Raw genomic sequence first — 127,632 nt, 5'->3', positions numbered from 1 at the left:
GAAGGCATAAAATCAGTGTCGGGCTCTACCTTCAGTCCCTCCCAAAGGCTTTCCGGAACAAGATTGTTTTCAGAAGTCTCCGGAAAACCATCAGGGAGGGAGCAGAGTGGACTTATTGGGGTAGGGTGTTGCAAAGCTTGGGGGCCACAGCTGAAAAAGTTCTCTCCCACGTGCCTGTCAGAGGAAACCAGAGGGAGATGATCTTAAATCCTGGGCGGTACATATAGGTGTAAGCGGTCCCTCGGGTACATTGGTCCAAGGCGTTTAGGGCTTTAAAGGTCAGGACCAACACTTTGAATTGGGCCCAGAAGCAAATTGGGAGCCAGTGGAGTCGATAAAGCACAGGGGTGATATGCTCCCTGCACCGTGCTCCAGTTAACATTCTGGCTGCTGCATTTTGAACCAACTGTAATTTCTGAACTGTTTTCAAAGGCAGCCCCACATAGAGTGTGTTACAGTAATCAAGCCTCGATGTCACCAATGCATGTGTCACTGTGGCCAAGTCAACTGCCTCCAGGAATGGACACAGCTGGTAGACCAGTTTGAGTTGGCCAAAAGCACTCCTGGCTACCGCAGCCACCTGATATTCAAGCAGCAGAGCAGGATCCAGGAGGACTCCCAAACTGCGGACCTGCTCCTTCAAGGGGAGTGCAACCCCATACAGAACAGGTTGCAACCCCATCCCTGGTGCAGTTTTTCCCTTGAGCAGAAGTACTTCTGTCTTGTCTGGATTTAGGTTCAGTTTGTTAGCTCACATCCAGCCTTTCACAGCCTCCAGGCACCGGTTTAGGATGAGCACTCCCTCCCTGAAATCAGGTGGTAGGGAGAGATAGAACTGAATGTCATCAGCATATTGATGACATTGTACTCCAAATCTCCTGATGACCTCTCCAGTGGTTTCATATAAATGTTAAAGAGCATGGGACACAAAATTGAACCTTGTGGTACCCCACAGGCCAACAGCCAGGGGGATGAGCAGTAGTCTCCCAGCACCACTTTCTGGGTCCTGTCCATCAGGTAGGGCAGGAGCTACCGTAAAACAGTGCCTCCCAATCCCATTCCAGCTAGACAGCCCAGAAGAATACCATGGTCAATCGTGTCAAAGGCAGCCAAGAGGTCCAGCAGCACCAACAGGGATGCACTCCCCGTCTGATGCCTGGCGTAGGTCATCAAGCAGGGCGACCAAGGCAGTCTCTGTCCCATGACCAGGCCTGAAGCCTGATTGAAAAGGGTCTAGATAATCTGATTCATCCAGGAAAACTTGGAGCTGAGCAGCCACTACCCTTTCAGTCACCTTGCCCAGAAAGGGGAGATTAGAGACTGGGTGGAAGTTAAGATCTGCAGGGTCTAATGAAGCCTTTTTTTTTTTTTAACAAAAGTCTTATCACAGTCTCCTTCAACAATGTTGGCATAGAACCTTCCCTTAGGGAGGTGTTAATTAAATATGCCAACCAGTCAGCCACTCCCCCTCTGGCAGATTTGATTAACCAGGATGGGCAAGGGTCAAGGGGACAAGTAGTGGCCCTCAATTCTCCCAGAATCCTGTCCACATCCTCAGGCTTAACAAGCTGAAAAGTATCCATAGAAAAATGACCAGAGGAAGCTTCGAGGACATCTGGCACAACTGTAGTTAAAGAGGAGTCCATGTCAGTCTGAATGCGAGCAATTTTATCTGCGAAGTGCTTCGCAAACATGTCACAGCGAGCGACTGAGGGCTCAGGGTCTAATGCAGGGCCAGAGCCCAAAAGACCACGGACCACCCAGAAAAGCATCACCGGACAACACTGAGCAGACACAATGGTGGTAGAGAAGTGCATTTTCTTTACCGCCATCACCACCACATGATAGACTCGAAAATGAGTCCTAGCCTGTGTTCAGTCAGAAGCAGACTGAGTTTTTCTCCATCGTCGCTCTAGCCGTCATCCCTAATGTTTCATCAGGCCCAAGGTTTGAGTAAACCAAGGTGTATTATGGGCCTTCCCTGGTAGAAGAGGGCGCTTTGGAGCAATAGTGTCCACCGCCCAGGTCACCTCCATATTCCAGAGATTGACCAGGGCTTCAGCAGTATCACCAGCCATGCTGGGAATATCCTCCAGAGCATTCAGGAAACCATCTGGATCCATGAGTCTCCGGGGGTGGACCATGTTAATCGGCCCTTTACCCCTGCGAAGGTTACCAGGGGCACAGAGTCTAAACCTTGTCAGGTGGTGATCTATCCATGACAACAGAGTCACTAAGAACCCCTCCACACTCAGATCACCTTCTTCCTGTCCCGAACAGAACACAAGATCAAGTGTGTGTCCTGCCACATATGTTGGTCCAAATGATATTAGAGACAGCCCCATGGTTGTCACGGCAGCCATGAAGTCCAGAGTTGGACCTGCGAGTCTAACCTCGGCATGTATGTTGAAGTCATCCAGGACCATCAGCCTGGGGAACAGCAACACCAACGCCGAGACCAGCTCCACCAGCTCAGAGAGGGAGACTGTTGGGCAGCAGGGTGGACAGTACACCAAAAGAATCCCCACTCTGTCTCCCTGACCCAATGCCAGGCACACACACTCAAAGCTGGAGGTGTTAGGGACAGGGTACCTGACAGGGGAGATAGATTCCCTGAAGACTATTGCGACCCCACCTCCCCATCCCCTGGATCCAGGCTGCTGGAGTGCCACAAAACCTGGTGGGCAGAGCTGGGAGAGACCTACTGCACCTTGGTCATTTAGCCAGGTTTTGGTAATACAAGCAAGGTCAGCGCATTCATCCAGGATTAAGTCCTGAATTAAAGTGGTTTTATTAGTCACTGACCTTGCATTCATCATCTGGACAGTAAGATCCAGGGAGTTCCCAGCATAGCTACCAGTGTCCCGAGGGTTGGAAGGGGGACTAGAAGGGATGCAAGTACAAAGATGTCTTATATTCCTTCCCCTGTAACAGCCAGTCTGCCTCCCACCGCTATTACGTCCCCTGCCCAGTATTACCTCAATGGCAGGCCCCCGACTACTCCTACCCCGGCACATGTTAAAAGCCTGACACGGGGGGGGGAGCCTTGGCTAGAGGTGGCTGTTAAGAAGGGGAGCTCTCTTCCCCACCCTCTGGCAGTTGTCTTCTCCCTTGTTAGCCCCAGCTGGCTTCAGTTGGCACCCAGGCCTTGCAGGTAGTAGCAGCTGACACCCAAGGAAGCCTGCAGATGGAGTTTTGCAGGAGACCACAGCAGCAAGGTGTAGGTTCTGCTGGGTTCTCTCACCTTCCTCCATTTGTATGAGGGCACTAGATTTGGAAAAGCTGGGATAGATCTGCCATGGTTCTTGAAGGTTCAGAAGGCAGTGGGAAACTTCATTGTGAGAGAGACATAAAGAAAAAACTTCATAGAGTCCCAAAAGGTCCAAAGGAACTACTTGAGCTATCTTTACTTCATCCACCCCACATGTTCCAGGAAACCCCGTCTGGCATGCAATTTTAAGTACTATGTTCTTCATACATCCAGATGTGGGTATTAGATCCCACTTTATCAAATTAAGGAAGCGCCATGGTAGATAATCATTTGAATACTTCTGCAACTGCTTTGTGAGCTGTTAATCCCCCCCCCCCAAAAAAAGCATTATGCCCTGTGCCCTGGGCCTATGAATAAGGCTGGAAACTGCTCTTGGGACAGCAATGTTACAAAAGAAATGGATATAGGCTTTATCTGACATTCCACCATAGTGAGAATTGAAGGATTTTTTCAAAGGAAATGAGAGTATGCAAACTGAGCAACCATTTTAGGTGATTTGTCTGCTCACAATTATAGTTCTTCCTTTAACCTTGAGAATAATAAATCTTGTTAGCAGTGGGAGTCTAATGGACTTGCTATATTCTACTGGGATCTGGGAGTGGTAGACCCATCTGATTAATTGCAGTAGCTGAATGTCTTGTAAGGAACAGTTGTTCCCAACTGAAAAGTGTTTCTTGAAAGCAGGAAACACTGGCCTTCAAAGGAATCTTACAGCTATAAAATCACAGGATTGGACAGCCCTTAAAAACAATTTAGTCTAACCCCAAACTCATTCCAATACATTTAAATTATTGTTGTGAGCTTTTTTTAGCAATCATGGAAAGGCAAAGTAACAAATGAGAAAGTAGGTCTATCAGTCCTACAAAATGAGTCAATAGATAAGTGGAAGAAGTAAATAAAGAGGGTGAAATACAGATTGGACTGTCCTTGAAAGCACAGATAAATCGATCCTAGACCTCCTATTAGTTCCACCGCTGCACTTCCATTTGAGCTCCATTCCTATTCCACTGGCATTTGTACATTCAGGATCCTGCAGTTCTGGCTGTCCTGCTCTAGCATGAGTGATGGCAATGACATTGAAAAAGAAGGTCTTGTAATTATTAATTTATATGTTAGTCTCCTCCCAAACTTTTCATCAGCTCACTCAGGAAAAGCATGCCTGGAGCTATCTATTTTTAAAAAATTATCACCCCACCAAGGCACCCATCCTCTTTCCACGTCCTTGGCACATACGTGTGGCAAGAGTCTCACTGGTGTTCTCTATGTAAGGTCGCCCTTCCTGACAGCCTCCCTGGGCTCCTACTGGGAGGATGGGTGGGATATAAATCAAATAAATAAATAAAACTCTGCAGCAGCAGACACCCTAGCAGGAGAGAACTATGGAAACCTAGTTCCTCAGGCACCCATGATGAAGCATCCTAGATAAAAGTCATTTCTGGGATGGCTGAAACCAATTATATGGACTCAAACTGGCAAAAGGCACTACTGTGTCCATCAACATTGCTAGAAATGAGCAGAGTGTTGTGTAACGTCCTTCCCCAGCACCACCTGTGAAGGTCTCACTTGTGGCTACCAGCAGACAGGATCGTCAGGTTTATTTTTACCTTTCACCGCACTAGCACAGATCTCAGAAGACCCCCTGCTAGGCCTTACTACCCAACACTCTGTATCTCTTATAACCTTTAGACTGTGCCTTAGTCTCTGCCAGGCTATCTCAGTACCTTGTGTCTATGGGTATAAGTAATTCCCAACCCCCCCTGCAGCCTCTTGCACTGAAGCTTACAGCCCTGGGTTTCTCTGTGGTACTGGATACAATATCTTTTCCTCCGCCGCTGCCACCATTTGACACAACTGTTCAGCCTTTGTTACTTGCTATCCCCCCTGGTTTGTGTTTCCCAGCTGAAGGAATCAGGCTTTTGTTTAACCAAGAAATATTTATTAAGAATTAGAAATAACAAGATTACTTAAGGAATGTTTCACAAGTGTATGGTTTCATCTATATTGTTATGTACTTGACTTCTTACTAATTGCCTCAGAACTCCGACTCACTCTCAACAACAACCTCCAAACACCACCCACAGCCACCACCTCAATTCACCACCAAACCTCCACCCCATTCAACTGTCATTCCTCCATTTATATTCCCAGCCATTCAAACGCTCAGCCAATCATTCAGCATTCTACTGCTCATGTACTCCCCCTCCTCTTTCACTCCACTTACCATATGTCTTCTATATAACCAGCACTTACCATATTTACAACATAAGCAGGAACATCACATGTTGGTCTCTTAACTGTTCAGTGATTCTGATAACTGGTTGGTTCTGCCCCAGTTTAATTCTGGTGGGAAATCCAGATTTCTATGTTGAGCACAGTTCTGTGCATGCGCCAATCTCTTTAAAGTAAAAGATGTTTTTTTAATTTTTAAAATATTCCAAAATTGTGACCATGTCTTCACTGAAATCAACAGGGGGACTGAAACAGGCTATAGCCCGGGAAAAAGTTGGCCCTACCTGAGGGAGTACTGTTTGGGCTCTGATTTAAGCAGCAAAATGCCTTAGAGTAGCACTTATCCTGGATTTTTCTACCGTCTCCCATAAGCAGCTGCAACTTTTACTCCTCTGACCAGTGACTGAACGCATCAGGAGCAACTGGGAAACCAGGTCTGTGGGAGTGTATGGTACTCTCTTCGATCTCCGCGGCCCGATGTTTGCGCGCCGGTGAAAGAGAGCTTGGGCCATGAGCAAGCTCCACTTTGCTCGCACATGCGCCGTGAGGGCCGACACCATCGCAGTGTCATACAAGCCGCCTCCGCCATTTTGGCTTCTCGCTCTGTCGCTTCCGCTCGCTGCTGCTGCTGAAGTAAACAAGGAGGGCGAGGAGAAGAGGAGTGGAACGCGCCGTTCTTTCCCAGCCAACGGTCACCATTTAATAATTATAAAACCAGCAAACATAATTAGGAGAGGTTGGTGGTTATTTGAAGTGAGGGGACTGCCGCCTGGTTGTTTACTTGCGGCGAGGCCCTTGCTTGTGTCGGACGGGGCCGCTGATGAAGCGGCCGCTGAGGGAGCACTGCGGCCCGGGTTAAGTGAAGTGAAGGACCGAGTTGCCTGCCTCTGACAGGTGAGTGGCTAATGGCGCGTACCTCGTCTTCCCATCCCTGCCCTGGGGGTGCTTTTGTGCCGCAGGGAAGCGGACCCCGATAACGATACTGTAAAGGTGTCATCCAAACGGCAGGAAAGACCCCCAGCTCCGGCAGAAGGCTCCTTACTCTTCTGCCCCCTTACCCTCGAGCTCCACGTAGGCGTGGCCATCATGAGCCAAATTTTGATTCTCTAGGTTCCATTTCTGATTGCGCCCCCCCCGACAGTCACCATTGCCCACGTTTCGTGTAGCTTTCATTTATTTCCATCACTTCCCCCTTTCCCTTCAGACCCAAGAACTGCACCCATAAGATATGAATTAATTATCTCTTATATATTCGGGTATAAACTCCTGGATTCCTATACAGTCGTTCCCTGGGCGCCCCGCCCCCTGCTATGGTGAAAATTTGCTTTCAGTTTTTAGGCCGATTTTCAGAGGAATAACTATCCTGTAAGCAAGTGTGGGTTTTTTTAAAAAAAGTTTAAACAGTGAGATGTTGACCCAGTGTGTGGTAGCTGTAAAAAAACGCGAATTCCGTGCTACTGATTATTAGGAAAGGTATTGAAAATAAAACTGCTGATATAATGCTGTTATAAAAATTATGGTGCAGCTGCATTTGAAATACTGTGTACAGTTTCGGTCACCTCACCTCAAAAATACGTTGTAGAGTTGGAAAAGGTTCAGAAAAGGGCAACCAAAATAATCAAAGGGGTGGGCAACTCCCCTATGAGGAAAGGTTGCAGCATTTGGGGATTTTTAATTTAGAGAAAACACAAGTAAGACGTGACTTGATGAAAGTGTATGCTATGCATAGGGTGAAGAAAAGCTTTTCTCCCTCGTAGCACTAAAATTCATGGAAATCCTACGAAGGTGAAGGTTGGAAGATTCAGGACAAACAAAACAAAAATACTTCTTTCACACTAGTTAAACTGTTCACTAGTTCACATAGTTAAACTGTGGAATTCACTCCCACAAGAGGTAGTAATGGCCACCAACTTGGATGGCTTTAAAAGAGGATATACAAATTCATGGAGGAAAAGGCAGGCATTGGCTAATAGCCGTGGTATCTATGCTGTGCCTCCCCAGTTGAAGGTAGTGTGCTTCTGACTACCAGTTGCTGGAAACCATGGGAGGGAAGAGTGTTCTTGCGGTCAGATCCTGCTTGTGGGCTTCCCGTAGGTATCTGGTTGGCCACTGTGAGAAGAGGATGCTGGACTCAATGGGCCATTGCCCTGATCCAGCAGGATCTTCTTATGTTCTTATGAGGGGCAGGAGGCTTGGGGTCTGATGCAAAAGACTTGGGGTGTGCCCCCCCCAGCCACTTCCAAACAATACCTATGTGTATGTGGTATATATAATGGGTATTTTTTTTATTCTTTCTCATATCCCACACTCCGTTCACCCCTCTTTCTTTAATTATGTTTTCAGCCTCTGCTGTACTGACATCCACCATCCAAACAAAGCATTTTAGCCATTCCCTTTTCTTCCCTTCTCCTCCTTCAAACATGCACAATTATGTTCATTCGTATACTGAGATGTGTTGCCACCCATATTGCAATACTACAATGTTATCTTTCATCAGATATTGTAATGCCTTTGACACTTCTGCCAATCACACCTTTTCTCTTCTTCCCACACACACACGCACACACACGCACACATTTGAACGTTTTCAGCTACGCCTGTGATATATACCTGCTCAGCAAGCTACGCACCTAAGAGGCAGTGTCATATTTGTAATGTACTGTATGTTCCAAATTATCCATTTAAACTTTAAAAAGAAATGAAGAATGACCAGAATAAAGTTGAAGTACCCAAACGTCATTATGCAGCGGCAGTATACTGCTAATGTTAGAATACAAAAAAACATCTGCGCTGCTTATGCAAATATGTTGATTACTACCATTTTAAAAATATTTGTGCAGAGATAGTAATCCTGGAGGACTTCTTTAGTGCTTGTAAGCTGTAGAGTTTTTCTTCCCTTTCTTGACAGTAGTTCTCTACTACATTGAGGAATGTGCTTGTAGCTGCCCAGTGCAGTAAACTGGATAAAAGTAATCTAAGTCCTATAGTATCTGAGGTGACTGACATCTGCAAAGTCCTAGTAGTGTTTTTCTCTTCTCTGTCCTCACTGTACACCTTAAGGTAATAAAAGGGTCAGATCAGTAATGGTTTGGCTCGTTTCTAGGTAACAAGACTTCACACTGTAAACAATGAACATGTTGCTCCTCATTGGCAAAATTGAGATATAAATATTCAAAACACAGTAAGGGCTAGTTTCTCACCCCCCTTCTTAGATGTTGACTGAATAGTGTAATTTGAAGCACAGCTGTACTGAAACTGGTTATTTTGGTTACACCCAAATATGGAGTCTGGGAATTACTTTTTTAATCCTGTAATGTTGCAGTGTTACTGATGCCCATATAGACTCATTATGTGTGAGCTAAGTATGGAAATGTAAACTAAATTTAATTTTTCACCTTACATACTTGCAACCTGATACTAAGACTTTCTGTGCCATAAAACAACTACTTAGGTTGGGACATATTGACTATTAGACCACCAGAGCCTCCCAAATCACGTTGTTAAATGTGAATGCACAGCGTGCTGGTGCTTGCTGCTAACATTGCAGGCACTTCACTCCTCCCCTGCTCCTACTGGGAAACAAGCCATGGTCTGGCTTAGCATTACATCTGAAACCGGGCTCAGATCACATAGTAGGACAGCACTTCTTATCTTATGAAAATGCTATTTAACTTGTGGACTTAATATATTCTGACATTTGTTTATCTTGATAGAATGAAACGAGGCAGAAAAAACAGCAAGACCAGCAGTCATTTATCAGATGAGGAAAATACAGTAGATGGCAAAAAAGTGAAAATTACAGATGAAGAATCTGCTGGAGTATTTCAGAGCCCTGATTGGGGGAACCTCATTCCAGATATTGTTCTGAAGGTGTTCCGGTATTTGCCTCTTCTTGATCGTGCCCATGCATCACAAGTCTGCCGTGTGTGGAACAAAGTTTTCCACATGCCTGAACTATGGAGATGTTTTGAATTTGAACTGAATCAGCCAGCTACATCTCATTTAAAGGCTACTCATCCAGAGCTTATCAAGCAGATTATCAAAAGACATTCCAATCATCTACAGTATGTCAGCTTCAAGGTAACTATTTTATAACGCTTTTAAAAAGAAAGATTACTCTTATTATTATTATTATTATTACTCTTTATTTTTACCCCGCCCTTTTTCCAAAACTGGAACTCAGGGCGGCTTACAAATAAAAACCACACATAGGTATATATATATATATATATATATATATATATATATATATATATATATATATATATATATATATATATACAATTAAAATAGAATTAAACTATTCGTAACATTAAAACCATGAAACATACACTTAAAATACTAAGACAATTTAAAACATTAAGAATAAATACTTTACATTAAGATAAATGTACATGCCCTGGTCACCTCTCGCCTAGATTACTGTAATGCGCTCTACGTGGGGTTACCCTTGAAAACGGTCCGGAAGCTGCAACTGGTACAGAATGCGGTGGCTCGTCTGATTAAAGGCAGCCGCCGGCAAGATCACATCACTCCAGTGCTGAAGGAGTTGCACTGGCTACCGGTTGTTTACCGGGCCCAATTCAAGGTGTTGGTTTTGACCTTTAAAACCCTATACAGTTTTAGCCCAGTCTATCTGAAGGAGCGCCTCCAGCATCGTCAGGGATGCTGCTCAACAAGATCAGCCTCAGAAGACCTTCTCTCAATCCCACCGGCTAAAACAGCTAGACTGGTGAGGACTAGAGAGAGGGCTTTTTCAATAGTGGCCCCCACCCTGTGGAACTCTCTCCCAAATGATCTCCGCCATGCCCCTTCTATGATGAGCTTCCCCCGGGCCTTGAAGACCTGGCTCTTCAGGCAGGCTTTTGGGGTGGGTTAGGTTTCTTACTGTTATGGTTTTAAATTTTAACGTTTTAATGTATTGTTTTTATCTTGTACGTCGCCCAGAGTGGCTGGACATCCAGCCAGATGGGCAACTAATAAATTTATTATTATTATTATTATTATTATTATTATTATTATTATTATTATTATTATTATAAATACTTTTCCCATTGCTGGCTCCTTTCCAACTGCACATACATGCAACATTTCTGACCAGCTCCTTGTCTTGAACAGTTGATTGGCATTAGTAAGGAAAACAAGAGAAAACAAATTAATACCATAATGAAAAATTTAGAAAAATATTTTATTAATAGTAATATTTCTTGAAGTGATAAGGTCTACTTGATGCACCTTATCCTGAACCTACATGTTTATCCTTTGGTACCTAAAGTAGAAACTGAAAATTAATTTTAGAGTTTATATTTGTAGCAAGCAAGACAAACTAAGCAAACACAGAAGGGGAATGTTTAGTTTTACTTTAGCATTTAAGTTTTGTTTCAGCAAAATAAGGTAACAGTATCCAGTGAATGTGGTATACATCTCAACAGTGGATCATTAAATGCCTATCTAAAAATGCTAATTCCTTCAAGCATGATAAAAATCAATCTTAATGGCTGTTGTGCCAACATTAAAATGAAACAAGAAAAACTATCCAATGTTGTGCCAGCACACTGGTGCAGTGGGGGTTCCATTTTCTCTCCTACCCCCATGCACTCCCAAAATCTGCTATGGAGGGTCGCGCAACCATCTGGAGCTCATTTGGGGGGGGGGGCTAGAGGGGACAGGAGAGAAAAAGGCAGTTCCATTGTGCATGTGAAAGTCCCTTACACCAACAGAGCTGCAGCATTGATGGCCCTGTGTTAGGAAAACAAGGGTGCTTACACATTTTGTTTCAGCCAGTCGCAATAGCAGGCAAACAAGAAAGAGGACGTCATGTTTCTGGGACTGAAAACAATTTGCTGTTTCAGCACAGAGATTGTTGTTTGTTTCATTCTGATTGTACTAGTCCCAATAGACAACCAGTGATCAGAACCTCAATTTCTCCGTCTCCGTTGAATGAGTAGATTACAGATGGTTCTGTAAACTATTCAGATTTCATTCCCATTTAGTGAGGAAATAAGGCAATTTTACTGAGGAAAGCACTAATGCAGTTAGCCTTGTAAAATAAAAGAACATATGCTTGGTTTGAAAGGTTCAATTGCCCTTGCACAAGGGCTGTTCCTTGCTCTTTGGCAGTTTCTCTTTCCCCCGTGCCACTATGTTCTGGAGAAGTCCCTCAGTCCTTAGGGACTGATTTTTAGGTAGCTGCAGAGAGGGGGCCAAAATCAGAAAGCCCCATTCTTGTAAAAGAATGAAAGTTAGGTTCTAAGTCACAGTTTAGAAATACAAGATACTAGTTTTAATTCATGGAAATTGGACTGAAAAGCTCTTAAACCTCAGAAAACTTTTCAAGATAATTAAGAGCATATGTTGTGTGTGTGAATGGACTAATAGCTTGGTCCCTGGTCACAACTGACATTTCCTGGGAACAGTGTGTTCATGACTAACTTCCTTTCATGTTGTTATGTTGCCAGACTTGTATTGCAAGTCTGTTTTGAAAATGACTGCAGTCTATTAAATCTTTTACTCTTTAATACTCCGTATATTTAAGTTAAACTGACAAGAGGTAGGATATAAGGATATTGTTTTGTTTACACATTGTTTTATTCCAAAACAGTTGTGTATTCATTTTTTGGGAATGCATCCTGATGTTGTATTTCTTGTGATTTTGCATTCCTTCAGAATGAGATGGTTCCCTGAGAGAATGTTTTAAGCAATCTAGTGAGATTCAGAAATATGCACTTGTATGTGAGTAGGGGTTATCTGAACCTGTGTATTCAGTATTGTTTGTCAGGATGTTTGGAGAAGGATGGGGTTGAGAAGGTTGTGCATATGGCAACAACATTATACCAGGCAAGGATCCACAATCTTAATGATGGGTGGTTTAAAAAAGCCAACTTCTCTAACTATAGCCATAATTGATGTTAACTACACATTGTCAGTTCAGACAACCCAACAAACTGCAATTAAACAAAAACGGAAGCAAAAGCTTATTAATTCCTCCCAGCCACAGAAGTAGACAGGGGAGGGAATGAGGCTCTCTGCTCATTCCTGCTTGCTCACATCTCACTTAAGATTGAGTATCTTATTGAATGCTACTTAAATAACACAAAAGTCATATTCTCTTAAATTCAGAAAAAATCTTAGTGATTGTAACAGTGTTGAGAAGACTACATCACAAAAGCATATGCAGAGCTTTTGTTTTTATGTTTCTCTGTTCAATTTCAGTTAGTGAGAAACATTTTGAGGAAGATTTTTCATGAGCTATTCTGGAATAAATGTGTTGTAATTAGACAAGTAACCAGTTTACTACATAGATTAATCAACTAAAATAATCATTTTGTCTATGAGTTAAAGGCACCCTTATTTCTGGAGGTTACTTTGGTTCTGTTATGTTTCAGTAATGAGGAATGAAAAATTATGAGTGGAAGCTTTTGTTTGTTAAGTTGTTCTCTTATAGTTCTGTGAATATCTTGGATGCATGCACATGCCCACAGTCATATAAATAATTTTATTAAATTATGCTAAAATCATATGTTGGGGTTTTGTTGCTGTGAAAAAAATCAAATGATTAATTTGTTTAAAGTCAGATGATTTCTCAGCTAAAAATTCTTTAAGTTGACAGCCTTAATTATAATGTTGTGAAGCATGCCTGAGCATGACCACAATCAACTGGCAATGAATAAAATGAAAGAACTGCAACCCACATCTGTTTAGTAGGCAGATGTTGAATGATTTTTACACTTGAAACCATGGTTTGGTATTACATGAATGAGCCTTAGGTTTGCACATTCCTCCTTTCTTGCACTTGCATATTTCAGGGCTAACACAGTTTGCCATTACATTTAAACTGGAAAATTATGGTTTGCATTAGCTCTCCAAATCATAACAACAAACTGGTCAAACCCATGTTTGCCATTCTGATTTGGACAACCAGCACAAGCCATCCGTTGTCAATTGGAGTGCACAAGAGAGGAGAATGATGATTTCATGAGCCCAAGGCTTATTCATAAAATGCCAAACTATGATTTGGTGTTGCATATGAACCATGGGACTATTATGGTTCACACAAAGCTAGTTTCAGAGTGCCTCAGTATGCTCTACTCTTCACTACAAAGTAAGAATATGTAAACAAACAAAAAATCCAGAAAATATTCATGTCAGCAAGCCCCCGTGTAGTTCTTGGGAGCTATTAATAAAGATTCTGTTAAAAATGCATGATAAAGGTTATTTTTATTGGATGGTTGAAACATATTATTCCTTAGCAAACTTCAAGTGGTGAGCGTTGCCAAGATTGTAGCCAAAATAGAGACACTGAGAAATATCGGCATATTTGGGGTGACCAATATTTGTAGAAGTGTTAAGAAAAAACTAAGGGGGCAATCCCCTCCCCCCACTAAGCAAAACAGTCCAATGAGGACTGAGTATATGCAATAGCAATAAAATGTAGTGTTTTCCTAGAAACAAAAAATGGAAGATCGGTGTTGAGGATGAGAAGAGGAATGGAATGAACATTCCTGTTAAAAAGAAGGATACACTGCAAAATTTTGTTGCATGTGTACCTACCAAAGAGTGACAACTAGCTAATAATAACTATCGGTAACTGCAAATTAGACAACTAATAGCCAGCATACTTTAGCTAACATTGAAAATCTGTGTGACCTAAAATTCAGATATTTTTCTCACCCGACTCTTCATAGCAGGAAAAAAGCTCATAATAACAAAAGTGCGCAAGTCCATGGAGAGGTGAAGTTCAAGTGTTTTAAATAAAAAACATCCTAGAAAGTTTTCCAGTTTTTGAAGTGATGCTTGCATCCATTGACTGTTTCCTTTTTAAGGTGGATAGCAGCAAAGAATCGGCTGAAGCAGCTTGTGATATCTTATCACAGCTTGTGAACTGTTCTTTAAAAACACTTGGACTAATTTCTACTGCTCGACCAAGCTTCATGGATTTACCAAAGGTATTGATCATACTGAAAAACTGTCTTATTTGAAGGGAAGGTATTCAACCAGCAGATTATGAATGTCTGGTCTGTTCAGTTCCTTGTATTCATTGTGTGTGCTGCAAAATGCTCTTTGCCTGAAATTCATTATGATCCTACTTCAGATATATTTAAAGCATGTATATGTGCTCCATTGACCCAGGCCCTTTTATTTTCCATTCAATCAGTTGGTCCTCACACTGTGAATGAAAGTGACCACTGCTAGTCTTGTGATTGGTTACTAGAAACTGTCCCGCTGCACCCTATGTCACCTACCTACTGAGAAGCAGAATCAGGGCCCCAGTTGACAGGGCTCACCAGTAAGAACTTGGGAAGGTGCCGGCTGGGAGTGGAGCCTGCAGGCAAGGAACATATGCAGCTTCCCCTCCCTGCCTAATAAGTTAGATAGAAAACACCTGGAACCTAATACAGCTGCAAGTGATGACCATGACAAGGCCTCAGATCCTCCTATTAAAAGAAACACTGGAGGAAGGAATGGGGCAGCACTGGAGGTACTGGCTGGAGTTTCATACAGGCAAAAGGCAAACAGGAAAAACTCCTGGAAGGAGCTTGAGTGTCCAGCTGTTGCCAGGGTGAGGCAGGAGTTTGCTGGCTATGCCTAATGGATCTGAAAAGCTGTCTTTAGAGAGCATGAAGAAAGAACCAGGGTGCCCAGTGAGCTCTCTGGAGGGGGTAAACACAGACAGGGAAGTAGATCTCATACAGTCAACCTCCTTGCTTTGATCCCCTGAACTACTTACCTGAAAATGTGGGAATGCCCTGGAAGAGAACTGCAGGATGTTTCTTTTTCATGCCTGCACCAGAAAAGGCTTAGTTAAAGGTGTGAGAAATGGAACTGCATGGCTGCACTAAAAGTAAGGACTGCACTTACTGCTTGCAGAAGCATCCTTTAGCTGGATCACAGGGTGGCTTGTTATGGACTGTAAAATCCTGTCAGAGAAAGCTGTTTTAATCCTTAGGAAGAGGTGTCACTGGTATTGACTGGGGTACTTAGAGTATTCTGTAACACCTAATAAAAGCTGTGAACTGAACATTCCCCATGACTCTGTCTCTTTGTACAAGGGAAGACGCTGTGGGAATGGAAGTGGGTCCCTTTGATGTGCCCCTGCCCATGGATGCCCAATGTTTTGCTTGGACTTGCAAAATCTTGGAAGGTTTCACTCTGAGATTAAGCTTACTTCCTTGACTGCGCTAGTTGCAACTTGTATTCCTTCTTTTTCTTACCTCTCCTGTTACTCCACTCATGACACTTGACCAGCAGCTACCTGTGCACTGTGCTGTATTTCCGTGGAAGGAATGGAACAGCACAGTGTGATAGCTTCTGCATGTGCAGGTCCTTTTCCATACAGTCAAAGAAAAAGGGTAATATCCAACTAAGTTATACTTGGAGTAAACCCTTTGAAATCGATGAGGTAAGTATGGCTAACAATGGATATCACCCAGAGAGTGTTACTTCATTTGCATGCAACAATAATATATAGTTTATTGTTACATGCAAGAGCCTTGGGCTTGTGCACTCCCATCTGCCCTCCTCCAGCATAGCAGTGAGAAGGAGATCGGAAGCTTTCACTTCTGTTTCCAACTAACCACAGTTTGGAATTATGTCCAACCTCTAAACTGTGGTTAGTTTCAACCTTGGTTTTTTAAAAAATAAGCCAACTCATAAAGCAGGGTTTGAATTGTGCCTGTTTCAGTAAACCATAGTTAAGGATAACCACAGTTTGTATAGCTAAACTAAACTACAATTGGTTAAAAGCAGAAGCAAAAGTGGAACTTGATTATAGCCTATGCTCTTTCTAGGAGGCAAGAACAAAGGTGGACCATTGCCTCCTCATACTTATTTTAGAGAGCTGGTGTGGATAATGTTTTGAGTAGAACATACTCTGCTGGCAGGAGGCAAATGGAAACCAACTGATACCTCTGCCCAGTCCAACTCTCCTCATTGCAAGCCTGTTGCAAAGAGGGTTTATATTGCCCTGCCACTCAGCAGGGCCATCAGGTGCTAATTTGGCTAGTTTCTCAACTACACTGAAGGACTTGCTGGCACAACTGGGATTGGATGCATTAAATTTACAACACAGCGCTCTCTCACTCTCTCTGTCTCTCTCTCTGTCTCTCTCTCTGTCTCTCTCTCTGTCTCTCTCTCTGTCTCTCTCTCTGTCTCTCTGTGTGTGTATATATATATATATATATATATACACATGCGCGCACACACTAAGGCAAAGCTAGTCTATTATTTGCAGTAGGCCTTAAGGCAAAGGAAGACATTACAGCATAAAACTGGGACATTCAGTCTTGGCTTTCTTCCAAGCCACAAGCTGCATTGTATTGTTAAAATTTGCCTTTTGGATGTTTGCTGGAGGCAATTGTAGTTTGTTCTGTTTAGCAAACTGTAAACTTGTGATAAACATTCATGAACTGAGCTAGACTGTCTCAACTCCATATATACTTAAGGAGCAAATGAAAAAGATGTTACTTGCTCAAAATGTTAAGCAATTGTTCATGTTTTCTTTGTGAGTGATATACATTCTGCAGCATGGGTATAACATTTCCTTTTTTGAGTTCCTGTTTTTTCTCCTTTCTACAGTCGCATTTTATTTCTGCGCTGACTGTGATGTTTGTAAACTCCAAATCACTTTCTTCACTTAAGATAGATGACACACCAGTAGATGATCCATCTCTTAAGGTACTGGTGGCTAACAACAGTGATACTCTGAAACTGTTGAAGATGAGCAGTTGCCCCCATGTGTCTCCAGCAGGTGAGCTTACTCTTAGAATATCTATGTGTGGTTATCCTGAATTAGCCTAATTGGACAAACAAATATCTACAAGTTGCTTACTGTCCAGCCTATATCTGCAGCTGTCCAGCCTATATCAGAATTATATGTGCATTATTTTTCTTTAATACATTTTGCTGTATCATAATTATTTGACTAGCTATAGTATAATCTATTTAAGGTAATATAGTTATCTCTTAATGGGTGGCCCTGGAGAAATGCTGAAGATAAGCCAGTTTACTTGTGTGTAATTTTAAAATTTTCATTTATTTCAAAGGGGGTAAGCTGCCTTAACTGAATATGAATTGTTATAGGTGTTTGTTGGTTTGCAATAGAAGTTATAGGACAAGGTCAGATGACCAATGGAAATATTGCTGTCCTATTGAAAAAGTAAAATAACCATTCTGTCTTTAGTGTTGCTTTACTTGACCCAATTCAGACATGCATATCTCTGCTTATTAAGCCAAGATATGGCCAAGCCTTGTGCCTGCGTGCTCACACGACTCTGCTCTATCCCTCTTTTATTTTCAGTGTATCACTGTTGAATACTCCTGGTTAAAAATATTTTCCCAATATATCCAAACCAAGAAACTATAGTTAGCACACAGAATAAACTAAGATCTTAAGTTGTCCCAATCATTGTAATTGTAGTTTATGGCTTAGACATATTGGAAAACAATGCTTAACCCAAGGAGTGCTGAATTGTGGCATTGAAGGAATAGGCAACATAGACATGGAGTGCCTGGCAGCTTGATTAATGCATATCTTGGCTTAATAAAGATATGCATGCCCAAACTGGAGCACTGTGTGTTCAGGAGTCAAATGTAGGTTGTATCACATGAAATACATTATTTTGAAGGAAATCCCAATGAAACAATAGCTGTATTTACATGCTATGCTAAGTTGTGGTAGCATGATCTGCAGGAGCTGGAACAACCCTGAACTTGCCTCTGGCTCACACACTCCCCCTCTCTATTTTTGTACCACCACCACCACCCCCCAGGCAAGAGGAGGACGTTGGCAAACTTTAGTTTGGCTTTCTCTGAATATTGGCTTATTGTGTTGTCTAGACCAAGGTCCATGGTATACTAACAAACTCCGATCAGTTTCTGACCAAGGGAACTTCATAACCTATGGTATGAAATAGCCTGGGTTTGAAACTGACAAGCAGTTTTTACAAGCCATGGTCCCTGGTGCAGATGACACAACAGAATGATATTCAGGGAAAATGATACTAAATGCTGTCAATCTATCTCATCTGTGTTGTGGTGTATGAGCCCAAGACAAACTTGAGTTCATAAGAACGTAAGAAGAGTCTGCTAGCTCAGGCCAGTGGCCCATCCGATCCAACATTGTGTTCTTGCAGGATGCCTGTGGGAAGCCCGCAAGCAGGACCCAAGTGCAAGAGCACTCTCCCTTCCCATGGTTTTCAGCCACTAGTATTCAGAAGCATGTTGCCTCCAACTATGGAGGCAGAACATTGCCATCATGGATAGTAGCCATTGATAGCCTTATGCTCCATATATCTGTATAGTCCTCTTTCAAGCCATTCACGTTGATGGCCATCACTGCCTTCTGTGGAAGGGAATTCCATAGTTGAACTATGTGCTGGATGAAGAAGTACTTTATTTTTTTCTGAGCTGAATCTCCCATCATCCAGTTTCATTGAATGTCCATGAATTCTAGTGTTATGAGAGAAGGAGAAGAACTTCTCTCTGTCCACTTAGATTGTGGTGCAAATGCAGCCAATGCAAAAACTAGCTAAAAGCAGATCCCTTTTAAATCCCCTTTACAGCTGGAGAATATTAAAGTTTTCCCACTGAAATTAAGAGAACTTTAAGTTGCTTGTTTTTGATTAAATTATGCTGAGTATGTTTAGGGTAGGGGACTAGGCATCGCTACATTGCTCCCTTCCTTTCTTCCCCCATTTCTACTAATCAGCCTTTCTCATACAAGATACTTGTAGGTCCTTTGCAAACTAGGTTGTTGGGGTTTTTTCAAAAAAACAAAACGATAACACATTTATTACTGCTTTCTGAATAAACATTTTGTTTTATGTTCATGGTTTGTTTGGCTTTGGCTCTACAAAACTAAAAGCATAAAATAATTCAGTTTAAATTATCATTTATGTAAATACCATAATTATTCATTGGGAGGCTGGTCCACTCTGCTTCACCCCTCAAAATACACACCTTCCAACTTGAAATAGTGGGTGTTGGGTATTAGGAGTGCTGTCTCATCATGTCCCTGAATCTTTCTAGCTAGATTAGATGTTTATGAGAAGGCGGAGGAGAGATCTTAAAATGCTGAGTACTTTTGCCTGGCTGCATCTCTGTCCAGTGATTATCCTTTCTGCAAATGGATGGGAAAATGAAATGAGTGTACTACCTCGGTGCTTTCTTGTCCCAGTTACCAATATGTGTCACCCTGACAGTTTAAGTATCTAGCAGATATGTTGTTGCTTTAGTTACTTCCACAACACATGACCTGTATGGTAGCAAAAACGCTGGGTTGTATTCAAGAGTAAACCTTTTGAAATTAATAGACCCAAGTTAGCTGGGTGTATCAATTTCAGTTTTTATTTAATTGTTAAATTGTTACCCTGCCCTTGTTCCCAAAGGAGCCCAGAATAAAATGGGTTTACTCTCAATATAACTAGCATTGCTTACACCCCATTATCCTGAAGAAAACGCTCAAAATTTTTAAATATTAAGTATTAGCTTTGGGTAATATGGGGAAAATGCAGCTTTTTAAACAGTTATTTTTTAAAAAAATTGTATAGATTTCCACTATTGTGTAGGCTTCTGCGATTCTTTCGGTCTTTGTTAATGGAGTTTGGAAGAAAACACCTGCAATATAGAGAAACATAATGTTGTGCTGACAAAGATCTTTCAAGAGGTTAATGGCTATTAGCATTCTAGCTCACTTTATCTCCAGTGAGAAAATACTTCAAACCTGTTTTTATTTCCAAAATGCTTAAGCTCCTAGGTGAATATTAAGGGTGGTCTTCCTCTTGTGTAACAGAACCTTTCATTTCTATGACAGGCTGGAAATAAATTCACATTCTAACTTTCTTTTTCTTCTGAAGGTATCCTCTGTGTGGCTGATCAATGTCATGGTTTACGTGAGCTGGCATTGAACTACCATCTGCTAAGTGATGAGCTCCTTCTTGCTTTATCTTCTGAAAAACATGTCACATTAGAACACTTGCGCATTGATGTAGTCAGTGAGAATCGTGGACAGACACACTTCCACACAATTGAGAAGAGCAGTTGGGATGCTTTCATCAGACATTCTCCCAAAGTGAACTTAGTCATGTATTTTTTCTTACATGAAGAAGAGTTTGATCCATTCTTCCGGTATGAAATACCAGTTACTCATCTTTATTTTGGGAGGTCAGTGAGCAAAGAAGTACTTGGCCGGGTTGGAATGACCTGCCCTCGATTAGTTGAACTGGTAGTATGTGCCAATGGATTACGGCCACTGGATGAAGAGTTGATTCAAATTGCAGAGCACTGTAAGAATCTGTCAGCTATTGGACTTGGGGAGTGTGAAGTCTCCTGCAGTGCCTTTGTGGAGTTTGTGAAAATGTGTGGTGGCCGCTTGTCTCAGCTGTCTATAATGGAGGAAGTCTTGATTCCTGACCAGAAGTACAACTTGGAGCAGATTCATTGGGAAGTGTCAAAACATCTTGGTAGAGTTTGGTTTCCAGACATGATGCCCACATGGTAGTCTCTGAAGAAGGCAGGGCATGTGGAAAAGCATCTTATATTTTGAGCATACCATGTTGCAACTTAATCACATAAGCTAGTATTTAATACTGTAGTTTGTAATGTGTCCTAGAAAACTCATGTACTATTTAATGCTGGTTTCTAACATGCAAGTTTAAGAGGGGAAACTGAGGATGTTCAGAAACACTTGTCCATACAGACTTTTTATAGTTTCATATTTTTTCCTATTGAGACAGGCCCTACATGTATGTAGAAACTCAAATTAGTTAACTGATAATCAGATGCTGTAGTTAAATCTTTGCTCTGATAAATTTCAGTATTTCAACCTGATAACTTTGATTTAGGAACTGTGATTGACCTGACTGACTGAAATACAGTTTGTAAAGGTGAAACATCACTTTTATTGTAGACTCTTGGAGATACTAACACTACCTGGGCTGTGTAATAATCAGCTGCTTGGCCTGCAGAATCATAATTTAAGGTTATGTACAATAGGCAGTAGGCTACTACATGTTTTGATCATAGAACAACAAAGACAGAGCAATACAGCTACATGATTGGGCATACATTTGTATGTGGAAAATGTAATTATTTGTCCACTGCTTATTAAATCGCTCTGGAAAATATTGTGTGTACAAATTATTAGTAATGAGTTTTTCAAAAGTATTCTCTCTGCACTTTTGAAGACAAATTTGGCATTTATAGGGTGTTACAATCACTACGGCCTGTTTTAAGGTATTATTAAAGCTCAGGAAGCTAAAGTATTATGAGAAGAATATACCGTTTTTTGATGATGACCCAGATTGATGGGATTTCCCCCCCCCCCCCGCAGTCTAATTATTCTGCAGCATTTACTTTTAGGAATGCTTTATGTATTTCCCAGTAATAAAGAAAGCCAAATGTTTGTACAAAATTGTTAAATGGAAGAAGTGGTTTGCTTGGCCCCATTGCTACTAGAATGGCAAGTAAGGTGTGGGTAGTTGCTAGTGTGGGTAGTTGCTATCATCCTGCTTGGGCAACTGCTGTTTTTTCATATCTGATGGTGAAAGAAAGAGCAGTTCTTGATCAAGGCCAGGATCTAAAGAGGCATACACACTGAGGGGTTTCAAGTTTGTTCTCTCTAGCAGCAGCCTCTTCCACCTAATGGAATACCATTCTGTAGAGTTCTGTGGCTTTAAGGGCAGCTTTTTGGAGTGCTGTGAAAAGAAATAAGTGGCTAAAAAGCCCCTTGCATATGCAGAAAACCACACATGGCGCTTGGATCCCATGCCATGTTTAAGTACTATAAAACTTCCTGATAATGATCCGGATCAAAAGAACTGTTCAACTTAAATCTATGGGGCTTTAAGAATTGTTGCTGGAACAGCAGTTTTCCCCCATGTTACATGGCAAACTGATTTTCAGACTTCCCTAAGTTTCATAAACAAACCATTTGAGGTTTAGGGGAGATATCAGCTGTTTGGGTGTTTTTAAGTAAAATGAATGAGTTCTTTGGATTCAGCAGCAGCAACAGCAAACCCTTTAATCAAGAAAACATGTTCCAATGCTATCATGAACTTAGTGTGGTGCAGTATAGAATGGGAAGCTTGTATCTATATTTAAAATATTTCTTATCTCCTTTAAACAGTCTATTCTTCCAGCAGTATTTCTACTAAATGTTTCCAAAAAATTACATTTGAGGGCATACACAAATTAAGCCAAGTTTAAACAAGCTCATCAGAGGAGCCTGGAATTGGGGAAAGTAGACATAGTGAAGGCGTAAGGTATGGGTAATATGGCATACATTTAAGTTTTGACTAATGCCTCAATTTATAATGTATGTTGAACAATTTTTTAAAAGACATATTCCATGATATGTGAAGAGAAGCATGGCTTTATTAAAATAGTTAAAGCTTAATACAGAATATAGCTATTCTTTTATTCAGAATTTCTGAAGAAACAAGTGGATAGTATTTGGCAGCTGCTTTTTGTACATGTCTAACTAGACAGATTCTGATAATTTCACAAGAATTAATTCACAGAAGACCCAGCAAGGAGATCATGTTGTAATATGGAGTAAATAATAAAATTTTACATACAAAATCTGTTACAGATTCTATCAAAGAAAAAACTACCCTTGTGAATCCATATTATATTTTGGGTGTGGGATCCTCTTGTAATTATATTGTTACTGTGAGTGTACCAAAAGTATAGATGAGAGTGTGCTGAAAAACTTAAGCACAAGTGTAATAACAAGAAAATTTTGCTCAGAAGACTGGATGTCTGAATATAAAAGATGCATGTTTATGTAGAGCTTTGTGACTTAAATCACTGTATTGAATAGGCAGATTTTATTTGAATGTGTTTGTAGCACTTTAAATGTCCTTTTTGATTTGAAAATGTACTTGGTGGTAGTTTTGGTTTTTTTAAAATGAAAGTCATATTGTTTCCATAATTTGGTATTTTAATTCTTGGTTGAATATGTATCTTGATACTTGGGAAAATGCCACTATGTAGGTGCCTGTTTTATCTTTATTCCATTACAATATTAGTAAGAGCTGAAACAAAGGATGCTTTCTTCCTAGCCCTGTAGCAATTAGGACAATACTTAGCACCAGAGCAAAGCTTACATTGTTTTTACTTCTTGAATGTACATCCCACTCTTCCTGCCAAAAGGAGCTCAGGGCAGCAAATAAATAATAAAGCACTAACAATCCTTAAAAACAATATCTTAAAACAATTCCAATGTAGATGCACACTGGGGAAATGTATCTACTTAAAAGGGTTGTTGAGAGAACATCTTCAATAGACACCAAAAAGACAACGGAGACTGTATGTCTAATATTTATTTAATATTATCCACTTGCCGTAATTTCAGGCATCTCCAAACAAGAGCAAAAGTGGTCAATGGAGGCAAATATCATTGCATAAACACTTTTCCTGATTTCACTGTTACAGGAACCAGGGTATACCTCTTTCATGCGACTTGCTTTTGTGGTCTATAAAGTTGAGTTGGATCTAAAGGAATTTCCTCTGATCCATTCCCTCATTTCACTGACAGTAGAGGTTGAATTGCCATTTTGTTTGCTTTACATAAAAAAACATGATTTTTTAAAATTACTTAAGGATCCACACTGGGACTTGTACAAAAGACCCATTGTATGCAATCATTTCAGCTCCTTCCAGATTTGTTTTGCTTTTAACAATGTAATGTATTCCAATAGAACTGGGGTGAGTCTAATAAAACTAGCATACAGTGCCCTGCAAAAGTAATCAGACCCCTGACCAATGCTCTCATATTACTGAATTACAAATGGTACGTTGTAATTTCGTTCTGTATATTTTATTTTGAAACACTGAAACTCAAAATTGGTTATTGTAAGGTGACATTGCTTTTATGTTGGGAAACGTTTGTAAGTAACATAAAAAACTTAAACATGTTCCTTGTATCAGTATCCAACCCCCACACATTAATATTTGGTAGAGCCACCTTTCGCTACAATAACAGCTTTAAGTCTTTTGGGTAGGTATGTACCAGCTTTGCACTCAGTGTCGGAGGGATTTTGGCCCATTCTTCTTGGCAGACTTGCTCCAGGTCATTCAGACTGGTTGGACATCACTTGTATACCACAATTTTCAAAGAGTGCCACAGATTCTCTGTGGAATTGCGATCAGCACTTTGAGTGGGCCACTGTAGGACATTAACCTTTTTGTTCTTGAGCCGCTCCAATGTTGCTTCAACCTTGTGCTTGGGATCATTGTCCTGCTGAAAAGTGAATTTCCTCCAAAGCTTAAGTTTTTTAGTGGCCTGAAGCAAGTTCTCTTGCAGTACTTCCCTGTATTTTGCTCCATCCATTCTTCAATTTTAACAAGATGCCCAGTCCCTGCTGATGAGAAGCATCCCCACAGCATGATGCTTCCACCACCATACTTCACTGTAGGGATGGTGTGTCTTGAGGCATGGGCAGTGTTATGTTTGTACCACACATAGCGCTTTGAGTTTTGGCCAGAAAGCTCTATCATGGTCTCATCTGACCACAGAACCTTTTCCTACATTGCAGCTGTGGCACTTTCTGGCAAACTCCATACATGCTTTCAGATGGTACTTTTTGAGTAACTGCTGCTTTCTTGCCACCCTCCCATATAGGCCAGTGTTATGCAGAGCTCTTGATATGGTTGACTGGTGCATCATTACTCCACCCCCAGCCATTGAGCTCTGTAGCTCCTTCAAAATGATTGTTGGTCTCCTCCTTGTTTGAGTGCTGAGTTTTGAGGGATGGCCTTTTCTTGGCAGTGCCTGGGTGGTGTGATGCAGCTTCCACTTCCTGATTATTGATCCAACTGTGCTCACTGGGATATCCAAACTTATGGATATTACTTTGTACCCTTTTCCTAATCTATATTTGTATTACATTATCTTTCACTTCTGTAGAATGCTCTTTGGTCTTCATTTTCCTTCAGATCCACAACCTGACCAATGATCCTTCAACAGTGGGGTTTTTATCCTGACAATGTGACAGCAACTTTAATGATTCACAGTTGGAGGCCAATGGTAAATTAACTGTCCTTGACAGGGCAGTTTCTTTTATCTGTGTAAACTGGGAGCTTCCACGGCACAGGGGTTGAATACTTATGCAAGCGACATGTTTCAGTTTTTTAGGTTTCTTACAAACATTTCCTGACATAAAACCAATGTCACCTTGTTATGTGGTTTCAAGTCGATTATGACTTACGGAGATCCTATGAATCAGTGACCTCCAATAGAATCTGTCGTGAATCACCCTGTTCAGATCTTGTAAGTTCAGGTCTGTGGCTTCCTTTATGGAATCAATCCATCTCTTATTTGGCTTTCCTCTTTTTCTACTCTCTTCTGTTTCCCCCAACATTATTGTCTTTTCTAGTGAATCATGTCTTCTCATGATGTGTCCAAAGTACAATAACCTCAGTTTCATCATTTTAGCTTCTAGTGACACTTCTGGTTTAATTTGTTCTGCCATCCAGTTATTTGTCTTTTTCGTGGTCCATGGTATGCGCAAAGCTCCCCTCCAACACCACATTTCAAATGAGTTGATTTTTCTCTTACCCACTTTTTTCACTGTCAAACTTTCACATCCATACATAGAGATCGGGAATACCATGGTCTGAATGATCCTGACTTTAGTGTTCAGTCATACATCTTTGCATTTGAGGACCTTTTCTAGTTCTGTCATAGCTGCCCTCCCCAGTCCTAGCCTTCTTCTGATTTCTTGACTATTGTCTCCATTTTGGTTAATGACTGTGCCAAGGTATTGATAATCCTTGACGTTCCATGTCCTCGTCAACTTTAAAGTTTCATAAATCATCTGTTGTCATTACTTTAGTCTTCATGTTCAGCTGTAGTCCTTTTGTGCTTTCCTCTAACTTTCATCAGCATTCGTTTCAAATCATTACTAGTTTCTGCTAATAGTATGGTATTATCTGCATATCTTAAATTACTGATATTTCTCCCTTCAATTTTCACACCTCCATCTTTGTCCAATCCTTTTTGTATGATAATGTACTACGTATAGATTAAACAAGTAGGGTGATAAAATACACCCGTCTCATACCCTTTCCAATGGGAAACCAGTTGGTTTCTCCATACTCTGTCCTTACAGTAGCCTCTTGTCCAGAGTATAGGTTGCTCATCAAGACAATCGGATGCAGTGGCACCCCCATTTCTTTTAAAGCATTCCATAGTTTTTCATGATCTACACAATCAAAGGCTTTGCTGTAATCTATAAAGCACAGGGTGATTTTCTTCTGAAATTCCTTGGTCCCTTCCATTATCCAAAGTATGTTTGAGATATGATCTCTGGTGTCTCTTCCATTTCTAAATCCAGCTTGGACGTCTGGCATTTCTCGCTCCATAGATGGTAAGAGCCTTTGTTATAGAATTGTGAGCATTACTTGCATGGGATATTAAGGCGATAGTTTGATAATTACTGCATTCCCTGGGGTCCCCTTTCTTTGTAATTGGGATATATATTGAACGCTTCCAGTCTGTGGGCCATTGTTTAGTTTTTGATATTTGTTGACAAATTTTTGTCAAGATTTGCACAGATTCAGTCTCAATAGCTGGTAGCAACTCTTGGTATGCCATCTGTTCCTGGTGTTTTGTTTCTTCCAAGTATTTTAAAAGCAGCTTTCACCTTGCATTCTAAAATTTCTGGTTCATTATACAGTTCCTCTGTGAATGAATGTTGTCATCTTTGCATCTCTTTTATAGAGTTCTTCAGTGTATTGCTTCCATCTTTTACTTCATCTCGGTCATTCACTGTGTTCCCCTGTTGATTATTCAACATCCCTAACAAATGTAACTGTACTGTCTTCAAGTCTATTCCGACTTATGTTGACCATATGAATAGGGTTTTCATGAGGCTGAGAGGAAGTGACTGGCCCAAGGTCACCCAGTGAGCTTTATGGCTGTGTGGGGATTCGAACCGTGGTCTCCCAGGTCATAATCCAACACCTTAACCGCTACATAAATTTCCCTTTCATTTCTCTAATCTGTTGGAATAGGGCTCTTGTTCTACCCTTTTTGTTGTCCTCTTCTATTTCTATACGATAACTATTGACCCAGCTGCGTCATTAGTCAGAGCGCTACTCGTACTTGTCCTTTGTCTTTCCCCAGTACCTCGTTGAGTGCCTTCTGACCTGGGTGTCTCATCTTCTAGCACTATCTCATGTTGCATTTTGGATACTCTGCTCATTTGGTTTTTGTGGTAAGAGGTGTCTAGAGGTGGTTTACCATTGCCTTCCTTTGAGTTTGGATGCATCTTAGTCTGGTGTCTCAGCTTTGACCATTCCGCCTTGGGGTGACCCTGCTAGGAGTCATCTTACAATAATTGATTTTGAGGTTCAGTGTTTCAAAATAAAATATACAGAACGAAATTACAATGTACCGTTGGTAATTCAGTAATATGAGAGCATTGGTCAGGGGTCTGATTTTGCAAGGCACCGTATGTTTGTTTAGACTAACAAAGAAAATTAACCAAAAAAAATTAAAAAAGAAAATTATCAAGAAAAAGTAAACAACTTCCACAAAAATAAAACTGTTGGCTCACTGTTGCTAGCAAAGAGCTTGTCTCTTTGTAATGGCAAAGATCCTGTTTTGTTTTGAAGAGGTATGATACAGAATAGACTGTTCTCTTTCTGTCTTTATGGTAATACATGTGCATAGAATTAGAGTTCATGGGTGGAAAGTTTGGCAGGACTAAAAAAGATGTCTTATTTAAAAAACTGGATTTTTTAAACTAGTCTTTCTGCCAATGCACTCAAGACAGTTTGTTGTTGTTGTCGTTGTTATGTGCCTTCAAGTCGATTACGACTTATGGCGACCCCATGAAACAGAGACCTCCAAGAGTTTCGTGGTAAGAGGTATTCAGAGGTGGTTTACCATTGCCTTCCCCTGAGTTTGGATGCATCTTAGTCTGATGCCTCAGATTTGACCATTCCGCCATGGGTGCCCCTGCTAGGAGTCTAGCCTCTTGGTCTAGACTCCTGACGGCATTGCTCTTAGCTTCTTCAACACTCTCAAACCCCCTCACCACGTTAAGGTGCGCATCCTAAAGGGGGCAAGACAGTTTACTATTTAACATATTGATGGTAGGAGATACAAAAGACAACCAATGTTGGTGTAGCTCAGTGCATGAGCTTGTTAGCCCGGGCTTCTTCTCAAACTTGTTGAAAAGAAAGCTGCACTTGCCCTCAACATTTGGCATACAAGAGTCTGGATAGTTGCTTTCTGAGTTCTGCTTGTTTCTTTAGATAACATTTTAAAAGGCTGAACAGAAAACCAATAGCAAGGAAAGCCATACGTCTGTTAGGTAAAACGTGCACTTTTGGTGTTTTTATGCATATATTTTAGTCATTAATAAGAGATCATTTACCTCAGGGAATGATTCTTTGGATAACGTGCATCATTTAAAAGGGAAAAAATGCTAGGCCAAGTCACCGATGTACCCATTTTCTTTTTATATCTAGGAATATAATGACTTTTCAAACTTGGCAAGTGTGATTCATACTCATTTTAGCTACATTTGTCATACATGGAGGCTTACCCAGAGTTATGGAACATCAATCAATAATATTGCAATGAATAATCAGGCTTGATTCATCACTTTGCATAGCTTGGGGGGTGGGGAGGGATAGAACAACCGCAGAAGTCCTCAGAATGAAGCAAGAAGAGTTTTGATTCCCAAGCATTATTTGTGCATTTTCTCTGTAGTGAAATTAGAATCTGAAGGACAAGTACTTATTATTTAAAAGAAAAAAGCCAGATGTATCTGATGTACTGCTTCACATTTTTATCCCCTGAGCACATAGAATTGTTTATTTGCAGCATGCTGGGTGTGTCAGAGATGTTAGACCCCAAACATGATCTGGAAGTTGCAGCAAGATGGATTGAAATTGATGTTTTTCCCTCTGTACTATATTTTTCTAAGACATGAAGCTGTCACACAGCATGACCCGCAGGCATGGTGGCCAAGTGTCTTACAAAAAAAGATGATGATGGGTGGGCAGCAGCATGAGAGGCCTGGGGCGCAAGAGCAGCATGTTCCTCCCACTAGCACCACCTGTCAGGCTCCCACCCGTGGCTACCAGCAGTCAGAATCACACTTTTTATTTTTCTTTAGCTCACCCTAGCACAGATCTCACAAGATCCCACTGCTAGGCAGCACCACCAGTCACTCTCTGTAAACAATACTGCTAGAGACTTCGCCTTATTCTCCCTATGGCTTGTTACTTTGTGTCTGGGTGCCCTTGCTGTCCACAACCCCCTTGTATCTTTGTCTATAAAGCATACAATCCTGGGTTGCTCTGGATACTTGACGATGTTACAATATCTCCCTTCACCGCTGCCACCATTTATTTGATACTGTTTCCCTCTAGCCTTGGTAATTACCCTGCCCTCCCTTCTGGTCTGTGTATCCCCAGCCAAGGATCAGGCTTTTGGTAAACCAATAAAAGTATTTATTTGATAACATTAGGAAATAACAAGATTAGTTTAGGAATGTTCAACAAGCGTATGGTTTCATATAGTGTCACTCTTTATGTTTCCAGTCATATATATTGTGCCTAAATACCAGCCAAATATAATCCAACCCACAACCAACTCCAATCCACACTCCACAACCAACCGCCAACAACTCCCCCATAACTCCCCTCGACTCAACTGTCATACTCTCATTTATACCTTCAGCCATTCAAACACTCAGCCAATCATCCTACAGCATTCTCTAGCATTCCAGCCCATGTACTCCCCCCTCTCACTCAGTCACTTACCATATATCACTTAATAAACCCGCACTTACCATATTTACAGATATTAAAATACAGGGACATCACACAGCAGCTTACGTCTGAGCCTCAACAGGTGGGTGAGAGGAAGGCCAGACTTGACAACCTGGGTGGGGGGAGAAGGAAGGGAAGGTCTGGTGACTGTGTTAATATTACATGTGCCTATAAGCATGTTAGCCTTTCACTTCTCTCTAAACTGATCAGTGCCTACAGAGACATTGAGTAAAAGGAGACTTTTTATTTAAATGAACCAGTTTTCTGGTTTCTCAGATACTAATATTTACAACTTATACAACATAGGAATTTCATTTTCACCTCATGAAAATAAACTGATGTAGTCTGCCCTGTAACTATCAGACTTTATTTCTTCATAATTCTCAGGAACTTTTCATTTTTGTTTGATTCTCTCTTTTTTTAATGAGTTTTGGGCTGTGCTACCGAGCTGCAGCTAGATTTACCTGTAAAGAATCAAAGATGGCTTAGTTCAGAATCAGGCGTGGGTGAAAATCATGTGAATTGTTGCATTTTGTTTTATATTTCCAATGTGCAAAATGTACTGTTTAGACTGAAAAGTTTCATGATGAGAACTCGCTGTTTCCCATTTGCTGGCACTGACTGGCAGCAACTATCCAGGGCTCTTGCCCAATCTCCCTGGAGATATGGGAGATTGAACCTGGGACTTTTTACACACAAACTATGTGCTCTTACATATTGCCTTTCCCCAAAATCAGGACCCAAGAACCTCTAACCTTTGCAAATACCATAACTTTCTTTTTTGAATGATTGATAAGCATTTTTTTCACAATAAGCAGTAAATGCTTGAGACCCAACCAAGTTGTTCTGCAGCCAGTGTGGTGTCCTGCAGATGTTGTTAGAATCAAATTCCCATCAGCTCTAGCTTGCATGGTCACTGGTCAGGATGGAGTCCCGACAACATTAGACACCATGTTAACTACCCCTGCAATAGTGAATATGGTGATGTGTTAGTTTGCACTGAGGCACAAGCTATAATTACATGTAGAAATCACTGGCTGTGTCCTTTTTGGCAATACTTGACTGTTTATTTAAGAATGAATGAATGAATAATTTATTACGGTGCATAGACCAGCAAAAGTTGCACAATAAAAAAACCATTAAAAGAATATAAAATTTAACAATTAAAACAATTAAGCCAAAGATGCTGCCGTAATTGAGTTCATAATGGAGTCAGCATTACATTAGTCCTCCGTAGTTAAGCGCTTTCTGCAGCATATGGCGGCCGCACAGAAGCTTGCCACCTTGGCAGTCACTTGGGGGGTGGAGTCCGATAAAAGAAATTTCACATAAAAGGCCTCTTCCCGGCCAGGTAATACTTTGAAGGATGGGAAAAATTAAGACAGAGCGTAAATCGCGATAGAAGGTACAGTGGAGAAGAACATGGTCCACTGTCTCGATTGTCCCTTCTCCACAGGGACAGAGTCGCTCCTTAACTGGAATTTTTTTAAACTTTCCATCCAGATGGGCCGATGATAGAATGTTAAATTAGGCTCGAGTGAAAGCTTTCCTAAATTTTGGTATTGTCAAGGTGGATAAATAACAGGCAGCGCTGAATGGTCTTAAGTTATAGCTAAGATAAGTATAAGGTGCAGCTTGTGTCATATGCTTTTGAAAGTCAGCATATACACTGGAGTAATAGGGCTTTAGCTTTGGAGTGCTCTAAAGTTAAGATCGACATGATGGAGAAGCCTAAACTGAGCAATTTCTCTTTCAAGGCCCGTTTCCAAGTAGACAAAAAAGAATCAGTCAGTATAAGAGAGGTCAGGCCAACTGGGGCAAATAACATTTTTAGCCAAAATGTTACCTTGCTCATCCAAACAAGTGTTTCTAGCTGTGGGACTCCAGCTTCTAGGCGAAGAATGGAGTTTGGAATACAGCTTGGGACACCGAGAAGGGAGCGTAAGAATCCAGTTTGGATCGACTCCAAGGGGGCATAGGTGGAGTAGGTGCAGACTTGCGATCCATAAAGCAACTGAGCGATGACGTTAGCTGCAAAGATGTGAATTGCTGAAGGCACATGTTGGCCACCTTTAGAAAAAGGAAAGAACGGCTCTCGAGCTTTTTTGGGCGTTTAAAATGGTTCTCTTTAGTTGATGGCGCCATGTGTCAGACGAGTGAAACATTAGCCTGAGGTATTTAAATGAAGACACCTGTTCTATTTGACGACCATTGATCTGCCAGCGATGGATGGCCCTTTTCCTTGAGAACACAACTATCTTCGATTTGGTGTAGTTAATCGTCAACAGCTCCGTTTCGCAATAAGAAGCGAGTGCACTTAGTAAGCATCTTCGTCCGATACACATTAACGAGAGAAGAACTACATCGTCAGCATATATTAAGATGGAGAGGGGCCTATGCGCCAGTCGCGGCTGATCGGAGCAGTATGGAGTAAGGTTATCAATCAAGGAATTGATGTACAGGTTGAACAGGGTAGGCGCTAGAATACATCCTTGTTTAACACCCCTAAGGGTAGAAATGGGCCTAGAGAGCTGGCCAGCACTATTACATCAGACACGGACAAAGGTGTTGTCATATAGAGAACGTACAAGTAGCAGAAGACGCCTGTCGATGTTAATATACTCCAGTTTCGCCCAGAGCCTGTCTCTAGGAACCAGATCAAATGCAGATTTGAAGTCGATGAAGGCAGAGTATAAAGCACCCCCGGGCTTGGCCGTATATTTTTCGGCCAGGTGTTGAAGGACTAGGGAATGGTCTATAGTGGAGCGATCCACTCTGAAGCCGGCTTGTTCTTCGACTAGGATGTGATCTTGAATTATCCAGTCTTGTAATTTCTCGAATAGATGGCGAGCATACAGCTTGCTGACTATATTGAGAAGACTAATTGGTCTGTAGTTGGAAGGATCATTACGGGAGCCTTTCTTGTAAATCGGTATTATAGCAAGGCCCCAGTCCTCTGGAATACAGGCCGATCTGTCTATGATGGTGAACAACACAGCCAAAATTGGAGCCCACCACTCTGAGAAGGATTTGTAAACCTCGGCAGGGATGTTATCAGGACCCAGGGCTTTGCCTGGTTTCAAATTTTGTATAAGGCTTAAAATTTCCTTTGGAGTTACTGGAGGCCATTCAGGGTATTCATGTGAGTGGGTCCCAGATGACAGATGACAGGATTGCTCGCAGGCATATATCTCAGTAAAATGAGCTTCCCATATGTTTGCACAGATGTGAAAATCCAAAGTTATAGAAGGTTTAGGCCAGCCTCTAGCTACCAGTTTCCAGAAAGCTCTTGAATCCTTTAACTGAGAGGCTTTTAGAAGAGCCTGCCAGCCTTCCTTTTGTGCAAGAGCCTTTTTTGTGCAATTAGGCACTTGTAGGCTTTCTTTAATTCCAGACAGTCAGCAAGGGAAGACTGGGAAATATTGGCTCTGTATAAAGTAAAACTATCCAGTAGTTTTCTTTTTAAGGCCAGACATTCCTTGTCGAACCAGGGTTTGGATTTGCCTACAGAATGGAGATCTTCAGACCAAGGTTTTGACGTTAGGGCGCTCTGTAGTATCAGAGTTAATTGGTGGAAGGAATCTAGGGCAGTTTTTGAAGATATCATAATAGGTATGGTTTCACGGAGCACAAGGGATCTGGCCTAATATAATGTCTCCTTCAAGTTCTTATCTAGCATTTAATGCGGTTTGGCCATACTTCGAACTCTTCATTCATAAGAGGCTCCTGTTTAAGATGTAACTGGTGGTTTCCAGAGTGCAAAGAAAGGACTAGGGGAAAGTGGTCACTTTTGGACTGATTGCCCACTTGGCACGACATGACGGCATAATAAAGGTCATAAGAGAGCGCAAGGTAGTCAATCATGGATGTTCTCTTACCCGATAAAAAAGTAAGTTCGCCGTTGGTATCACCCTTTACACGGCCATTGACAAGAAAGAGATTTAGCTTGTGCAGCATCAGCGCAAAGTATAGTCCAAGAAAGTTAAAACCATTGTCCTTTGAGTGTCTATCCTATGCCCAGGTGCTGGTCTAATATCGGCAAGGCCTCTTGGAAATGGGAAAAAAGGGCCTCATCACTTGGACCAATTCTGGCATTAAAATCCCCAGCAAGAATCACCAGGGCCTTGGGATATAAGAACGATAATTTGTCAATGTAGGCTTCGAGTTTTGACATGATAGCCTTAGCTGAAGTCTTTAGACAGCAAAGAGGGAGACAGACGTTGAATTGTAGTAAGGACGCCCAATCAAAACTGATGAGAAGAGATAATGAGAGCTTCTCCAAAGGATCTGGTCTTATGGTGGAGATTCGAAGCTTAGTAGAAACAAGTATACTTAGACTCCCCTTAGAGCGCCCTCCTTTAGAGCTGGGGGTAGCTTCAAGTGTGAATGTTGCGAAGTCAGTTAAGTCGGGTCCCTCAGCAAGCCAGGTCTCTTGTAAAAAGATGATATCATGATGTTTTAAATATTCCAGAAAAGTCTGGTCTTGCGCTTTATTCCTCCATCCCGAAATATTCCATGATAGGATTGAAAGTTGAGAATAAACATCAGTTGCTGATTGTCAGGTTAAAGCTGAGTGATCAGAGGACGAGTGTTGTCTAATAGGTGGGGATGGAGCTAGAATATGATCTGCCTCAAGAGGATCAATTGCATCAAAAATTGGGTATAGCTTACTAATATTCAATAGAATTGGCTTATGAAGATATGGTGCATGAGTAGTATAAGCACCAGCTTTCTGTGGGGGTCCTAATTCGCTGGAATCAAGCCATCTCATAGATGTCCAGGGCGCAGATGCGGGGACAGTTCAAATTTTGTGCAAAGCAGATACCTGATCGTTCAATGTGCTGGAACATGCCGCCTCAGAAGATGTAAGATTCTTAGCAGTAATTGACATAGGGCTGAGAACATTATTAGAATCATACAGGTCCAGAAAGGCAGTCTTTAGAACTCCAGGTTGAGCATTTGGTAATAACTCGTTTCCAACTTCAGGGTTTCTCTCAATGTAAGCCTCAGGGTTAGAGGTTAAAGACCTCATTTCTAGGTGGGCCCTTAATGAGTGAAATCGTGAAAGAATTTCAGCTTGGGCCGGGAAAGATAATGCAGTGAAGGATTCAAATAGGGTCTTTTCCTCTTCTGTAAATGAAGCAGCAAGAACATTGTGCACTAGAGTAGGCCCGCCCTCGACCCTTACGTTTGGCAAATGAATAGAGTAAGAGGCTGGGCTCTGAGGATATAGAAGTGGTTCCTTGGGCACCTCAGGCTCAAGGTCGATCAAGTTGACTTCCAGTTTAGTGCTGGACAGCATCATTCTTGCTGTTTTCATAGATGGCAAACTGGACAATAAGGTTTGAGGCGGGGCGAGATTCTCAAAGAATCATGTCACCTGTAAGCCACACAATGCCAACGTATTCCTATTTCGCAACAATACAGAGGCTTTGGCTGGATGATTAAAAGTCACCATGGCGCATGCATTGATGTAATTGTAGAACAAATATTCCACCTGGTTGATATCATCAGTGTTCAAACCAGCTTGGATAAATCCTTCAAGAGTTTTCATTAAATGGATTTTCCGGTCCTTTTGTGCTAAGGGACCCAGCGGCTTAGGGTAGTTAGACAAAACCAATTTGGCGGGGTTGAGTATTAGGTTCCATCGCGATTTTCCCTCTCATTCGGGGGAGGCTTGTAATAATTTTGATGCCAACAGAGCAGGTGAACAAGCAGCACACTGAGTAGGTACTTGGATTTGAATTAGATTTTTTGGAAGAGAAACCGGGAGGGAGTCAGCGGAACCGTCTTGGAGGAAGTTTGTAATAGGAGATCTGTCCTGTCCTGGCTTAGCCGGATGTTTGACCGGCGGTGAGATTTTCAGCTTGGGAGGAGAATCAGGTAGCTTAAATAGCTTTTCAAATTTCATTTTGCTGTAGCGATGGCCCTTAGGGTGTTTAATATTTTTAGTCTTTTTAGTCGGCTTTGCTTTTGCATTTCGAATTTTAGGTACTCTGCCTTTAGGTTTTGTATCTAAATGGTCTTCATCTCTCTTGCTCTCTTTCTTCCGGTCTAAGTCTAATTTTATAGAGGCTTCAAAGACAATTGGTTTCAGTAAGAAACGCTTTGATACACTTGAGATCACGTGATATCAAGAAAAACCAGGGCTCCATTTCCTGGGATAGCATTTTAGTTGGGATGTTTGACACCTTAGATGACTGAGATAGATTGGGGGAACTCTGGGTGGAATTTAGTCCCACATAATAATTAATAATAATAATAATAAAATTTTATGTGTTAGTCACCTATCTGTCTGAGTTAACGGACACTCTAGGCGACGTACAACAATGCAAAATACATAAATCAATATACAAATCAACAAGTCATAACATCAATTCATCTAAAACCATCCTTCAATTAATACACCATAAAACTAGTCCACCCCAGAAACCCCATAGGCCTGCCTGAATAGCCAGGTCTTTAAGGCTCGGCGAAAACCCATGAGGGAGGAGGCATGTTGAAGGTCAAAAGGAAGCGAGTTCCAGAGGGTGGGGGCCACGATGGAAAATGCCCTCTCCCTGGTCCGCACCAGCCTAGCTGTTTTAACCGGTGGGACCGAGAGAAGGTCTTGTGAGGCTGATATTGTTTGGCGGCATAATTGGTGATACTGGAGGCGTTCCTTCAGATAAACTGGGCCGAAACCATATAGGGTTTTAAAGGTCAACACCAACACCTTGAATTGGGCCCGGTAAACAACTGGTAACCAGTGTAGGTCTACCAACACTGGGGTGATATGTGTTGGGCTGTTGACTAATAGGCAGTACTGTCTCTAGTTGTTTTGCATAAAGCCTGCAAGTTTGGAGAAGTAACTGTTATCTCCTGGCCTGAGAGAGCGCAGACATCCAAGGCCAGCGGTTGTCATGGTAACGTGAGATAGCAACTGGGAAAGTTCTAACAGAGTCTGTAAGTTGTGTCTTCTGTATATTGCCTCTGAACTGAGAGGTTGTCTTCTGTGTTTACCTTTGGAGAGAGATGTACCAGAAGGAGGGGGTGACTGAAGAAACTCTACATGTATTTACTCTTAAGCCTGTTGGCCCTAATGTCTTAATAAAGACTCTTAACCTGATCTAATGCATCTGAGAAGTTTCTTGCTCAACTTAACTCCAAAGTAACGTATGCTGTGTCACGCAAGAACCGCCATCATCAACAATATGATCCCGGCGACGGCTCTGCTTTATCAAGCGTGCCGCTGCATTCTGTACCAGCTGCAATTTCCAGACCGTTTTCAAGGGTAACCCCACATAGAGCGCATTACAGTAGTCTAAGCGAGAGGAGACCAGGGCATGTATCACTCGTGGGAGTAGATGTACAGGAAGGTAGGGTTGCAGCCTCTGTATCAGATGTAATTGATACCAAGCTGCCCAGCTCACTGCCGAAACCTGAGCCTCCATGGACAGCTGGGAGTCAAGAATGACCCCTAGGCTGCGGACTTGGTCCTTCAGGAGTAATCTCACCCCATTAAGCACCAAGTCTAAATCTCCCAACTTTCTCCTATCACCCACAAGCAACACCTCGGTCTTGTCAGGGTTTAGCTTCAGCCTGTTCTCTCCCATCCATCCACTTACGGACTCCAGGCATTTGGACAAGGTATTCACAGCCAACTCTGGTGAGGACTTAAAGGAGAGATAGAGCTGAGTGTCATCCGCATATTGGTGACACTGCAGCCCAAAACTCCTGATGATGGCTCCTAGCGGTTTCACATAGATGTTGAATAGCATGGGGGAGAGGATAGAACCCTGTGGCACTCCACAGTTGAGAGGCCAAGGGTCTGAAACCTCATCCCCCAGTGCTACCCGTTGATGCCTACCGGAGAGATAGGAATGGAACCACCGTAAAACAGTGCCCCCCATTCCTAATCCCTCCAGTCGGTTTAAGAGGATACCATGGTCAACGGTATCGAAAGCCGCTGAGAGATCCAGGAGGACGAGGAATGTGTATTCTCCCCTATCCAACGCCCTCCTCATATCATCCACCAGAGCGACCAAGGCTGTTTCAGTTCTGTGTCCAGTCCTGAAGCCCGATTGGAAAGGATCTAAGTAATCTGCTTCATCCAAGTGTGTCTGTAACTGTTTAGCCACTACTCGCTCAATCACCTTGCCCAAGAATGGTAAATTAGAGACTGGGCGGAAGTTATTCAATTCTTGGGGATCCAAGGAGGACTTTTTCAAGATGGGCTTTATCACTGCCTCCTTGAGGGCTAATGGCATTGCACCCTCTTCCAAGGACGCATTTACCACCGCCTTGATCCCTTCGCAGCTCATAATGAGCCACGAAGGGCAAGGATCAAGTAAACAAGTGGTTGGCTTCACAGTAGAGAGCACCTTGTCCACTTCCTCAGAGGGAAGAGGCTGAAACCGAACCCAGCAGACCGGAATGCAACTGGCCGACTCTGGCCCACTTCCTGTAACCACGGCGCACGGAATCCTGCTCTTCAGGCACTTGATTTTATCGGCAAAGTGTTTAGCAAATGTGTCACAGGAGGCTTTAGAATGCTCCATGGGTTCCTGAGCAGCTGGACCGATCAGGCTTCGGACCACTTGGAACAACCTCCCGGGACAACACTCTGCCGATGCAATAGAGGCAGCAAAGAATTGCCTCTTTGCTGCCTTTGTTGCCAACTGGTAGGCCGCTATTGCCGCTCTAACCAGTGTCCGATCGTCTTCAGAGCAAGATTTCCGCCACCGGCGTTCTAGTCATCTCACCTCCTGTCTCAGACCCCGCAACCGTGGTGTATACCAGGGTGCAGTCTGAGTTCTATTCAGGGAGAGAGGACGTTTCGGAGCCACCCAGTCTATCGCCCTAGTGATCTCCCTGTTCCACTCCACCACCAGGGTCTCGACTGGGCGTCCTTCAGTCAGCTCCAAATCACCCAGCACATTCAGGAATCCTTGAGGCTCCATCAGGTGTCTGGGGCAGACCATCCTAATAGGTCCTTGTCCCCTGCGGAGGGTATGCGGCATTGAGAGGTCCATATTCACCAGATAGTGATCTGACCATGACACGGGGTTAGAAGAGACAGCCTCCATTTTCAGAACACTTCCCTCCTCTCCCAAGACAAATACAAGGTCAATAGCATGACCAGCTACATGGGTGGGGCCTGTATTACTTAGGTGCAGTTCCCAAGAAGTCATGGTTTCAATGAAATCCCGAGGGGCTCCCGTGAGAGTGGTCTCAGCGTGCACGTTGAAGTCCCCCAAAACCAATAGGTTGGGGGAGAGCAGCCGCACACCCGAGACCACCTCGAGCACCTCGGTCAGGGAGTCTGCCGTGCAGCGGGGTGGGCGGTACACAAGCAGAATCCCTAAACTGCCCTTTGGTCCCAGCCTCCAGTACATACAATCAACAAACTTGGTCTCGTGGAGAGGGGGTCTGGTGAAAACCAAGGACTCCCGATAGATAACTGCCACTCCCCCTCCCCACCTACCAATCCTCGGCTGCTGTGCGTATTGGAAACCGGCTGGGCACATGGCCTCAAGTATGGGAGCTGAGGCCTCATCCAGCCAGGTCTCTGTAATACACACCAGGTTTGCGTTCTCATCCAGGATAAGATCATGGATGAGTGATGTTTTCTGAACTACAGACCTGGCGTTACACAACAGCAGTCGAAGGTTGGATGGAGTCGAAGGTTGGATCCAGTCATCTGGATGAACAACTTGATCACAGTTGTGACTTGAAGACTGTTCAAGTTGATCGACTTCATAATTCAGCAGCATTTTGGCTGGTTCATAAGGAGACATTCTCAGCCTGTGCTATTTCCTGTGCTAGATTTAAAGGAGGCTGATTGCAGGTGATGTGATCATTAGGATGGAAAACTTCATTATGATTCAGCACCCGGTTCGTAACTGGTATAGAAAAGGAGGGGCTTTCAGCCCCTTCTACTTTGGGTCGATCCCCGTTGGTTTTTGGATTCTTAGGCGAATAAAAGTGGGTTATCTTAGAGTGCTGAACAAGGCCAGCATCAGGAGATAGCTCAAGAAAAGGGGCAATTCCCAGGTTTTTGTAATCCTTCCTAGTCAGAACCATCATTCGGATTACAAGGCTGTCCCTTTAAGTTTAAACGGAAGTCTGTTCAGCAGAGACGCAGAGAGTAAAAAGAATTAATGACTTGCATATCGTAACATAACGACAAAAGGCAACCAGTTCATATCAAGTCAGAGAAAAACAAGGGTGAGCGTTGACAAAGTTGCTTTCAGGGTCAGAGTCTTAATATAATTCCAAATACAGTCCAGCCGAGACGGGAGAGGCAGAGGGGCTGATAAAAGCTATCATAACAAAAACACTTATTCAAGGGCAACCAGCAAAAGCAAGGAGCACATTTAGAGCCAGATGAAATGCAGACGTTAGGCAGCCATCCAGCAATGATGAAATATTTGGTATTTGGTTCTTACTTTGCAGTTTCTAGAAAATAGGGAACGGAGGTCCTGACTTAGCAGCCTACTAGGACACCATCTTTCCTAAAGGGCATTTATTTAAGGTATTTATATACCACTTGACAGCATTTTAAGCAGAGCGCATAAAAATAAATCATACAGAAAAAGAAACAAAAATCCACCATGAAACCAAGCTACCTTAAAAAGCCACTGGATCAAGAAAGTCTTAGACATGCACCCAGCAGAGGCTGGTCAATGAGGGCAAGGGGGAACAGTGCTCAACCAACCTCAGTCAGCCTTCACTCTCCCTGCTTACCTACAATCTATCCATGGGGTGCCATTGCCTGCCAGCTTCCTCCTCACTTTCAGTGTTGCCATTGTAGAAGCAGGGAAGAGGATGGGGTCAAAACTAGAATTAGTTGGCTCTGCTTATCATTGGCTCTGACTCCACCTACTGTTAGCCTCCTGTCTTCTGCCCCACCATTTCCAATGGGCACCAGCCAGCACTGCATGAATCTCAAGTTCAGAAAGGAGGGTGTCCATCTAATCTGAGTTCCACAGGCTTGGGCCCACAACACTGAATGCACAACTTCTAGCAGTTTTTGAGCCATGCACCTGAGCCACTGGGGACCACCAACAGACTTCCCAACAATTTCTGTGATCAGGCCAGGATATAAAGGATCAGACTGTTCTTAAGACAGGAAAGATAAAACACTCTGATAGGGATCTGTCTCCGATGCTTTGAAGAGTTATCAAAGGACAATCTTTGGGTGGGTTTTACATATTCATACACGGAGACATACTTAGAGGCAAACATAAATGAGTTTTTGAAGCAAGAAATCTTTTTAAAATCAAGATGTAATGTCACTGTTAGCAGCTTTACTGATACACAAGTTAACATTGTAAAGGTCAATTCATTGATGCTATTTTGAAAAACACTAATTCAGATAACAGCACAATCAGCTGGCAGTCATCCAGAAAAACATCCCAAGCCTGTAGCAGCCTAGTAATTTAACTGTTGTGAGTCATCGGCTCACCTGTAGCGAGTAGCAATTATCTAAAAGTGCTCAAGCACATCCCCATAATTGCCCAAAGATTGACAGCGGGGATAGGAATGTATATGTAGCCACCATAGCATTGTCCTGTTTATGAGCAGTGCTACGGCAACTGCATATGTAGCTTTCTCATTCTATAGTTATTATACAGCCACGAGAGTGGCTATATACTATACCCAGCATGGATTTTTCACATTCCACCATGTTAAACTGAAAATACCCCAATGACATTCCGCTGCTTTCAATTAACTCACTTCAAAACAAAATCTTATGAAACCTATAGTACTGAACTCAGAAACACTTGCTTAGCAACCCTGTACGTTTTCATGGCAATACACAAAACACTCACAATATTGAGTTCAAAGTGCAAAAGGAGAAAAAAATCCAGACCTGTTGGACTTATTTCTGACAATGGTCTCATAACTGGATGAAATTAATTAAAAATCAGCCATTTTCACAGAGTACCTGTAATCCTTTTACTGATCATGCCCCCATATTCTGACCATCTTCTGCAGTTTAAAAGCCAAGAGTTGTTAGGATACTCCTATTTCCCTGATAGAGCTCCAGTGACCAGAGTGGTTTAACCATCAGTCCCTCTTCCCGGAGAATTCTGGGGATTCTTTACAGACTGTGAGGGAAATAGGAGTCTCCTAACAACTGCAACCTTTTTTGCCTATTAGTGAATGATTATTAAATGTTCTTATGAAGGAGACATCTCTAGCATTGTCTGTTAATAGTTTAGTGAGCTTTTGAAAACCATTATTTTCAAATATTAGCTTTTCAAATGTCAGCATTATTTTGAATCTCTCACATGACCATCCCTGCAGATCTGCAGTGAGGTCAATAGGGGCAAGAGTGAAAATGGGAGATTTCTCAATAGGTGAAAAAAAATCATCACTTCGGAACTGTTGGCTTTCACGGAGCCAGCAGTTGGCCTCACAAAGTGGGAGGAAAGAGTTAAGAAAACCCTAGGCAGAGCAAGGGAGATAATGCGGCTCAGGTTGCTGCAATCAAGCAGCTGCAGCCACTAACGAGCTCAAGGTCCATAAAACCAGCAGGGGAAAATGTGTGAAGTGTGGGGGGAATGGCAAGGAGTTATTCTGTGAGCGGAATCTATCAGAGACTATTGCTGTTGGGACTATTGCTGCAGTGTATGCCGTGTATGCTGTTTGCTGTATGCTGAACGCACAGTAAAGTATTCATTGCACCTAGACTGCTGTTTATTATTTCCACTGTCCTGTGTTCGTGTACGACCACACACACAGCTTCCAACAATGGGTTATGGGCCCAGGTTGTGGTCTGTGCATGCACAGAGGTGAAGGAAAAGAAAGTGCAGTGTGCAAGGCTGAAGGTGGTGAGAGGCAATGATGTCGTCGTATGCATCACTGATGCCCCTGGAGAGGCTCAACGACTCCAATTATGCCAACTGGAAGGTCCAGATGGAGATGTACTTACGCAGAGAGGGAGTGTGGTGTGTCATTGACAGGCTTCCCCCCACGGATCCACCCTCTGATGAATGGCTTCGTATGGATGAGAAACCCAAGGCCTGCGTAATCTTAGGACTACAGGACAGCCAGCTGCTCCACGTAAGAAATTAACAAACTGCAAAAGATGTTTGGCAAACCCTGAAGGATGTACATATAAAGAAAACAGCGGGGAGCAAGATACGTATTGCAAGAAGGCTGTTTCAACTGCGTCTCAAGGAAGGGGTTTCAATGCATGAACATTTACATACACTAAGTAGCCTGTTTTCGGAGCTGCAGGAGAGGGACGTAATTTACTCTCCTCAGCAACAGGTGTACTTAGTCTTGTCAACGTTGGACAACACATGGAATGCGTTGGTCTGCGCTTTAGAGACAATAGATGAGACTAATCTTACTCTAGAATACGTGAAAGGAAAACTCCTTGAGGAATGGGAACGGAGAGGAGAAAAGCACCAGAAACAAGACACCAGCTATCCAGAGCCAAGAGAAGAAAAAGGCAAAGCACCTGCTGTGAGACTATGCTACAAATGTGGCTCAGATCAACATCTAAGGAAACATTGCACAAGGAGGAAGGATAAACAACCAAAGGAAATCTACCAAGTGCGTGTAGTAAGAGCAGGAGAGAAATCCAACCAGGCTGAAGAAGAAACGTTGTGGGCTATAGACTCTGGAGCAAGCCACTGTATCGCAACAAGTAAACTTTTTCAAACGTTAACCCCTACATGTGAAAGCATCACCTTGGCAGATGGAAAAACCATAGAGGTAAAAGGAAGGGGCACATTGTATATGTCATGTCTAAATACTCTGTTAACAAACATTCTATTCGTGCCTCAGCTTGACTCAAATATACTGTCTGTTATGAGGTTAAACAAAATGGGCTATGATGTAAACTTTTCCAAAGGGGTTTGTGAGATAAAGAAATGTGGGAAACTTGCTGCTCGAGGCACTATCAGAAATTCCCTGTATGTCATAGCAAAAACCCCAGAAAGGAAAGCAAATGTAATAACAAACAAGCCACCCCATAATGGATGCATCCATATGTATCATAGGAGACTGGGGCATGCTTGTTATGCAACCTTAACAGAAACGCCCAAGCACAGCTTAGATGTAACATATAAAAGCTGTGACCATTATGTGGACTGTCAAGTCTGTAGGGAACGAAAATCCATTGCAGCGCCCATGGAGAAAACAAGTAACATAAAAGTGTCAAGGGAGTTTGAGTTACTCCACATGGATTTAGCCGGTCCGTTCCGGAAATCCAAAGGCGGAGCCAGGTTTTACCTAATACTGGTTGACGCTTATACAAGATATGGCTTTGTATATTATTTACCCCTGTAAATGTACCTGTGGTTTGTAAATTGAACCGTCAATGATATGTAACCTTATGACAGGAACATGTGTAAAAGTATAACACTGTATAGAAACCTTGCTGTATATGTGTACAATGGGTTTCTTTGTGATACCAAGTGGGGAATGTTGGCTTTCACGGAGCCAGCAGTTGGCCTCACAAAGTGGGAGGAAAGAGTTAAGAAAACCCTAGGCAGAGCAAGGGAGATAACGCGGCTCAGGTTGCTGCAATCAAGCAGCTGCAGCCACTAACGAGCTCAAGGTCCATAAAACCAGCAGGGGAAAATGTGTGAAGTGTGGGGGGAATGGCAAGGAGTTATTCTGTGAGCGGAATCTATCAGAGACTATTGCTGTTGGGACTATTGCTGCAGTGTATGCCGTATGCTGTTTGCTGTATGCTGAACACACAGTAAAGTATTCATTGCACCTAGACTGCTGTTTATTATTTCCACTGCCCTGTGTTCGTGTACGACCACACACACAGCTTCCAACAGGAACACTGTTCCCCGGTTTAAATGCAACCAATGAATCCACTGCTCAAAGCAGGTGCAGGGCATGATTTTTGTGAAGTCTACCTAACACCCACTGAAGATGAATGCTAAAAGATTCAGGACAGACAAAATTAAGTACTTCTTCACAGAGCACATAGGTAAAATAATGGAATTTGCTCCCACAAGGGGACATAATGGCCACCAACTGGCCCAACTGCCTGACAGTGGAGGTAGAACACTGCCATCAAGGTTGGTAGCCACGGCTAACCTTATTCTCCATGTATTTCCAAAGCCATCCAAAGTGGTGGCCATCACTTCCTCTTATGGGAGTGAATTCCATAATTAACTCTGCGCTGCTGGATCAGTGGCTACTAGCTATGATGGCTATACTCTGCCTACATAGTCAGAGGCAGTATGCTTCCGAATACCATTTGCTGGAAACCACAGGAGGGGGACGTGCTCTTGCACTCAGTTCCAGCTTGTGGGCTTCCCGTGGATATCTAGTTGGCCACTGTGAGAACAGGACGCTGGACTAGATGGGCCACTAGCCTGATCCAGGAGGCTCTTCTTATGCTCTTAACAAGAATTTAAGAAGTCCTACTCTCTTTCATTTATTTAAAATAATTATATACTGCCCTTCACCTGCATTGTTTCCAGGGCATACACTAAATATATCTGGAAACCAGCAAAAACTGAAGGCTTTCTCCAAAAGAATCTCATTTCCTTACTCAATTAAGATAGCTTGAGTCAGATGTTGCCTTTATTTCCCTACAGGAACCTTTTCAGTATTGGTAAAAACCAGGTATCTCCCAGTAGTTTCAGCCATCTTCATCAACCTGAAATACTTCCTAGATCTCTCTTAGGATACCATTAGCAAAAAAGATACTGGGTTTGTAAAGTTATAAGGAAAACTGGATGCTATGCTTTGTGGTGTTTGTATTAGGTAATGGGATTTCTTCATAGGCTATTTTCATGTAAGGATATTTCATAGGCAAAAACCAATATTCCAAGTTATAAAAGAGGTAAAACTGGTGGTTCAGAACCACTTCATCAAATATTCTCAAGAGATTTAGAACGAACTCTTTGACTGACTGATAAGGTTTAAATGGAGAATAGAAGTCTCTGATGGCTAGAGCTAGTGTTTTGTTTCCATGAGCTCCAAATATAGATGTTTCATTTCCAAAGAGGGTGGGCTCACCACTAAAGAGAGTAAGAGTTGTATAATTAGTTTGTATCTTCTTGAAAATGGCTCCCAGTTCAGCTAGTTTTTGGTATGTCCTCAGTACAAACTTGGAACATTCGTAAGACTCAAACCACACTCTGGCATGCTCGTCTGGCCTGTCTTTGACTGTCCACGTTTCGTAGTAAATGCCAGTTTCATTGTCATATTTCACCCATTTTGCCATTTGATTAAATATAGCTCCTGTAAAGGGAGACAAAATTAGTATCAGATTAGAGGAAGAAGAGAGACAATGCCATTATATTTTAAACCCTATCTGCGCAGGTGAATATATTCAGTGCTAAAAAAAATTCTACACAGAACTGAATTCTGCAACCTATATAAATTATAATCACTATGCTATTTATTCTGCATAATTTATTTTACTTTCACTAATTCAACAGTCATTGCCCACACATTCTCAAACTTATTTACGACTGGTTTTCTACAAGCTAGAGTTGTAGGCCATTCTCTATATGGTAGACTCCAGAAGTTCCCTCTTGAACTCTCTCTCACAGCTCATAGCACTTCGATGGCCTCTCTGCCAATCTTCGGCTTAAGCCAGTGATTGAGCTCTTTTTAGGGCACACTATACTTCTAGGCTTTTTCTAGCCTCATCAATAGTCTCTTGCACATCTTCTATCATGGCTCCAGATTTCTGCCTTCTCTTCCAGGCGCTTCTGGTCAACAGCCTCTCTCTCTCTCAAGAGCGGCAGAACCAGCCTATTTATGTTCCAGCCAGCCTACCCTTCAACTAATCAGATTTGAATAGTATAGAATTCTCCCCCCCACCCGCATCAGACCACTTTTTCCATCTAACAAGTGACAAAGTATTCAACCCAGCTAGCCAATCGGAAGTGCAATTTTACAATCCTCACAGTATAAAAGGAACCTAGCTTTCCCCAACCCAGTCTCACACAACTTAGTGACTGTCAACTGTCATCCACCAACTGATACTTTATGATTTCAAATGTAATCCTTCACCTAACCCTACACAGGATACTCTTACACACTATACACAAAACACACCCTGTCTCAGTAAACACATTTTAAAAGATGATTTCTCCACAAAAGCCCACAACCAAAATACGAATACAGTAGGCCCTTCCTGCTTATGTTCTACAACTGCTATTCAGAGGCATGATGCCTCAGATACAGGCAGTACCATATAGCCATGGTGACTAGCCTTTTCCTGTATGGATTTCGTTAACATAGAACTGCATTCACACATCATAAGTAGCATAAAGAGCCAGGGTGGTGAGGTGGTTAGAGCAGGAATCACTAACAAGGGCCCATGTGCACAACAGCACCCTTGAGGTCTTCCTCTGGCATCTCCGAGCCACATACATACAACCCCTAGGTCATGAGGTAGTGAGAGTGGTTGCCTTTTTCTCCCTCTGGCCAGCCACTGCCTCTCAGCCTAACATAACTCACAGGGAAGATGGGATATAAATATAATCATGTAATGTAAAACTAACAGGAGCAGATGGCCAGGTAAGAATTTTCCAATAAGCCTTGAAGCAGCCCCTCATATAGGATGAACAGCAGTTCCTTCTGGACTAGTAGCTTAATGGACTTGCTGCTCAGGCCTCCCCGTGTGGGCAATTTATTAGATGGTCTGGTCAGAATCCCACCTCAGAAAGCGGGGGGGGGGTGGAGGACAGGGAGAAGGCATTTTACATCAACTTCTCAGTACTGTCTTTCAGAGACAGATTAAAGGGAGTTGTTGCAGGGACACCCAAATGATAGTTGTTGCTGGATGGGGATTCTAAAACACCAGGCCTGGATATTTTTGGGAGGAGGAGTCTGTGATCTCTAGTTTGTTATGGAACACTTGCTATAGAAGCGAGAGGTGGCAGCATTCTTACTTCTTAACGTTAAATAAAAAAATACATGCAGCATCTCTGGCTAGAGACCCAATAACTATAAAAAAAGTAACAGCCCATAATTAAAATGCTTCCACCAACTCGTTCTTTAATTAAACAAGATTTGGGCTTATAAACTAGGTGTGCAAACAGTATGAAACTATAAACAGGATTAAACAACAAGGAGCCCACACTTAGCAGATGGCATCACAGATCTCAGATAAAGAATCCTCCTCCTCTCCCATCAGTGTGCGCTTCACACAATCTTTCCTAGTGGTCATCATTGAGTGGTTTACACACTTGCCCAGAACAAACACTCCTCACATGTGGCAGGGGCGCATGAAAGCTTGCATGCCTCCACACCTGTCCACAAAGTAATGTGGCACAGGCTATATGAACACACATCCTTTCCCCTTAAAATTTATGTAGAAAGACTGCCCACATAGAAACATGCATGTACAGCCCATGCTGCAGTAAGCATGATGGGCATGCACATATTTGTTTCACACTCTCCCATCACAGTGGACATGTTCCACTAAATGTCTTCATATCCCTTACAATATGACCTGAGGTTCCCCAGGAACAGGCCTCATTTAAGGAAGAGGGAAAAGTTACTTTCATTGTTGTTACAGCTCGTTAGGGAATCCTCTCAGCCTTCTTAAGGGGCATTTCTTTTATTTTTCTTCTCCTCCTCTTCACATCACGAGAAACATCTTCCACTTTTGGTGTTATCCCCATGTAAGAGTAGTATTCATCTAAGACATAATCAAAGTAGACCCACTGAAATGAATGAAATTAGTCACATCTATTAACTTCAGTGGGACTACTCTGCATAGAACAAGCACTGAATACCACCCAAGGAGTCAGAGGCATCACCTTGTTTGGTACCTCAAGAGACTATATGCATTACATCTGAAGTATAGTACTTCATTTCTGACTGTGTCTCTCTTCGCGAAGCTGTTTGACAAAAAAGACAACTCTCCAGGGCCAAACTACAGGTGTGAGTATCCAGAAAAAAGGCAAAAAGCAAAAAAAAAAAAATGGAGCGAGGGCTTCCAGATTTCCTGGAAAATTGGAAATAAACTGGGGGGAAACGGATGGGGAACCAGTTTTTTTCTGCCTTCACATCTCTAGGCCAAACTAGATATGACATTTGTCATAAAGGTTTCCCTTTGTGCAGCTGATTTTTCTTTTACCTGGTGTGTCCGTTTAGGAGCCACAATGGAACCACAGAGTAGGGGAAGGACTGTTGCCCTCACCATGGGGCCAGTCAGAATCCCCCCACATCCACTCTTTGCAATAGAAGAAAAGCTCCCTCTACCTCACAAACATGTTCGTGCCCTTTTGACCCTTTCACATGCTTCTTCCCTTAGCCTTGAAAGGCAGCCATTTCCCTTAAGTTCTTTGCCACATGGGATATCCTTCTGCATTTCCTTTCTTTTTCAAAAAAGGCCAATGGCAATCTTGTCTACCACTCCAAGCAAGGTTGATGCTCCTATGCAAGCACAGTAGTCACTTATTCAAATTCATTTCTGAATTGCCATGTTTTGAAGTTTTTTTCCCCTAGGACGACAAAGCACGGAGTACAATCCAGTCCACGGTAAGCACTTTTAAACCCCATTGGTATCAATGGGTTAATTATGTGCTTCAATCTCATACTGAAATCAGTGGGAATTGCATGCTTAACTCTGACTGCCTTGCGCTCATTTTCAACAGCCCTGATGCCCAATAAGGTCAGAAAAGCTAGATCTGCACACTCCTGGTTTAAGCACAGTAAACCACAGAGTTTGTACCCATGAAGAGTTCAAATCATTGTACGCTACAGAGAAGAATGAAAGCCAGCTTGGCTTTTGTATTGCTTGTTATTGTATCTAATGCTTGGCGTTGCTTGTAGAATCACTCCTTACTGAATTAGCATTTCACTTCCTTTTGAAACATGGACTTAAGTTGGTAAGCACTGAAACACAGCAAGGAGCACAAGCTGTAACGAGAAACCTGTCTGCATTTCATACCAAGAATTATTTATGTTCCTCACAGAATACACAATCCACACCTTAGTGCAATTCCGTGCTTTTCTAGCAATGCTCCACAAAGTTTCTGAAGTGAGAAAGCGAGAAATAAACCAGAATGGGACCACTCCATCTTACAACATCTTCATGTCCCTGCTTTAGAGCTGCTATGAACAGAACTTCAACTGATGCAAGAGTTATCCTGGGGTAACAAGCCCTGGACAAACATGGCCCTACATTTAGTAGCAAAGCAGAGATTGAAGCGAGATGAAAAGCTCAACAACCCCTGGCCAGGACACAGGCTCTTACTTCAACCCTCTTTCATCCTGTATTAAGTGGCTGCGTAAACCAAGGATGGGGACTCTTTTCCAGCCTGAGGGCAGCACCCCCACCAGGGCAACCTTCTGGGAGCCAGATGCCAGTGATGGGGCAATGGACAAGAGTGGGTGTGACCAGAGGCAACAGTGAGTTGAGCAATGGATGAGACTTTTACCTTTGCAAGGCTACATTCCAGCCTTGCAAAAGTCAGAGGTTTTTTCTTCTTCTCTCTCTCTCCTTCCCCCCCTCTCCACTGGTTAGCAGTGTGGCCTGGAAGAGAGGCCTGGCAGGGCACATTCAGACTCCAGGCCTGAAGTTAGTGCTCTAAGATTCACACTTAGCCAGCAGCTCAGTGTGTTGTTTCCATTTCCCCTGGGATTCTTGAAAAACAGTGCAAACACGTCAGGCATAGCTAGCTTTGTCCTCCTAGGCAGAAAGAGTTGGGTTGAGTCCCATTTTGAAACACAGGCTCTTTCATCATCATCCTTTCCTTCTTGCAAGGGATTATAGGACAGCCACAGCTTTTCTGGGAACAAAGCAGCAAGAGACTGGCCGATTAGGGCAAAATGGGGCACTGCTTCACCATGCTCCACCTTGATTCCTCCAACCTCACCTGCCTTCTTACTTAACAACCAGTCCAAGGGGTGGCCCGGGCTATCTGCTTCCTCCTCTTTAGTCTCAGTTTTGCCCTTGCAGAACTCAGCAGAAAGAAGGATGGGGACAAAACAGCCTGCCATTGGCTCTGGCTTCAGCTACTGTTGGCCTCCCTACCTTCTGCCCCACCTGTTCCAATGGATACCAGCCACCACTGAGAACAGCATTGGTTTACTCATTGTGCTGGCAGTGCAAACGATACAGAAGTGAAGCATGCATGTGCTGGAGGATGTTACTGCTATTATTCTTATTATTCTTATTATATTAGGTTTATATCCTGCCCTTCCTCCCAGCAGGAGCCCAGGGCGGCTATTGGAAAAGGTAAGTGCAGACCCACCCAAAAAAGTTTACAGTTTCCATAACAAACAGAGTAACAATCCTAACCATTTTGACTCAGATGCCATTCATAGTAAATTCAATGAGGCTTATTTCCAGGTAAATGGGATTAGGACTGCAGCCTAAGTGTCTAAAGGTAATTTGCACATATGTACAGATAAAACATTCCAGAATTGCTTCTTTGACTAAACAGGGTAACAAACCTAGAATAATCATTATGCAGCAACAACTTCTGAATCCTCACCACATAAACAAGGCCCATAACAGTGTTTGCATTTTTACCTGAGATTGTGGTCACCAGAACCAAGGTTCCATTCTCCTTCCAGTGAGCATCATCTATTCCTTCATAAAAGCAGGCAGCCCCCTGGTTACACCAGAAAGGTGCAAGCAAATTAGGTCGTAGATGTGGAAATGTGCAGTTCCCTAGCTGGAAGAGTTCATACCATTCCACTGTGTAGTTCTTTCCAGATAAGGAGCTCTTGAAACCAACAGCATCATGCATGATTTTCTAAAAGAAAGGAACCACCATCGCAATTGAGGTAATGCTGACTTCAGTGCTTCCTGACAAGAATTCTGAAAACCTGATACTGAAATGATCAAGAAGTAAATGAAGTTGTGGCATCAGGCAAGTACTCTGTGGGAGAAGCCCAGGGCCCCAACTCAGGAAAATGAGCAGGAGGGCCAGTGCTGACTCCATGTTTTTTTTTTTGGGGGGGGGGCAAACAAGATGCTCTCAGTGGGCCTTCCCTTCAGGAACGGGTCCATTTCCTCTGTGCCCATTCACTTGCCTTCTTGCTCTGGGGCCAATCCACCCAGCCACCCAGAAGGAGACAGCAACACAGAGGAGAAAGATGCTCCACTTCCACACTCTGGTCATTGTCTGCATGCTTGGAAAGTGGAACTGACTAGGCAGTGACTGCACAGTGCTAGTAGGAACAGCAGCAGGGCCTGGAGGCCAGTGATGGGCCCTCTGCATAGTTGTGGGCCCCAGCAGGTGCCCAACAATGCCAACCTCTAATGCGGTCTCCAAATGTAGCAGGGCTGACTTACCATATCTTGAAGTGAGTAAAGCAACAACACTTTTACCTTCTAATGAAGGAGTCCTTGTAAGATTGTTTTAAATCAAGAACTGAAAGCTACTGAACCACACCACACAACAAATATTACATTTGGGATTGATAAAGCTGCATTGTCTTGAATTCACGGTGGATGTTGCTGCCAGCATTTTATAGCCCAATCTGAGTTTTAATTAAGTTCCCATTTAAACACAGAGGAAACCCTAAAACCATACAGTTCATAATATGCACTAGTTAAAAGGGCAAGTTAAAAATAAGGTTTGCAATCCATAATCGATCCTATATGAAGCTGCCTCATGCGAAGTCAAACTGTCAGTCCATTTAGTTTCATACTATGAATTCTGACTGGTAGCAGCTCTCTGAGCTTCAGGTAGGAACCTTTCCTAGTGCTACTACCAGAGATCCCTTTTTAACTGGAGATCAAAGAACATAACCTAGAACCTTCTGTATGTAAAACTGCTACAACCCCTAGTGCAGCAGCATAAAAGCCTTAGTTTATCATTTTACTTTTTCTCTCTATAGTCACTCTAACTCAGGGGAGGGGAAGCTGTGGCCCTCCAGATGTTGTTGGACTACACCTCCCATCAGCCCCATCCAGCACAGCCAATGGTCATGGACAATGGCAGCGCCAATGCAGCAGCATCTGAAGGGCCACAGGTTGTGCATTTCTGCTCTAAGGCTACAATCTTATGCGCATTTTTATGGGAGAAAGTCCCACTGAATACAATGGGACTTGTTTCTAAGTAAACACGCTGAGGAGTGCATTGTAAGCATGACTACTCAGAAGTAAATCCCACTGAATTTTCAGTGGGCTTTTCTCCTAGGTAAGTGTGCATAGGGCTACTGCAATCTGGAAACTGCCAACTCCAAAGTAGTTGACTTTGATGGTATTGACTGACAAACAAACCAGCTATGACTGTCAGTGACCCAGACCTTGCATAGCTGGCAAGAATAATTGGCAAATTATGCTGTCTTATTCGGATTTTTTGTAAAATGCTTTGGATGGCAGAAAAGGCAAGACTGCAAATGCTATTAATAATACAATTAAAATTGTACAGTTCCAAGAAAATTTATTTATTTATTTATTAAATTTATATCCTGCCCTTCCACCCAGTAGGCAGCAAACAAAAACACTCTAAAACATCATAAAAATGGACTTTAAAACTGACTACATGATTTCCCTGCAGGCGCAGAGCAACTTTTACACATTTAGTCTCTAAAAGGAGGAAATAAATCACTGTAACATGTCAGGATAAAAAAATGATTTCACCCTGAAAGTTCCATTTTAAAAATGTTTCTTTTAAAGCTGGTTGAGAGAGCCAGTGTGGTGTAGTGGTTCAGGTGTTGGACTATGACCTGGGAGACCACGGTTCAAATCCGCACATAGCCATGAAGCTCACTGGGTGACCTTGGGCCAGTCACTGCCTCTCAGCCTCATGATAACCCTATTCATAGGGTCGCCATAAGTCGGAATCGACTTGAAGGCAGTACATTTTATTTTATTTTTAAAAATAATAATATCAGAGCATGTTCTAAAGTTTTCCTGGTGCCAGGAAAGTGGCAAACAGATTAATGTTTTCTAAATACATTAACAATGTCTAGAATTAATCATTTTTTTTAATTCTATGTTAATTGGGATAATACAAAAGGATAACAAGGGCAGGAGTGGTGGTGGGGAGAAATGTCACCTTACCATGTGACCAAGGAGATCTCCATATTTGAATTCCCAGACAGGAGCCTGTAATCGATATACCTCAAGGACATCTTCGTCACTCATCACTGGAATGGCAGAGCCACTTGGGCAGAAAGTGTAACGAGCTTGACAGTAAGCATCTGTTTTTGGGCGGGAATCAAAACGCCTGCATTAAAATAAATTTATTGTTTTTAAACAAGTACAAACCCCCCCAAAACATTTCACATTTACAGAACAGGCCATAAGCTGGAATTCATCCCTTGCCTGCACATCTCAAGAGTTTTCTCTTAAGGAGCCAGTTCACACAAATATACTTTGTTTCCCCATTTTTAGACTGCTCAGCACTTGATGAGTAGCCACTGAATGCATGAACCATCTAAGTTAAAAAAGCTGCACATTTGAGCAGACAAAATTGCTTTATACCCGCTCAGTCAATTTGTCCATCTACCAGCCTTTCTCAACCAGTGTGCCTCCAGATGTCGTTGGACTACAACTCCCATCAGCCTCAGCAAGCTTTGTCAATGGTCAAGAAAAATGGGAATTGTGATCCAACAACATCTGGAGGCACACTGGTTGGGAAAGGCTGATAGTCCACTACAGTCTACTCTGATTGCCAGATGCTTTCCAGGGTCCCAGGCACCAAAGGATCTCTCTCACCACGTGTTATTTGTAAACTGAAGACTATACAACACATTGAGCCCAGGGCCTTCTGCTTGCAAAGAGCTGTAACATTACACAATTAAGCTGTGGAACATCATTTTGTCCAAACAATTACCTAGGCTGGCTATATGGCTGTGCTTCACTGATCCTCCCTCTCACCACTTTGTGTAACTTTAGAGTTAGACCCTCTTAACGTGTACAGTGGTTGTGAGGATCAACGGTTCATTGGATGAGAAGCCCAAACCGCTCTTGTTGCGATTGTGTCATCCACCCATGGAAACAAGCAACCTTCTCATCCACTAGACAGGAAAAGAATCCGGCTTGTCGGATCCGAAAGAATTAAGCTCCCCCTTCCCCACGCACTCTCCTCACCTGTAAGGCACCGGCCACTGCTGTGTTTGCAGAAAGTCTGCGGTCAAGCTCATCTCCAACTGGAGGAGCAGCAGAAAAAGAGGGTGCAGCTCCCAGACAGCAACCATCCTGAAGCCCATCCTAGATGCAAAAGTCGAATCACGCAGGAGCTAATACTTTCACTTCCGTATTTCTTTCACACGCATGCACCCTGCAGTCAGCTGATTAAAGTTCAGCCCATCACGTGACAGAAAGTCCCGCACATGCTCATTGCGGACGCACTGGAAATATATGAACGAGAAGCTTCTTTGTTTATTTTTCTTCCTATGGTCTACAGTTCCGGTTCTTGATCGGCCTGTGACAGGGACGCATAAGAGGCGCAGGCTCTCTCCACTCCACCTCTTTCCTTGTTTTTGCATAGACAGAAGAAAACCTTTGTGTCACAGATAGTGGCTTTTCGGTGCAGTGGTCTGACAGCAGGACCAGGGATTGTGGTTTAGGGTATTTTATTGAGTTAGGCTGCAATCCAGTACGTCTACTCAGAAGTAAGTTCCATTGGGTTCAACTGGACTTACTCCCAGGTAAGTATGCACTGGATTGCAGCCTTGGTTTTATTTAAAATAAGCCTGAACCACCCTTCATCCAGAGGATTCCAGAGCGGTGTGTAATAAGCAAAAAGATTGTGGCTGCAATCCAATACACACTTACCTGGGAGTAGGTCCCATTGAACCCAATGGAGCATACGTCGGAGTAAACATGTATTGGATTGCAGCCTTAGCCTACAAAATATAATAAAACTAACATCATACTGGAGGCGCAGTGAAAGGTATACAAATTAAAAGCTCTGAACGGGACTTGTGAAGAGATCATCACCACATGTCAGTCCACTTCATGCATGCCAGATCTTTATTTATGCAGACACACAGAGAGTGAATGAGTCCTATTGACCGTTCGTGAATACAAGCGCTTGAAATCAAGGGCTGATCACATCTCCCTGTGGATGAACCCTTTCCAGTTCTCACGTTTCAAAGGTCAAGGACTGGACCGCCCGACCTCTTCTCGGACCAGTAGGGGACGAGCCAGAGCCTGTCTTCGTGCGGCCTCTTCCTCTGCAGACAGAGAAGTCGAAGTAGGAAAAAATGGGGAAACGAGTAGCCTTGATCTTGGCTGGCTGCGGCGTGTTCGATGGCAGCGAGATTCATGAGGCCTCGGCGGTCCTGGTGCATCTTAGCCGGGCTGGAGCAGGGGTGAGACTGCTGAGGACACTGCTGTCCTCCGCTATACTTGGGATCGCCCAACGTGGTGCAGACCGGGTCTGCTGCTCTTCGTAAATCCATGGACGATTATCCTTCTCCCCTCCCCTTGCAGAATCCAACTGCCCCCAACCTAAATTTTAATCCACTCAAGCTGACCATTTGTTTGCAAGTATATCTTGCCGTTTCCTCAGTACCAAACAATATTACTTCGCTGGGGCTCACGCGTGGTACGGGTTGGGTTGACGTCTTGGATTATTGCGATAGTTCCTAAAATGATTCCTTTCCCGGTCAGTTTATCACTTTGTGGTCTTTTTCCTGTTTGTGGTTTTTAAAGTATCGCAACAAGGCTGCTGTTGTGTCTAAATGGCTAGCATGTTCTCTCCCTCCCCCACCCCCCTTATAGAAGTAAAAGTACCAATAGTGTTTTGCTTTGGAAAGGAACTAGTGGAATAAGCATATTGCATTATTAACTGTAACTAAATTCACTAATAGGCAAAAAAAGTTGCAGGTTAAAAGCATACCTATAGCCAACAGATATTTCTATCAAATTTTAAAAAGCAGGAAAATTGGGCAGCTGTAGTGAATGCACCAGGGGAGCAGGAGACCTGACCTCCTCTCTGAGATACTGTACTGCCCTACAAATTTGTAAAAATGCAAACACAATTTGGGTTAGTGGTCTTGCAGAGTTCAATCCACTTCCTATGTAGCTTGGAATAATTTGGTAACATGTAGAGTCTTCTCTCAGCACCCTTCACAAACTATACTTTTCAGGATTCTTTGAGGGAAGCCATGACTGTCTCAAGTGAAATAAAGTTCTGGGGTGGGTGTGGCCCCCTGATTAGCCAAGCATCTGTGAGCAGAATGGCATGGGAGTATTTTCAGTTGAACGTTGTGAAATGGGAAAAATCCATGCTGACTATATATACAGCCACTCTTGTGGCTGTATAATGTGTGTGTGACACATGAGAGGGCAAGTTTGTGTATGCTCCCACCTGCAAAAAGTTTTTCAATGGAAAATGTGTCTTACCTGCTTCATAATCTTTTTTGTGGGATCAAACAACTATTTTTGGCAGTCTGTATGGCTTGCAGTGTAATGCTGCGCATGCTGATTTGTAAGTAAGCCTTGCTATGATCAGTGAAGTTTAGGACTGTCCAAAGTGTGCATAGAGTTGCAGTCCTAAAAATAAAATGAGGCTGCAGTCCTAAATCCATTTACTAGGATATAAGTCCCAGTGGTCTCAGTGGAATTTGTGCTTGAGTAAGTATGTTTAGCATTATACTTAATGTCAATAAATTTAAAATATACCTTAAATTATTGTAAAAATGTATATGTAACCATTTACAAAATATGGGATATAGCTACAACACTGTAAAACAATTTATACAAATGTTTAGTGCAACTGATTTTACAACATAAAAGAAAAACGCTACTTTTTTTAGGACAGGATAAGGAGATCACTACTACTCGGGGTTTTTTAATGCTATATCTTATTGATTGATTGATTGATTACATTTATACCCCGCCTTTCTTTTCATGGTTCGCAGGTGGTCTCCCATCTGGAGCTGGCCTTATATGCCTTCAGACCATAGCCTGGGACCATCTAGCTACATTAAGGGCAACATTTAATCTTGTTTTAAAGGTCTGTGATCTTGCTGCCTAAACCTTTGAATGCTGAACTCTCATAATAGGTTTTGTGATTTTGGAATTCTACAAGTCTCTTGAAATCTGCAACCACTTGCAATGTTAACTTGCTTAAAAGTGGCAAAGATTGTTGTTCTAGAAACATCATGACCTTGTTGCAGCTAGCAAAAGTGGTACTTTGTACTCTGCTCATCATATAGTACACCTGCTTGTTTTTTGCGTTTTGTTTTTCAGGTAAAGATATTTGCACCAAATATTGAACAGATGCATGTTGTAGATCATTTAAAGGGTAGTCCAAGTGAAGGAAAGAGAAATGTTTTAGTTGAAAGTGCCAGACTTGCAAGAGGGAACATTCAGGATCTGGCTGAGTTGAAAGTTGGTGAATTTGATGCAGTTATTTTCCCAGGTGAGCCCTTTTTTTAAAGTACTAATTAAAACTTCAGTCCTAACCCCATTTGTCTGGGAGTAAGCCCCATTGAATTCCATAAAGCAATTGCTCTGAGACCCCATCTGCACTATACATTTAAAGCAGTTTCCAGAGTTTCCTGGGAAGAGGGATTGATTGATAAACCACTCTGAGAGTTGTAGGTCTGTGAGAGGAATAGGGGATCTGCTGACATCTCTTAGCACTCTTAGCAAGCTACAGTTATAAGGATTCTCTGGGGGAAGCTATGACTGCTTAAAGTGGTATGATACTGATTTAATTGTATAGTGCTTTTTTAAATGAAACAAAATTTAATGCCGGTGTGAAAGTTCTTGTAACATACATTAAAACTGTTGGTCCAGTAAAAGCATTGCTTTTGTTGTTTCATGTGACAAACATGTCTAAAGGGCTGTATTCATGAGGTGAAACTTCCTATAGCTTCTTCCTGCTGCAAATTCCACGGCTGTTCATGCATTCACACGCTGTCATGGGGGAAGATCTGCATGTGTGACTTACCCAATTTCAGTCACTTCAGTGTAGGAAATACCCTTCCTGTGGCCACCTTGGTGATAATCCTGAAACTATTATATAAAGAAGTTTATAGGTGCTGCCATTCTGCTTTTAGGTTATCTATACCTGGTTTAGATCTTTTAACCACAACTATCTTAAAAGTTGGGAATTGGGTGTTAGAACAAATTAAACCAGAACTATTGCTAGAAGCTAAAATGATGGAACTGAGGTTTATCATACTTTGGACATATAATGGGAAGTCATGATTCACTAGAAAAGACAATAATGCTGGGGGAAACAGAAGGGAGTAGGAAAAGAGGAAGACCAAACAAGAGATGGATTGATTCCATAAAGGAAGTCACAGACCTGAACTTACAAGATCTGAACAGGGTGGTTCATAACAGATGCTCTTGGAGGTCACTGATTCATAGGGTCGCCATAAGTCGTAATCAACATGAAGGTGCATAACAACAAATCTTAAAAGTTACTCTGAGTCCAAGGAAGCTTTATGCCCCTGTGTAAAAAAGCAACACACACAAAAAACCATGTTTTAAGAAAATAGGGTGCATAGGTCCGGTCTCAGAGAAGAGAAAAAAGCTATTAAGTACAAGAAGATATTAACCCTATAATTGTATTGTGAAAAACCCTATTAAGCACAGGCATCAATGCAAGATTCTCTTTGGGTATCCCTTTCAAAGACCTGTTATAACCTTATTTTGTAGTTTGCTTTTTTGTATTTGGAATGCATGTGAAGTGCTAAATTTAGAACTCTATGTTATGCTAAATTCCTGAGGTATTAGTCTTTAAGGCTCTGATTTTGACTAATAGGTTTATGGTAGCATCACCTTTTGTGGATTAGAGTCCACTTCTAGCCTCCAGAATGGAGCATATTGTGATGCCATCATAATATCTGTTGGTCACGGGGCTGTTCTGTTGCATTCTGTTCGTCATTTGACTGGAATGGATTTGATGCCAATATTCTGTCCAGTTGGATTGGGAAGGATCTTGTTCAAAACCTTTACATGTGTATGCCATTTTCTTCCTCTGAGAAATTTAAAAAATGTAAATGTACTGCCTTCAAGTTGATTCCGAGTTATGGCGACCCTATGAATAGGGTTTTCATGAGGCTGAGAGGCAGTGACTGGCCCAAGGTCACCCAGTGAGTTTAATGGCTGTGTGGGGATTCGGACCGTGGTCTCCCAGGTCGTAGTCCAACACCTTAACCACTATGCCAGGTAGTAGAGGAGGTATAACCGCATATGAGACACTTAAACAAGTATGTTTTCTGTTCTCCCTCCCCGCTCAACTCCACATGGGGCTGAGTATGAGAACAGTAGAGATGGAGGTCTTGTATCCTGAGCACAAAGGAATTTGCTCTGTTGGCACAAGATTTTACGCTTCTCCAATGGACCTTCCCCCTCCTCTCCCTGCGCCCTCCCCAAATTGGGAGTGGAGGGTTGGGGGAAATCCCAGAACAGATTTAGGGGGTGCGCAGGGGAAGAAGGGGGGAAGTTTCATCGCACAAGCGTAAAGCCTTGCACTGATGGAATGAGTTAGCTGGATACCCCCCTTAATACCAAATGGGGAATTGTGTCATATGTTGGAGGAGGCAGTAATGGAAAGTTTCTTCTCAATATTAAGTGTGAACTCTTTTGAACTCTATTGAAAGAGGAACATCTTCAATAAGCCTTTTAAGTTGAGACCTTATCCCAGTCTGCGTCTGTGTTGGAGTTGCTTTTCAATATGTCTTTAAGCCCTTTTTAAATGTTTTTAACTTTTTTTTTTTAAAGATGTTTTGAAAGCTTTTTTAAAAATTGCTTTTAAAGATGTTTTGTTTTAATGTATTTTTGGGTCTGTTTTTATGATGTTTTAAAGTGTTTTTGGTGCTTTTGTTTGCCGCCCTGGGCTCCTGCTGGGAGGAAGGGCGGGATATAAATCAAATAATAAAATAAATTAACTCTTCCCCCCCCCCAATTCAAGGGGGCTTTGGTGTAGCTAAGAACCTGTGTTCCTGGGCTGTGGAAGGAAAGAACTGCACTGTCAATGACCTTGTGAAGTCCACCCTTGAGGCTTTCCACAATGCAAAGAAACCCATTGGCTTGTGCTGTATCTCCCCTGTGCTGGCCGCGAAGGTCTTCCCAGGCTGTGAAGTCACCGTTGGCTACAGTAAAAATGTAGACGGAAGGTAAAGAACAGTTAACCATTTGGAGCATTGTCTTTTCGCTATGTGTAGATCAGCATGCTGATTCTGTTCTTATGTTTCAATTCCCAACTGGTGCCCACCAGATGTTTTGGACCACAACTCTCAACAGTTCCAGCCAGCGTGGCTGGTGCTGACAGAAGTTGTAGTCTAAAATGTCTATTTAACTTCTAAAACTGTTCACAAAAGGTGTTTCGCAATGGAAACCAATGGATGCCTCCCAAGTGCACACTTGACAGGGAGCTGCAGTCAATTCTTATTTCCTGCCAAGAGTACCTGAACAAAAGATACGTTGTTCACTTTCGCAGTTTAAGAAAACTGTAATGAAGCCAAGGGGTTACTTTTTTGAGGGATTTGAAGACATGGGGTAGATTTGGTGGGGAAGAGGCCAGGTAGGGGCAATTTCCAGAGGGGTAGCTGTATTTATGCTTGTTGCAGCAAAAGCAGCAAAGAGTCTTGGGGCTCTTTAAAGATGAGATGCATGAAGCATCTTCATGTCTCTGATGAAGTGGGCTCTAGTTCCTGGAAACATACGCAATAATAAGTGTTCATCTTTAACATGCCACAAGATGCTCTGTTAAATATAGAGGTAGCATCTCCTAGAGAGACTTAGGCTGCAATCCAATACATGTCTATGCAGAAGGCAGCTCTATTGGGTTCAATGGGACTTACTTCCAGATGAGCATGTATTGGATTGCAACCTAAATGTTGTAGGTATGGAACTCCATTTAAACCAGCCAGAGATGACCAGGAATGAGTTTAGCACAACTTTTTGCTTTTGTGAAGAGTCTAATTGTAAAGCTTATAAGATGTGCTGAGACAGTGCAGTTCTACAGGTCACCATCCATTGCTGTGCCTTCCAATGTAATCACAGTTCTGTAGGCTCATTTAGTAAGCTGCTGTGGCCAGACAACAATCACTATATTCCACTGCTCTCTCAAAGTTCTGTCTCTTTGTGGAGAATCTTGGATGGGATTGTAAGAGATGGAAATAAAACCAGACCTTAAATGTGTGGCTACAACCTTTCTCCATATTAAGGGGTGGGGGGAAGTTAATTCTTTTTTACTTTCTTTTTTGCAGGTTTCCTGATGCTGAAACAGCAGCTGCTATAGAAGAACTTGGATGCAAACACATTTGCAAAGATGTGAATGAAGCCCACATAGATTCTGCTAACAAAATAGTCACCACTTGTGCATTCATGTGCAAGGCCCCTTTGCATCAAATTTTTGATGGGATTGGAACAATGGTTGCTGAAGTCCTGAAACTTGCATGAAGGGAAGGCGGCCTAATGTAGCAGTTGGTGGTGGCTGGTAAACGTGTTAACAAATGACACTTTGCATAATTGATTACATTAATAAAATTATTCAGCTACTGAGATCAAGAGTCTTATTCAATTGTTGGCACTCTGAACCTGGTTTTCTTTCTCCTTCTCATCTTGAAATAAGCAAATTACGAGTTCTTATTTTAAGCCCTGTCAGTTTTACTGAAAGGAGTGATCAGTGAAGGGCCAGAGGTTCATCACATTTTAAAAAATCTGATGCTAACCGTTCCCATGACCACAGGCACCTTTCCCAACATCTGCATCCTCTTGCTTCATTTGCACCTACAGTGCTGACTAGTACTAAGGATCGGTGCATTTGCCCTTGGTACTGTTACTTGCTGATCTCAGTGTAAAGCCTTTGGGAGCTGTTTATTTATTTATGGAGCTATTTATTATTGCATTGAGCAGTAGGTGAATGTCCTCCAAGGAAGAACTTTGCATACCCCAAGCACATTAAAAAAAAAAAAATCATAGACACATATAAATCAAGCCAGTTTGCGCAGGGTGGGATCAAGGCTTACCCTTTTTGTCTGGAGATCCAATGGAGGGTTCCTGCTAGGCAAAGAAAGCACTTTGACAAGAGCAAGGAATGCCAGCAGTCAGTCTGCAGGCCAAATGGAGCCCCTAATGCAGTTTGCTTTTGGCTGCTCTATCAAATGTTTTCAGATTCTACAAAACAAATTTTATGGTGATGGTCACCAGGTCTGGCCCCCAAGAGCTGTCTGGAGAAACCTGCAAAGTCAGTTCTCTGAACTAGAGGAGAGCAGAACATGGGCCTAAGTTCCAAACCAGAGTGCTTATTAGGGTCTTTGGGATACTTCTTACAAACCTGACAAAGGGATTCTGCTGATCCCACCTCCCCTTCCATAATAATATGCAGTTGCAAAAACAAGCATATATGGCTCCAGATCCAAAGAATCACTTCAGGAATGTCCAAGGACGAGTATTTTTTTATTATACTCTCCCCCCTCCCCCAGGAGACTTCCCCAATATTTGATTTGTGAAAGTCCCTTCTATTTCAAAAGTGATATGACAAATGGCACAGGGGATGCTGTTTGGACAACACAGGCTGAAAGTCACTTGGATGTGTGGAATTATGTGTGTATCCAGTTCCTGACTCTTGTATTTTACACACATATAAAGTGACAGATTATGAGTCACGTTGCAGAAATGCACCTTTCCACGCTAGGAAAGTGAGAAAATTTAATAAAATCCCTGTATCTTGATGAACATTATGATACACTTGGGACAAAGCTAGTATCATACAGTCTCAATTAAAATGCCCCACTTCTGTGCTTTAACTGATCCTTTGTTGACTCAGCCCCTTGAAGAAGCAAGGTCAATGCCCGGCAGTCTTCTAGTTTTTCTAAATTTTCAACAGCATTGACAATGCTTTCAGCAGCTTCCATTGAGACAGCAGTGGAAGCATTGGTGAGGAATTTTTTCACGAGATCCCCCTGACTTAATGGCTTCCTCCAGTGCCCGTGGAATGTGTCACATCGCTCTGAAAACGTGTATCCATCATGGAGGGTGATGTTTGCCTCGCAGTAAAGGCTGTTGAAGCTGGGCTGGTTGTGGGAAGAATGTTCCAGGTGCGTCTTCCTGAGCAGCTCATTTAATTCTGGCCTGGAGACGTTCTGCTGTTTGAACGACTCGACAGAGATGCAGCCATCAAGCAAGGCGCTGCATGCGGCAAACTGGAAAGAATGCCTGGCTTCGTGTTCGGAGGAAGGGAATGGCCTATTGACGTATTTAACATCTGGGACATTAAGCACAATTGTTTTGATTCTGTCGCTAGGGAGGGCCTCTCTGCTTTTTGCAAGGTGCTTCCTTGCTGCCAGGGCTGCCTCTGCCATCCAGTGTGTCCCCAGGTGTGCCGGAAAGCTCTTGATAGCTACATCTTGTTGCTCCAGCAGCCAAGAATAGGACTGCAAGCTTGGCAGAGTCTGGGGGAGGTAGTCTGGGTAAAAGGCACCAAAGCCCGACTCCAGGTCCAGGATCAGCTTGTTTCCTTGAAGGCCCAAGGATGCTAAGGCAGCCGCTTCCAGGCCGTGCCGACTTGCATTGCCCATGTGGAGAGGTTTTGTTTGGGTGGCTGCGTTGGCCAGAGGTGCCCCAGCATAAGATGCGGCAATAGCCAAGGCATCCTTACATTTAAAGGAATCAAGCCCCAAGAGTTTGGCAGCAGCTGCAGCACTTCCCATGGTGCCTAGAATGGACGGTGGGTGAAACCTGAGGAAAGGCAAAAACGGTGCCAGATTGTTAGTTGAAAAACATGATGAAATCATGGGGAATCTGATTTGCCCATAAAACATGGGATTAAGGAATTTTACCCATCTTCCTGCAAACATATAGGGTGGCATACTTTATTCTTTCCCCTCATTTGGCCACAGTCACCCTGTTGAGTAACTTAGGCTGAGGGGTCCTGCCTTGCCCGAGGTCAGCCTGTGAACTCCATGGCTGGGCAGTGATTTCAGCTAAATTTTGTTAATCTAAACCCAGTATTAGATCTTCTGTAATCAGAGGTTGCTGATCTTTTTAGATCCGTGGACACATCTGCAAACTGAAGACGCTGTGGTTGGCATCACACACACTGGAACTAAGCATAGATCATTGCAACCTGTTCTGTTGGCTACAATAGAATGCTTCTTTCAAGCCCGATTTCAGTAAGGGGGGATCCTGGGGGCACCAAGAAAGGCTTCTGTGAGCACATATGTGCCTGTTGGAGCCATGTTGGCATCCTGCAAAACATCATACTGTTTCATTTAAAGTAGAGCTGCTCGCTTCAGTCAGTTCAGTCTGCAGATCAAGCATCCTAAAGTTATGCAGCCTGCCTGTGCGTGTCTGTTTGCTCAGACAAATACCATTGAATCCTATAAGACTTTCTATCAAGTAGATGTGATTAGGAATGGGATTGTCACCCAATCACATGCATTTTTACTGACACTCATTACATCTAGGTAACTGTAGTGTAGCTAGTTCCCATAGCTTTCTTTTACCAACTGCAGTTGTTAAGACATTCATTGGCTAAAATACAGATGATTAACCAGCTACAAATTCTTTAATACTTTAATAATTTAACATTCTTAAGGCTCTAAACTGTTTTGCAGTCAGGATTATGGGTGTGCAATCTAGCCAAAGTGATTCATTCTTAAATCCCATTCATTTTAGTTGTAGAGAGATAAGTATATGCTTAAATCGCTTATTCATTGTGGGGATTGGCTGTCAAATACTGATTTTTACTTTTTACAAAATGACAGGATTTCCCGAAAAGTACACTAGCTATTGTCCATGCTCTATGAAATCTGCTTAGCAGGACAACTTGTTCAACTTATTTTGCTTTTGGGCAATGTTATGCAATCCCGTTTGTATATTTTCAAAAGTTAATTCCAGTTGTGAAGTAGTAATTTTTACAGCCAAACCATCTTAAAGTGTTGCTCAGTTTTGTATTCTTTAGCGAATCTCAAATGTGTCACCTAGTTGCAGACCATGTCCTCTACGCCATTTTTTACAATAATAATTTAAAGTTTCAAATGCTAATTTTAGAATAGGACACAAAGGCAACCACAGAGAAGATAGCAGAGAAGCAGGTAAGCCAACATCACAAAGGAGCTCTTCTTTTGTGTATATCAAGGGTGGCAAACCTGTGGCTTTTTAGATGTTGCTGGAATGCAACTCCCATAATCCCTGGCCATTTGCGATTCTGACTGAGTCTGATGTGAGTTTTAGTCCAAAACACCTGGTAGGCAGCAGGTTAGTGAAGGCTGATCTAGAGAGCCGTAGGTGATATATCATTACATTATATTGCATTGTTGCACTCAGCTTCTTTCCACTGGAAACCAATAAGCTTTTAAAATGCTTAGTTTTGGCTGGATCCTGCCCTTTATTATTATTTTTGTAGGGAGGTATGTTTGAGAGTAGCTTGCCAAGTGTGGTATAATTTGTATGCAGATCCCCCAGATCAATGTCCAGTACTTGGACCAGGCTTGGTCTTCATAAACAGTGTGGCATACTTTATAACAAGTATAGAATTTTTTATTTAAAAAATACCTTTTAGGAACGTTGCTGGCCTCCTTGGAACAGTGCATTAGTCTGCCTTGCACTTCAATTCCTACATTGAAAGCCAAAAGCAGGTCAAGGCCACCAGCCCTTTGCTTTTCAGGCATAGTCTCGGAGATGGCAAGGAGAGCAGGCAACACTGCCCCAGAAGGATGTGTGGTTGGGTGCCATGTATCATCAAAATCCATAGAGTGAACCTTTTTTAGGGGAAAAAATATTGATTTTAAATTCAGACTTCAGTCCTATAAACACACTATCCTGGGAGAAAGTCTCATTGACCTTAATGGCATTTCCCTCTGTAGAATCATATAGGCTTGCACTGTCAATGTGATTTTTTAAACTTGTGTTATTCTCTCTACCTTCTGTTTTGCCTCCTTTATTTGGGTTTGTCTCCTTTTGCTGACGTCTAGACTGTAGGCTCTTCAGGACAGACACGTGTCTGTTTTGCTTATGGTGCCCTGCTGCTGCTGCCATTAAGTAAAACAGTTAACAGAAGAGCTTGATTTCTGAGGGGAATCTAACATCAGGTGCTTCTAGTTAAAACTGTAGCAGTGCATTTAATGTAAGCACAAAAGTAAAAGTTGAAATAGATCTGACAGATTGGAGGCAGCTTGAGTGTGTATTTCTCAAGATGCGGTTCATATATCACTCTGCCAAGGCCAGTGCTAATAGAGAGGGCAGCCCGGACAGCTTCCTAGTAGTCTGGCTCTGAGGGCAAAACTAGAAGTAACATGGGAGACCTTTGATCAGGAATTTAAAAACAGCTGATGGGGAGGATCAGTTTGGGTCCACAGAGCTCTGGTCCCCCAAACCGTCCTTCACTGAAAATGGACACTTCCCCTGAATCAGATAAAGATATACCATATACCAGGGGTAGCCAATGTAGTGCCCTCTACACATTGTTAAACTAAAACTCCCATCATCCCTGACCATTGGCCATACTGGCTGGAGCAGATGGGAGCAGTAGGCCAACCACATTTGGAGAGCGCTGTGCTGGCTACCCCTGTGGTAACGCTGTATGTTTTCCCCTGGGGGTGTGGGGGGAATCGCAGCTGCAGGGGGAGGAATTTTAATCAGGAAAATGGTGCATGCAGAAAGGATTACTTTCCCTTCTTCACAGCACCATGATCCTAGTCTGGTTCCCTTTCCTCTGCCCCAGCAAACTGCTGTTTAAATTAAATTAATGGGAGATTCTAGTCACACATCTCCACTTACCTCACAGATTCACCTTAGAGAGACAAATACTGAACCAAGGTGGCAAAACTCAAATTTCTGGCACTGGCATATATTACCACCAGAGGGCACTCTAATGCTAGATTCTAAACAGTACACCCTCTCTCTTAAATCTTGGCGTTATCTGAGTATTACCTTCTATTCAAACAGAGGCTTCCATTTATTTTTTACAATATAATAGCATATCAAGTATTTGATATTACCATGCTATAAAATGAAAATATTCAATATTTCAACATACTGATATATTAGACATCTTGCCATACTTTACATACATTGATCTTCCTAGGCTGGTACTCCAAAGAACCATAGGTCTATGTAGCCAGGAAAGGGGCTTTGAGCTTTGGTTTCTTTGAACTCTCTTGTCATATAATAACAAATCACCCGTGAAACAGGGGGAAGCTTTGGAAAGTAGTTTGTGATGTGGCACAAGGCTCTGCAGGTTCATGAAAACAAGCTTAACACGCACCCACATACAACCACCACCACCACCAGTTGGGCAAGCTTAAAGCAGCACTTTTGATCCTGGCTTTAGTTTACCTCATTTTTTAAAAAATTGCAACGTTTTAACAGACATCCATTTCTAATGCTTTTTAATTTAGATGCTGTTATGCAAATATTTTAATCTTTCCTATACATATATAAAGTGTTTGATCACTAATTAAAATATCAATTGAAAACAAAAGAAAAAAATGAGGTGATAAAATGGCATCAGCTGGAAAAGTCATAGCGGATAGAGATAAGTAAAGGTGTGCTGGGTGGCAAGAGATTCACCTGCTCAATATGTCATTGAACATGTTATACCTGCCTTTTTTTAAAAGGGTAGTGCTAAGGCTCCTTGTGCCTGCAGAGACTGTGCTACCCTTCCATTCTTAAAACAATTAAAAAGTTGGCCTTATTACAACCCGAGATTATGGAAGAACTGAGGGGAAAACACAGGAGAACAATGACTGGATTATGGTGTCATGTGGATGCCCTATAAAAAGTGAGTAAGTGAAGCATGGCCATTTCACAGTAAACATCTAGGACTGTATCTAATGCTGTTGCTGAGTTAATGATAAGGTTTCCATCAGTGGAATCATGGGAAGGGAAAAACCATTTTGGTTGATTCCCCCTCTCCATTGCAGCCCCTTCCCACACACTCACTGAGGGTAGAGATAGGCTTGCGGTTGCGCTGGCTTCAGTACATCTCCACCTCTGTTTTCTGAATACAGGGACCCAACATTAGTAAAACTCCGCCCCCTTTTACTCCAAAACCTCGGAAGTTGCCGCTCCAGCCCATTGTACCTTGAAGTCAACTTCACACAGACTTCAAAACTGATTGGCCATCAACCCTGTTGCGGCTCCAGGTGCGTCCAATGAAAATGCTTTGTTGTAGACTCAGGCAGACACAGTGATTGGCCAACACTTTGTTGTGGGCAGTCCTAATCAACAGTGGGTAAGGGAGATGTGTCCTGCCATGGTCAGAGTTGTTTCAAAATGCAGCCAGAGAAAATGTCTGGCTGCTTTTGAAGCAGCTAGTGTGTCTTCAGCCTGATCTCCTCCAGAGGGTTGGGGGACCCTCCAGAGCAACTTTAAGGTGTGTGGGGAAGCTGAAAATGTCATCTGTCTCCCTGTTCCACTGACAGAAGCCTTACCAAGACTTGAGCAGTGTAGAAGTACTTTTAAAGAGGCTACAAAGCATCCTATCTCTATAAGTGGGTGTAGAATTCATAGACTTTCTTACCGCCACTCCATTCACAAAAGCTGCATACAGGGGAGGAAGCCTGAGATCCTGGTGACCCCAAACAGAACTGGATATATCTGAACTGTAGATCTGGAATAATTTAGTACAGGTTAATATGGATTTTTGGACATATGATAAAAAGCAGCTTCTTTGAGTATTCCTGGTGTTGCTCATTTGCAGGACGGATTCTGAGATAATATTAGTTGTTGGAAAGAGTGAATTGCATGGAAATGAACTAAATAAATAAATAAATAAATTTTATTTTTCAGTCGCCTATCTGTCCGGGTTAGGAACACTCTAAGTGACGAACAACAAAAGTAAAAAGAATACATATATATTTCAACACAACCAAATTTAAGCTAAAAGACCATCCTTCAGTTCATATAACATACAATTAATCTGTCCCAATCTTGTAGGCCTGCCTGAATAGCCAGGTCTTTAAGGCTCGGCGAAAGCTTGACAAGGAGGGAGCATGTCTGAGATCAAAAGGGAGGGAGTTCCAGAGGGTGGGGGCCACAACAGAAAATGCCCTCTCTCTGGTCCGCACCAGCCTAGCTGTACTCACCAGTGGGACCGAGAGAAGGTCTTGTGAGGCTGATCTCGTCAGGCGGCATAATCGGTGATTCTGGAGGCATTCCTTCAGATATACTGGGCTGAAACCGTGACAATAAGTCACTAATGTAATTTACACTGGTATAAAGAAGATATTTGCTCTGAAATTTTATAAATGAGATGCTGGAGAACTCCCATCATTTTCTATGTTATAAAATCCATACAGGTTGCAGAATTCAACTTTTATTGGCACAGAATTTGGATTTTAAAAGACAGTTTTCAACTAAATTAAAAGACTCTAACATGAGCACCCATAGCGCTGCTCATAGCCCAGTTAAATTTGACCCTTAGATGATTCTTAGCTACCGATGAAGATCTATGCTTCCCTGTTACAATAATGCCTGACAGTTATGTAATGTTCATTATGATTATCATACCTTACTGTATTGCATCATTTTTTGAAAGACATCTGTCCTGGAACCTAGCAGTCCAACCCCTAAAGTGTCTAGAATCATCCGCTTGCTCCTCCTCATAACAACATCAGTCAGGTGACTTGCGTTCAAACTGTAGATCACGTTAGCAAAATTTCCGGTAATATTCTGGCAAAAAACAAACAAGCCTAAGTGATCAACGGTTTCCCTTCCCAATCTGCTCCTTGTCCTTGTAGCTGCCATATTCTAAACATCTTTTACAGGTTCATAAATGCCGTTTAGTACCCACCTACCAAGGTTCAGCCCTTCTATCTCTTGTCCAGCTACCCACCTAGGCTAGAAACAGATTGCAGTTTTTAAAAAAAACCAGAGAGCTGAAAGCAGCACCAATGGAGGGAAATTAAAAAGGGGGAGAAGGGAGAAATAGTACAAGTAGGGCCATCATCATACACACAGCATGCACAAGCATCCCATTCCCCTCTGTGTTCACAATTTGTTGTAGTGCAGGGGTTGGGAACCTGTCCCCGCCCCCCGGATGTTGTTGGACTCCCATTCCCATCAGTCCCAGCCAGCATGGCTAATGGTCAGGGTTGATGAGAGTTGTAGTCCAGCAACATTTGGAGGGCACCAGGTTCCCCACTCCTGTTGCAGTCCTTCAAAAGCCTGCCAAATCTGTATGGCCAGAGACAGAAGAGGGACAAAAGAAATGAATGTGGAGACAAAATCGTGCAGTTTGTAACCCACCAAGCTAAACTCAGATGGCCCAGCCATGCACATTGGCCTACCAGATGCTTGATAGCCACCCTTTCATAGAATCATAGAATAGCAGTTGGAAGGAGCCTCTAAGGCTGTCGAGTCTAACCCCTTGCTCAGTGCAGGGATCCAACATAAAGCATACCCGACAGGTGGCTGTCCAGCTGCCTCTTGAATGCCTCCGGGGCTGGCGAACCCACCACCTCCCTAAGTAATTGGTTCCACTGTCGTACTGCTCTAACAGTTAGGACGTTTTTCCTGATGTTCAGCCAAAATCTGGCTTCATAGAAAGAAATCTACCTCTTTATTTTCAGGGGCCGTCCTGGGTGAGCAACAAGAACCAGCAGTTTATCTAGCCCCTGGTGGATGGCCATTCACAGACAATGAATTGTGTTCAGCTTGGTGGGTCTCAAGCTGTACAGCATGTGCTACCTTCAGCTTTATTTCAAGCTCTCTTCGGGCTCTTTGGCTCCAACTGCACAAAACCCACAATGTTCCAATTTGTACTGCAATTGCCCATTGAAACATTGGAAGCTGACTTTTACCAGGGCAGGCTGTTTGACCATCCAGCCCAGTATCCGCTCTGACTGGTAGCAGCTTTCCTTAGGCAGAGGTCTTTCCTATCCCCTCATACTGGTACCTTTCGACTGGAGATGATAGGGCCTTCTTCATGCAAAGCATGTGGCCTACCTACAACTCTACCATGGTTTCTACTCATCTAGCCTGATCTTCTTTGCTCTCCAGCTGCTTAATTCTCTAAGGATGTTAGCATAACTATTTCCCTCTCTTCTGCAAAACACATCAAAGCAGTACCTTTGCCCACATGATGCAATGAGTAGCACTTTCTCTCAGATCAGGTCCTGAAATATGCTTGGGGATGATGAGTCTTCTTGAGAAGACTTGGGTAAGTCAAGTATCCCCTCCTTATATGATTGTAGCAGTTTTGCAGGTTCTTAGTTCCCATCTAGGCCCTCCTCTTCTTCCTTTGCCCAGAAGTTTCCCCTTTTCAACATTTCCAATTTTCCTCTGACTAATTTCACATGCAGCACAGCCTGTTGATGCTCTGAACTGCAGTCATGCATGAGTCAAATTCACATCGTGTACAAAATAGTGAAAGTTACAAATGATCAAACAAAGACAAAGCTGGCTTTCACAAATCACAACAGCCACCAGACAGGTGAGGCAGGATTTTCCATACTGTCTACCTGTGAGCATATCAGTTTGCTGTGAAAGAACTATCACTGTACTGAGAGAAGGAAATAAAACAACTGAATAAAGGCTCCTATGAGCCTTTAGATTCAGATCACAAAGGAAGCTGCCTGATGTATCTCTGCATGATTTAGTGCACTTGTCTTGTCTTCCTTGATTCTGCCTTTGTGGAGAGCAGTAATAATGCAGTGACTAATGCATCAGATACGATTGGATAATACAAGGAGACTACCTGTCCTCAAAAGTATGCTGCCTTTGCTCTTTTGACCTTGCCTCCTTCCAATCAGTCCTTATGATTTTCACATTGTGGTATAGTAGGCCTATTTAAATAATGTATGTATTATCTGAGCCCCCATGGGTGATATTTAAACTGTCATTCTTTTCTATATATACGTGAAGATATCTAGACTGTATAAGAATATATTATATTACTTAATAAAGTTTGGTTTTGTGTTGTATTATTACTTCTGATTTATTCATTTACTGGCTTTGACCGGACTATGTATGCTCATATATACTCATATAGAAATGTGTAGTCAATAAAAAGCATAACCTCCTTCCTCTGTGGAACTCCATTCTTTTTTACCCTGATTTATCCCTAGCCCTGAGATAAATCCTTGGTGGGAGTTGCCTTTTTAAGTCTACTTGTTTAGATTTACTGCTGGGGCAACAGGCACGAGCCTAGGTGAAATGCAGTTGCTACATACAAGGACTCTAAACGGCTTTAAGCTTAAGGGAAAAGTGCAGAATCCTTGAATCTCTGCGTGGGCATGTGAGAGGTAGTTCCAACTATTTCAGTGGTGACCCTTTGGAACAAGAGGTTTACACGATCAGCAGAATGATGTGGTGCAGTTCTTCTCATGTATCATACTTCATACTTCAGATGGAGAAGATGCAAATAGAAAAACTTGCATGGGAGAGAGAATTTTAGTTTTCTATCTTTGTGGAGTGGTGTTTTTCTGTGGGGCAGCATTCAAGATGCAATAAGCCTACCTGTAGTAGGAGAGTTCAACAAGAGCTACATCACATGCTTCTGCTGATCATATAACTTGGCTTTCTGAAATTTCTCATGTGAAAACTTTGGTAGTACTGGCCTATAAATGTCATGTAAGAGTCTTCTGCCAATGAATTAGCTCCTATAGTGTCATACCAAATAACCCATCCGCTATCGTATAGTTCTGAATTGTGGAACCTGAGCGTTTCAGAGCTCAACCAGAGATGGACAGTACTTCCGGCCAGAAACCAGCTGAGCACCTTCACTGAGACTTCTAGATTTAAAACAGGTCAAACCCCAGTATCTGTTGCTGGGCTATACAGTTAGATGGACTCAAATGTTTAATGCTCTCTACATAAAATAATGCTTACATATTTCCAGAGATACGGAACCAGTGACCATCCAAATATTGGACTACAACTCCCATCATCCTTGACCACTGGCCATACTGGCTGGGGAAGATGGGAGTTGGAGCCTTACAACATCTGCAGGGCTATCCTGCAGTATGTTAGTGGAAAGGCTATTCTGGAGCTTTTTGCTTGGCATGCTAATCTTGCATACATTTTATGCAGGGGTGGCTGGTGGCTCCATGTCAATAGGGCAGTGGAATCCGCTCCAGGATTTAGTCCAAACTTTCAAGGAGCTGTTGGACTAAAATTCGGAGTGGATTCCACTGCCCCACTGACATGGAACTACCAGCCACCACTGATCTCATGTGTGCCAGCACTCATACATTCAAGCTCCTGTCTGTCACACAAAATGGTATGCCCCAATTAATCAGTTTTAGCTCTGACAGAAGATGGATTGTACCTTTTGTCATTGCCACGTCTTGACCCAATTATCACATTTATTTTGTAGAAGCATCTGTCCAGATTGTGCAAGCTACAGAGATCTGGAAAGTTGATAAATGTTCTTCAAAGACAGACTTATGAAGTTATGCTGGAGGAAGAAGATGTGTTTAGCCTACAGATAGGAAGATCAAGGTGTCATAAACTGAAGTTCTGATCGGATGTTTAAAAGCAGAGCTTGGAAGTAATTTGTTACAAAAAACAAATTACTTGTAATGTATTACTTTTTTGAGGAACAAGTGGCTAATTTCTTTACATTTTGATTGTAATTGGAGTAATTTTATTACTTTTGAGAAGTAATTATAATGGTTCCAGCATTACTTTGGGGCATTACTGGGGGGGGACAGGAGAGAGAGGGAGGGAGAGAGAGAGGATATTGTGTTTGCACTTGGTGCACGAAGTGGCCTTTATCACTCCCCCAGCCACTTTGCTGCATTTGCAGTGTTTTAATCTTTTTGCACACCAGGGGAAAATGTTTGCTTGGGTAGGTGCATCTTAGTTGGTGGCAGGACAGGGTCCGGGAAGTGGTTGATGGAGAGAGATGACACTTGCTGGCTGAGAGTGTGTGTAGAGGGGTTGCACTTGGTTTGACGTGCAAAAATCTGAGCAGTGGCCTCTGCCTCCCTTACCAACGGAGAGACCACCACTGCTAACTTATGGATAAAAAGAATTATTCTACTACCCCCGTGTGTGTGTGTGTTTGTTTTTCATGTTGTTTTAGATGACTTAGGTGTGCAGCAGCAAGGCCAGCACCTTGTCGGCACTCTAGTTTTTTTAAAAAAAGTAACTTAAGTGTAATTGTAGCAATTACTTTTGAGTAGCGGTAAAGTAATCAATTTATTTCAGAACAATTGTAATTGTAATGGTAATTTATTCCTTTTTGGGCCCATGTAACAGTAATTGTAATTAATTCCTTTTTAAATCTTCCAAGCTCTGTTTAAATAAGAGCTGAAATAAGAGCAAATAAGGAAGTGTCACATCCTACCACAACAGGACTGGAAAGACGAGGTTTAAATAGCAGAGTAGGACAGCCCATGACTGAAAAGTGCCTGAAGCAGAAAATCCAAAGCTGCCCTCCCAAAAAAGCGAATTAATGTGGGGGCACAGTCAATCAGGAAGTACTTCTGCTCAAGCTCAATGTGAAATTATTGAGAACTGTGTAAGAGCAAGATATCTCCCCCCATCCCTAAAGTGCTGCCCTCACTTTTGGATGACTTGGATTGCAACTGGGTGATTCCAGATTGTGGGACGTTCTACATTTCCCATCACAAGCCTAATACTTTGTCCTACATCCCATTTCCTATTTTCTTTTCCAAATCCGGCTAGACAATAAACAGGGGATGGCTTAACAGAAATGCTCCTATGCAAAGTCAGTCATAAGTGACTCCTGTAAATGTTTAAACTTATGAAACCCTATTCAGTGTCAAAGAGCATCATTTCCTTTACATCAATCTGTTGTGTTATTTGCCAGGTTGCATAATTTAAGAAAATGGTCACACTTGCACCACCGGAACTTCTCCATTTATTTTCAGCTTCTTCAAAACAGAATCTGGTCATAAAACTCTGAGCAACTGCCTTCCTGGACATGGTACTAGCCCTTCCCTTTGTGAAGATCTATGTTGTTATGATGCATTTTCCAGAGTCAGAAAAGGAAGTTCATGAATGTCTTCCCCTCTTTAAAAACAAGATATGAGATGCAACTTGGGATGGAAAGTTGTCAATGTTGGTTCTTTCAGTTTCTCATTGTTCCAATGTTACATTCAGTTCTCCACATTTCTGCAGCAATCTGCAATTTTTTTTTAAATCCTCATGAAAATTCTCCACCATTCCAGTGCAAATTTCTCCAAATAAACACATTTTTGTAGGCAGTTTTGACAAAGGTACACATTTTTGCAAGCCATTTCTCATCATATCATGCCTTTTTGCCTGTTATTTTCACTCATATATTCATTTTTATGCACACTTTCCCCAATACATGCATTTTTGTAAATGTTGTTTAGTTGGTGAACTGCATCCCAAAATTCTAATAAATGCGAATTTCGAAGGATGGCTGTGTTTCGGTTCTCATATTGTTTTGGAAAGTGCGAATTTGATAAATTCTGCTTGAAATGCGAACTGAATCGAAATTCTCGCCTAAATGCAACTATGTATATTCCGAACTGTCCTATTTTCTGGTACCTGTCCCTCGTCAGTTGTTTACATTTATTAGTCACCGTTCAAAATACAATATTTTCCCACAGCAGCTTGCAACATCTAAAACAGTTTAAAACCATAGAAAACAACCATCACAATCATAACAACAGCAGTAAGATATTTCAAGTTTTTCATTCATTCCTTTCAATATATCACAGCCAACAATACCAGGATAAGAGAATACTGGGGCTGCTTTCACACTGCACTTTATTGCATTATTCTGACAATTTCTTACCTGGTAATTTGCGCATTATATTTGGTCTTTCATACGACATAAAAAGCTAGTGCCAGAAATCTTGTGGAATACAGTTTAGCGCTAATTTTCACGATAAATAATACCAGAAACCCAGGCTGCTTTCACATTGCACTTTATTCTGTTATTCTGATGATTCTTACCTCGTAATTTGCACATGATGTACAAGCTAGTTCTGGAAATCTTGTGGAATGTAGTGCAAATTTAGCACTAATTTTCATGATGAATAATACAAGATATAATCCGTTTGCAAGCTTGGGAACCAGGAAAATCGCAAGAGTTTTTCGTTAGCCGCAGCTGCTCACGTGACAGGCATCCCAACATGCAGTGCACTCCCGTCCTCTGGAGACGCGGGTTTTTTTTTGCTTGATGAAAATTGTATCGGTATTCCGGCTTAGGCACAGGTAGCAGCAGCACTAGCTGCAGCATTTCCTACACACACCCCTGTGTCTACACAACTAAAAAGAAAAAAATAGGTACTAAAGGGAGAGGGGTTGCATGACGATGGGATGAAGTCTTAGACCTCCTACACAGTGGGGAACTACAGTGCACATGTGTATAACAGGTACAAGATGTTGTTCCTTGTAGCCGTGTGAAATACATTTGTGCGAAATACCAGTATATTGGCTGAAAAAGCTGCTGTTCCTTAACGCAACAGGTACTGCAGTGTGAAAGGAATTTTAGAAATCAGGACAGAAGCGCTACTTTTTTAACCCGTTAAACTAATGCAATATGCCCCATGTCTGAATGCAGTCTATGCCAGGCCAGCCCTTGCCCCACCTAATTATTAGAGCCCACCTAAATGATATCAATGAACAAAGGGAAAGGAAAAAGAAGCTAAACAGGGGGAAAAACCCCAAGAGGGATGTTTGGTTAGCAATGTTGTACATGCACCATAAAAAGTAAGCGAAGTGTGCACAAAGGTTGTTTTGACACAGGCCATGTAGTTGTAAAAGGCATGATAGGAGCAATTGTAAATGTAGTTGAAGGAGCCGGAAAAACTCTGCATGCTCCATTGTGGGATGAAAGTAGAAATGTACCAAAAATGGCCACACAGGAAAGGGAGCAACACAAAAGGGTCTCTCATCTGGCGTGCCACACCCTCCGGTCAGCTAAGGAATTCCTAAGAAAATACAAAACTGCACATGTGAATTAATTTTTAAAAATGAATAACAAGTGTTTCGTGCACTTCTGGGGATGTGTGGTAATGGAAAAACACATGAGAAGGTAAGGGCCAATTACTTTAACGGTGTGGGCTTGGAGGCAGGACAAAACCACGGAAGCAAAATGGTGAAAAAATTCAAGGCCCACATGTATGTATGCTTGAAAATACGGCTTTTAAAGTATAAATCCAAATACAGACACAGGGCCGGTTCTAAAGGGCGGCAAGGTGGGGCACTGGCCCGAGGACCCCTGGAGCTACAGGGGCCCCTGAGGGGCCCCTCCACTCACCTTCCGCAATCCACAGCAGCAGCCATGGATCGCAAGGCAGGAGCTTCTGCCTGCCCGTCATTCCCTCGCCCCACCTACCTGCCTCCTGCCTTTTAGCATTGCCCTTAATGAAGATGGTGGTTGAGGTTTCCCTAAGGTGCTGAAGCCCCTGCCTTCATCTTGGCTGATGGCAGAGATGCGCGCATGTGGCACGCATGCGGGCCATCGACCAAGATGGCAGCGGAGGCTTCATGCCCTTAGGAAAACCGTGGCCACCATCTTGGTTAATGGCAATGCTAAAAGACAGGCAACAGGTAGGTCGGGGCGTGAGGGGGTGCACGTGCACACACACACACCAGGGCCCAGGGAAATCTGATGCCCAAGGGCCCTGCCATGCTTAGGGCCGGCCCTGTACAGACAGGTCATGTATGGACACACAGGTAAACAAACAATTATGGAAAATGGCTTTTTTGGTATAGGTGTAGATGGGTTCTCAGTGTGCAAAAGAAGCAGTGAAGTTATAAGGTGGTTGTTGTTGCTGTTTCCTGCACTCCACCAGTAGGTCCCAGGGCAGGTTACAGAAATTTAATATACAGTATTATTAAAAACAATTACAATACATTATATTCACAGGAATGGGGTGGGTCCTGAAAACATACATCTCAAGAGCTGAAAGCCAGGGTAAAGAGGTGCTATTATTATGGCAACAGTTCAAGGAGGGGAGGAGTAAGGAGGGGTCTTAGCAGAGCTGACGGAGAAGGCCTGGCTGCTTTGCATCTCTCCTTCTGTTGCAGCCTGACAGAACTGCAGGTGATGGCCACACACCCATCTAACCTAGGCCACGCCCAGCAGGGGAGTGTTGGGTGTGCTTCTCCAGGCCATGCTCTCAACTCACAGATGTGAATGGTAAGGCATAACAATGCCCCAAGTGACCTGACTGTATACTCCCAAATCCTCTGTAACGTGTAGGAATTTAGGGGCAGATGTCCCATGCATTGTCGTTAAACTAGTCTGTACGTTTTCTTTTTCGCACCTGCCCAACTACAGAGTAGATCCAAGCAGAGAATTGCCCAAATGGCTAAGTCACCAGGTTAAAAAAGGGGGACGCCTTGGAAAAATCATTGCTAAGAATCATATGATTGTTTTTATGTGTTTGGCTGAGGATGTGAGACTGTGAAGTTGAAGAAAGATGGGAAGCCCTCCCTAGTTATAATCCAGCACCCACATCTCCTGCCTCAATGTCGTTGTGCTTTCTGCCACCTCATCATCTCTTATTGCTTGGAAAGCTTCTGCTTTTTTGGCTCCGTCTCCCTGTTATTTCCCAGGCTGCCTCTGTGCTATTACTGTTAGGGTCAAAACTAGATATCAGGAGACTGTTTCACACCATGTAACATCTAGTTTTGCTCCAAGTGAAGGATGGAATCATTGGTGCTCCTCCTCAGGAATTGTTTTCTATTTGTCATTTCAAATTTGGTAATAATTAGGGGCAGGAGTAGGTCTAACTTGCACAGGATGTCACCTGCCAAGCTGAATGTAGCCCACCAGGCATGAATTGTGGCCTGGAAAAACCAGGTAGTTTAAAGAGAGTCTGTTGGGCCACTTTGCATGACTGGTGGCCTACAAGATCAGCATTGAGAACTGGCGTTTTTTTTTTTTTTTTGCATTGCTTTGCTTACACAGAAGCAATGGTAAATGTTCTACTGAAAAAAAAATCAAGGAGAAGTGGAATTTCAAAAAGATTTTGTTTCTCTAAGCTACTTACAAGGTCATAACAAATATTTTTATTTTTTGTTATTGTGTTCTCATTCCTCCTTAACTTTCTTTTCTACTCTTTTTTTAAAAAAATATAAACTTTGTTTTCTTTGCAGGTACCTGTTCTCCATATAACAGCAGGATTTCTTATATATGACAATCAGATACCAATGCAAACAGATGTAAACAAGATTTAACAAAAATAAACAAGGAAACAAAATCTCTCAAGATACATATCCAAAAACTAATTCAATATGATGTTCAGCTAGCTAGAAAATTGACCATTTTACCTGTCCATATATTAACTGCTACTACTAAACATGTTTCCAAATTTGCCAGGCTTCTAAGAATGGGCAGAGAACAAATGAATCTTCAGAAGTATGTTCAATAAATGAATGCCAAATTATATAAAAAGAGTCTGGTGGTTCTTTTCCAGGTCTTGCTTTCCGTTCATGTGTAAGCTTTTCCATTATGGCAATATTCCAAAGAGAGTTATACCAATGTTCAGTTGAGAGACTTTTTGCTATCTTCCATTGCGATGCAATAGTCATCTTTGCTGCTACGGTCATGTAAATAATAAGTTCTTCAGAGAGCAATTTCGCGTGTGTGTTATCAAAAATGTTTAGTAAGAACAGTTTTGGGGAAAATGCAAAATGCTCTTGAGATATTGTTAACATTTCTTTATAAACCAATGACCAAAATTCTTGTACACATTCACATTCCCACCACAAATGAAAGTATGTTCTGATCTTCCCACAGCTTCTCCAACATAGTGGAGAGACTGTTGAGAACATGTGTGAAATTTGGACAGGTGTGTGATACCAATGATGTACCAGTTTTAATGAGTGTTCTTTTACATAACTAGACACAGATTTAAACGGACGTTCCTCCCACAATTTATTCCAATCTCTGGTTTGTATTTCGGACCCTAGATCTAATTCCCATTGGTCTTTTAACAAAATAATAGATTTTAGAGATATATTAAGTAACACTGAGTATATTTTAGAGACTAAGCCTTTATCTCCCTTGCGCATATCTTGGAGTAACTGTTCAAATTGTGTAATGGTTCTTGTTGCCTGTTGTGTAATATAGTTTAGTGAAATGAAGCTGTGTACTTGAACAAATGTTAGCCAATTTAGTTTTGTACCTTGTAATTTAAGTGAACTGTTCAATTGAGAGGAGAGTAGAATTTGTATAGAAATCACACAGGTTACATAATCCTTTAGTACTCCAACTCTTTAACTGAGATTCTGCCAGGAGTATGAAATTTAGGATGAAAAGCAATAGGTATTAAAGGTGAGATTATGGGAGTCAATTTGTGTTGCCATATTTTCCAGGATGTAAACATACATTTGGTAAAAGGGTTAAGCATGTTATTAATAGATTGGGATTTGTTTTCTACTCTTCTTCTTTGTGTGAGGCAGTTTTGTAAATATTTCATCATATTTAAATGAGGAAATATGCAGATCACAAAATGAGAGCTAACAGCTGGTTGCAAGTCTCAAAGGTAAGTTAGATAATGATGCCTTGGATTAAATATAGAAAATTATTAGATGTGAAGGGTAGTTATGTGTCTAAGACGTATTTGTACGCTTTATGACACAAAAATATTCTGAAAGAGGCAATAAAGACAATAGAAGGCTAAGAAATAAACATTATGGGTGACATCCAATTATGTCAGCTCACTGGCACGACAGATCATCCAGTTTATCTTCTTCCCCCTGCACCTCCCCCCACATACCCCAAACTCTGTTCTGGAGGATCCCCCTGAACTGGGGCTGAAGGGTTAGGGAGGGACAATCAGTAACCAAAATGATCAAGGGGTTGGAGCAGCACCCTTGTGAGAAAAGGCTGGGACTTTTTAGGTTGTAGAAAAGGTGAGTAAGGGAGGATATGATAGAGGTATATAAAATTATGCCTGTTGGGGACAAAGTCCTGCCAGGACTATGGATCTATGAAATTGGGCTGAGGCATTGCATTTTGGAAAAATTAAAGTGGTGGGCAGTAGGGACGGACGAATCTGTCAATTTTCTGTTCTCTCCATTTCTCATTCTTCTAGCCTTAAATTCATTCTCCACATTTCTGCAGCAATTTGTGAATTTTTAAATAAAAAAAATCCTTATGAAAATTCTTCAGCCTTTTGGCACAAATTTCTCCTAATAAACACATTTTTATGCAGTTTTGACAAATATACACGTTTTGCAAGCAATTTCTCCTAATATAATGCATTTCTGTATGTTAACTAATATATAGTAGTAATATATTTAACTACCATAAGCATTTCTATGCAGTTTACCCTAATATATATGCATTTTTGTAAACTTTGCTTGGCTAGAGAACTGCTTTGCAAAATATGGAAAAGTGTGAATTTTGAAGGATGGCTGTGTCTCAGTTCTCCTATTGTTTTGGAGTATGCAAATTTGGTAAGTTTGCCTTTAAATGAGAACTGAATCAAATTTCTCCCCCAACCCTAATGTGCAGTCACTACGGAAGGGAGCCAAGCTTGGCTTCTATTCAAAAGTTGCACCATCATCCACCCAGTGCTAAAATGGCCACCCAGGGAGGGAACAGTGAGGTGGGCAACAAGGTTGGGCTGGTGTTTATTATAAATGTGTAGCCATGCAATTATAAATGTACATAAAGATCTGGCAGACCTGGATCCAAGTTTCACACAGCCATGGACTCACTGGATGATATTTGGCAAGTGCTATTTCTCAATCTCAGTTCTCTACTTATGAAAAAAAAAAGAGATTAGTGAAAGCCTACTTTGAATTGCTGGTATGGGTTACAGTTCTCTATTTGCAAATCTAGTTGCATCTGATGAGCCTAGTTTGCATATCCTTTTCATTAAGGTGATGGATGAGCAGTCACAGCCATTGAATGACCTACATTTATTTTGTGATTCCAGTAAAAGTTGCCCTAATGAGGAAACACTTGATTCATCTCCTTAACAATCTTAATGGAGGTTTACATAACTTTTTATGCTTCAGATTTTAACACCAAGTGATCTCATTTCAAACAATGCTGTCATGAAGGCTACACATTTTGTTTTAAAATGGAGAAAGAAAAATCCTGCTGAAAAATTAATGGACAGACTTCATGTGGAGTACCAAAGTAGTCTTTTCTGAACAATATAGCACTCCTTAATTCCTAATGAAAGAGATTCTGGTGCTGTAATAGCAGCGATGGGGAACCTGTGACCTTCCAAATGTTATTGGACTCCAGTGATGGGAATTTTAGCCAACCACAAAGGACCACAGGTTTCCCCTTCTTACAAACCACATCTCAGACTTAAAAATCCTTTCTCCTCGTTGTAGGTTGTAAAACTCCAATCAGATTAGGCATAAATATCTCCACAGCCATATGAATATAATCGTGTCCATTGCAATACTGGTTTCTTTACCGTATTGGATTATCAGCAATTAGTCTGTGCAGGTACTCTGCCTCAATTTTCCAACCCCAGTGCTGAACTCAATGTATTTTTTCTGTTTTGCAAGCAAAAAAGAAGACACCTGCTAGCTTTGTAAATACCATCAGCCATTTACAATTAGAGCTCTAGAAGCACTTTTCGCAGTAAGTGTATGATAAATATTTTGCTTCAAAATAATTTTGAGTGCACTTACAGGTGTTTGCTATTGATTAGAATAATTTGAGGCAGCATATCCACACTCAATCCATCTCCGCCTCTGAGACATAGAATTCCAGAAAGCCAAAACAAGCAGTCTGCTCAAGGAATACGTCATTTTTCTACTGGGAAAGAAAGATGCCAAGCTATCCAAAATCCCATGAGGCATCTGGAGCTACAATTCTTAGCATCCCTAACTCTTATCAGGTATTGTATATCTTATAATTTTGTTTGTTTTTTAGCCTGACTACATAAGACTGTTTCTCTTCCACTTGAGACAGACCTACCAATGTTGCAGGATACTTCATATATTTGACAGAGTAGGTTCTACCCAGTGATACCTAACTGGTTGACAATGGGTCAGAGCAATTCTGTCTAGCAGGCCTTACCAAATTTTAATCATATGGTCATGTTTTCATCCACAAGGAGAATAAATTGTCCCCACCACACACACACACACAAAGGTGTATGAGGGAGTCTATGTTTTATTGCTACAAATTCTTTGGAATTTGTCCGTAATGTCCTGGCTATGCCTGAGTGTGCATGCTCCACCACTGTGAACTCCTTTAGCTAGACAGAGCTATCATTATTATAGTCTGATCTTCAGCCATGAATGGGTTGGGTTCTGTGGCAAACTCCATAGATCATGGATGGAGAATCTGTGGATCTGCAGATGTTGGATTACAGAGTTCCTATCACCCCTGATAATTGGTGATCCTGGCTGAGATTATGAGAGTTAGAGAAGTCAAACAACATCTGGAGGTCCCTAGGAGCAGGAGGGATTGGGCTGCAGAATGGACCTTGAGAAAAAAGAAAGTGGTTGTCTCCGCTTGTTGGACACTCATGCCAGCATAACTAAATGAGTATTTAAGGGTACCACATAACTCCTTGTTTATCTTTTCTAATTTTCACTCAGAAAAAGGTAGACCAGTTCGTTCAGAAACAGCAATTGTAGTTTCCCTCTGCTTCAGCATTCTTCAAGCATTGCAATTTAAAATTCAATCCACTAGGTGTTCCTCTTTCCTTGTAAAAAAAAAAAACACCCCATCTTCTTCCAGAAAAAAAGGCTTTTGGATTGGGCAGGGGGAATCTTTGATTTAGGTCTGCAATGGGTGATCAGATATATCTGAACACAAATAAGCAGGAAAGAGTTCTGTTTGCGGTTAGGGTTTGTGGGGCTGTGGAAGAAACTGATCACATTACATAATAACTGCACATAGGATGTTGCATTTTTATTCATGCCCTGAAACCTGTTGGAAGAAAGAATGCTAAAACAGGAAAAAGGGATGGGGTTGGGGAGAAAAGCTATATTCTACACTTAGAGTCGAATTGATTATATTTATGGCTATGTTTTAAATCTTATATTTAATTGATTGTATGTTATCTAGAAAGTTTGTTACGAGGCATTTAATACTATTACTGTAGTAAATAATGTTCTTCATAGAGGGTTATTTTGTAGGGATGTTTGTGGGGAGGTGAGGTGGGGTAGTCTAATGACTTTAGCCCTTTTACTTCTATGAAAAGAAATGGCTTGCAATACTTGGTGTTTGCTTTCAGGTGTTTGTTATTCATTCCAAAATGGCAAGCTGGAAGTTCACAGCAGTGTTTGTATGAAGCCCCAAGCTCTGGGTCAGACAAACACACTGGCATTTCATGCGGATTGGCTCATAGGACACTGGAGACTTAGGGATCTTGCTGGGACATGCCTCCCAAAACAGAAAGGAGTGTAAGACCCCCGAGACCCTGCTCCCCCCATCATTTTTTTAGCTTCCAACATTGCTTGAATTTTTTTCCCAGGAAAAATTTTGAAACCTGTTATTGGCAATGTGCTGCTTGTTCTTTGTTTTGATATCTGCTTATTGCTTTTATGGGTTTTTACATTTAGCTATCGGACTGACTACGGCTGGACTACAACCTGGGAGACCAGGGTTCGAATCCCCACACAGCCATGAAGCTCACTGGGTGACCTTGGGCCAGTCACTGCCTCTCAGCCTCAGAGGAAGGCAATGGTAAAACCACCACTGAATACCGCTTACCATGAAAACGCTATTCATAGGGTCGCCATAAGTCGGGATCGACTTGGAGGCAGTCCATTTACATTTAGCTATCGGATTGACTTTATGTTTGGTGGTTTTCTTTTTTTACAGAGCATGTGCCATTTTGAGTGCCTTTTGGCAGAAAATGGAACTTTACAAGTATGATAAAATAAATGAAAGCATGTTATTTACGTATACTGGTGAGCATGGTGGAAGGCTACAAACAGGCTCTCTAGCTTTTGCCTCTTTTGTGAGGTAGGATCACTGAAAGACACCTTTTGTGTTTTTTATACCTTGGTCTGAACATATGGACAATCCAAACTTACAAGTATATAGAGAGGAAAGAAAAAGACCCAAGTTAGCTTTCCTCTCTAGCAACTGAGATAAGATCTTCCAACTAAAGCCTTGTGATTCTTCTCTAGGTTTCTAATTTAAGAGATTTATTAAAGATTCAGAAATGGTAGGAGAATGGTTAGCTGAATTAAAATAAGGATAGAAAACCCTTAGATCCTAAAATCATTTCTCAGCAGCTTACAGACATGAATGCAGTTATCTTTCTGCATACACAGGAGCATGGGTTCTGCTGTGAAAGGAGACAGGAAAGGTTTTCCTAGGCCAAATGAGTATGAAGACAAACTACATCCAACTTGGGGGCTGCAAATAAGGTTCCAATTAGATAAGAGTCTGACTGTATTAGGTTTTGCATGTGCATTGATGGATTGGAGATGGCCACTATGAGAACAGGATGCTGGATTAGGTGAGCAGGGATCTTCTTATGAAATACTTAGCATGCTGTTGAGTTCATGGAAATAATTCTTAAAGGTGTAAGGAAAAGGAGGTATTCCTCCTCCCCCTCCTCCCAGACACTCTATAGCCCTATTCAGAAATTATTAATCTTTCACCATATTGAAGGCATGGGGCTGTACGCACCACTCCCTCTTCCACCACCCTGACAATCTGGGGGAGGGGTACATGTATTCGCTTGACCATGTTTATAGGCATGCTCGTGACTGGGAACCCTGTGAGATCTGGGTTCCCAATCATGGGGAAGCTGCCTTGGAAACATGCTCACACAAACATGTTTATAAGCCCCCTTTGCTGCTAAACACAAGGTCAGAGATGGAGGGGGCAGAGTCAGCATGCATACCCTCCAACATTGTCACACATGAATAACACCTACATAGGGCTGAAGCAGAAGGCCTGTAAGCAGCTTCTCACACCCAGCTGCAGTAGATAGATATTTTTGTGAACCCTGATCAGGCAAGATTTCCAGCTGTGTGGAAAAGTTACGTGTCCCTGTATAACTCCTTCCCTGGGGAAAGATTTGTTGAAAATATAAATTAGTTTTCTGAATACAGAGATGGGCAGTTTGTAGCACTCTAAAGGATATTCTGGAAATGTACAGCCAGGGGAGCTGTACTTCATTTGAATGCATGACTGTTTTGACCTGATTAAGATGATTGGGATTAATGTGGGAGGTGCTAGGGCAAGCATAGTGGATGGATCTCCCTTCTTTCACAGAGGTATTTATGCAATGGCTATGATGAAACTTGAAGTGGCAATTATTCGAATGTGGTCATTATGGCTTGTTCCAGAGTTTGGAAAGGCTAACACAATTTCTAGGGCCAGTAGTGCACTTACTAATTTTAGACTCTGGACTTAATGGTCTTATGGGACACAGTTCTTTAGATGGTAAAATGTATTACTTCAACTTACACCATATGGTCTTATGAGCTCCACTCTTTAGATGGCAATGTGTATTATTTCATTTACTTCAAAATGTGATAAGACAGAACTACTGCATTTGGGGGTCCTTCTGCTCATTCTGTTGAGTGGGACCCTGGATGTCTACCCCAAAGTCCTGTCCCAACAGTAACACTGTCTAGGGCCTGGACCAATAAAGAATCCATAGACTAAGAGCCACTGTATCTCTCCCCCTGGTCAGTTGGTGCCAATAATAACTTCCTTTCCATGTTAAATAGGCATTTCAGGGAGGGGTTTTTCATAGGGATCACTGTTAAGGGAAGTGATTAAAACTTTTTCCATCACTGTGGTCCTGGTCCACGATTTGACGTTTTAAAAGGAATCAACTATGTATTAAGCATAATGTATAATTTGGCTTTTAGAACCTAGCTGGAATGGCCAAGACTGGCTTAAGCCTTGGTACCACTTGTTGAAGAAAGAAGATGCATGGTGTGGTCTGCCTTCTAAAGGCAGAGACACTTCCATCACTCTCTAAAATACTTCTTCACAGAAGCAACCTACCTTTGACTCTATGACTTTGTGTATAGAAAAATCATTCTATATCATTGATCTCAAATTACTATTTTTGTAAATATTTAAAAATTGAGATTTTAAAGCAGTTTCTTTTCTGCTAATCTAGACTGTACTAGGATCTTGCTTTATCTTTGTGATCAGAACTGAGATGAACTGTTACACATATTCAAAATCCATCAACATATCAGGGGTGAGGTAAATGATAAATGTTATTTGTCCTATTTGATTGTATGGAATCTAGTCTATATTTTGAAAAACTTTGATATGAAAAACATCAGAATTCAAAATGGACTTTGAAATTGTTTTGCCTTTCAAATTTGACTTTGAGATATATATTTTTTTAAATCTTAATTCTTGCTAATTAATTATTATTATTAAGACTGTGTTAAATGTCATTTTCCTAAATTATTTTATGACTCCCCCCCCTAAAATATGTAATGCCCACAATTGCCATAATTTGGGGATCCATTCCATTTTTCCCTTTTTGCAAGCAAATCTGAGTAAGGCAAACTTGAATCTTGACAATTTCATTCCTTCTATTAATTTCAACTTTATTTGCCAGAATAAGGAGTAGAAATCTAGTGTGAAGAATCCACAAGATTGTGCAAAAGGAAAATGCAATTGAATGTCACTTTGCATGATCGGGTGCTTAATATTTTAGTTATAATGAAATATGGAGAAGCAGTATCTCCTTTTTTTCTTCCTTTATTTTTCAACAGTTGTAAAACCTGTGCAGAATTTTGCTGGTTGCTAATAAGTTGCCATCCGCTAGATCTTCCACTGCCCCTGCTTTCACTGTAGATCAAAAGGCTGGAGCACAGTTAGATGTTTGCAATGCACACCAGACTCCTGGATTTCAAACATACTGTGTCCTTTGTCTCCTCCCTTATCCCCCCTTGAAAAATGTATTGCTATATTGGAAAAGTGATGTGAGAAAACCAAGGCTTACAAAAACAACAAAGGACAATTGATTGGTGAGCTCTCTTTTAAAATGTAACCCTATGACAATTGCATATTTCCTCCCTTCCTTTTTTTGCATCCCATACAGCAGTTTGTTTGGCTGTCTCTTTTACTAGCCTATTTTTTTTTACCCAAAGTACCTTTATTGACTGTGCCACTGAACCTCACAAAATGTCCATTTTCTTGTGAACTATTTTTTCCTGTGGGGCTTCTGCATTAACTTGTTGCCTGCTTCTATTTTTTGCCATTTCTTCTCATGCTTTATTCCCATCCACCCTTCCCAAAGGCATAACTCAGCCACATTTAAGACCCATTGCAAGGTGACACAAATGCTTTGCACATATTCCGCTTCATCTACTGCAGGGTTAGGAGGGTTCTGGGGCCCTCTGGTGGTGTTAGACCGTAATTCACATCATCAACAACAGCCAGCATGGCCAATGAACAGTGATGATATTTTATCATCTTTTGTCCATTCTGTCCTTTGGCAGAACTCAGCTTAATTTTGGATTTCTTGTGGGAGGAAGCGGTACAAAATGGAAAAATGACCCACAGATGCTTATTAATGTGTGATGTAATAAGCTTGCTTTTTAAACACACACACATTATTGGGGTTTTTTTTAATGCCATGGTTTGCTTCCAAGGTTTGCATGTGTTCAACCTACAGAGGTTCATCTACAAAAATGATGACAAATTTATATGACTGATCATATCCTGAGCCTTAGGATTCACATTATGAATTAAGAGCCATTTTTGAATAATAAGACTTAAAATTCCTCAGATGCTTTGCCTAGGAAACAACAGCATTTTGAGGGAAGACAACGTTTTACAATTTTGCAAAAATCCACAAAGGGATATTGTATGCCCCTAAGGTAAGTATTCTATGTAAATGAGAGCAGGAACACTAAGAGATATATCCATAGTTAATTTTAATTCATTGACTAGATTGCTGCGATGTGTTGTACATGGGACTTCCTTTGAAGACTACTTGGATGCTTTAGTTAATGCAGAATGTAGTGTTTAGATCAGGAGTGGAGAACCTGTGGCTTTGTAGATGTTTCTGGACTCCAACTTCCATACTTTCTGACCATTAGCCACACTGGCTGGGTGATTGGGAGTCCAGCAACATCTGAAGGGCCACAGGAATCTCCACCCCTGGGTTAGATTATTGGCTGGAAACATACGTTGTCAATGTTCAGTGATACAGTTGGGTAATCTTAGACTCTGGACTTAATGGTCTTATGGGAACACACATGGACCACTTTAGATGGTAATGTGCGTACCTCACTTACATCAAAATTCTGCATTTAGAGACCTTCCTGCTCATTCTGCTAAATGGGATCCTGTACTTCTTCCCCAGCATCACTACCTCCAACATTGAAATAGCCCCAATGGCTATTTCTGAGCAGCTTCAAATACTTATTCTTGGGTCTGGGATACCTGAGCTGCCACTTATGCTCACCTGCTTAAGAACTGAGATCTGCATCAGAGGCTGTTGACGTCTGCCTTAACTGGAGGAGTGTCAGCTTGGAAAGGGCCTCTTCACCTGCTTCTGGGACTCTCTTACCAGCAAAAGTCAACTCCTTACATTTAAGTCTGAAGTAGGGATGGAAAGCTCTGTCAATTTTGGTTCTCTCAGTTTCTCATTTTTCCAGTCTTAAATTCAGTTCACTTTTCTGCAGCAATTTGCAATTTTTTTTTAAATCCTCATGAAAATTCTCCAGCATTTTAGTGTGAATTTCTCCTAATAAACACATTTTGGAATAACACACACATTTTTTTCAAGCAGTTTCTTCTCATCTAATGTGTTTTTGTATTTTATTTTCACTCATATATTCATTCTTATGCACACTTTCCTCTAATATATGCATTTTTTGTGCACCTTGTTTGGTTGGCAAATTGCATCACAACATTTGAATAAGTTCACATTTTGAAGGATGGCTGTGTTTCGGTTCTTGTACTGTTTCATAAAGTGCGAATTTGATAGATTTGGCTCGAGATGTGAACTGAATCAAATTCCTCACCCATCCCTAGTCTGAAGCACAAGGGCAAGATTCCCCCACTCCGGGCTTTTAAATTGGTTTTATTGTTCACTGATGAGGAAGTGCTTGCTTGCCTCTTATATATACTGATTGTATTCTTTTGTTTTACTAACAGAGCAATCCAATACATATTTACTCAGAACTAAGTCCCGCTGTTCTTAAAGGAGCTTACTCCCTTGGAAGTGTGTTTAGGATTGTAGCCTAAGCCTGCAATTCCATACTCACTTACCTGAGAGCAAGCTCTGTTGACCTCAGTGGGACTTGCATCTATGTAAGCGTGCACAGGATTGCATTCCATGCAGTTTTTTTTTTAAAAAAAAACCCTGCTGTGTTTTACATCTCTTACAGTGCAATCTTATGCATGCTTTAGAAGTGTGTATATTCATTCATTGGTGATCACTCCTGGCGGAGTAAGATTGTCTTCCAAGATAAGGTCATCTGGAAACCTATGTCCTCACTGTGGGAGGCTGTGTGGATTCAGAATTGGCCTCCACAGAAGTGTGTATAGGATTGCAGTCTTAGTTATTTTATTCTGCTGTTTTATGGGTTTGTTTTTAAATTCTTTTTGTTACATTGGAAAAGCAGCTCCCACACTCTAATTAATTAATGCTATGGGATTGGTTAATTAATTGATAAGCTTATTTTTCAATACTCTCCTGCCCATATTAACTGCATAAATATAGCTCAATTAATTTTTATGGTCTTATTTTTATTTTTCCTATTACCAGCCAAGAGTGTCCTTTATAGCATTTCATCTGCTACCTGAGCAGAATGTTGTTAGTGGGGTTGTCAGGTTTTTTTTCCTCCTGTGCAAAATTTCTCAAAGGATTTTTGAACATCTCTCTATAAGTAACCTGCCAGCACAATCCCATCCATGCCTACTCAGAAGTAAGCACCATTGAATTCAATGGAGATGACTCCCAGTTCATACTTCTTCTTCTTCATTGGAGTTCTTATCTGCCCTTCACCATAAGGTTCTACGGCAGGTTCCAACAATATAAAATGAAAACAAAAGACTCAGAAATTTGGCAGGTGAAACTTTGTCCAGTATTAATGTCAGTAATTAATGCCCAGTATTAATGCCAGGAAAAGCTTCCATTTGAGTATTAGGCTACTGCTGAAGGCACAGAAGCAGGCAGGGCTGGCCCCACTATTAAAGCAGAGTGTGGCCATTGCCTTAGGCAACACAGCCTTTGCGCTCTGTTAAAAATCAGAGCTAGGTATGCTACAGCTTGTCCTATAACCCCAAAACTAGCCTGTTACTCTGTAAGACACAATCCCATTGACAGTGTTGATGTAAGATTAAGCTACCAGTCCAGGCGGCTTCTATACAAGAAACACATGGGTGTACCATCTTGTCCAAGTATGGGCAGGCCCCAGAACCAGGGTGAGTAGCTAAGCCCATTATATTCTGAATTCCAGTGCCATTCTCTGTGTGCCCTGACTTGGCCAAAATGACAAGAGCCACGCACAAGGAGGTACCAGCAGATTCAGGGTGACAGTGACAAGTGTAGAAATAAAGTATTTAGGAAAAACAGGAAGAGTGAAATCTGTAAAACAGCTCATGGGGACAGAGTATACCCAGTAACCATGGGAATCTGACTGTTGATAAGAGAAACAATACAAAACCTGGCTGGGAGAGGGCAGGGTGGCAGGTGCATGGGGAAGGCAGGGACAAGCTTGCTAGCTGGCTGCAATCATGTGCGCAGCACCAGCCAGTGTGGGATGGGCATCAGCTGGGTGTTTAAGAAAAGTTAAATGCTTGTCCCCCTAATAGGAGCACTCCAGACCTCAACTCTTTGTCTATAGGTTCCACTTGTTTAAAAACTATCAGCCTTTGGACAGGAGTCCATTTAGTTGCTAGTGTGTGTATGGTACATCCAGTGTTGGCTGGGTGTATGTGTTAGGCTCATGCACCTTCTCCCACAGGGGCTGATTCACCCAAGCGCTTGCACAGAGGCTTTAGTAAACATGAAAAGGAGCCTATGGGAAATGGTTCCTTTCCTGAGATCTGTCTATCTTTTTTTTCCACAGTAGATGGATAATGTGACTGGGGCTTATTCAGACAAGCACTTATTTGTGTAAGTTGTGGTTTGCACCAATGGTTCTATGTGTGGCAAGGAACAGTTCGCAAACTTCCTCCTCTGCCTCACATGAGCAGCCTGGGCTGTGTGTTAGCTAGCTCTAAGACCACCAATGCCATGCTTGGATCAGACTGAAGTGCACAGACACAAATCCATACCATTTATGATACTTTAAAAAAAAATCAGAGGAGAGGCCTGCAAAAGTAGCTCTATGAAAACAAAGCCTCTAATTGCATTTATGAAGACTGCAAACTCTTATACTGGAAGTGAGAATACACCATCACTTCCTGTATAGGATAGTTGAAATAAAATGCTTAAGGCTGCAACCTTATATATAATGTTATGGAGGAGTAAGTCCCATTGAACTCAGGGCTGGTAGCTCTGCAATGCTATGACTGCAATGTTAAGCGAGCCCCAGAAGGTAAGTAAAGAATCACAGTATAACATGCATATTTTTGCAGATAATCCCACAGTGAAGATACATGTAGAATTTAGTACAGAAAATGACAGTATAGTCTTTGAAGTCTAGTGATATATATTTCACTAATTAAAGTGGAGGGAGGGTCATAGGTTGTGGGTACATGGGAAACATAGTAATTTAAAAAATATCTAGAACAATCTTTGTCAAGGATCAAATTGGAATCAGAAGAGTTTTAGAAACCTATGGAAATGACTGGTATGTGTAAAAGCTTAGCATGAAATGTGGGTCTTTCATTTCCCTTGAGAAACTATGAAAAATCCTTTTATTAGAAAAGGAGCAGGAAAAAAACAGATGAGGGATGTGTGGAAGATTAATTTTTGCAAGACCAACATTAAAAAAGAGGAAGTCTGCCCAGAGGTCAGGAAGACATACAAAATCTATTTTTTGCATTCCCAAACTGAGAGAGGCTGCTGTTTGCAAAACCCACAGTGGTTTCAATAACATCATTCACATTAGTGGAACTGCTCTAGGGAAGCCAGCTTGGAGGCAAAGTTGCAGCAGTTTAGTGCCTGGTAGCATCTCTGCACCAGCACCTTGCCTTGGGTGGATAGTTACACTCTTTCCCTGAGTAAATCCATATATTCTGAGGCAGCCCTGCTGACTTCAACTGGCAGTCTCCAAAGGATGGGAACCTAAAGACCCATTGCCAATTTTGCATCACCACCACTCCTTCACTCCTATATAGTTCCTCAAATCTTTACCCTATTCATTCTTGTAGTAGCCCAGGCCCAGGGCATGCAACTGAAGCCAGCCAGCATACCTCACAGCATTCCCTGCCAATGGGCTAGTCCATCTTAAGTTAATTTTGCAGCAGCGCAGGTGACTTTCCACAGCTCACACCAGGCTCTTCTCTAACCTCAATAGTCTGGTTTAAAATACACTCAAAAGTAAATGCAGCTGATTTGCACCTGCATTTACAAGTCACCATATTCACTGAAATTCATAGGAGTGGAGACTACTCCAGAGAAAGTGGACAGCAGCAACCATTATCTGTTCACCTTTTGGGTCAGGTAAAGTAAATCCCCCCTCTTAACTCAATAGGGCTTACTTTCAATTAATCTTGGGGGGGGTACAGCTTTAAAAATCACTCTAGCAGCGCTTCCACCGCTGCTGCTGGACTCCCGCGGGTGTCAGTAGAACCGCTCCAGAGAATACATGTGTGGAGAATGGCAGCTTCATGTTTTGCAGAGCGATAGCAACCTTCTCCCCCTCCGTTCAAGGCAAGGAGGGAGCGAGCCTAGTATCACTGGATGGGTTGCACGCCGTTGAACAATTGCTTGGCAGTCTCTGTGACGGTGGCCTTTTTAGTAGGTTTTGGCCAGAGTTTGATTTCTCTCTCTCCGCCAAATAAATAAATAAAAGACAGGAAAGGGGGTGGGAGCTCTGCGCCCGGGCTCCTTTGCAATTGGGGAAGGAAGAGAAGAGGGAGGAAGAACCTCACGTCAATGTCAACCCGCTCCCCCCCCGCGCCGTCTGCTTCCCTCCCAGCCACCGCCACCTCCCCACGCCTCCTGCGAGGTTGCAGCGGCTGTACATAAACAGCCCCGCTTGCCGCCAGCGCATCGCAGCCGTGAGACCAGGGGACCGGCGCTTTCCTCCACTGAGGAACCCAAGGAGAGGATCGGGCACCGACAGAAAGCAGCCAGGGAAGGCGCGCCGCAAAGACGGAGACGAATCACGCCTAGGGAGACCCGCAGCAGAAGCTGCCCTTTGGAGCTGGGGGGGGGAACAGTTCAAGTTCAAAAGAAGGGGCAGACCCAGCGGAGAAGAGACGGGATCGTCCCAGCCTGGCGAAGACAAGGGCGCGGCCGCAGAGGAAGGGCTCGCTCGGGTATTGGCATGGCCTTAGCGGACAGCGGTCGGGGACTCCCCAACGGGGGCGGCGGGGGCAGCAACAGCGCCTTGAGGAGCGGGGCGCGATCGCAGCAGCAAGAGCTAGCGGCGTCGGTGACCGGCAGCGGCGAGGGATTCCCAGAGATCGTGGAGCTGAACGTAGGCGGGCAGGTGTACGTGACGCGCCGGGGCACGGTGCTCTCGGTGCGGGGCTCGCTGCTCTGGCGCATGTTCTCGCAGCAGGAGGCGGCCGAGCTGCCCCGCGACTCTAAGGGCCGCTTCTTCTTGGACCGCGACGGCTTCCTCTTCCGCTATATCCTGGATTACCTGCGCGACCAGGAACTGGTATTGCCTGAGCGCTTCCCCGAACGGAGCCGCCTACAGAGGGAAGCCGAGTACTTTCAGCTGCCGGACCTGGCGCGCCGCCTGGCGGCCGCCGGCGCATCAGCTGCGACGGCGCGCTTCTGCGGGCTCTTGCGCGACGCCTCCGTGTGCGCCGACGAGCCACCGGCGGGGCTGGGCTACCTGGAGGCGGACCTGCCCGAGGCCGGTGGCCCGGCTCTGTCGGCCTCGCCCACGTCCAGCCGCAGCCCATCAGGGGGTCCCCTCCTGGCGCCGTCGCTCTCCCTAGATGCCGGCGGGGTGGTAGCCGGGCGGCGCTCGGGCTACATCACCATCGGCTACCGCGGCTCTTACACCATCGGGCGGGACGCGCAGGCGGACGCCAAATTCCGCCGCGTGGCGCGCATCACGGTGTGCGGCAAGACGGCGCTAGCCAAGGAAGTCTTCGGCGAGACACTCAACGAGAGCCGCGACCCGGACAGACCCCCAGAGCGTTACACGGCCCGTTACTATCTCAAGTTCAACTTCCTCGAGCAGGCCTTCGACCGGCTCAGCGAGGCCGGCTTCCGCATGGCCGCCTGCTCATCCACAGGCACTTGCGCCTTCGCCCCGGAGCAGGGCGGCCCTGCCGACGACAAGATCTGGACCAGCTACACCGAGTACGTCTTCTGCAGGGAGTAAGAGTGAGGCGGGGGCCGAGGTACACGCAAGAGGGACAAGCGCAGCCTGGGCACCAGCCCCACACTCAAGACTTAAAAAGGCACATGCCATTACCCCAACCTTGGATGGCTAGGGCCTGTCTTTCAGAGGCCTCCTTAGGGTTGCCACAATTTTTGCTTTCAGGGGAGTTTAATAAATGTTCGAAAGGCTGATATTGAAGGGGTGTAGTCTTCCATGGTGCATCGCGCTAGGAGAGACAAAACTGCACCACTTGAATTTCTGCCACTTAAAGATGAGCCGTTGCCCAAGCAATAGGGTGGCAATCCTATGGCTCTTCCACATTTTAAGAACTGCATAGATAGGAAATCTCCATGTTGTTGTGTCTTCTGTATAACTCTTAAAGGTACAGAGGCCTCCCCTCTTCCACACTGACTCTTCATTTACATTCTGTGCACTTGTCCTGTGGTCATCCCTTCATAACTTTATGACCGCTCATCCACCTCTCAGTTCTTCATCCAAAGAATGCCTTCTATACATAGGTTTCTTACTTAAAAAGACACCCACCCCCTTTCCTAAACTATCTCGAGAACATCATTAATGTCCTTTTTTGGTGAAAGTTTGATCTGGAGATGACTTTACCCCTTACATGGATCTAGAGTGCCTCCTTTGGCCATTTCCATCTAATGTGCTGCATTATCTGATCAAATCCCTTCTCAAGTGCCAACTGTTGCAGAATGCAGTGCCTCAGATTCTACCCAATATGTGACCTGTTGATACCTCCAGAGGTAAAGCCTGGTTGGAGTGCCGTCCACATCGTCCTACTCACCCATCAACACACACAAACATGCCCCCTTCCTAACATGCATATATGTCTGAAGATATCTCTCTCGTTCGGTCTCAGGCTTCTCAGATTTTTCCTGGAAAATGCATGTTGTACACTTTGGACCTATGTTTCCCCTCCCCCCAGAGAATAAAGGGCCCCTTTCCCCTTTACAGCCACAGCCTTCTTCCCCCAGTCTCCCATTTTCCAGCCTTTTGCTTCTTTCTGTGTAATGGTGAAGGAACCATTATGTGGTCAGTCCCTTGCCATCCTTCTTGGTTCCCAGAAAGTGTTACCTTCTTGCCATGGGGTGGGAGAAGGGATGAGAGAGAAAAAAAAAATCATGTTGCAGTTCACAGCCACGTTGGTAGTGAGTTTGAGGACCTTTCTGATATTTCTTGTCCCGATGTTGCCTATCTTGATCCTAAATTGGATAAAGTCGGTGGAATGGAACAGCTATTTCTGACAGGTTACATTTTGTCCCTGCTTCTATATAATTTTTTCCTTTTTGGGAGAAATACTAGAAACTGTACAACAGGGACCTCGTTGTACCATTTTATTCCCTTTGCCTTCTCTGCCGTTTCCCAAAGGCTCACTCTTCAAATTCCTTGAACTGAATTACAAATGCAGTGGGTCAGAGAAGCCAGGGGCAGCCATCAAAGCAAATATCTTTGGATTTTTAAACCAATTGAACAGTTGGAACCTCCCTTTAAGAGCAGATCTCTTCAAAGGCATGAAGCAACAGTTCTTTAAAAAGTTCTTTGAGAGTATTTGTAAAATGTAATTCTCTCAAGGGACAATAGTAGAGTCTTTGAATGAAAATTCCTGTATTACCACTCCTTATATGTGTATGTGTGCCTGTGTATAATATATATATCCACTGTGCATTGTATAAATGTTCTGAAAGTAGACTATCAGGCTAGCCAAGGGTGGAGGTAAAGTGTTTGCTTCCAGAAACAGGATTTTGAGTGATACCACAGATTCACAGATCCATTAAGTGTTGTTTGCAACTCTTTGGGTGATATCTATCCAAGTCATAATCAAGAGGAGTAGACCTATTGAAGTCAATGGATATACTCTTTGTATAACTTGGCTGTATAGCACCCTCTATGTATTCTTGTTTGAGGTCTTCAAGGCCAAGTTTAATGCTTCTTTGAAGAGTCTATTGTTGGTTCCCCCCTCTCCCCAAGGCAAAAGAGCAGTGATTATACATTTGCTTGGTCGTGCTGCTGAATAGAATCAGGTGGGATTTTGTCTTTTTCTTCAAACGCACAAGGGTAAATTTGGCTCAGTATGTTTTCTGTTGGGGGTTAGTCCTCCTACAACATCATAGAAACATTAGTCCACAACTACATCGGCATTTTGGCTGGCATCATGTCCATAGGAAGGTGCCATGTCAATGTTTAAGCACAAGTTTTTACTCTGAATGTTTTGCTTTTTTCTCATTAAGCAGCAGAAGATCTAGACATAACAAGCACATTGTTCTTCTTGACTTAAAAGTATTGTCCGTGTCCAGTTGCAAACCAGTGGGCACTTTTCACATGACAGTCATTTGGTGATTCTTCAAGTGATGCACATTAAAACTTGATAATTTACTTAGACAAAATTAGTTTCTTAGAAACAGTGTCTTGATTCTTGGATTCAGAGTTATGGGCGCTACAGTCTAACCAAAGAATGTTTTCTTTAAGCTCTCCCCCCCTCTGCCAAAGCTATCACTTCAAAGAATAGAATTTTCTTATTTGAGTAAAATAAATTATTTTAAGATCCAGTGCTTGCCTGGTTGGGATTGTTGAGGGTGCACACGCGCGTGAGCCTTTCTTTTTAAGCTGAATGTGTGGCTGCAGCTTAAAACATTCATATTGTCATTCTTCTGGAGCTTTATAACCATCAGTCAAGACTTTATCCAGATGTTAACATCTCATATTCATAGAAGAGCATATTTTTGTTCTGTGGGAGGTAATTTTTAAATGATGTATTTTTTTCAAAGGAAGTATGAAAAAGAGACAGAGTGAGAGACAGAGAGAGAGCACTTTTCAATAAGGACAAGCAATAAGATAGCAATGGAAAGCCAGTGTCCCAGAAGAGAGAATGTACCCTGGTTGTCCTATGCCTTATTCTAAAATAATTCCATTGTGCATATTTTAGCTATATTGCAAGTGAGAGATTATTGATTGCAATTAAATATTTACAATGTCATTCCCGAGAGTTGATTACAGTCTTTTTCTAGTTTGTGTTGAGTAATTCTCTCCGAAGTATGTTTTCTAAAATTTTGTATACAATCCCGTTTTCAGTAAGTGCTTAAATGAGCTCTAACTAGGTTTTTTCTTTTTTCTTTTTTTTAATGAATCTTGTACTGTAGCTTACTAAGTCTATCATAAGAGTTATGAATGGAGGTTGTTTTAAATTGAATTTGTGACTTAGTGTGTATATAAAGTGTATAAACATTTTACACGAATCATTTAGTTTTTTATTCATTTATTAGCGCTATACAGATTTTCATATGCTGTACCTGGACAGAGTACTTTCATATTAAGGCTGTGTTTCTGTACCTATTTATATGGGGGAAGACTTGAGTACAAGCATCAGCAAAATGGTAGAAGTTTGTTTGTCTATACTTACTTGCTTGAATGTGAATTAACAGCTAAACTTCCTGATGGTTAAATGCACCCCTCCAATGAAAACTCTTGTATTTTGATTAGTGAATGTTTATTTGCAAGCAGACTACCCTAAAGCTCCTATTATTTTTTAAACAAGGATGGGTATAATAAAATGAACTCACTAGTAATTCTGTAATTGTGTTCTGTATCATTAAGTCTATTGGCGGGATACTGAGTTTCCATTAACAGCCGCGTGACTGAGGATACATACGTTTATAATTTAGCAAAATCAGAAAATCATCCTTCCTCACCACACCTGCACTGTTTGTGTGAGAACAGGTCTTGGCAGCCATTTAAGGCTTCAATTCTATGCCTGCTTTCTTGGAAGTAAGTCTCATTGAACATATAACACTGCCAAATATAAAGTGCCTCTAGCTCAGAATGGGCTACTTTGACTGACAGCAGATCTCCAGGGAAAGAGACAGTTTTTTCCCAGCTCCGCACACTCAGATTGTTTTCACTGGAAATGGCAAGGACGGGACGTTGTGCAAAGCATGTGCTCTACCACCAGGTTTGAGGCCCTTTCTGACAAAGGCAGCAACACTGAGATCCTTTCCATGTGAAATGAATGGACTTCCAAGTATCAATATGTTTTAGGGTTAGGTTGCAACACTCACTCTTATTATAATCCAAAATGTAGGAAACTCAATGTTTCTTTATTGTTGAACACCTATAAATTCAGGTGCATCGGATTTGGTTTAGGGTTCTAAATTAGGTAACCGTCACGTTAGCTCAAGAATAGCCTAGAGTGGTGCGCTCCAGATGTTGTTGGACTACAGTGCCCATCAGCTCCTGCCAGCATGGCTAACGGTCAGGGATTATGTGAGTTTTAGTCCAACATTTGGAGGGCACCATGTTGGCTACCCTTGGACTAATTCTACCAGCTTGATAGGCATTATTGCATAATACCTCTTGATCCTGAACACATCTATTTTGGAAATTGATGCTACTAGAATCAGTACACATATTTAAGATTAGGAAGGTTAGAAGTCAAAGTGGAATATGTGTGAGAGTTCAAGTACTATTTTTGGGAGACAGTATTTCCCTTACCATATATTCAAAGTTATCTTTGTGACACTGAGGGACAGATACTTTAAAGAGATTGGGTGGAGTGAAATTTCCAGGATTCCAACAAGAACCTGCCCATAAGAAGCTCCAGGCTCCCATTGGCCAATGGATTCATACAACAGTAGAATGTTGTTGTTAAGGTTATTATTATATAATAAATTTTATATCCCGCCCTTCCTCCCAGTAGGAGCCCAGGGTGGCAAACAAAAACACTCAAAAACATCCTAAAAACAGACTTTAGAATATATTCAAACAAAACATCTTTAGAAACATGTTAAATCAAAACATCTTTTTTAAAAAAAGCTTTAAAAAATCTTAAAAAGTATTCCAACACAGACGCAGAATATGGTAATGTGTGTTTTGTAAAGGGCATATGTGATGTTTCATGTATGCATACTACTATCTGACTTTAACCAGATTTGGATATTGTCTAAGCTTAGTTATTTGAATCTATGCTGTGTTGCAAGGATACCCACAAACACACTCTTAGTTCTCTTATTGAAATCAATGGGCTTGAAATTCTTTAATTTTCATTTAATTGTTGTCATGTTGGGTTTTGGATGTGCTGGGAGTGTGTGTGTGTATGAAAGTTCAGATATGCAGCTGTCCTGCCCCACCCCTGACAGTATGGAATAGCCCAGGAATAGTTTTTCTCATGTGACCTGGGTTTTTCTTAAGATTTTAAAAAAAAGCCAGTCCTGTGGCATCTAAAAGGCTGAGAAATGTATTGTGTTACAAGTTTTCATATATGAAGAATGATATAACAGGGCTTTGTGAAATGGTGGTATGTGTACATCCTGTTGTTTTTCTAACTAATTTTATGATGTCATGGGGTTAATGATTGGTGAGGCAGTTTAAAAAGATCTTAGTGATGTTTCTCCCTCTATAGCATTGTGTTTGATGCTTGAGAAAAAGACTTATATTTCTGCCTTTTGAAGTTCTAGCTTCACTATACATTGCTTCTATAAAAGCACCACATAATCGGCACAACCTAAATTAAGCTAAGTTTCTAGTTGAAATGAATGCATTAAAGTCACAAATATATATTTAAGAATCCACATAGAGGTGCACAACTAAATGCCAATTAATTTTCTTTCATTTTCATTATAAGGACTCAGCTTGGATCTTAGGAAGATGACGGCCCCATTCACATGGAGGTTTAGTGTGGATCTGGTGCTTTTTGCAGATCCTTTTAATTTGGACCGTTTACACGATGTTTTTGCCAACGCGAGTGCATTCAGCTGCTATTGCCTTTAAATCCAGATTAAATCAATGTGATAAAAATCAGAAATTTGTTTGAAAATCTGTACCCGCTTCGGTGCCCACTTGCCGTGTAGTTGCTTTTCTCCGCTGTTTTTGGTTGCACGGGTTGTTCCCCATTTTAGATCCTCTCTTTCTCCGCCCCCTACACTGTCTATGGACGTCAATGTGTTTCCTGACGCTGACGAACAAACTTCCAGTCACTCTAGCCTTCCTTTCCCCCACTTCCCCCCCCGAACAAGTTCCCTTCTTCAGTCCTTTAAACCAGCGACGCGCTTCGTTTACTTGCTATTTTTACTTCTCTCAACATATATTTTTGTACGTTACGCTTAGACATATGCCGCCGTCCTCATCGCCCTCCTTCCTAGCCCTGCTGGGTGCCCTTTGCTGCAGCAGTTTCGTCCAGGAGGTTGACGCTATCACACGCCAGCTGCTACAAGGTGAGAGCCGCGACAGACAGGCGTTGCTGGTGGTGCTGTTACTGCCGCTGCTGCTTCTTTCTCTCACAGCCCCTCAGGAGGAGGAGGCCCCAGGAGGGTGGCGGCGGCAGAGGAGGAGCCCCTGCTTGCTCCTCATATCTCACAATTGCCGGTGATGAAGTTGTGTGCGCACAAACACAAAAATATACACACTCTGCACTGTAAACATTTTGTTCGTTCTTCACAAAAAAGCTATGTGTAGAGGAAATGAAACTGACAACAGAAAAAAGTAATTTTGTGTCAGTTGCACCCCCCACTGTCTCCTGGCTTAGCATGAAATTGACAGAAAACCCCTCCCCTTCTCGATTAACGAGGGGAATGTTCCGGAGGGAGTTAACATGTAAATTTGGGGGTGGGGCCACAAGGAAACAGTGATGCTAATAAACGTGAATGTGTGTGAATGCAAACCAGGAAAACAGTGAATTGGAAGATAGGGAGGACAGACATGTGTGAACCATGGAACTCTTATCTCGATGGAAAAAACTTCGTATCCAATATGGATTTTAGCTCCCATGTGAACCTGGCCTATCTTTCCTGTTGGAATTTCCCCAAAGAAGGTTTAAATGTATGCGAAAGGTTTGCACTAACAGAAAACTGAACTTACATTAGACTGCTGCTGAGATTTCTGTACAGTAGGGCCCCACTCATATGGTGGGTTATGTTCCAGACCTCCACCTAAAAGCGAAACCTGCCGAAAAGCAGAACTCCATCAATAAAATGGCGCCCAACGCCCAAAAAATGCTGTAAAAGTGGAATAAGCACCGTATGAGTGGGGCCTTACTCTATTTGAAAGCCGCCGTATTAGCGGAACATTGCAAAGCGGGCCACTGAAACGGGGGCCCCTACTGTACTATGCATTGCAATCCTAATGGGATGATATACTTGTTTTGATTCATGGAAAATTACTCATTAATTGCAAGTAAAATTCCTTTTATTTTGTAAATAAAGTGAAGCATTTATCTATTTAGGCTGCAATCATATATCTACTTACCTGAGATTAAGCCTTACTGAACTCAGTGGGACTTCTGAGAAGATATGTATAGGATTTTGCTCTTAATTGATTGAGGGAATGCTGGTCTATTAAAGCAATTTTTCAAAAACACATTTGATAAATGTATAGTAGTGTGGTTTGACGTTTGTTTCTTCACAGTGTTCAGAAGTAAAGGTTTTGTAGTCACAGTAAGATTAATAGACAAAAATTTAGTTTGTATGATGTTTGGGACAGCTTTTGTGTTATCTTTTCTGAAGAGTGAAACAAAGGCATTTTACAACAGCAAATACCGTATTTATGTAGACTCCTTGCACTTATGCAAAATGCTGCATATATTAAGACAGAAATCTTTGCTTAATAGAATCCATAAGTCGAGTCTGGGAAAGGCTGTTACTGCTTTCACAGTTGACCAAAATTATGCAAGGTGCAACTTTTCCTGCTACAGTGTTGCTGTGATGAAAGAAGCAGCACCTGACAGCAATTGATCTTCTGTGCAATTCTTAGAGGTACAGTAGCCTTTCTGGCATCTAGATGTGGCGATTCTCTCTTGCAGATCAATTCTGAATGTAGTAGGGCTCAGCAAAAACAGGGATGCTTTTTAAGAACATAGAAAGCTGACATATGTCAAGTCAGACCGTTACTCCTTCTAGCTAAATATTCTGAGTAAAAGCAGCAGCTCTCCACCCTTTCAGCTAGGAGATTTTTCCGGGTATACGTGGAGATGCCAGGGATTGAAACTTTTGCATGCAAAACACATGCTTTATCAGTTATGGCTCTTCCCCTTCCTCTCAAACGTTGTAAAAAAAAAGTAGCTTTATTTTTTAAGAATGGATCAAAAACCTGCAAAAGTGTCTTGTCCATTCAAGGTGAAGATAATAACCCTCACTCTGAATTGGCTTTGAGACATCATTACATAACCAACCCTGATTGGCTGCATGGGGACATCACAAAGCCAATTCACAGGCAGGGCAGGAAGTACTACCTTTATTCTGAATGGGCTTTGTGTTATTGTCATGTCAGTGTTGAGTAATGTGCCATTTGTCTCCCTTGCTGTGATGGCTAGGATCACACAAAGGGGAAACAGACCCATTAAAAACGGTACTGAAAAGAAAACAGAGAGGGTGAACACAATGCCTGCAAACACTTATGAACAAACTTGGGGAAAAAGTATATTTGAGTGGTTTGGAGGGGCATTTTATTCCCCTAAAAGTGCTATTTTTGTGCTGAAAATGCTTGACTAAGATCATTTAGCGTATGCCAAATACATTTTGAGAGTTTACTCATTATATCTGCAAGAGTTAGATAGGACTTTCAGTTCAGGTGAGCTGTAGCTGTTGTCTTTGATACCAACTCCTCCCTACTGATTTTGGCTCATTAACTGGGAAACAGGAGAAAATTATATATTTCAGTGGATCCATGATAAAACTACTTTGTACCAGCAAGCTGTCACTGGCTGGGGAAGCACGGCACTGTGCTAAGACCATTTCCTTTGTAGTTCTGGCACATAGAATATGCATGTATCTATCCACCCAGACCCACTGGAGAAACACAGCAGGGTGTTCCTAGTTGCTGTATGACATGACATGCTGTCTTTCCTTACACGATAGAAGATAGTAAGGACCCTTGATGCAATGCAACACAACTAGGCAGAGTGGAAAGGGATGTGTGCAAATAACAGAGTGAGCAATCACCACTGCTTATTTATTGGCTACATTAAAACCCAACATTTTTATTCACTGTTGCTGGTACTGTCCACCAGTAAATAAATAACTATTTTGGATTCCACAACCAGACTTACTGTTTTCAAAGCTGCATAAAGTGTCTATAAAAGTCCAAGTGTAGTCTGCAGCAGATTTCCACATCCTGTGTCCCCCATCAACCTGAACCTAGCCCATCAGTCATATCTGTTGTGGCCTGCCAGGGGCCTGACTATGCCTTTTTTGCAGTTCCAGGTGGGCAGCAAACTAAGACCATAAAAGCATAAGAGCACCCCTGCTGGATCAGTCCAATGACCCATCTAGTCCAGCATTCTGTTCTCACAGTGGCCAACTAGATGCCTATGGGAAGCCCACAAGCAGGATCTGATCGCAAGGGCACTCTCCTCTCCTGTGGATTCCAGCAACTGATATTCAGAAGCAAACTGCCTCCAACTGTGGAGGCAGAGCATAGCCATCATGGCTAGTAGCCACTGATAGCCTTATCCTCCATGAACTTGTCTAATCCTCGTTTAAAGCCACCCAAGTTGGTGGCCATCACTGCATCCTCTGGGAGTGAGTTCAATAGTTTAACTATGAACTGTGTGAAGAAGTACTTTCTTTTGTCTGTCCTGAACCTTCCAACATTCATCTTCCTTGGATGTCCATGAGCTCTAGTGCTGTGAGGGAGAAAAAACTTTTCTGTATCCATTTTCACCATGTCATGCCTAATTTTATGCACTTCTGTCATGTCACTTCTTACTTGCCTTTTCTCTAAACTAATAAGATCCAAGTGCTGCAACCTTTCCTCATAGGGGAGTTGCTCCATTCCCTTGATAATTTTGATTGCCCTTTTCTGAACCTTTTCCAACTTGGCAATATTCTTTTTGAGGTGAGGTGACCAGAACTGTAACAGTATTCCAAATGCAGCCACACCATAGATTTATACAACAGCATTATGATATCAGCAGTTTTATTTTCAATAGCTTTCCTAATGATCCCTAGAATAGAAATTGCCTTTCTTCACAGCTATAAACAATTTATAAACTGGTTACAAAGCACAGGTCCCAATACTGATCCTTGAGGGACTTCAGTTTCCCTATCTCTCCATCAGGAGAACTGTCCATTTATTCTTACTCTCTAGTTCCTATTTCTTAACCCGTTCCTGATCCACAGGAGGACCTCTCCTCTTATCCCATGACTGCTAAGCTTACTTAGAAGGTAAACAGAAGATATATCAAGAGAAGGTAACAGAAGGTAAACAGTAGATATATCAAGTTTCCGGTAGGCACCATATGAGGCTGTTGGCTGCATTTGGCTTAACAGGTTGCAAACCCTGCAGGCCTGGTCTAGACACACTAAAACATTTCAGTGGTATTTCACTGCGGGTCAGAGTTCCTAGAGAACTGGACACCCTGAAGCACAGGAGAAATGTATGGATAGTGTTTTCTTACAAGTAGGCAATCTGTAGTCAGTGTATTTATGTACTAAACTTGTGTTACTTTTTAAACTTATTTTCAAAGCAGTTTACAACACGCAACATTTAATAACACATTTCCATAATCCATAAACTTAAACAACCAGCACTAGGATAAAATTCAAACTACGGACTTGATTAAAAGGCCTAGCGTAAAAAGAAAAAGGCAATGAGCCGACTTGTGTGCTTCCCTTTCCTCTTCTGGTGCAGCTACAGGGAGGAGTTTGGAAGCATTTGCTTCCATTTTAGATAAAGCATAGTTTAATCTTGAAAATCTGCATTAATCTTTAAAATATATTAAAACAAAACATCTTTAAAAACATTGTTTTAAAAAAGCTTTAAGAACATATTAAAAAAACAATTCCAACACAGATGCAGACTGGGATAAGGTCACTGCTTAAAAGACTTGTTGAAAGAGGCAGGTCTTCAGTAGGTGCCGAAATATTATATTATTGAAGGGGAGGGAATTCCAAAGGGTAGGTGCCACAACCCTAAAGGTCCGCTTCCGCTGTTGTGCAGAATGGATGTCTTGATAAGATGGTATCTGCAGGAGGCCCTCACCTGCAGAGCACAGCGATTGACTGGGTATATAAGGAGTAAGATGATCTTTCAGATATCCTGGTCCCATGATGTATAGGCCTTTGTTTGCCAAAACCAGAACCTTGAACTTTGAACTTACCTTGCAAGTCTCCCCCCTCCTTAGCTGCACCATGGTGAAGAGGAGATGGGACTGGTGGAGGAGGAAAGATAGAAATGAATGTAGGGAGCAAACCAAGGAGAGAGATAGAAGGTTGAAAAGGAGAGCGTTACAGAATGGGCACTGGAGAGGGGGGGGTGATGAGTGTGAATGGCCAAGTGTTTGGATGTGAATAGGGGTATTTGTGTGAGTAGGGTGTATAGGCCTAAGAATGGGGTGTGCATGTAGCTGTGGCCCTGCCCACTTTCAGCTGCCCATTGCTGAAAAGTGGGCCCTATAAGTTGTCCCATGAAGGAATGCAGCCCTCAGGCTAAAAGTGGGGTCCCCACTCCACTTTTAAATCAATTAACATCCCCTTCCCCAGCATTTGGGTAAAAGGGGCATATGCTCTTGATCAGTGTTCTTTACCCTTGGGTCCCCAGATGTTGCTGGACTCTAACTCCCACCATTCCTAACCAGCTTAGGTCAGGGATTATGGGAACTGTAGTCCAACAACATCTGGGGACCCAAGGTTGAAGAATACTGCTCTGGATCAAGCTTGTGGAAACTTTTTCCTGTGAAATGCCACTGACTCACGAGTAAAATCAATGGGGGGCTGCAACTGATGATGTATGGAGTCAGATCCAATGGTGGGTGGAGGGAGAGTGAAACGTGAGTGGAGTTTACGGCACTGTATCACTCTCTTGCTGGGCCAGTCCATCCCTTCTGTATCTGTCTTTCTTGTACACAAACACACATGCACACAAGAAGTGCAAGTCATTCCCAGAGGGACTGTCCAGAAAGCCAGAGTGGGCCCACAGTGTCCAGAGGGACAGATGATGCTGAGAACCTAGGCACAATCTAACACAGTCTTTCCCAACCAGTGTGCCTCCAGATGTTGTTGGACCACAACTCCCATCAGCCTCAGCCAGCATTGCCAATGGTCAGGAAAGATGGGAGTTGTGGTCCAACAACATCTGGAGGCACACTGGTTGGGAAAGGCTGGTCTAACATTTAGGGGACTTTTTCTTTCTTAGCTGTGCCCCAGCCATTATGTCAGATATGGGGCGGAGTGACTCAACTTTGCTAGCAAGCATGGTAACCTCTCCATTTTCCTGGGCTCAGCACAATGGCAAGACCAGAGTTGAAATGAGGGATGGTCTACACGGATACGGATATCACTTGAGTTCTCACTAAATAGCTCACTGCTGGGGCTGGGACAAGGTTTTTGCTGCCCTTAAGTGAATATAGATTTTGTGTTTCACTCTACCCTTGCCATATCATGTAACAGGTTTTTGACTTACTAATGAAACAGAGACAGAATCATGCACGCTAGCTTAGGTTTTTGCAAATTCATTTGGTTTACTCAAACAGATTAGCACCACACAAGCAAAACATACGTGAAACGCTTTATACTGCACATAGCTTGTAGGTTGCTTCTGAGTTAACTGGATGGTCAGTCTTTTCACCATGGTAGCAGAAAGTGGAAGTGGATTGGACCTCCTCAGTGGCAGAGAGATTGGCAAAGGCACCCATTTCTGCTCTTTGCTTCTGTAACGACGGAGAGTACACTTGATCAAGACATGCGGCTGTGACTATCATGACGGGACCCTGCACTTCTGAGTTTGCCACTACACTACTGCTTCTACAGCACTCTTGTCTCACACCCCACAAGAAGTAGTGATAGCCACCCACTTAGATGGCTTTAAAAGAGGGTTAGAACGTGAGTGAGGCTTCCCATAGGCATCTGATTAGCCACCGTGAGAACAGGATGCCGGACTACATGGGCCCTTGGCCTGATCCAGCAGGGCTCTTCTTCTGATGTTCTACCACATGATCCACCAAGTCAAATGGAGCCCTTTGCCTGCCTGAGATTGCAGAACTGGGAGTGCGGGGGAGGGGGAGCGTCGAGCACTTGACAGGCCACAATACACGTCAACATTTGACACGGAGGGTCACTTGTTGTACAAGTTCATCACTGGGACTGTCCCTCTTTGTGGTATCAGAATCAAACAGACAAGTAAAAAGTGTTTTCCTTTACTCCTGTCCTTGTTATCTCTGATGCTTGGAGCAAACAGGGAATAGCAAGCACCTGCTGGAAAGAAGGAGACAATTTAGCTATGCTAATTTACTTGTTTAGTCAAAACAGGAAAAGTCAATTTTCTGAACAGGCATGGGTAATTATAAAGAAGAATGGGCTATTTCCCTCTTCTCTGAGAGTTAGCTCTTTTGATCATGCCCATAGATACAAATATAGATGACTAACACTTGCTCACTCAGTCTTCTGTATCATCCTTCTAGGTACTGAGGGGACATTTTGCTGCTTGAGGCAAAGAACAAGTTGCGCCTCCATCATCAGACTGACAGTTGACTCTTACTTCAACACTGAGGAGGGCATCGCATTTTCCACTGCACCTGAGGCTAGTCAGCTAGCTTAGGAGACACACAGACCTGTCCTCTATCACCTCAGCATCACTCCCCGCCAGCTGCCTCACTCTGACCAAAGGCAGGGCAAGCCTCGCTTCCTCCAGATTTCTAACTGACTTTAGAAGTGTGGTAAAGTCAGAGGGCAGTACAGACTGAAGCAAGGTCAAACTCAGATATTTCAACAGAGCCAGGCTTTGCTCATGTTGTGAATCTTGAGGAGGAACTTGAAAGAGAAAAGACCAGAATCTTGACAGAGGTGGGAAGGCTGTGCTAAGCAAGGAGATCAGCATGGAGTGGAGATGAGGCGATGTCAGCAACACACCATATTCAAGGCCTGACGCTTACCTTGAAGTTACATATTTCAAGGCTGATTTGAATCTTAAATTGCCAAAAGCAAAAATCCAAAAGTGTTTCACAATGTAGTCAATAGTTTCACATGGCTTCACCACCCATACTACATCTCTGAATAGGGCTGGAGACAGATTATAATTGGCGTGTGTGTGTGTGTGTGTGTGTGTGTTTTAAGAGTTAAACTGGTATACAACAGGACTCATTGTGCGCAAGCTCTTTTTCTTTTGTTCCGTTGTCACCTGTGATCAAACAAGGTTTTGCATAAATCAACAAACCCTGTTTGACCAGAGACAGCAGCAGGACCAAAGAAAGGTGTCAGCATCTGTGGGCAACGAACAATGTCTCCGTCCTAACACTTTCCGTTCTCTCTCTCTCTCAAACTTTATTCTGCAGAAGAGAAGAAAACGGGAAGAACTCAGCATGGCACTGACTGCCACACTCCTAGCAGAGTGACAGCTGCAGTGTGCAATCTGTTAAACACAAAAGCAACCTCCCCCCAATTTTTAAAAAAATATGCTGAGAAGCAAAAGACAAGGAATGTAGATTTGGAAAAATTTAATCAACGGTAATTATGGATGAAGAAGAGGAGTAGCTCATCAAGCATCTACTTGACATTTTGAGTGGGTTGTCAAGAAGGTGGATAATGCCAGCAGGAGATGTTTTGCTTTTTTTACACAGCCACATCCCACTGCACTCTTAAGAAAGAAAAAACAACTAGTCAACTTCTGAAAAGTCCCCGCTTAGTCTATAGGCCTAAATCAAGCACCCTGCTGATTGCTTGATCTGGAACAGTACTTGTCATTAAAGTGTTACTTTTCTTTCATTCTGCCATTCCACACATTACACAGCAACATTACACAGCAACATCCCTGGGTTTGTCACCATAGGTACGCTAAAGTTGGTGGGATGGGCCCAGTGATAGGGCACATGCTGGCCCAAGCCAAAGAGCAAACCAAGTAACTTCTGCCTGGGGTGCCAAAATTTCAGGGACACCTGTCTCAGCTACGGAAATGTCTAGAGCACTACAGCTGATCTTCCTCTCCTGCGGCGCGATCAGCTCAAGCGAGTGCAGGAGTCTGATCGTGCCAGAAGAGGAGGAGATCAGCTGTAGTGCTCTACAGCTGATCTTCCTATTCTTGGGTAAGATCAGCTGGAGTGCGGGGAGCTCCAGCCCCCCACCAGCTGATTGCCCTGCTGGCACCGTATTAGCGGAACACCGAGAAGCGGGGCGCCAAGAAGTGGGGCCCTACTGTATCTCGTTTTGTTTTCTCCTTTTCTTTGGGTCTGTGTTCTCTTGTTGCATAATATCTGAAAAATTCAATAAAAATAGTTTCAAAAAAGGTAATACGACATATTTCTCTAGGCAACATTTAGGATCAATTAAACAAGCATCTCACTGTAGTTTAAAAATTAAGGTGCAATAAATAAATATAAAGGATAAATTGTAAAAAAAGAAAACCATGTCAGAAAATCGGTTAGAAAATTTCTAACAAACTGGATGAGTACAGAGTAAATAAGAAAAGCCTTGCTAGAGCAGGCCAAAGGCCCATCTAGGCCAGCATCCTGTTCTCACAGTAGCCAACCAGATCCTCTGGGAAGCCTGAAAGCAGGACGTGAGGGCAACAGGACTCTCCCCCACTCATATTTCCCAGCAGCTGATACTCAAAGGCAGGCTGTCTCTGACAGTGGAGGGAGAACATAGTCCTCATAGTAGGTAGCCACTAATAGCTTTGTCCTCCATGAATTCATCTAGTCTTTTAATTCTGTTGTACCTGTCTATGCAATAACCTGTTCTTCCTCTTCACTGAATATGTAGAATCCCTGTATCACGTATGCATGCACACACCACTAATAGAAAAAAAAATCAGAGTAGCAATTGGCTCAAACAGGCTAATCAAAAGTGTATCCTTTTCTCTGCCCCTTACAGCCAGCTGTGGGTTCTGTTAGTTGCTGACCCCAGTTGCTTGGAAAGGAGAAAGTTTAACCAGATAGTTGAGGTCATGTTAGCAGCACACCTCTTCTTACAATATTGTTTAGATGTGTGTTTGACATTTCCCTGTCAGCACCCTGTGCTTGTAGTTGGCACGGATGTTCTTTGGGTCAAACACAAGCTATGGAACAGGAAATGTAAACAAGTTGTGCTTGTGCTGAAGTCTAGTTTACTTTCAGCTCACTTAACCAGAAGTATTCTTGATGGTTTAAAATAAATTTTTAAAAATCAACAGAAGCCTCTTTTACCATATTAAACCTTTCAAGATGTGAGGATGTTTTAAACAGCACAAGAGTCTAAAAGGGGCAAATTGTTTTTTTTTTAATCAACACACACTGCAATCCTATGCAAGTTTACTCAGAAGCAGGAATGGAAGGATCTATCACTTTTCTCAGTTGCTCATTAAATTCAGATCTCCAAATTTCTGCAGCAGTGTGTGATTTAAAAAAAAATCCTCATAAAAACTCTTGCATTTTGGTGCGAATTTGTCCTAATAGACCCATTTTTGTATGCAGTTTTGACTAATGTACACATTTTGCAAGTAAGTTCTCCTAATATAATACATTTTTGTACATTATTTTTACTAATATATTCACTTTTATGCACATTTCCCTGAAATACTGTATATGCATTTTTGTAAACATTGTTTGATTGGAAAACTGCACTGCAAAATTTGTTCCCCCCCCATATTGTTTCAGAAAGTGTGAATTTGATAGATTTGGCTTTAAATGTCTCCAAGTAAGTCCCACTGTGTTCAATAAGGCTTACTTCTACATTAAATGTGCACAGAACAGCAGCCGAAGGCCCACATACCCTGCATGCAGAAGGTTCCAAATTCAGTATCTGGCACCACCAGTTAAAGCAGGGATGGGGAACCTTTTTCCTTCTCATCACTGTATTCCTTTATGGGCAGCCTTCTGGGGGTACCTGACAGTGGTGGGCAGGGACAGAAGCCACAAGCAGGTGGACCAACAGATGTGATTCTTACCTTTGTATGGTAAGCTAAATTCTAGCCACACAAAAACCAGAGGTTTCTAGACACATCATCATCATCATCATCATCATCATCATCTTTGCTGCCTCCATTGCGTCTGCAGAGTGTTGTCCCAGGAGGTTGTTCCAAGTGGTCTGAAGCCTGGTCGGTCCGGTTGCACAGGAACCCTTGGAACATTCTAAAGCCTCCTGTGACAAATTTGCCAAGCACTTTGCTGATAAAATCGAGCGCCTGAAGAGCACGATTCCGTACGTCGTGGACACAGGTAGTGGGCCAGAGCTGGCCAATTGCATTCCGGTCCGGTGGGATCGGTTTCAGCCCCTTCCCTCTGAGGAAGTGGACAAGGTGCTCTCTAATGTGAGGCCAACCACGTGCTTGCTTGACCCTTGCCCTACATGGCTCATTGTGAGCTGTAAAGAGAAATTGAGCGAAGGGATCAAGGCAGTGGTGAATGCTTCCTTGGAAGAGGGTGCAATGCCATTAGCCCTCAAGGAGGCAATAATAAAGCCCATTCTGAAAAAGTCCTCCTTGGATCCCCAAGAGTTGAACAACTTTCGCCCAATTTCCAATTTACCATTCTTGGGCAAGGTGATCGAGCGAGTGGTGGCTACTCAGTTACAGACACACTTGGATGAAGCGGATTATTTGGATCCATTCCAGTCGGGCTTCAGGACTGGACATGGAACTGAAACAGCCTTGGTCGCTCTGGTGGATGATTTGAGGAGGTCGTTGGACAGAGGTGAACACACATTCCTCGTCCTCCTGGACCTCTCAGCGGCTTTTGATACCGTTGACCACGGTATCCTCCTGGATCGCCTGAGGGGAATGGGAATAGGAGGCACTGTTTTACAGTGGTTCCATTCCTATCTGTCTGATAGGCACCAGCTGGTGGCATTGGGAGATGAGGCTTCAGACCCTTGGCCTCTCAATTGTGGTGTGCCACAGGGTTCTATCCTCTCTCCCATGCTATTCAACATCTATATAAAGCCGCTGGGGGGCATCATCAGGAGATTTGGGCTGCAGTGCCACCAATATGCGGATGACACTCAGCTCTATCTCTCATTTAAGTCCTCACCAGAGATGGCTGTGGTTACCATTTCCAAGTGCCTGGAGTCCGTAAGTGAATGGATGGGAGGAAACAGGCTGAAGCTGAACCCCGACAAGACCGAGGTACTGCTTGTGGGAGATAGGAGGAAGTTGGGTGATTTTGACCTGGTGTTGAATGGGGTAAGATTGCCCCTGAAGGACCAGGTTCGCAGCCTCGGTATTCTTAATTCCCAGCTGTCCATGGAGGCTCAGGTCGTGGCGGTGAGCCGGGCAGCTTGGTATCAATTACATTTGATACAAAGGCTGCGACCCTACCTCCCTGTCCATCTGCTCCCACGGGTGGTACATGCCCTGGTCTCCTCTCGCTTAGACTATTGTAATGCGCTCTATGTGGGGTTGCCCTTGAAAACGGTCCGGAAATTACAGCTGGTACAGAATGCGGCAGCACGTTTGATTAAGAACAGCCGCCACCGAGACCATATCACTCCAGTACTTAAAGATCTGCACTGGCTACCAGTTGTTTACCGGGCCCAATTCAAGGTGTTGGTTTTAACCTTTAAAGCCCTACATGGTTTTGGTCCAGTTTATCTAAAGGAACGCCTTCAGCATCACCAGATAGGCTGCCAAACGAGATCAGCCTCCCAAGACCTTCTCTTGGTCCCACCAGTCAAAACAGCTAAGCTGGTGCGGACCAGAGAGAGGGCATTTTCAATTGTGGCCCCCGCCCTCTGGAACTCTCTGCCTTATGATCTCCGCCATGCCCCCTCCCTGACAGGTTTCTGCCGAGAACTGAAAACATGGTTTTTTAGGCAGGCATTCGAGACCTCTGTCTAATTTAGTTTAAATTTTTGTATGATGGGGGTAGGTTTGGATTGAGTATACTTATTGTTGTTTTGTATTATATGTTATATTTTACTCTATGTTATATTTTAGTCTATGTATGCCGCCTAGAGTGGCCATTAATTCAGCCAGATAGGCGGCCTAGAAATAAAATTTTATTATTATTATTATTATCATCATCATTATTGTTATTATTTCCATTTATAGACCGCTTACTATCTAAAAGATCTCAAAGTGGTTTACAATAGAATACACAATACAATAGAATACACAAGGTACAATAAAAAACATACCAAATTAATTTACAAAGCAAAATACATAAACAATATCCATATCCATACTCCCCATCTAGGCAAGCTAGAGCTATTATTCATTTATTATTTAATTTGTATCCCGCCCTTCCTCCCAGCAAGAGCCCAGGGCAGCAAACAAAGTGCTAAAAACACTTTAAAACATCATAAAAACAGATCTTAAAATACATTAAAACAGTGTTAAAAACACTTAAAAAAACAACTTAAAAAAGGGTTAAAAGCATTATTAAAAAACATATTAAGCAATTCTAACACAGATGCAGACTGGGATAGGTCTCAACCTAAAAGTCTTGTTGAAAGAGGAAAGTCTCTATTACCAGTTCAAGTGAAATTCAGGTGTGCAGCATGGTGAGAGGAGATGTGGCCTGGGAAGTAGGCATTGCTTGCAGAGAGCCCTGAGGGCCAGATGGAGAGGCTTGGAGGGCCACATTTAGCTTATGGGCATAAGTTTCCCCACTCCCGTGCTAAAGGAGCTCATGTTTCAGGGACAAGGATGATGTCTGTCTGGACTCCCTGGAGCACCATAGCTAGTCACATTCGACTAAACATAACGGCACTGTTTTTTACTAGGAAAAGATGGCAAGACAATTTTCCATAGGATGGCCTGTCCTTATGCTGCCCTTTGCACACAGAGCACTACAGGAATTACTTTGAAGTTATTAAAAGTATCCCAGGCAATCAAGGTGTGTGGTGCAAACATTGCTCCTTCCCAGTGGTCCCATTTGTCTGAAAGTTCTGGAGCAGAAACTGTGATGCAGCTGTGAAGCTGGAGTAGGTGTCAGTGATGAGATGATTGTCCAGTGATGAGAATAACTGCAGCTTGCTCTTTCCCAGTTGAACTTCCTTCCTTCCTGAGAAAGACACACCCCCCCAGGTGAGAGAAGGCTGCCTCTCTTCTCCCCTCCCTCCACTCTCATGGGTCCATTTCCATTGAAGAGCAACAGTTTAGCTTGGCTAGGAAACTGCAGACTTCAGTTGGTATCCTCATCAGATAAATTGCCAATGAGCAATGTTGCCGTACAAACAGTATGTCTTCAGAGATCTCAAGTACTGTTGTGATGAAAGTGCCTCTGAGTTGGGAATTATATTATATCCTATGGCCCCCATGTGGTGAGCTATCAGAACTATAGCTTGGATGTATCATCCTGGCAGTGAAGTATTCTTAAGCTCTGGACCAGCTGTCTCCAATCTGATGTCCTCCAAAACATCTGAAAGACACCAGGTTGAGGAAGGCTGCTCTAAACTGATTTCACCCACCTAGGCTTGCCATTGGACTTTTCTGGACAGGAAGGGCTATGAAAGACGTCCCTTCTGAGTTGGGAAAGTCCGCCTAGCTGTGGTGTGTTCCTGTGTGTGACTTCTAAGCTTTTCAGCTTCTCTGGCAGCTGCTTAGTGCTTACTGCTGAGTGACCTTGGAAAAGTTACTTTTTTGAACTACAACTCCCATCAGCCCAATCTATTGGCCATGCTGGCTGGGGCTGATGGGAGTTGTAGTTCAAAAAAGTAACTTTTCCAAGCTCTGCTGAGTCCTTACGCTATTTGAAATAGGAGGGGACCCAGTCCATTGGCTTCCTTAACTTTCAACCCAGCTGTAATGCTGGAAACTGGCTCTGAGAGTGAACATCACATCACCATTTGGGGAACATCACCATTTTGGAGGAAGTCCTGGAGCTCTGCTTACTGTATGGACTGATCCCCTGTTAACAAGAACTCGCATTTGTACAACCAAACCCAGAAGTAAAGTACTATTGTTACATAGCTTTCGCAGTTAGCCTCCATTTGGGCCCAGAAAGGGGACAAAAATATGTTTGGCTAAAGTGAATGACCATAAGAAGTGACCCCCTGCTTTACCTCTATGTACTGTCTCTTGCATGGCCTTTCCCCACACCTTTTTGCTTGACCTACTTACAAGAAGAAATGGAGGGGGGAATCTAGAGTTCATTGACCTCCTAAGGAAGCTAGGTTACAAAAATAAAGTAATATAGTAATTAATTAGTAAACAAAAGGGCACCAGGTAGTCTTTTGGCATCCTGAAGTCTGTGCTTTATATTCTAGAGGCAGGCTCCTTCAGTCAACTGGGAATCCCACAGAATTGTAAATTCCAGCTAGACAGAAACAATGGCACCTACAGGATGAGTCAGACAACCTCAAGCCATATTGTTCTTGATAGGCAAATCCAATCAGGAAGACCCTGCCCCCAAAGTAAACCTTTCAGATTAGGCATCTTTGATTAATTATTGTTCAACCTTCCCAGATTTTATCCAATGCTCTTTCACCCCCTCATTTTATCCAATCCCCTTCCATTCCCTTGTTTTGCTCAATCCCCTTGCAGTCTCTCATTTTGACCCCTTCTCATTGGTCATTTTTCAATTCCCCTGAACACACTTTTGGATTCCCTATTTCAGGCCAGGTTTTGGTGCTCTCTCTCTCTCTCTCTCTCTCTCTGCTATTCCCCCCTTTATTGTAGAAACCCTTATTTCTGTAAGTCTAGAAATGTGCTTGTATTAGAATATTGCTTTATATGCGCCCAGTACTGTAAATGTATGCCATTGTGCTTTATTGTTAAACTAACTGTTATCTTTTTCTAATAAGCTGCTTTTTTCTATACTTTTGTGTGGGCACACCTTTTCTAGCTTGGGAGGCTTCAAATACACAAACTAGGCATTGCTTGGTTTTGACTCCAGCTAAAGATCCTGTTGGGGTAGCATGTTTTTAGGGATCACAAGTGTGGCAGTTTATTTATTTTATTTATTTAATTTAATTTATATACCGCCCTAAGCCCGAAGGCTCTCTGGGCGGTGTACAAAAAAATAAAAAACAAGCAATGTATAAATACAATAAATACAATAAATCAAGAAAACAAAACAAACAAACAATAAACATGAGAGTCCCCAATACGCATGTCTATCAGACCCCATCAATGTTCCATTGATTTCATATCAATGGTGTTCATTTTCCCTAGCACATGGATCACAAGAGGAAAAGCCATGGCTAACACACCCTGAATCATCTCTTTATATCCTTAGGGATATATTATTTAATAAGTTTCAAACCATTCAAAATGTGAGAAAAAGTAGCATGTGGTTGCATGTTTGCTGAAATTCTATACTTTCAGTTCTAAAGTTTAATCCATCTTCAAAGAGAGGTTGGATTCAAATATACACAACGATAATACCTAACATTTCTATGCCACTTTTATTTTTTTGTTTATGTGGATAATCCTCGCAACACTTTTACATTATCATTCACATATTGCAGCAGGGGGCAAGCTGGGCAGGGGGAGGAGAGCGAGCAAGCGAGAATAAGTGTCTCGCTTCAAGCCTCTTACAATGTATTCCCACACATGTCTTCTCAGAAGTAAGCCCCACTGGGTTCAGTAAAAGTTAACTCCCAAATGAGTGTGTACAGGACTACAGGCTCAGCTAGTTTGTGGCTGAGATTAGATTTCAGCTGATGACCACCTCCATCACCACTCATTTACTTAGCAGCTATAATATACCAACTTCTCATATACGCCTCTGGTTAATGTTCTGTTTTCCTGAATCTAATTAAACCCAAAGATATTTCTCTATTTGACACTTTAAGCTTAGTCGCAATTACAGAATTGTCTTACATGAAAGGAACTTATTTTTTAGTAGGCAAAGGTCTCCATATAATTGTATGAGCTAAATGCTGAAAAACATTAAATAGCAACTTGGTTCTGATTAAATGGGCTGTGGCTTAATCAAGAAAACAGTTTCCATGTCTTTTTTTTTTTACAATAATTTTTATTCAAATTTTCATAAAACATAGAAAACAAAATCATAAAACATTCAAAGACAAAAAACAAAACAAAACAAAAATGATTAAACAAAAATAAAATAAAATGTTGACTTCCCATTTGTCACATATCAAATCAGTTATAGGTCTACAATATATAACAATCCTGTCTCTTAAATCATATTATAAAATCACTTTCCTCCAGTAGTTATCTTAATTAATCATCAAATCTCATAAACATTACTTTATTCTTTCCACAAAAAGTCAAAGAGAGGTTTCAATTCTTTAAGAAATATATCTATCAATTTTTCTCCAAATAAACATGTCAATTAATCCATCTCGTTAATAATTATAATAATCTTATTGTCATAACCATAGTCCAAATAAACATTTCGATTAATCCATCTCATCAGAATCTGTTAGGTCCAATAATTTCAATAGCCATTATTCCATTATCCCTATTAGTTCCATCTTCCATCTTCAATAGTCCTGTTAAGTCCAGTAATTTCAGTGTCCAATCTTCCATTATCAGTATTCCATAATAATCTTGCTGTTGTAGCCATAGTCATATAATAAGAGTCTGATGGGAATTTCCTCTATCCCAAATATTTTCTTGCCATCCATTCTGAATAAGTTGCTGAAATACTGTTGTAAGGTCATATCTGTGTTCTTCTTTTTTACAAAATGCACTGGCTCATCTCTTAAGAGTTTTTCCATTGTCACATGGCTGCAGTTAATTCCATAGATTTTCTCTATATCAAGCTCCATCACATCATTCCAGTCCAGAAGATTATCCAAGCCATTGATAACTTTATCTCTAATATCTTCATTAATTTCTTCAGAGATAACGTTAAATTCCAAACAGTAGATTTTATTTCTAAAATCCATAAACTCCAGATCTTTTTCCAATTCCACATTTGTTCCAATCGCCAGGGCTTGTATCTTCCCTTTATTTTTTCTTTTCTCATCTCTGATCTCATTCTCCTCTCTCACAGGATCCCCTATTTCTTTAAACTCCTGCGTCATTTTGCTCAGTTCAATTTTCAGCTCCTTACTACCCTGTCGCAGGGTTTGTTTCGTTATCTCAATCTCATCCATTATTTTCTGAAACATAGTTACTTCCAGATTCTCAGCCACTTTCTTGATTGCCATTTTTAAAACCACGAAAACAAAGCAAAACAAAAATAAAGAAAAACCACTTCTTATTTCAGCAACAATTGGGTTAATATTCCAGGCTTGATGACATCACAGTATAAACAGAGCAACCTGCCTTATCTCCCTATGTTCAAGAATGCAAAACAAATTTAGTTCCCAGCATCAAAACAGTTAGTGGCGTCGTGAAGAAGCAGATTCGTCAAAATAAAATAGACCAAAAAGAGAATAGTCCCAGACAATATAATATTCCTTGGAATAGAAATCAGGAATAGAAATCCCTCTTCTGTGTATATCTTTAGAATGCACTTCCAGGACAGCTTTTTGCGACAGAAACAGAGATAAGCTGTTAATTTCGTGGATAACAGAGAAGAGTTATAGCTCACCCAGAAGCTGTCCAAAGCCGATCAATCTGACAAATCTCCTTTTGCTGCAACAATTTAAACCAAGTAAAAAAAATAATAGAAAGAAGGGTGCTTGCCTGTTAGTCCGTTCTCTCTTTAAAGAAAAGATAAACGTATCGCTTAAGCAGATAGAGCTTGTTCAAAAGTCCGTCCGGCATTGTTGGCTGGACCTTATCTCATAAATTAATGAAATCCAGTCCTCCCAACAAAAACAGGCTTTTGAGGTTGATCTCTACGTTTCTCCCTGCCCGGGAGAAATTTCATCAGTCAAAAAAAAAATGTTCTGACTGATTTATATCTGAATAAGCTTCTTTTGAGGCGGGAGCCCGTCCCAAAAGCAGGCACAAGCGAAGTCACCCTTCCCGGAAGTTCCCAGAAAACAGTTTCCATGTCTGAGATAAATTCACAAAGCCAACGTTACTAGGATCCATTCTTAGGGATTCTTGTGTCCACTGACATGGATGAGAGAACAGACTTAATAACCTAACCTTTCTGTAGGTTTTTCTAAAGATAAGAATCCAGATTAGAAAGCTGTAGGAGATGCTTCCCACAAAATCAATTTAGGATATGATTAGTTTTTCACACACAAAAAGTGCAGGGAACATTTAATGATTTTTTTAGAATGAAGTAGGCCCTTCATTATAGTATTCTTTCTGCCTTAAAATAAAAAGAACTGCAACTCACTGGGACATTTTTCTGCACAAGCACATGAAAGAACCATATATTTCAGTGGGGCACACACAGGAAAACATCCTGATGGATTGTGCCCAAAATCTGTTTGAGATTTGGCTACAGTAATGCTAACTATTTTGATGCTGTACTTTACAGCTGTGAAGGAAAAGGGATAGCCAATTTATATTGCATTTAACTGTGCACAAAAACATAAGAGCATAACGAGGGGAAAATGTGAGGGCACAAACAATGTAACTTAATTTCTTGGGCTGCTGCACTGTGCACATCGGTCTAATCTGCATGTTTTTCCATGTGACATCTGCAGAGCTGACAAATAACATTTACAGTGCAATTGCTCTTCTAGAGATGAAACTTTCATTATGTTTTCTGGGAACTATCTATAAAGGTGAATTCACATGATTGCCAATCATGTTATGGCCACTGAAAAGCACTCTGAGCACTGTGGAATGAGCCTTGTTGTGCTGGGCTTACCACTGTGGCCTTAGGCTACACAAAACTAGATATGGTTCCTTAAGGAAGCCTTGTAAGAGAACATTTCAGATTCTTGTGTCTTGGAAAGCCTTAACTGGAGAGTGAGGATAAGGCTATCAATGGCTACTAGTTGTGCAGTTTATATATTACCTCCAGGATCAGAGAAGGTATGCCTCACTGAATGCCAGTTGCTGGGGACTCAGAAGTGGGGAAAGTGCTTTTGTGCTCATGTCCTGCTTGTGGGCTTCCCATAGGTGTCTGGTTGGCAGCTGTGGGAACAGAATGTTGAACTAGATAGGCCTTTGATCTGATCTAGCAATCTTATGTTCTTAACGTTATTTACTAATGCAGGTGTGGGGAACCTTTGGCCCTCCAATTCCCATCATCCCTGGACTATGGCCATGTTTGCTGGGACTGATGGGAGTTGTAGTTCAACATTGTCTGGAGGACCAAAGGCTCCACACACGTGTACTAGTGGAAGCACAATCTATTGCTATCAGAATAAGGAAACTGTCATTTATTTTCATTATTTATTTATTTACTACATTTATATCCCGCCCTTCCTCCCAAAAAAGAGCCTGGAGGTTAAACTGATGATAAAAGGCGATTTAAGGACAGAACAAAACTCAAAGCAACAGTCCAGTGGGTCAGACTCCTATCTGTCTTGTAATGTGTAGCAAAACATAACTTACAGCGTGTTGTCACTGTGCTTAGAGTTTCCCTGCACCCTCCCCATGCAGAAGCAATAGAATGGATCTGATACCAGGTATACTCAGAATGGAATGACGACACATCACAAATTGCATTTTACGTACACGTTTTACTGGGTCACATCTTTCAGTCACTGCCACTAATCTCCAGTAATTCCACCTACTCCTGACCTGAGTTTCCATCATTATTTGAAGAATTCAAAAGTAATACAGTTTTTTGAATTGGACTATGGCACACAATGAAGATGAATTTAAAAGGGCTATGTAACTGCCATTCCATTGAACTGAGCTGCTGAGTTTCACTAACAGCAGGAGAGTGCTATTGCATTCATGTCATGCTTGGGGGCTTCCCACTAGGGTTGCCAGGTTCAGGGCCTGAGACTGATCCTGTATCTTTAGGAGAAGAGAAAGTCAGCCAAGTGCAGGTGTTCTTGCCACCCTGTAATGGGAAAAACCACACGGTGGAATTTTCCCTTCCCCATGCACAACTTTTAAAGATACAGAAGTCCTCTTGGAGGCCGGAACTGGTAGATTTCTCCCCCATAGGTTTTTAGTGCAATGAATTGAACTGCTGGGGTTTCTCAAAATTGTTTGGGGGAGATGATGTTAGGGTGGTGGAGCTTCACTGCTTTAAGACCAACCTTACCTTTACTTTGTAAGGTCAAGCTCTGGAGGAAAAAAGATCCCACAAGTTTACAGCAGATGCCAGTTCTATACTATGCTGATTGGCTGTCCCGGGTGATGTTACTAAGAATCCTCTCTTGCCAATCCTTGGAGCAGTTTTGCATAGTGGAAAACCTTTCCTTTTTAATTAAAATCGTTGGCTGATAAAAGGTTAAATGCATGAATGTCCATGCACTATTTTTAAAAAATTAAAAAGGCAGACAGCCCACCTGAAGCATGAGAGGGGTAGTGGTAGGGCATGATGGCTGAGCCAGCATTTCTGGGCTAAGCAGTCAGCTATTTATCGAGCCAAGCTGTTAAACGAAACTGTCTCAGAGCTATTTTGCATCCTCTACATTTAGTGATCTTTATCCTGTGTACACCAAGAATTGTTATTCAAGCATCTTCCTGTTTGGTATATTTGAACTTTATGAAGTAGTTCTTATACTGATAGCTGTGATCTTTTCTTTTTTTTTTTTGTACACTCCTGATGCAGTTTTAACCACTTAAAGGTATCTCTTGCAGTCCAATCAAATGCACATTTATCAGAAGTAAATCCCACCTATTTCAGTGGGAGCAAGCGTGCCTAGGGCCAAATTAAACAAAGCTGAACAAAGGCACCCCCAGTCACAGCAATCAGGAGCAACATTGGTTCCAGCACTACTTCCAAATTGTGAACCTGATTCTTCAGAGGGAGTGTCATCAATCCAGGACAGGTTATATATCACTCCTGGGTCAGCATTCCTACTGATCAATAGTACTAGTACTGATCTCAGGCTATGGTCTGAAGGCACATAAGGCCAGCTCCCTGCTGAAGCTAAGCAGGATCAGGTCTGGTCAGTGCCTGGATGGGAGATTGCCTGGGAAACATATGTAAGCCACCTTGGGTTTCATGAAATGAAAGGCAGGGTATAAATGTAATAAATAAATAAATAAATAAATAATAAATAAATACTACATCTTGTCTAGATTAAGGCTCAGCTTCTTAGCCCACATCCAAACCATCACTGCATCCAGACAACAGATGAGGATCCCCTCAATTACTTTGGCATCAGATGAAAAGGAGAGATAGAGCTGGGTTCCATCAGCATATTGAAGACATCCAATCCGAAAACTACAGACAAACTGTCCCAGACTCTTCATGTAAATATTGAATATCATGACGTGGGACAGAATGGAACCCTGAGGGACCCCATAGGCTGGTGGCAAAGGGAATGAATAATATATTGAAGCCACAGTAAAATGGCTTCTGGGACCCTCATATGGAGCAGATGTCTCAGAAGGATACCATGGTTGATGGTATCGAAGGCCACCAATAGGTCTAACAGGAACAATAGGGATACCCCTACATCTAGTTCCAGCATAGCTTGTCTACCAAGAGCAAGCAATGCCATTCCAACCCCAAAGCTAGGACTGAACCCAAATTGGAAATGGTCATTGGAAATAACCGGTTGTCATCTAAGAAAAGTTGGAGTTGTGCTCCCACCACTTGCTGTAACTCCGTACCACAGAAATGGTTCATTGGAGACTGGCTGATAATGATCAAGGATGATGGAGTGCAAAGAAGGCTTTTTCAGTAATGATCTTACTATTACTTTTTTTTAGTGAAGTTGAAACATCAAAGCACTCACAATTTCCACTACCTCTATGGCATTCTTAAAATGGTGTTCATTGGGACTGGTAGGGCAGAAACCAAGGAAATCAACAGTTGGTGGAGCCAGAGCCAATGGCAGGCAGAGACAATAAATTCTGATGTCCCCATCCTTCTGAACATTGAGAATGAGGATGCTGACAAGCAGCGCTACCCCCTGGACTGGTTCTAAGGAAGAAGGTAGACAGGTGGGGGCTGACTGAGGGCAGATTGAGGTTAGTGGGACAGGGTCACACAAATGAACCAACCTCCACAGATTTGTGATAAGCCAAGAGAGGCTTCCATCAAGAGTGGGCAGTTGGCCTCATTCCTCCAAGCAACTTGTCCATATCCTCAGACAGTTTTGTTCCCTTTTTGCTTGGGGAGTGGGGATTTTTGAGGGGTGCTTTAATGTGTTAGCTTATGCCATATATGCACTAGGTTCCATTCCACAACAGTCCCTAATAACTGCATATGTGTTCTTGAGTTCCAGCAGTGTTATAAAAACAATCAGTTCTATTGTGAAATTAAACATTATAAAGTTTTGAAAAAGGATGTTTATAATCAGTTTACTAAGTACATATGTTTTAGAAGACAGTGCAGGACAAGCTATGTTAATGATTGCTACATTCTCAGGCTTGGAAGCAACTACAACAGTGACCTGTTTTGCATACAGTGCTAAACCAAACCATGGCTTAGCATGAATGAGCAAATGTGCAGGTCCCCAGAGCAAAGATTATAGCCAGACTGCTCCTCCCCTAGTTCTGCAGCAAACTTGCTACCTAAGTCACAGTTTGGCTGAGTCATGGTTTGCCTTAGGGTTGCCCTGTTTTGCTGGGGTTTATCTTGCTCTATACCAGGGGTGGAGAACTTTTTTGGTCCCAGTGAGCCAGATCCTTATCGTCCCCCACTCCTATGGGTCAACTTTGACAGGTTGGTGGGACAACCCACCACTTAATCACCTGACATCATAATGTTGTCCGGTGATTGACACCTGTCAAAGCCCCATTGTGTAGAGGTTTCCAAGCGCTGCACAAAGTCTTTGCAAGACCTATGCTATAGGGCTGGCAAAGACTTTGTGCAGCTGTTCCCAAGTGCCTGCCTGACAACCAGCTGTTTGTCAGGTGCTTGGGAAACATTGCTGTTACCTCCCTACATCTGACATATGACGTCAGGTATAGGGCACGTGGTGTGGCTGGCCCGAAATGGCCTCATGCTCCAAATAGGGAGGCCTTGCAGGCCAGAGATTCCTCATCCGTGCTGTAGACAAACCATGAGCCATAAACAAGGTTTATTCTTGGTTTATGCTTGTGGTTTGTCTGGGTGGCATGGATATCATAGCAGGAGCAGGACTGGGGGTCAAATGCTGTGGCAATGATTGTCACTCTGGGAACTTGCACATTTGCGTGTTTATGCTAAGCCATAATTTGGCGTAGTGTTACCTAGAAACTGGGCCAATGTGTAAGAGTGGGTGATGCGTTGGTGAGTGGGTGTTTGTGCATGGTAGTGATCCTTAGTGGCAGAACAGAGATACTATTTTTCATCCATTAAATGCTGATCTGAAGGGATAACCTTCTTTTGTGGTATGTGCTACACAAGACTGCATTTCCATATGGTTAGAGCAGAAATAAGTTATGTTTTAACACCTACGTCATAGTTAACAGTAATGAGAAATCAGACTCACATACCAACTTAGAACAACAACTTTAATAATTGTGACACTGGTATTAGCTTTATCAATAAATGTGAGAAATTGGAGTTGTTTAGAAGCACTGCTCTTTTTGCATCCTCTGTTAAGCTACGAGTTCACCTTTGTGGAAACCTGATCTTAGACAGATTCCTTGGAAGGAAATGCCATTGATTGCAGTGGAATCCAATTCTTCATCATATACTTAGATCCTGGGCTCAAGGCCAGGAATACTAGTCTGGCTGCCAAATGTCTGAACCTAGTTTTCTTTTTCAAGTTTGAGTGAAGATCTTTACCTGACACTGTTTGTTTAACCAAGACGAATTTACAGGAATTTTTGCCAAGCTGGATTTCCTTTTTTCATTAAACAAACAAGTTTAGGAACGAATATATGCTAACTAACCAAACACAGATTGATAGTTGATATTCATTTTGTCTAAATTCTTTAAAATATCAAGGCATATTTAAATTGCACTTAATTTTGTCCTTAAATGAACCAGCATGAGCATGCATAGGCACTTATTTGGATTCTTGTTGCCTTTTGCCATGTCCAAGGCCTTTAAAACCAATATGGTTTCTCATATACAAAAGAACTGCACATCAGGCACAACATACAGATGCTGTAAAAATGGCATCCCTGTTGAAATCCTTCCCACCTCTCCTCAACAGATAAAGTGTAGGATCACTCTATGTGGCCATGATCACCATTGGTTTCCTGCCTGTTTCAATCATTGGCTGTTGTTGGCAGAGATGGTGAGATGATGCACAGCTTGACATTGTCATGACATGGAGTGGGAGAGATCTGACACTGTGAAGGGGAAGGGGAGATCTTGAGATGGAGATCCCATTTTCAGAACAGCACCCTTGTGTCATATATAGGAATGGGGGAGAAGTACAATTCAGTTCACATTAAAAAGCAAATTATCAAATTTACACTTCTTGGAACAATAGGTGAACCCAAAAAGCCATCCTTTGAAATTTGCACATCTCTGAATTTT

General features: G+C 42.3%; 5 protein-coding genes and 1 long non-coding RNA gene across 12 annotated transcripts; 4 read left to right on the top strand and 2 right to left on the bottom strand.

Annotated features, from left to right (window-relative positions):
* Window positions 1-6,028: 6,028 nt before the first annotated feature.
* On the top strand, window positions 6,029-23,429 carry FBXL3 (F-box and leucine rich repeat protein 3). 2 transcript variants are annotated; one of them, XM_061630034.1, is made up of 5 exons: window positions 6,030-6,394; window positions 9,214-9,580; window positions 14,323-14,445; window positions 17,075-17,246; window positions 20,353-23,429. In XM_061630034.1, exons 2-5 carry the CDS (start codon window positions 9,215-9,217, stop codon window positions 20,994-20,996), a joined length of 1,305 nt encoding a protein of 434 aa, XP_061486018.1. In that variant the 5' UTR covers window positions 6,030-6,394; window position 9,214; the 3' UTR covers window positions 20,997-23,429. The 2 variants fall into 2 exon arrangements, with proteins under 2 accessions (XP_061486019.1, XP_061486018.1); XM_061630035.1 differs by lacking the exon at window positions 14,323-14,445 and having other exon boundaries at window positions 6,029-6,394.
* A 22,391-nt stretch (window positions 23,430-45,820) lies between these two features.
* On the bottom strand, window positions 45,821-55,491 carry CLN5 (CLN5 intracellular trafficking protein). 2 transcript variants are annotated; one of them, XM_061630027.1, is made up of 4 exons: window positions 55,281-55,491; window positions 54,249-54,414; window positions 51,762-51,987; window positions 45,821-46,501 (listed from the first exon to the last, which is right to left on the bottom strand). In XM_061630027.1, the coding sequence occupies exons 1-4, from the start codon at window positions 55,397-55,399 to the stop codon at window positions 45,978-45,980; spliced, it is 1,035 nt and encodes a 344-aa protein (XP_061486011.1). In that variant the 5' UTR covers window positions 55,400-55,491; the 3' UTR covers window positions 45,821-45,977. The 2 variants fall into 2 exon arrangements, with proteins under 2 accessions (XP_061486011.1, XP_061486012.1); XM_061630028.1 differs by having other exon boundaries at window positions 54,249-54,388; window positions 55,281-55,368.
* A 506-nt stretch (window positions 55,492-55,997) lies between these two features.
* Window positions 55,998-62,668, top strand: LOC133386238 (glutamine amidotransferase-like class 1 domain-containing protein 3, mitochondrial). Of its 4 annotated transcripts, none has more exons than XM_061630029.1 (4): window positions 55,998-56,506; window positions 58,392-58,563; window positions 61,072-61,276; window positions 62,372-62,668. In XM_061630029.1, exons 1-4 carry the CDS (start codon window positions 56,399-56,401, stop codon window positions 62,562-62,564), a joined length of 678 nt encoding a protein of 225 aa, XP_061486013.1. In that variant the 5' UTR covers window positions 55,998-56,398; the 3' UTR covers window positions 62,565-62,668. The 4 variants fall into 4 exon arrangements, with proteins under 4 accessions (XP_061486013.1, XP_061486014.1, XP_061486016.1 ...); XM_061630030.1 differs by lacking the exon at window positions 55,998-56,506 and adding an exon at window positions 56,530-56,802; XM_061630032.1 differs by lacking the exon at window positions 55,998-56,506 and adding an exon at window positions 57,618-57,773.
* A 918-nt stretch (window positions 62,669-63,586) lies between these two features.
* On the bottom strand, window positions 63,587-72,256 carry ACOD1 (aconitate decarboxylase 1). Of its 2 annotated transcripts, XM_061630025.1 has the most exons (5): window positions 72,180-72,256; window positions 70,620-70,781; window positions 69,631-69,720; window positions 66,663-66,868; window positions 63,587-64,844 (listed from the first exon to the last, which is right to left on the bottom strand). In XM_061630025.1, exons 1-5 carry the CDS (start codon window positions 72,189-72,191, stop codon window positions 63,887-63,889), a joined length of 1,428 nt encoding a protein of 475 aa, XP_061486009.1. In that variant the 5' UTR covers window positions 72,192-72,256; the 3' UTR covers window positions 63,587-63,886. The 2 variants fall into 2 exon arrangements, with proteins under 2 accessions (XP_061486009.1, XP_061486010.1); XM_061630026.1 differs by lacking the exons at window positions 69,631-69,720; window positions 70,620-70,781; window positions 72,180-72,256 and adding an exon at window positions 67,887-67,926.
* A 22,758-nt stretch (window positions 72,257-95,014) lies between these two features.
* KCTD12 (potassium channel tetramerization domain containing 12) lies at window positions 95,015-99,988 on the top strand. The gene has a single exon (XM_061630024.1). It carries the CDS (start codon window positions 95,388-95,390, stop codon window positions 96,402-96,404), a length of 1,017 nt encoding a protein of 338 aa, XP_061486008.1. The 5' UTR covers window positions 95,015-95,387; the 3' UTR covers window positions 96,405-99,988.
* Window positions 99,989-102,531: 2,543 nt separating this feature from the next.
* On the top strand, window positions 102,532-111,284 carry LOC133385785 (uncharacterized). The gene is made up of 3 exons (XR_009762954.1): window positions 102,532-102,628; window positions 104,020-104,164; window positions 109,807-111,284. It is a non-coding gene; the product is annotated as an uncharacterized LOC133385785 (long non-coding RNA).
* The last annotated feature ends 16,348 nt before the right edge of the window (window positions 111,285-127,632 follow it).

The sequence above is a fragment of the Rhineura floridana genome, chromosome 5, assembly GCF_030035675.1.
Source record: "Rhineura floridana isolate rRhiFlo1 chromosome 5, rRhiFlo1.hap2, whole genome shotgun sequence".
NCBI classification, from domain to species: Eukaryota; Metazoa; Chordata; class Lepidosauria; order Squamata; family Rhineuridae; genus Rhineura; species Rhineura floridana.
Note: the sequence above shows the minus strand (reverse complement) of the source record. Positions and strands in the feature narration are given on the sequence as shown.

Excerpts from the sequence above, each read along its gene's own strand:
- FBXL3 (XM_061630034.1), top strand. The coding sequence starts at position 9,215 with ATGAAACGAGGCAGAAAAAACAGCAAGACCAGCAGTCATTTATCAGAT. Across the intron at positions 9,581-14,322 it reads TACAGTATGTCAGCTTCAAG|GTGGATAGCAGCAAAGAATC; the intron begins GTAACTATTTTA and ends TTCCTTTTTAAG. Across the intron at positions 14,446-17,074 it reads GCTTCATGGATTTACCAAAG|TCGCATTTTATTTCTGCGCT; the intron begins GTATTGATCATA and ends TCCTTTCTACAG.
- CLN5 (XM_061630027.1), bottom strand. The coding sequence starts at position 55,399 with ATGGGCTTCAGGATGGTTGCTGTCTGGGAGCTGCACCCTCTTTTTCTG. Across the intron at positions 51,988-54,248 it reads GAGATCTCCTTGGTCACATG|AAAATCATGCATGATGCTGT; the intron begins GTAAGGTGACAT and ends CCTTTCTTTTAG. Across the intron at positions 46,502-51,761 it reads TCTGGTGACCACAATCTCAG|GAGCTATATTTAATCAAATG; the intron begins GTAAAAATGCAA and ends CTCCCTTTACAG.
- LOC133386238 (XM_061630029.1), top strand. The coding sequence starts at position 56,399 with ATGGGGAAACGAGTAGCCTTGATCTTGGCTGGCTGCGGCGTGTTCGAT. Across the intron at positions 56,507-58,391 it reads TTAGCCGGGCTGGAGCAGGG|GTAAAGATATTTGCACCAAA; the intron begins GTGAGACTGCTG and ends TTTGTTTTTCAG. Across the intron at positions 58,564-61,071 it reads TGATGCAGTTATTTTCCCAG|GGGGCTTTGGTGTAGCTAAG; the intron begins GTGAGCCCTTTT and ends CCCCAATTCAAG.
- ACOD1 (XM_061630025.1), bottom strand. Across the intron at positions 69,721-70,619 it reads AAATGATGCAATACAGTAAG|ATCTACAGTTCAGATATATC; the intron begins GTATGATAATCA and ends AAATTATTCCAG. Across the intron at positions 66,869-69,630 it reads CTTTTGTGAATGGAGTGGCG|GTTCACTCTATGGATTTTGA; the intron begins GTAAGAAAGTCT and ends CCCCTAAAAAAG.
- KCTD12 (XM_061630024.1), top strand. The coding sequence starts at position 95,388 with ATGGCCTTAGCGGACAGCGGTCGGGGACTCCCCAACGGGGGCGGCGGG.